At 41.3% G+C, this 144,179-nt stretch overlaps 5 protein-coding genes across 9 annotated transcripts in view; all 5 read left to right on the top strand.

Annotated features, from left to right (window-relative positions):
* Positions 1-3,655, top strand: part of smad3a (SMAD family member 3a) — a 24,841-nt gene extending 21,186 nt beyond the window's left edge. Inside the window, exon 8 of the mRNA XM_062404569.1 lies at positions 823-3,655. Coding sequence (XP_062260553.1) covers positions 823-946 — 124 coding nt within the window. The 3' untranslated portion in view covers positions 947-3,655. The remainder of the gene's footprint in view (positions 1-822) is intronic.
* A 22,200-nt stretch (positions 3,656-25,855) lies between these two features.
* On the top strand, positions 25,856-74,496 carry map2k5 (mitogen-activated protein kinase kinase 5). Of its 2 annotated transcripts, XR_009924106.1 has the most exons (23): positions 25,856-26,312; positions 26,573-26,621; positions 27,646-27,713; positions 31,046-31,115; positions 31,864-31,904; positions 33,440-33,507; positions 33,621-33,669; positions 35,550-35,614; positions 42,940-42,979; positions 43,085-43,153; positions 44,148-44,229; positions 45,233-45,294; positions 47,317-47,365; positions 47,485-47,558; positions 48,640-48,690; positions 48,822-48,893; positions 50,094-50,123; positions 54,834-54,860; positions 55,205-55,237; positions 60,148-60,209; positions 61,315-61,360; positions 70,672-70,890; positions 71,004-74,496. XR_009924106.1 is itself a non-coding variant. In XM_062404398.1 (22 exons), the coding sequence occupies exons 1-22, from the start codon at positions 26,214-26,216 to the stop codon at positions 70,780-70,782; spliced, it is 1,317 nt and encodes a 438-aa protein (XP_062260382.1). In that variant the 5' UTR covers positions 25,856-26,213; the 3' UTR covers positions 70,783-74,496. The 2 variants fall into 2 exon arrangements, 1 of the variants encoding a protein (XP_062260382.1); XM_062404398.1 differs by having other exon boundaries at positions 70,672-74,496.
* An 8,636-nt stretch (positions 74,497-83,132) lies between these two features.
* skor1a (SKI family transcriptional corepressor 1a) lies at positions 83,133-89,479 on the top strand. Of its 4 annotated transcripts, XM_062393053.1 has the most exons (8): positions 83,133-84,914; positions 85,511-85,586; positions 85,679-85,750; positions 85,919-85,981; positions 86,859-86,933; positions 87,096-87,170; positions 87,786-87,851; positions 89,364-89,475. In XM_062393053.1, exons 1-8 carry the CDS (start codon positions 83,136-83,138, stop codon positions 89,456-89,458), a joined length of 2,301 nt encoding a protein of 766 aa, XP_062249037.1. In that variant the 5' UTR covers positions 83,133-83,135; the 3' UTR covers positions 89,459-89,475. The 4 variants fall into 4 exon arrangements, with proteins under 4 accessions (XP_062249037.1, XP_062249045.1, XP_062249051.1 ...); XM_062393061.1 differs by lacking the exon at positions 87,786-87,851 and having other exon boundaries at positions 89,361-89,479; XM_062393067.1 differs by lacking the exon at positions 87,786-87,851 and having other exon boundaries at positions 89,364-89,464.
* Positions 89,480-95,054: 5,575 nt separating this feature from the next.
* Positions 95,055-138,801, top strand: LOC133967890 (E3 SUMO-protein ligase PIAS1-like). The gene is given in 14 exon segments (XM_062403621.1): positions 95,055-95,107; positions 115,458-115,953; positions 128,327-128,411; positions 128,503-128,641; positions 128,755-128,781; positions 128,783-128,890; positions 129,363-129,468; positions 130,149-130,222; positions 130,520-130,680; positions 132,054-132,187; positions 132,590-132,812; positions 133,433-133,572; positions 134,409-134,449; positions 137,058-138,801. Coding segments are annotated over 14 exon segments (2,127 nt in total). The 5' UTR covers positions 95,055-95,083; the 3' UTR covers positions 137,427-138,801.
* Positions 138,802-142,119: 3,318 nt separating this feature from the next.
* rxfp3.3a1 (relaxin family peptide receptor 3.3a1) overlaps positions 142,120-144,179 on the top strand; it is a 2,354-nt gene continuing 294 nt past the window's right edge. The window contains exon 1 of the mRNA XM_062404166.1: positions 142,120-144,179. This exon is cut by the window's right edge and continues 294 nt beyond it. Coding sequence (XP_062260150.1) covers positions 142,235-143,221 — 987 coding nt within the window. The 5' untranslated portion in view covers positions 142,120-142,234 and the 3' untranslated portion in view covers positions 143,222-144,179.

The following is a 144,179-nucleotide window of genomic DNA, read 5'->3' as shown; positions in this document are numbered from 1 at the left end:
CATCAGTAGGAACAGGCCCCAGCTGGCACGCCAGACTATTTTTAAACAAACACACATGGGCTGTGTCAAAAAGGAGATGTCAGACTTTCCCTCTTCCATCCCCACCCTATTTTCCACACAGTCTGACTCACTGATAGTAAGAAAGGAGGAGACGGAATAAAGGAGGGCAGATGATTGGCTGAAAGTTGGCTGCGCGCACAAGGTTTCCACGGGGAGAAACCTTTGTGCTGCAAGCGCCTGCACAGCAGCTCTGTCCAGACCCAACGCTGACATGTGGATACACTTAAAAACAGGATTCAGGTTACTGGACCAGCCAAGTCCTCCTTCTTCTCTCCCTCCACCCCCACCACCTCTTTCTCTCTGACTTTTCTCTCTGCTGCCTGACAGTTGTTTTTCCCTTTTACCTCTTTGATTCATAAAAACTGATTCATCAAATTTATTCAGACCAACACTTCATGATGAATCACTCACTAAACCAGAGGGAAATCCTCCAGCTCTGATTTCTACATGGGTCCATATGAAACTAAATGATTGTAGACATGAAACATGGATTAGATCCCCAGTCAAGAGAAATGATGACACAAGTACAGATTTTTTCAGTTCACTTCACTCGAGGCTCATTTTGAAGTGTAACATTCATCCTGTTTATCGTGCACTTTCTTTTTTCTTTTGTTGCCTGAAGCCGTCATCTTGTGTCTTTGTGTCGGTTTCACTTTGCTGAAACGTCTTTTTTGAAGTTAACTCACCCGTCCTCTGTCCTCCAAACAACTTTCTCTGTCTCTCTTAACATCTGCCTCTGCTCTCCCCCGGTGTCTCTCCCAGGCGACAGACGGTGACCAGCACCCCCTGCTGGATCGAGCTCCACCTGAACGGCCCCCTGCAGTGGTTAGACAAGGTGCTCACACAAATGGGCTCCCCGAGCATCCGCTGCTCCAGCGTCTCCTAGGGAAGCCCTTCATCCGCCCACTTCCTGAACACCATGTGACTAAAAACACAGACTCCATGCAGAAAAGAACGGCTACACAAGTATGGAAAGACAGCGAGCCCCTCCTCGACCTGTAACGCAGTCCTTCCTTCCCCACCAGCTGTCGGTAGCACTTTTTATAAACATGATGTTTGTGGCGATAGGGGACAAGTGCATTAAAGCAGAACCATGTTAGTATGATCTCTACATTTTGTCAAGAATTAATATTTGTCTTTGGCATCTTTGTGCCAGAAAGGCTGTAGCAATGTGAGGAGGGTTTGTTATGTTTCAATTAAGAGATTCTTATTTTCTTTTCTCTTTTCATTCTCTTGATTTGTATGTTCTACATGTGTACAGATGTTCAAAGTGAACCGTGGATTTAAAAAAAAAAATTTTTTGTTAAGCATTCACAACTCTGCAAAGCATGTCTAAGATCATGTTAAATACATCTCACTTGACTGTGTTCCTGTATTTGGGCATTGGATCCTGTATGAAGATGATGGAATAATGGAGCCATCATTTTGAACCACTGTGTGAAGGACTGTATTGTAAAGCCTCGTTCACATGTTTGTCTGTGGTTGTCTGCCTCCTCCGGCACTCTGAGGCCACATGTAACAGTTTCAGACAGAAACAAATGAGAAAGCAAAAAAACATCTGTCAAAGTTTGAATCAAACTTTTACCCTCTGATCGCTGCAAAAAGAAAAATCATCTCAATGGAGCAGTAGGGTCACGATAAGGGGAAAAACAATATCTGAGATTTGAAGAATAAAGAGGTAAATTTAGAGAGGGAACGAGGAGCATCTTGTTAAATTATACTGGTGTTCCACAAACACAGTAATACTTCATCTTAAGGCACATTACTAGCAAGACTTTGAGAATTTTGAGAATTTTGAACTAGGAACTGTATTCTGAAGAAAGAACTATACGAACATAGAGGAAGTTGCCTCTTTTGTGGCAAAGGAAATGTTTGTTTGACTCTGAGGTTGTTGTTGTTACATCTGCTTGATATTCAAAGGGTCGTGGTTATATAACGAATTCAAGCGTGGAACTTCTCATCGATTCTGTCTTTATTCTCCAAATCTCAGGTTTATTTTTCCGTTAGTTTGTCCTGAACACTCTGTCGTCATTCACTAATTTGAACCGTGGGCCAAATTCTTCTGACGGAGCAGTGTGAGGCTTCAAGAAACAGCAGAGCACGAGTTAACCCTTTAAATATGAGTATTTAAAGACAATGCTATAAATAAAATGTCACCAGGAGGATGATGCACTTTTGTAATACGTGAATATTACGTTCACTCATATTCAGTTGTATTTTGTTGTGACATGAAATATTGCCTGCATTTATTTCAGGAAGTTTTGCCAATTTACAAAATTAATTTGCAGCATTGTGTTATGTAGTAGTTTCGTACATAATAGGCTTTTACGCAACCCTTGAAAACATCTCAGAAACTGTACAACTTGGCAAACTTGTAGTTAAATGACAAATTGAACACACAAAATGTAGTTAGATTACTTGTGTTTGGCAGGAGTTCTCTGCAACATGTGTGTAAAGATGGCAGGAAGATCACTTCCCGTTTTGAGTTCTCAGCAGTCCATGACATGGGTTTTTATTTTTGTATTATCAGTTATATTGACTCTTTGTTCACTCAGGATCGTAATAGCAAGAGTTCCGTACAGAAAACAGATGCATGTCGCTCCCAGCTCTTCTTCATGAGGTGAAAACTTGCTGGAGATTTACTCTGTTCAAATGTTTTTTGCAAGACGTGACAGAACAAGTGTGACATGTAACAGAAAACCTGTGAAGACAAAAAGCAGATTCAGCACAAAGCACAAAGGGAAACGTTTAGATAGACAGCGGCGTGTTAATAACATGACCCTGTTTTTTTTAGGTCTTTTTACATGTAGGCCTTACATGTGTTTTTATATGACCTTCATAATGTGGATGGTTTTGGAAGCCGGGGAACAAAAAAACTAAATAAGCAAAAAAAGCATGTTGGTGGCTTTTGTCCCGTTTCCTCTCAGCCACCCACTGTGGTGGAAGTGGATCAATTTCCTTCTGGTTCCATAACACGAGACAAAGACTCAGTGGGTGAACACGAACAATATATTGAATCTTTTTATAGTACTTATTTACATGAACCCAGCGTTTGATGTTAATACCAGCCCAGTGGTGCTAATCTTTAACATTGTAGGGACTCCAGAGAACAGCAAAGGCCATGAGATTTGCCTGAGAGCTGTATTGGACGCTGATGAGGACTCGTGAACCTTGGAACTGTAACGTCAGGTTGTTTCAGAAACAGTAGCATCTACCGATCTGAGACAAGTCGGCTCTGTGTAGAGCTTTTAGTGTCCTTGAACACAGCGGCCCTGATCCTAATGGGCTCTTAAACCCCATAGTCGATGTAATTACCCAGTAGGGAATATTTTTGCAAGCAAATTTGTCATTTTTATACACTCTTCAACTTATAGTGCTTGTGTTTTATTCCCTTGTCAAATTTGTTTCACTGTAATCGTTAATATTAGTCGTGATTTATGCTATTTTTTTTCTTTTCTTTTTTTTTGCTTGTTAGATGTCTTGTATAAAATTATACCCTCTATTTTTCTCTGCCTATGAAAAGTTGATGTGATGCTTTATATTTTTGTTTATTATTTTTTGGTCTATGAATAAAATATATATCTTGTGGTGACAACAGAGTCGACTTACTAAATGAGAAGAATTGTACAAATCCTAAAAAAAATTCACAAAGACAGTTTTGTTTTCATTCTGCTTCACGGTTTAGCATCGCTGGTCTAATAACAAATAATTAAACATCAGACTTCAACTTGATTCTCACAGCCTAACAAGTTAAGTTAGCGTGAATCGGTTGTTACAGGCGTCTCTGGAGATATTCCAGGTTATAAAATCCTCTCTCTGTAGTTAGGGGATTTCCTAGTCTGCGGTAAATAATTTGGCGCTGTCCTCAGAAGAAGACACAAACCATAATTACAGGCCCAGAGCAGACACTCTCTTGTTTCTTCAATTAACGTCTATGTTACAAGCTAATGCAAACCAATGCCGTCCGTGCTGTGAGGCAGGCACAGCATGTCTCTGAATTTGAATGCACACTTTGTTCTGGCGTTGTGAATGTAGAGAGGAGTGAACAGCCTCTCGGGCACTTCACAAACCACTTCACCATGGTGACAAATAGTTTGGGTGCATGAGAAAATCTATTGTGGGAGGTGAGAGGGTGGCAGGACTGAAGCTGAAGGTTGTTTCGCTCTGACGGATCACTCTCTGAAATAATCTGCAGGAAGACGTGAAGGAGAGAGGGCCTCCATTGTGTGAAGGCATCAAAAGATACATCAGCTTACATTACCAGTGTGTGTGGTCCAGATATGACTCATGTGGGCATAGTCTGTGTAACCAGTCACATTGTGGGGACTTGTCTTCCTTATGGGGACAAAAAGCAAATCCTCATAATGTTAATCATTAGATATTAAAGTCAAAAGTAGGATTAGGGTTAGATAAGTAGAAACTGGCTTAAAGTTGAAGGAAGTTAGTTAATTGAAATCAACTTAATGGAGACATGACTTTTTTTTAATGTCTCCCCCATAGTCTCCTGTGAGTCAAGAATATATATATGTATGTATATATTAAATCATATATATCAAAATATTAGAAGTGTCCCCAAAATTTTGCTTGACCAACGATCAATTATTAGAACTTAAGTAGATTATTTGTGTCGATCAGCTCAGTGATTAATTGCTTAATAACTTGCAACAAAACAACAATCTTATCAGTTAATTGACTATTTAGGATCATGGAATTACTTATCAAAAATCTCGTCCTAAAACAGATATATATCATTTAATGTACTTTCCAAGCGGAAGAAATTAGTTCGTTTAAACATTGGCTAAAGACACAATACTAAAAACTCCATGACGGCACAGATCCGTTCTGTTGTTTAGTTGTTGTGTTGTGTTAACAGAACAAGTCACAGCAGGCCTACTGATTAACGGCTTCAGCTCAACACTGCCATCTGCTGATTACAAGGATCACACAAGGTATTTACTGTCAAACTGGTTATATGAGTACACTCATGTGAAAGATATTTGCTGGGAAGATCCATTCAATAAATACACTGAGCAATGGTTGAGTAATAAAATATTACACAGTCACAGTGTGTGTGTGTGTGGAATAAGAGTTATCATTTTGTATGGCTCCAAACTCTTAACCAAGATGGGTTATGTTTACACCTGTTTGTTTGTTTGTTTGTCTGTCTGTTTGTAAGCAAGATTACACAAAAACAAATGAACACATTCCCATGAAACTTGCTGCAAAGATGAGACAGAGAGGAACCCATTGAATTCTGTTGTGGATCTGGATCAGGGGTCAGATCCGGGAATCTTTTTGTCGCTTTCGTAAACATTGCGAGATGAGGCACTTTTTTAATGTTTCATTGTTTTCTCAGGGAATCATTTATGGATGTTGATGTGAAAAACCTGACAAATTGTGTGACATCAGCAAGTGTATGCATTTCTGTGCAGCTTGATTGATTTGAAGGGAACTATCGGGCCTTGGCAGAGGTATGTGTTCCACTAAGTGCCATTCTAGTTGTTTGAAGGGCTTTTCTTTGTGTTTATATGACAGGGAGGTGTCAGGGTGTCTGAGGCCTGACTGGGCCACATGGTTAGTGTCTTAGACTCTAAAGGGCAACTTGTAGACACACTTATCAGGTCTAGTCTGTGAGATTCAGTGAGACTGAGCAGTTCAGGAAGGAGGCATGTTCCTATTCGTACGTACAGTCTATGAAGCTCATGTCTCGAGTTGATCAAAGTTGGTCAAATGACACTGAGACGACAAAACCTGTTTCCTGTTAAATACTGAAATGGTTTGTGATGCAGGTCAAAGCAAAGGAAGTTTGTTTCAAACCCAGAACAACACATGTTTTGTATAAGAAACAACAGACACCACATTATTAGGACAACATTCATGATAATATATGTAAGACGACACAATACATTATACGATTAGAAGAAAGACTCAGTGGCTGCACAAATATTGACTTTTGTTGCTGCACAGAGATTATTAAACAGATTAGGTTCACACATCCTGCATCATTAAAGAGCATCTCCTGCTCGCATCACATATGATTGGAATCATCACAGGCGGCTCGGTGTGAGGCCACGTGATCACAGCTAATAGTGATTGAATGGAGAGAGGGGGCTCCGCAGCAGGAAGACGCCTCGTGTCGCCTGTCGGGTGGAAGCTGACAAGTGGCTGCAAAGATGAACAGATGAGCGCCGTCAGCTCTGTCGCCATGTGAAGGTCACCCTGCGGCAAGTGTTGACAGCCAGGACATTTGTTGGTAAACAAATCCATCTCTGCAAAGGTCACCGTTCATATCCTCTCTCGCTCGGCCTCTCCTCATCCTCCCTTCATCTCCTCATCCCTGTCACGTCTTCTCCCTCCTCCAGCTCTACCTGCTCCCTGTTTACTTCTCTGTCTCCGAGTCTGAGTTGTTTTCATGAGGACTTCCTGTCGCTGGGCGGTCGAAGAGAGGGAGTGCACACAGCAGCGTTATCAGCTCTCAGTGGCCACGAGTGGCCACGTTACAGCTGCCACTGGACAGCAGCAGGTACCTGAGATGGGCACCCACTTCTCCAACTGGCTGCTGTTGGCCTTGTGCCTGCATCACACACAAACAGACACACACACACACACTCACACACTCTCACAGACACATTCCAGCAGCCACTGTGCAAGCCAACACTCATCCTCCCCTGTCAGCTGCACCACCCGCCCAAGAGAGGAAGCTGTCAGACTGAGAGACATTTTGTTCAGACAACATTCTTTAGCACCTGGCAAACACTTATGTTCAATGCAATAAAAACAGAAGTGAAAAACAAGCATGTAACATCCCTGAAAGAAAACATGTTGTTAGAGAATATTTGGTGAAGCAGGCAAAAGGGAAATTTGAATTCTAGATCTGGAGTTTCACACACTCATAAAACTCAATCACCCGATTATGCCTGATTTCTTTTCCATCAAGATCTTTGAATTATTCTCTGAGAAATCAAGGAAAATGTTGTACATGTTGAAGGAAGTGACGAAAAATAAATCCCTGATCTGCATCCTGATCCAGAACAGAATTCTGGGGGTTCTTCCCTGAACCACATCACATCTTCCAACAAGTTTTATCTGTTGTGTAGTTTTTGTATAATCCTGCCACCTAACACACAAACAGACAAACACCGAGGGAACTCTTTAACTTCTACATGTAACAGCAGAGCTCCCAATGTATGAAATCAAAGCAACATCAAACCCCAAAGAACCAAAAAAAAAGAAAAATCGTAGAAGCAGCGGAGGGAGAGAGGAAAGTGGTGAAGAAAAGAGTCAGTGAGGGAAACATATTTACTGACATCCATGGGCTGTCACCGTTCTGATTAATGGTGGTTGGAATCCCTGCCTGGTGAAAAGGTGTTGTTGGGGTGTAGAGAAAAACCAGACGCTGACCCAGAACTAATAGCATTCGACTTGAACAAGCTGTCCAACCTGAGAGAGGGAGAGAGAGAGGGAGAGAGAGAGAGAGAGAGAGAGGTACAGCATCCAGCTGGAAGAAAGTAGGTAATAAGAAAAGTTGGGATGAGGAGACGAGGAAGGTTCACATCAAAACCTTTCAGCACCTGGTTAGACTACTTTTCATTTAATAACTACATAATACTCTCTGTAATGTTTATAGTTTGTTATACATAATATAATATAAATGCTAATTATCGTTGCCGAAAGTGGTGGGTCTCTGTGCAGATTCAGTGAGGAGATAAACAACTTGTTCACGTTATTATTTCTTACAATTTGAGTTGATGTTCAGCATCAACCCGTAAAGTTTGTGTTTGATAGAGACAAAAAGATTTATAGACTTTTCTCCGCTGCCTGAGGATCAGTAAGAAAAGGATTTGGTTGCTCTGGTGGATTTTGGCAAAAAGCAGTCAGTAGTGTTTTCAACCAGCCGTGACTGTGTGAGTGGTTTTGTTTTCTCCTGGTGAATTGACAGCAAAGAGCTCCGACTCCCACTGTTCCCACATTTTAATGATTGAGTCGACATGTCAGTCATCCACATTCAGATCAGTCTGCTGGGTTAAGTCCCTCCATATCATAGGGAAACAACCAGTGTGTGTGTGTGTGTGTGTGTTTCTTTTAACATTTTCATTCTTTAGATTTGAAATAGTGCTCCTATATCTTATACCGTGTTATTTGCCGTCTACATCACTGCATTTCATAGTTTGGGATTGTTCGATCCATACACACACACACACACACGCACACACACACACACACACACACACACACACACACACACACACACACTCAAAACATGTCCAATACATGTCAAAACATGTATTGGTACCAATCTGATCCAGTATCAGTATCAAACTGATGCCACTGTACAACAAACATATCAAGATTTTTTTTTTATGAATTATAAATATGTAGTAATTTAAAATTGAAATATTTACATACATACATTTTTCCCCCCAAAGGAAATCAACATATATATTCACAATAGCGTTTGGACAGACGGGCAGACTACGAGATATATACAAGTATTACGGTAAAGGTTTGCGCTTCCTCTGTCCTTCATGCACCTGTATCGTAACACTTATAATAGACAGGCATCTCATTTTAAGCCGCGACACAAACAGCTCAGACCTCAGTTACTAACTCTGCTCATTTCATTCTCAACATTGTTTCACTCACTAACGTTTTGGTTCTGTTGTGTAGTTTTTGCTGTTTAGTTTTTTCTTTCGCAGTCATGTTTCCTGTTACTGCGCATGTTTGAGTCGTCTCGGCCACCGTACGTATCACTTTAATTGAACGGAACCATCACTGGTTCTAACATGTGACGAATTTCATGATAAAATAATTGGACCAAAGTAAGTAGCTCTGATCAATTCATTATAAATCACTATTGTAGCTTAACTCTGTTGTAATTAGATTTATTTTTGAGTGGCTGTTGTTGTGTTGCAGCTTGTGTAGTTTTCTTGTATTTTTTGCTGTTGTGTTGTGGCTTATTTAGCTATGTTGTTACACTTCCACTCATGTTGTCTGTCAATGGGCCTGTTTGAGACGTCTATATATAACATTTATTTATATAACAATATATCATTATTACATTACATTTCATTTAGCTGACACTTTTATCCAAAGCGTCTTACAAGTAGTGCACTCAACCATGAGGGTGCAAACCCAGAACAACAAGAATCAAGAAAATATCATAAAGCTTCTGAACATGTTTCAGTAAGAAAGTTGACATCGCGGCCTTTTCATCCACACTGAATCAACTCACACTAGGGTAAAAAAAAATAACACAACACAATCATCCCTTGTGAGCGCTCATGTGCACGTTTCCCTTCAAAACACCAGAAAAACGCTCTGGTTTGAAATAATCTGCTGTTGATTTGCCAGGACTTGGTTGTGCCGAGGTTGTTCTTCGCTGAGGGCAACAGCGAGCCCAACAGCTGGGACATAATGAAGCTTTGAGGGACTTGTTCTCCCATCGTGTCGTGCCAGCCCCTGTCTCCTCCACCAGATGTTCCATGTTTCCCTCCAAAAGCCTCTGCTGCCAAAACAGGGACAATCTGCAGCCGAGCGGGAACCAGCTAGCTCCGCGGTCGATCCGTGATTATCAGGTGATCGTTCGGTTAATTGCCCGTTTGGTGTTTATTGGGCGAGGGAGCCCCGCCACTTGTCACTTGTCGTCTTTTGTGAGGCTGAGGGAATCAGTTTGTCGACAGAGACAGCTGAGAGGAAGAGGAAGAGGAGCATGAGGATATTATTGTTTTTGTTTTGCAAAGATCAATGTCATTGTGTTGTTGATAAAGGTTTACATGGAAGTGTCAGCACCGGTTAAACTCCACCAAACCAAATTAACACAGGATGAGAGGAGGTTGTGTGTGTGTGTGTGTGTGTGTGTGTGTGTGTGTGTGTGTGGTCCAGGTATTACTCATGTTATGATGTTATGGGGACATATGTTTAAACAATAATGGAACAATGGGGACTTGTCTTCCTTATGGGGACAATCAGCAAGTCCTCATTATTTAATTTTAAGGTGGAGACATGTTTTAAGGTTTAGGCTAAGGTTGGGAGTTTATTATCTCGATTACTCTCTCATATGTAGACTGGTTAGTTGAACAGGGGAGACAATGACAGTCCATTACACAGAGATTTCTGACTTGAATCATAATATTGTCGTGGTTGAGATCAGTATTAACCTCATGAGGTTTCTAGGTTCCAGACCAAAATGGTTTGGTTTGGGCATCTAGGATCAGCTGGTCAAGGCATCATAACCTTGAGAATCTATTTTATAGAATAGTCCATGGCGAACTGTATCTTTGTTAATACAAGATCAGCAGTTTTTAACTCAAACAATAATCTGTTTGAGTGTAGTTAATTAGGGTTTTAGTTTGTGTGTGTCTGTGTTTTGCTGTGAAGCATTTTCTATTGATTAAACCGTCTAACGACCTCTTGCCCGTGGAATCATGTTGCATGTTCCTGAATTACTCAAGACTAGTTGTTTTAGTTTTCTTAATGTAACCCTGTTAATTTACATCATATAACATGCGTTGCTCCGATCGGGTTCAACTGAATTGAAGCGTAGTTAAACCTTGTGGGGTTTTTTCTTTGTTGGCAATATAAAGAAATCTCTATGGGCTATCACGTCACTGATCAATGCACACTTAGATTTTCAACATCTGGCAAGCCACTGGAAATTGGCTTCTGTGGCAACATTGCGTTGCCATCATCCTCCCATCATTAGCTTTCACCATTGCCCCGGGGTTCATAATGTCGTTAGCTTACATAGAGACGCAGTAAAGTGATGTTACATGACGTTTCTCAACTCCTTTTATTGGCGTAGCCTGCGATGCAGCCTGCTCGTCCTATTCCATGGTCACCACAGGGAAATAAGACATGATGAGAGCAGAGGCTTGATGACATGAGCTTTGAAATCTCTTGCGTCAAACATCATTTAATTTGGGGGAATTAGGCAAATAAAAAGCACCACACAGGCTCGGATAAAAATCCTTCTAGCTGTAGTGCAGTTTTACGCGCTTGTGGAAAATGGGCCATGAAGGATTTGGTGTTCATCCAGTTGGCCTAGGATGTTTACACATGTTTAGATCTTAATCTGTGCACAACTGAAGAGGTTTAACACTGAAGCTGAAAGTTGCACCGCTGCTGCACAAGTTTTAATCGAATGTGCAGTCAAAATGATTAGCCACAATGACGGAAATTATGTAGTGGTAATTACAAACAGATGGGAGGCTTTATTTGCACTTAAGGCGACTGTGTGCATGGGAAATGCAGTGTGAACAAGAATAATTAAGAAGTTAGAGTCTTGTTTTTTCCAATTTGTGTTTAAATAATCAACACTATGGTATAAATTTGTTTTAAATTAACTATATAGTTGTATGAATGTGTTGCCGGGAGCGTTCATCACCTCGGAGCCTTGAGGTTGAGAAGATACAGGTTTGGGTTTTCTTGGTGAAACCTCAGTGTTTATTCTGTGTTTTCCTCAGGGAAGCGTCACGTGAAGGCTCCACAGCCTCATGCTGAGAGGTTCCACCACACCTGAGGGCTCGGGGGGGGGGGACTGTAACTCATCAAGTGAGTCGAACGTAACTTCTGGTTTTATCACTTCTCTTGATGATGTGTAATGAAAAAACAAAGCTGTTTGGGTTTTAACAAGTTGCCCAAGTGCAGTTCGTTCTCCAGTCAATATGAGGGCTTCACAAGAAAGAGATAAACACGCACACACACACACACACACACACACACACACACACAAACACACACACACACACACACACACACACACACACACACATGCACAGATAAGTAGAAAGTGGTTAATTTCAGTCAGAAACTTTAACATAAATGTTTCTTTTCATAAATTATTTCAGGGTTAGTTTAACTTTCATTGAGCAATTCACATGAACGGCTCCCAAATTCCATCAGTGGTGCGGTAGTGACAGTAAGTTCTGACTCATGCATGCGTTTCAACATCTGGACGTAAGGCCCAGTGTAATAACCTCTCTGACTCATCTGCACTTCGACCAGGACAGAACGTGTACGTGCACACTGGTCCAGGAAGTATGACCACGTGCAGATCACAAGGGAAATGAATGAGTCTCCTCAGAGGATGAGAATGTCCTCAGGTCCTTCAGCCTGAACTTGTGTTCACCAGAGGAGATGATGACTCATGATTCTGATGATGTCTTAAAACTCACAAGGTTACGAATGTTCATTCCTGCCTAGTACAGCCCTCTGGCTTCTGAGCAACTACACTGAAGCTGTGTCACATGTGGTGCCTTGCTCTTAGGCACCTTGGCACTGAAAATGTAAATGGGGCAAACACTGCTCCATAGCTTCCCTCAACTCACTTTCCTGACAAACTCTGACCACAGCTTCAAAATGTATTCAAAACATATCTCACTATCATTCGATTATACCTTTTTTTATAAAATCAAATATACTGGAAAGGTCTCATAATCAATATTAATTCTGTACAATATTTTGATATGTGATGAATATTGTAACCAAGGGGCACTTTAGATTTTATATTACAGCCTGTTAATGAGAACAATGATCAAACCATTTTCACTTTTCACTTCAAAAGGCCTTCCAGGGTCAGTTTTATTAAAGGTTTAATTTGGATGAGATTTTAAGTTGAACAATCAACATCAATTGCTGGTCCAATGATTTTCTTTTCTCAGTGTATACGTCCCCTCTGTGATTGGCTCCCCGCCTCTCGCTCAGTGTCAGCTGGCATTTCCTCCAGCGACCTTCAAAGGCAATGTAGATAATGGGGTTGATAACCCTAACCCTAATAATAACAATAATTATATATTATAAGTAAAAAATGAATAATAAGGAGTAAAAGCAAAATGACACACTAAACAGTGAATCCTATGTGAACACATGATTGACTCAGTGTAAAAGGTTAGAATCTGGTAAGTGAGGGATAGATAAGATGTTTGTATTTACATAACCTAGATGAACACTCTCGCCCATTCACACACACATTCATACAGTGCATCGATCACACATCACTCACACACTATCGGCACAGCTGTCTGGGTTAATGTGATGGGGTCCAGTGAGGATACTGGGATCTAACCACCTTCTGGTTAGTGGACGACTTGTTTTAACTCTTGAGCCATATCCTGTATCTATGGTAGACCGATGCAGAGAGAACAGATGATTGATTGAGTATCTGAGGTGGTGATGGTGAACAAGAGCTGATATAGATGTTGGTTTATGTTCATATTTAACATGCAGCACAGTTGTTTCCGCTGCTTCACTGCACACGGGCCCCATCAGTCCATGGGTTATTTGCACTTCACTCTGTGTCCAACAGAGGTCGCTAGAACCTGCTCTGGGATGAAGCTCCTTCCTCCTCATCATCACTGCTGTGCCACCCTGAGCCTGAGCTCCTCAAAATATGCTACAGTTGTGAAACTCTTTCTTAGAACCACCATTAACAAACAGCTTGTATCTTATTTCCAGCCTGATTCAGCAAACCTGCAAGCTCAGGCGTGCTTTATTTATGCTGGTGGATTTTATGCATGACAGTTCTGCTGAGGGGAAAAACGTTCCTCCTCCCCATGTTTCCTCTATTGATTTTGGCGCCGCTCTGACGTGAAAGCGTGCCAGAAGTGTCACTTAGATAAATCACTGTTAGCCCAAGCTGGCACGGCTCGGCGCTGGTGACAGAAGGGAGAATTCCACGTGGATCAAATAAATACAGATGTGGTATAATTAGTTGTATTCCCAAGGAGCCCTTTTGTGGGCACGTTAAAGATGCTCGGGATCAGCTGCTCGTCGCTTTTATCAATTTAAGCGGGGACAGAGGCGAGGTGGGTCACGGCCCATGTGGCTCCTGACGAGTCACATGTCCCACATGTAGGTTTGTAAATCAGACAAGGTGAAATGTCTGCAGTGAATTGAAGCTCGCCTTTTGTGATGTGCTTTCTTCCTCCTCTAATTAATTTGGGAAATCAATCAAATGAAACTGGGTGTTGTTTGCTTGTAGCCATGACCTGGCTTCTTTTTCTTTTTTTTTGCATGTTGTTTGTGGGTTGACAGCCAACACATAATTAATTTCCTTTTTGTGTAACCTTGATTCAACCAACCTGAGAGCAAAGTCTTATTTACAATGCCCCCCCGCTCAGCAAAGGAACCTTTTAATCGGACAGAAAAGAGGACAAATATAATAAAGAGACAAGTAAGCGAAGAAAAAACAGACATTAACCAAAATAGAAATCCTGTCGATCTCTTAAATATCATATCAAACATTTTGTAAGTGTATTTTCCAGCAGCCTGTCTCACTTTACAATAATCAAGCACAGTACAGCTCAGCTCATTGAGGCGATGGTCCTACACTAACCATTTATGCTGTTGCGTTGGTGCATTGCAACGTTCAGAGAGCCACGGCCCGACTTTGAGTGCATCATCTCCTAACAAAAGGAGAGTACATTCGCCACATAATACTGCCATTACAATTAATGCCTCATCCTTGTGAAATTGAAACCCACCTTCTTCTTTTCTTTTTTTCGCCTCACGCTCTCGCAATTATAGCCCCTTCAGGAGGGGACGTATTTATGCCCAGCAGTTAGCAATGCATTGATTTAATACGTTTCTAATCAGGACATACAGCTTCAGGCCCTGAAATGTTAATTTTTCCTGCTGCTTACAAAGTAGCCTTTGATTTTCTGTCACGGCAGTAATTACTGTTTTTTGCCACTAGATAGGGAGAGAGCTTTGTCTTGTCTAATTATTAGGTAATTATTGCTGTAGTGCCAGCATGTTGTTCTCACCTTTTTGTTAATACTATTTTAATTTTATTTCTACAGCTTCTGGCTATTACCTTCCCTTCCAATTCACACTGTGACACTGTTTACACTCTCTCTCCGAGTGTGTGTGTGTCTGAGTGTATATTTGGAGTGCAGTAGCCTAGTGACGGTAATTGTTGTGGTATTGGTGCTGTTAATTACTGGAGTAAACGGTTGAATCATGGCCAGGGCCCTTTGTGGCTGCAGAGTGGCGGTCGGCAGCAGAGAGAGACAGAGGGCTGGAAAATTGTTTTTACCATCTGGGGACCAAGGGAGAGAGAAGGGGAACCGGGAAGGAGAAACGGGGGAACAGCGGCAGACAGAAAGGCCCAATTGGTGGCCACAGCCTCAGGGTTCAGGGTCCATATGGAAGGCAACACTTTATTGCACACCTTGCTGTTTTAATCAATGGCAAGCCTGTTCACAGAGCCTAGAGCAGCAGTGGTTGTTTCTCATTGTCTCGCCGCTACTTCCACTTTTTCCTGCTCCGCTACACCCCGACACTTCCCACCAAATCTCAGAAGAGCCGCGCGGCACTTTCAGGCCTCTGCGGAAGCCGGAGAAGTGAATGTGCCGCAGTGAAAACCTTTGCACTGTGTGCGAGGTAAAAAAGCTCCTGTTTTGTAATGATGATTTGATACGCTTATGGCTCCTGCCTGAGCTGCTCCAATTTCCCGACAAAGCAGGAATAAGAATGTGGACACCTGCTGTGTTCGCAGTCATTTCTTAAAATGGAGATTCCATCTGAATTCCATTTGAGTGTTGAAAGTAATGAGATTAGGCTACAAAAGGCGCATTAACACCCAGACACTGGGACGTGTGCTAATAACACCATAAAAGTGCCAGCCAGCAGAGGTCTGAATCCCTTGTAACCCCACCCTGAGTGGAGGCAGTTCTGGTAATCACCCCCCACAGACCCAGCACCACGTTGAGGAGTGAGAAATAAAGCTGTGGCTCTGTATGGGAGGCTGGGCGTTTGATTTGATCAAAGAACATGAATATTTTGTTAAATTAGACCCATTTTGTAAGAAACACACGAAACAAGGAAAGTTTTGAAATGAAGGACCTGCTGTTTTAATTTCAGACGAGATGAGCATTAACAGAACAGGAATAAGATCGTGGAGCATGACGTGTCCTCAGACTGGGTTTTGTCTTTCACAAACATTTCCTCATTGCTTCAGACGAGACTTCACAAGCTTTATTTGATCTGCGATGACTTTATGGACTCATCTGCATTTAAATGTTAAGATACTAAGATGTCATTACCATGTTTAATAACAAATAGGTCTATGTTGTAAATGTTTTGTTCACTTGTGTACTTACATTACCTAAATTTTGTACTTATTCTTATTGAACTTCCGAGCTGAGCAAATATTTTTAATATTATTATTATCATCCATACTTATCATCCTTTGTTGGTATTATTATTATTATTAATACATTGTTTGATGCCTAAATACATTTTCACTGCAGTTGAAGAAGATAACACAAAATATTTTACACACAATTGTGGACTGAAAGTTTTCTACTGATTTGTCATCAATTAGTTCTTAAAACATCCATCAACAGTTGACTAATTGCCATATTTTAAATATGATTAATTATTTAAATGATGATCAATTAGAGAAACACATGTATGTGGGACTCTGTATTCAATCTGCAGTAATGAAAACCTTCAGGACTCACTGATGTTTAAAACATCCACAGTAACCCTAAAAGGAATTCTTAGATTCTAAAAAGTAAGTTTAGTGTTTGTGAGCATCCTGTGGAGACACTCCACTCTGATTGGCTGGCAGCTGTGCCAGGTGTGCATGATGTCATCCAGATGTCTAAATGGTGCAATGAATAGGCTGCTCAACAGAAACCGAGTAGTGTATAATGTCTCCCCTCCAGAAGTCTGACTGCAACAGTCTGCACTGCTCTCCCCCCCGTGCACAGCCTCTGTCACTGTTGTTGGGCTTCGCTGTATTACAGCTTTTACCATTAGTTGGATTTGTGATTAAATTTAGCAAAGTGCTGCCGATAGCCGAATTGTCCAGCCACTCTCAATTACCGTCGAGGGAGGGTACCTGTGAAAGCTTAACACAGCAATTAACAACTTAATTAAGTGCCACAGCCATTGTGGCATTTCTGGAGCCATGCAACAAGGGCCGTATTGATTGCAGGGGATTGCCAGTTGGTCCCCAATTGATCTCCCAATTGATTGGCTTGGATAGGCATTCCTCAATGACTCTGGGAAGGAGCTGGTGTGTATTTTGCGAATGTGTGTGTCTGTGTGTCTGTGTGTGTGTGTGCGGTGTGTTTTGTCTCTGAGGAAGTAGCCGTCACGCTGCAATGTGACACACTGATAATGACCTGCCAGACTGTGTATGGCCTCTCCCAGTCCCCCTGGGTGTGACACGCATGTCTGTTGTCAATCAAAATCACTCACTCACTGTCTGTCGCTCTCTTTGGCTCGCACAAACCCACACCCACACACACACACACACACACACACACACACACACACACACACACACACACACACACAAATACACTCAACAAAAGCCGGAGGACCGCGCTTGAATCCTAAGTAACATCTGCAGTCTATTCCTTCTAAATACAGCTGACAGGGACGCATTAATAAATACACACTTGCACAACACAGAATACACTGCAACCTCTGGATACACTTTAACAGTAGATACATAAATACAGTTCAATTTCAGAATCAGAATCAGAATCAGAATTCTTTTTATTGCCTTGTATATTTTCACATACAGGAAATTGCCTTGGTGTGGTTGGTGCACTTTACAAACAACAATATAAAAACAACAATATAGAGCAATATAAACATCAATATAAAAAACAACAATATCGAAAAAATAATATATACAGTAAATGTGTTGTGTTCGGTTTTAAGGTGCAAAGATTGGTGGTAGTGCCAATAATGTAGTGTTATAAATTATGTGCGAGGGTGGGGGGGGGGGGGGGGTCAGCAGAGTCAGTGTGATGGGGGGGGCTTGTTTGTGAGCCCCACTGCCATGGGGAAAAAACTGTTCAGGTGACGCGAGGTTTTAGTCCTGACGGCCCGGAACCTTTTCCCAGATGGAAGTCTCTGGAACAGGTGGTGACCGGGATGGGAAGGATCAGCGATGATCTTGCCTGCTCTCTTTCTGGTCCTGGAGTGGAACAGGTCTAGGAGAGCCGGCAGGTCACAGCCGATGACCTTCTCAGCTGACCGAATGATCCGCTGCAGTCTGCCCTTGTCCTTGGCAGTGGAGGCAGCGAACCAAACGGTGATGGATGAGGTGAGGATGGACTCAATGATGGCTGTGTAGAACTCAACCATCACTTTCCGCGGCATGCTGAATTTCCTCAGTTGCCGCAGGAAGAACATCCTCTGCTGGGCCTTCTTGGTGATGGAGGTGATGTTCTCCGTCCACCTCAGGTCCTGTGCTATGATCGTCCCCAGGAATCTGAATGACTCCACTGTTTTAACTGGGGAGTCGCACATGGTGAGGGGGGCGGTTTGGGCTGGGCTCCTCCTGAAGTCTGCCACCATCTCTACAGTTTTTGAAGCGTTCAGCTCCAGGTGGTTCTGGCTGCACCAGGAAGCCAGGCTGTTAACTTCCTCTCTGTAGGCGGCCTCGTCCCCATTGGAAATTAATCCAATAAGGGTGGTGGTTTCATTTCAATGCATTATTTAACGGCGACACAAAAGTTCTGATATCTCTTTATCATTACAATTTGGTTGCAGTTTCGCACAAGAACACAAAGATAGGGAAAATTACACACACACACACACATGCACACAAACAGAAGAAAGCACAGGGATGCACCCATCAACTAACACACATGCACAAACGCACACACATATCCAGTGCACCCCAGGGAGCAGTTAGGGTGCAGGGCAGGGCTCCATGTTGGAGGGGAGTGAAGTGGTGGTAAGACGTCAAATAAACTGTCATCTCTTATTGTGTCAGTGAAGAAATTCCTTTTTAAAGGCTTGACCCCTGACCCCGGAGGAGCTAGGCCTATTGCACGGAGCATTTAGTGGAGCCATGATAACAAATGACTCAGATGGGGGGGGGGGGGGGGGGGTACAAGCAGGACACTTCCAACATCAAACGTTTACTCTAATTTTGATAAATTGATAAATAATAATATTTTAACTTAATTGAGAGAGCACATCTCAACACAAATACAGAGAGAAAACAAATGAAGCAAATACAGAGATAAAAAAAACAATATAAATAAATAAACTTAACTACGCTTTAAGAGATAATTAAAAGCAGTTTAAAATGAACTGAATATCAAAGCACTTCATTTGAATGCTAAGTCTTTAAATTCAGGATCCTTCATGACGTTTACTTTAATTGAACTGTATTCCACTCCCTGCCTCAGTAGTCCCCTGTGCTACCACTGGGGGGTAGTGTTATATGGACAGACTTCAGGATGGCTCTCAATGAGATAGACTCTGACTGTTCAGCTGGTGTGTGATCAAATATGTGTTGGGCAAATCCATTCACTGTAGTGTTGAGCTGGAAGACGCTGGAATGACACTTGATTCTGGGGATTTATGGCAAAAATAACATTTGTGTGTGTGTGTGTGTGTGTGTCAGGGGGCTTGTCAGGCTCAGCTCTCCCCTCGCCTGCTGTAGTCCGGAGGTGGTCAACTTATGACCTGTAATTACATCGCCACTTTGCTCTCACATCTCACCGGAGCAGCTCGGCCCCGGATACTTCAATTACCTCAGTTCAATGCCTCTGTTGCTCTCACACGCCCAACAAAAATCATAATGATAGTCCAGGGAAAGGACTGATTCAGATTTCACAACATGTGCATGACAGGAAATAAAACATTTCAAAATCAAAAAATGTTGGAAGAAATCAAACAAAATAGATGAAACTGATTATTCTTTTTATGGAATATGTTGTTGTGACCTTTCACAAAGGATAATAAGCAGGACTTTTTCATAGCAGGGGAAAATCTTAATCCTGCATCCTCATGCCTCATCCCCATAAACGGGCTTGTAAATTGTTTTTACATCCCATTCACTATGCAGACGTTTCCAAATTAAACAAGAAAAGCCTTAGAAAATGCCTCAGCTCCGCCAGCAACAGTGCCCCGACACTATTCATTGGAAACCGTCTGCATTAATTTGCATTCAAACTTGTTCTAAAATGGAGAAGGGAAAAAAAATATATCTATTTGGGCCTATTTGAAGGTTGGGCTTGGGTCGCATATGTTTGCCCTTGTATAGTTCTGTCACATTGTGGTGTAACAGAGCCTCAGCTGCACGATTGCAGTTTTTAATGAAAAAGTGGGGGCTGCCACATCCAGGTAAGACCCCTGGAGGTTGTATTTCCAGGGCTTTGTTATGTCCCACAATGAGGCAGCGTGGACACACACACACACACACACGCACACAACATGCACAGATTTAACCCGACAATGGTAGCCATAGTGGAGGCTGGTAATAAACACTTGTTTCCCTGTAAAACGCAAAGGTTGGACATATCCTTGATAATCTGAAAGAATCTCCAGCAGCCATTAGATCTCAAATGTCTCAAAAGTCTGTGAGCAAAACATCTGAGGTTATTAAACGCCCCCAAACAACCATGGAAATCTTAGTATTTTTTTGTGATTTTATAAACCAGGCAGCTTAGTTGAATAATACTCTTATTTGACTCTTTTTATAACTGGTGTCATATCAGAGGAGACACTGACTGTAAAACTTAAATAAAGTGTGTTCTGCAGAAGCTACAGAGGAAACTGTGGCAATAAAAAAAATGCTGCTCGGCCTCTATTGGCTTTTGGGAGCAGAAGGTCAGAGAACAGGGATAAAGATCGGAGGAGAGTCTGGTCCGACAGGAAGAACCAACACCCCCCCCCCCCACCACCACCACCACCCCCCAGCAAAAACCATGATTTTCCACCATCGTTTTTTTAATCATTTCTTTTCATTATTACTTTCACTGCTCAGTTAATTGTGCTGGGCTTTATATGACATGTGAGCACTGACCATGATGTGCTCTTTCACACACCAAAGGTCAGAGGCATTGCTTACTGAAAGAGAAGGACCCCCCCCCCTCCCCTCCCCTCAAACACTCAGTCGGTCATTACCTAATTCCTTATCAATAATTGACATGCAGTTGTCAGTTGAAAAGGCAGCCAGACTTTCCGTTGATCTGTTTGATGAATATTTCAGCTGACAAACAGGCCACCTGACACCCGGCACCACAGCCATGTGTGGTTAGAGAGAGGTCGCTCCTCTCGGCCACACTCGTTCACGTATGCACGCACATGTACAGTGCAGTGTTGATGTTGTCGTTGCCATTCTGTCCTAATCGTTTTAGTTACTGGCAATTTACATGAATCACTCACTGGGCACCGGGCGTTTGTCAGCATTTGTTTTGTCAGTGTAACGACAGCTAATCGATATCAATGCATAATTTAAAGCAGGTAAAATGTGGACAGTCGAGGATGTTCATCTGCTCAAGTACCGCACTTAGGTGCAGTTTTAAGGTTCAGAGTTTGTCAGGCTACTATGTACTTCTACTCCTACAGTACTGCATTTACTGTGTCATGGCAACTAGCGGTACAACAACACTAAAGATTATATAAATGCACATAATACCCAACATAATTAATTAAACTAACTCAAGCTACAACATTCAAATCCTTAGAAATAGTTTTTTATAGAGTGACGTGTTTTCACTGTGGTGTTTACAAAAATACTCATCACTATCATCATGGATGCAGTATTGTGAGGGCGGGCTTTACAACATATTGACTAATATGCCTGAACTTACTCAAGAACTTTTTTGTGCTCATTAGAATTAAAACAGGAGAAAATAAATATGTTGCTCAATAAATGTGAAATACTACAACCAAATTTAAAGGTTTGATGGCATTTTATTTCTGCCGTAACGTGTGACAAACGGCATTTTGTCGTCACATTTTATCATCAATAAAGTCACTTGACCACAGTGTAAAAGAAAAGCCGATAGAGCTGCGGTGAACTGGTGATGTGTTATTTATGTCGGGCTCAGTTGAAAAGCAGCCTCTACGGAGGAGACACACATCATAAATTTCTCTTTGGCCTCTATAAGCAGGTCAGAAAGGCACCAATATTTCCTCTTTATTAGAAACAACAGGAACAACATGCAGCTATAAAGGGGCCCTCAGAGGTGAATCTGAAACAGTGGCAAGTGCACGGAGAGAGTGCTGCGCCGAGAGCTGAGAGGTAGTCACACAATCCATTTCTTCCCACCGGCGTGTCTGTATATTGGTGCGTTTCGACATAACTCTCTCACCAGTGACTCGCAAACTCCCCATGCTTCATCACAGGTCAACTCGGAGATGAACTTTGAGGGAAGATGTAACAAATGATCGCAGCCTCCCCGGCAATTCATATCTGCTGAAGTGCCATAACCCTCTAAATATCCTGACCTCAATCTGGAGTCTGCATGTTGAAGGCCCATCCGAGGGAGGTGGTATCGATCTGAGCAGGAACTCTGGCAGCATCAATAAACAACCGGCTTCAGGCTTCAAGGCTGAGGAGACACATCTCTATTTCAGCTGCAGGGTTCACATCTGGATACCTGAGCGGGATGTGGCACTGGACAGATGGTGGGAATCTTTTTTTCTTTTTCTTTATTCCGCGGAAAACACGGAAGGTTCGGCTCATTTGTGAGACCAGAGCCGGCGATATCTTTCCCCGGTGTTGGTTCTATCAAGGTAAATAAGGCCTTAAGCCACAAGCGTGCACAATTTATTTTTTCTTTAAATAATCACAATAATCTTAAGGGGCATAGTAAATAGAAAGCTACCAAGTAGCGGTCAATATCTGCAGGACGATCAATGCTTAACCAGCACACGAATAGTATTTGAAGATCTTCTATATCAGCATTACGGTGACAGAGGAGGGCACTGACTTTGGGTCATTAATCAATAAACACAAGCCAAGCAATACATCTGACAAAGACTAATGAAATAATAATCATCATCATCGGTGTCGGAGGAGGAAAACAAAGCAAACACACGCTGAACTAAAAACAGCCATAAATAACAATAAAACCACAGTAAATATTGGTCAATCTTGCCGGACAATTAAGCTGCTGTCTTGTTTACTCGCCTTCCCCTCTCTGCTTAGAAAGTTAAATAAGTGTGCCTCATATATTTAGAGTCCAACTGAGCTCACTTTGTGCTAAGCAGCTTGTCAATAGCTAGAAAAGAGGCACAGGGCAAAAGAGGAGGTCTGATAAAATGGCTTTTAATTACCAGACAGTGAATGCCGGCCTTCCTTCCCTACTTTCTCCTCCCAGCTAAGTCAGGAGTTTGATTTCTGATAATGTGGATTGCTGACTGGGCTTCATCCTCGTTGGCCCTAAAGCAGAAGGACCTAGCGTCAAGTCCTGGGAGAGAATGTTTGACAAAGTGCAATATAGATCTGGTGCTTTTCATCAGAGGGCAGTGCTAGTGGAAGCATTAATCAGAGCACTTGATAGCCGGGCTTTGTTTTCCCTCTTTACTATCCTGTTACAATTAGGCAAAGTAATAATTTCAGGCATTACATTGAAATCGATGGGTCTTTAACCCGGCTGATGGTACAGGTGTAAATGATGAGACAATTCAGCCGCAGCTCGATGCTGTGAACTCCTAACCTCTGTCAATATGTGTGTGGATGGATGGATGGCTAGCTGGATGGACAAACATACGGATGGATGAATAGATGGATGGGCGGACAGTCAGACGGACAGATGGAGGAAGGGATGGATGGATGGATAGATAGATGGAAGCGCAAAAAGACGACTGGATGGATGGATGGACAACAAGACAGGATGGATGGACGGAAAGACAAATAGATGGATAGATAGATGGCTGGATAGACACAGATTTATGGATGGATGAATGGACAAACAGACGGATGGATGGATGGATGAATAGATGGATGAATAGATGGACAGACAGATGGACCAATTAAGGGATGGATGGACAGACGGATGGATGGATGCACAAATAGATGGATAGATGGACGGACAACTGCATGGATGCAGGAACGAATGGATGGATGGACAACGGATGGATGGATGAAAAGATGGATGGACAAACAGACAGATGGATGGATGGTTGGACAAACAGACAGATGGATGGATGAATTGATGGATGCACAAATGGATGGGTAGATGGACAGACTGATGGATGGATGTAGGAACGGAGGGATGGACACAGATGGATGGACGGACGGACAACATATGGATGGACAACGGATGGATGGACGGATGAACAAACAGTCGGTGTGTGTGCATGACAGGTAGGTAGGTAGATGGATGGATCTGTGAGCAGAGTCCTGTAAATTAACAGAGAAAGAGACTTCACTCGGCTCAGGGATCAATTTCTTGTTGTTGGAAGAGCAATCAGAGCTCGTTGGGGAGCAGCAGGCGCAGAGACTGATGTCGCTCCTTAATCATAAGGCCGTAAACGGTTTTAAGTGTTTCACAATCAATTATATCCAAATGACTCATGCCGTGTGAAAACCTTTAAGTACTAATGCTGTGTTAATGTGGAGAGAAAGAGCGAGAAAAGTCTTTTGAATATTTGAAAAGCCGCAGTCATGAGGGCACATGGCTAAAAAGGGTTACGCTGAGGTGAATCGTCCGCACAGAAGAGAAACCTTGTCCATTAGTCATCTCTTCAGCTGTATGTTTCTGTGTAAGTGAGGAGCTTTCACATGACGTCCAGGTATTGATTGAACATTTAGAAAAATACTCTAAGGTCATCTGTTCTAATCTAAGGCGATGTATTGAAATAAAATGTGCCCTCCCATTATACCCTCAGAAAGCTTTGTCAATAATATACTCTCTTATCAGGCTGGGTCTCACATCAGTCATGTACAGCCAAAGCAATCCAAGGTGATAACAATCTCTTTTTATGTAGCGTTCAATAATTCAATTTCAGCATAAAAAGGTGTGTTAAAGTTGTACGGAGTGTGTCACCAAGTGTTGCCTTCAAGCCCTTTTCTTTGCAAGGTTTTTCATCCCAACACAAAAGCATATTCATAACTGCGATATCTTGGTTGGGTGAGAAGTGACAAAGACAAGTTTCAGGTTATTTTAAATATTTCAAATCACTTTACTCACAATACATTCAAATTCCAAGTTGAATTAAAATAAAAAGTGGTTTAAACCAAATTTGGTTATTTAATTTGATAGCGTATGTGTAGTTGAATAAAATCAAGCATACCATTTTCAGGAAACCTGAGACATTTCTCCTTCTGTCGGGGAAGCAGATGGCCAGACTGTCATTATTGATTTCATATAGACATTTATCACATGTAAAAATATGAGAAAAAGTTCACTCAAGAGCAGATTTGAATATGTCATAATCTCTCCAATGTCACAAAGACAACTTTCCATGTCCGGCTGGGTGAAGGCTGTGGTTTAATTTTTTTGCTGAGTCTATATAAAGTGGGTGTCTGTGTATATCAATGGGTTTTGTAGGGAAAACAAATACTCACAGAAGAGTAGCAGCATCAACTGGTTGAAACCAACTATTGAACAGAGGCTGAAAGATCAATTCCTTCAAAAGTGGCAGTGTGAGCTCAGAAGCATGTCCTCATGTGATGTCTAGCTTTAATTCAGACAAGAGATCGAACTGGGAAAAACATATTTGTACAGGCAGGCTATGTGTAACTTCAGAGTGAATACCACCAGAATCCAGAAGGTCATAGGAGGATATGAATGTAATGAATTGATCATGGTCTAAGTCGCATTAAATAAATAAATAAATGCAGTAAAAAAACACTTGATAAACAGGAAGACATTTTACAAATCTGAGGTAGATTGATTATGTGTTATACTTCCTCACTGAGCTTGTACAGTGCTTATATTTGTTTGAATATGACGTGTGTGATGTTGCCATTAATAATAATTAAATAGCGATGACTATTGATATTGTTTTGTTGACCAGAGCTAATTGAAAGTAAGAGTTACGGAGACGTCAGTGTTTTGTTTTGAAAGGCTGTGAGCGGATGTTGATTGGGGAAGCGCTGCGGCTTCCTCAATTAGCTTCATGGCTAAACTCCCCACAAGATAACACAGTGTCAAACTTTAGCCTCGGACAGCTAACAAATTAACGGTTCAGGTTGAATGTCCCCCGCGGGCCTGTGGTGACCGTGGCCCGGGTGGAGACCGAGCTTAGCGGGGACCGGTCGTTTTTCAACCCCCACAGCATCCCTTCATCACAAGTGTCGGGGAAGGGAACGGGAGCAGGATGCTAGCAGCTGTTAGCGAGCCGCTGCAGGAAACGAGCCGGGTAAGCTAGCTGCGGCTAACTGTTATCATGAGGCTGGATTCCTCCTCGTGCTGGATTTGAACAACCTCTCCGCGATGGACACCGAGGCGATAGTGATCCGGATAAAGACCCCGGGCGGGGACATGGACTCCTCCGTGGACTGTCCGTCCCTGCTGAACTTCAACGACCTGCTGGTGAGTCCTCAGGGGGATGCTAGCTGTCCCTGTCCGTGTCAGAAGTTTCACACTTTCACAAACAGCTGTGCGTTGACATCACAGACACACAGTTTGGATTTGACAGTTTTCTGACTAAACACGCCTGAGCCCCACTTTATAAAAGAAGTAACAACCCTAACCCATTTACAACATACATAACCAGTAATGGAACCCAGTATGAGTGTGTTCCTGAGGCCCCACAGTGTTTAACTCTGTTCCTCTTCTGTCGTAAATCACAGGTCGCCATCAGAGACGTCATGCCTGAAGCTACTGTCACAGCCTTTGAGTGTAAGTGTCTGTGAAACAATGTGTCATGTCTCCACAGCTGAAACTTCCACCTTGAAGAATGTCCAGGCCCCTTCACAATACTTTGTTCAACTCATGAAGCTATTAATCAATCAGTTAGTTGAGCAATGATCAAGATAAATGTCGCATTATTATCATTTCTGTTACGTCTTGTGATTTACTTTGACTTCATTGTGAAGGTTGTGGTCTTAAACTTTTCTCTGTGAGAAATAGTCAACTTTTTTTTGGTGAAATGATGCCAAATATCTTCTGTTCTCTTCCTCTTAATGTGACAACTTTCTGTTTTCGGTTATTGAAAACTCGATACTTTGGTTTTTGGACCAAATGTTGATGAAACATTACATTTGGAGATATTTGAAGTGGTGACAAACATATTTTATATCTTTTAATTTATTTATTTTTGTCAGTTTTAGCCCTGCTCCTGACATTTAGTTACCACTGAGTTTTGAATTATTTTATACCACAACAACGTCATCCTATATTTTATTAATTAGGTTATAACTACTCTGTCTCATCCCTTGAATTATAATTTAAAAAAAAGATGCTTTAAAAATTATGCGTTTCATTCTAAGTAAAGCACATTACAGAATTATGGACTATTAAATATAATTGTTATAACTGTGCATTTTGATTGATAAAAGTAAGGAGCATTCATTTTAACTAACTTGTAGTGATGATAATCAGGGTTAGTGATTGTTATGTATACAAGTTGAGGATAAAATCTGTGGGTTATTAGTAAATGGTACTTATTTTTTGAATAATTCACAAGAGTAACAAACTTATTTTGGGTTTGAATTTCAATCTAGAAATAAAAAGTAAGTAAACATTGCTTTATAGTGCATTTTTTTTTCTTTCTGTGTTAATCATCTTAGTCTGTTGAATAATTGGTTTAGGAGAGCTTTTTGAACTCTCACATGAGAAATATGTTTTGATGGCTGTTTATGATTCATTATTTTATTATTTTTGTAAGGTTTACAAACTATATTAATAATCTCTTTGTTTTTAGATGAAGACGAGGTGGGAGACAGAATCACTGTGAGAAGTGATGAAGAACTCAAGGCCATGTTGTCATATGTAAGTATATAAATACATTTTTTCAAATCATAATTATTACTACACTTACAAACAGCTCATGTTTTGCCTATTAAATCATTTCAACATATTTGTTTGACCAGAGATGAAAGAATTATTCTGTTGTGACTTGCAAACTTTTTTTTCCAACTTTTTCTCTTTCATTTTGAGAAAATGAAGCCACACCATTAACTTGTTTACATTTAGGAACACGGCAACATTCAGTAAATGACGATTTAGTTAGTAGCAGTATCTAGTCTCTAGTGTTCAAAGTTTAACTGTGACAGACGGACGATAGTCTGTCCCTCCCATCACACAACGACTCTTCAGTTCACTAGTTGACCTGTTCATTTTTAACCTTAGGTAAAAATGAGCTTAGTGGTAGATTTCAGTGACTCCCATTCAAACACACATACTTCCACCATCAGCTCAGCTCCCCAACCTCTTGCACTTTCATATCCCACCAATACTTACTGTTCATGCAACGGACAGTAAGAGTAATGGCTTTTAATGGGTTTCTCTATGAGGTACACTGAAAGCTAAATGAGCTGTCAATTTTTATTATTTATTATTCAGTACTTAAAGTTTTGCCTCATTAAAGCGCGGCCCCCCTGGGCTGCAGAATTGTTCAAAATCTACTTTCATCTGTGGATGTCTTTTACCCCCCATCAGCTCACAATGATGCCGTTAGAGCCATAGGCACAATTTACACTCCTTGTTTTTTTGTCCATTTTTGTCATGCATTCACTTGTGGTTGCTTTTTAATCATTAAGTAGCATAGGGTAGCAGGGTGATTAAGCTAGAAGAGACAGCTGTTTTGCCACTGAGCGTTGTGAAACAGGGATGGAGAAACCATTGACCTCAGCCGCAGTTTTATCATTCACAAATCTTGCCGAAAGGTTTTGAGCTTCTGGCGTGATCTGCCTCGTTGTGCTTTGCCTCCTGTCTGAGTGGGAGTCGTTTTAGTGAAAATCACAACACTGAAGTTTCAGGAGTCTCCTGTCCAGAGTGTTTTGGTTGTAGCACCACTATCTTGTTGGTGCCATACTTTTGCGTCTTTCTTTCAGCAAATGTATGAATGCATAATTTAAGTTGGAGTAATAAACAAAGATACAATTATACTTTTACCATGATATCAGCTCAGTACATGATTGACCAAAAAGTTGCCCTAATAGCTATGACATGTTGAACAGAGAAATTATAAAATAGTCATATCTCTTAGTAATCAGTATCTATATATGTGCATGTATTTGGCACAACAGACCATAGAAACTGTTGTTTTTTTTAAATACATAATGGCAGCTTTTTGTTCAAATGCTTCCTCATTCTTTAAACAGACGATGTCACATATTTTAACAATATAATAATATAACACCTTGACCGAACTCCACCCAGCACAGGTATTTAGCATCCACAACACTGCACTGCTCTGGCCACAGATTTCAAATCCATCTTTTCAATGAATTTGACAAAAAAAAAGTAATGGTTTTCTACTTCTCACGGGACAACCTTGTGCACAAAAAGATGCTGATCACCTTGAAAATATTGGGCTCACTAAAATATAATTTACACGGCACTTATTATAAATGTTTTATGTTAGCATTATGCATTTCAGCAGTCATTTACTGAGGATTTTTTACCTATTATTGGTTGTGTGCTGCGTTTGCCATTTGGCCTCCGTAGAGACCCCGGTGGATTTTTGCCTTGGTGTTGTTAATTCCAGGTGAGCAGACAGCCATTATGTGAAATTAATAGGAATTAGGGTAAACCCGCATGTTAGGTGAAAGGTGGGATATTTTATTAGAGTCGGCCATGATGGTTGTTATGTTCCAACGTGCCAACATGTTTGTAAATGTTGTTTTACATTGGTTAAAAGACTAGTTATAAGCAGACTCTTAAATATGCTGTCTCTACACCCTTGCTTTAACATTGCCTTTAGTGAAAATTCACACTCCTCATTTCAGAGCAAAATTAATGCTCAAACTCAGCACTTAATTACCACCAGTCTGCAGAGGACATTTATTGTGGAAAGTATGCCCCCTCACTGAGAACATTGATTGCTACATGCTCCTGCGAGGCCCACTGGTCTTCGAGGCATCTCTAATCATTGTTCGACACCTTGAAAGACAGACGCCACTGTTCAAAGTTAAAGACTGGCCTGTGTCAGCTGCTAAAAAAAAACACGTGACCTCATCGGCTCCTCGCTCAGCTCCTCCTGGAGGTGGTGGCTCTCACTCCCATTTCCCCCTTAGTCTGCTAATGATGATGAGGCCCACTCTCGCTCTCCCACTTGTCCCTTAAGGCTGAGCGATGGTATTTGGGATCAGACGCTGTTTAGTTATTGGCCAACTATGGAGAATATCTTTTAATAACACAACTACTACAGATTAGGTGGTAATTGCAGCCATAATCAATAAGCTAGCTGAGCGGAAAATTAAAGGTACGTGAAGCCCCCCCCCCCTCCTCAAACACAAACAACACGTTTCTTGGTATCGGGCCCATTGTTCAGATGTGGCCTAGTGAGAACGCTGGAGGGCGAAAGCAGAGGGCTAGGAGCGAGGAGGGATCTGACAGTGATAAATAGGCCTTTTAATAACAGCTGTGCCACTTGGGTAGCCATTCTGATCCGTTCCCATCCAAGCTGGGCCCATCGTCCCCCCTCCCTCTCCCCTCCCTCCCTCCCCCACCATGAGAGAGCAAATTTACATTTCGTCGTGATGACTTAGTAGTTCATGCTGGATAATAATCGAAACACAATGAAAACATGTAAGTGTGGACTACATAAAGACTCCTTAAGTGTCCGACTGTGTCTTAGTAAGGTCTTGATGCTTCAAGAAAAAGCAACGCTAGCAAAACACACACACACACACGTGCGCTCTCAGTTTAACAGATGGTTTGGTTAACTGAAACATCAATTATTGCATTGCCTTGGCAAGCGTGTGAGAGGCTCCAGAGTGTGTGTGCTCGTGTTAGTCCTGTAGGATGTGAGTGTTTGGTGAGCTGTTGACCTGCAGGAGAAAAGGGTTAATGCTACACTCCTTCTGAACAAGCCCACAGGGCATTGGTCCTCATCGGCAACAGATTTCAGCACAGCATGCCCACGATTTTTTGGAACACTGTGGATATATTCTGACGTCATTTAAATAAGCGTGTTTTGTGTGGGGGTGCAGAACACACAACAACATTACAAAAGCTTTGTTTCACCTGCTTTATGTTGTTTATTTTATTTTTGTATTGTTTTATTCAGATTTTAAGTCAATCTTTATTTTGAATTCCAGTATAATCTCTTCAAGCTCTCGTGTATTCACACGATACCACTTTCTTTCCCCCTTTAGTACTTCAACACAATGAATGAACAACGCATGAACGGACTGCTGCCGGACCCTCTCCAGATTTTTCCAAGAGGTACACGGTGACATGTGACAGTTTATCATGGGCTGGAAAATGCTGAAAGGCTCAATGCATGTGTGCAATTAATTTGTTTACTATTAATCAAAAGTAGAATTTAAATATATAAAAAATATTCAGATTTCCCCTGTCAGAAACCGTAACACTGAAATTAGGCTAAATCACTCATGCTGTTTTTCAAACAATAATAAATTGGGAGCATTTGGTGGCTAGAAATAACAATGCAGCCTCTGGACAACATTAAAATTCAGTGGCTCATTCTGTTATTGTGTTGACTGTCATTTCTTTTGCTCCAAGGACATTGAAACTGCGAGCTCTTGTTCAGAACAAGCCCACATTTCTGACATTTGTGGTTTCTTCCTGAGCTGGTTTTCACTATGAGGGATATTGCAATACATACATATGTATATTCATATAGTTTTTTGTCACCAGTCGTACATAATCACTAACAGGCCCCAGGGTCAAAGCGATAAAACATGTTATCGCCTCTCTATCTGTTCCACTCTCTCCGTCTCTCGATCTCCTTCTCGACTCCCTAACTCTGAGAATCTGTTTTTACCTCCCCACCAACCAGCAGCTGTCTCAAGAGCCCAACATTTCAATCACTCTCGTCTACACCTAATTTCGGAGTAACCCTCATTTCATTTCATCTTTTTTCTTTCTTTTATAAAGAACTGATTCCTTTTCAGCACATTTGTAAATGGTCCAGTGATGTGTTCTACAATCTAGTCAATTACTGTTTCAGCCGGCAAGACTCCAGGGATCCGGAACATACATGGCCTGAAGGTACGTATCTCAATAATTGTTTCAGCTGCGTTACAAGGAGAACAAGGGAAGGGGAGGAAGGGAAGTTGAGGCATATGGATTGGTAATGCTGTGTTCCACTTATTGAAATGTCAATTGAAGTCAAGGCTCTCCTTTTCTCTCACTCATTCTCCTGCTGCCCTCGTCTGTGTTCATGTGTGGTCTCTCTCTTCGTCCGTCTCCATGTATTTGTGTTTATTTATTTTTTTAACACTGGGACAGTCATTTAAAAGCAAGGTGATATTTTAAAATCACAATTCCTCTCCTGAGTATTATGATCCTCTGATTCCATATAAAAAGGAGGAACATCAGCTTTGGTTAGAGCAGAGCCTAAGTCGGGCTGTAAGAAGATGTCATCGTTCAACCATGAAATTGTCATTACAAGCCCCCTCTCCCATTTACAAATGGCCCTCCAAAGACCTCCCTTTTTATGTTGGGCATATGTTGCTATTGAAACGCATTGCTAATTACCATGGGTTAAATGACTTGACACCTCCTCTGTCTCTCCAGATGATCCATATTATATCCATCTCCATTTCAGTAATAAAATTACCCCACCCGAGCCCCAATACTGAAAGTGCTTTATTTAATGGATCCTCTGAGGAGCTTTGGTAACAACTACTCATCTGTGTCAGTGTTTTTTCTTCTTTTTTTATAAGGTCAAAGGTCTGTTTTGAGGAGATGATATTTCCCTAAAACCTTTACTCTGTTGGAAATCTTTCCCCTCTTCTCTCCCGTTTTAATATAAAAGTAATTGGCTAAGGAGAGTCTTGTGCACTGTTTAAATTAGGTCTTCCTGGGCACTAATTAAAGAGAGAATCCCTGTGCTTTAGCAGACCCAGCACAGCAACCTTTTGACCTCAATTAAATGAGTTATTTTTAGCATAGGGGCCTATCTCTCCTTATGTGTTCGATATCTGGGTTGAGCAGAAGTCTTTGGAGTCAACATAGATGCAGATGAATCGATGTAAAGACGCGTCCCCAGTGATGTGTTACATTTTAAATGCACCAACTTTATTTTTCGGCTGTGTGTGCAAAATTGTTCTGCCTGTATCAATCCTCTGTAATGTCTTCTCTCTCCTCCTCCTCTCCTCCCTGCTGTCTGTCATCCTTTCCCGTCCTCTAGGCGGTTTCCCCTTTCTTTCTCCTTTGCATGCCTCCATTCTCTCTACACGAAAGCCAATTAAGCTCCCGGCTGAACCGAGAGCCTGTGTTTTGTTCTTGTTCATCAGGAGGTCTGGCCATATGTCTGTCTGTCTGCTTGTCTGTCTTTTGGCCTTGACCACCAAGGTGTGTGTGTGTGTGTGTGTGTGTGTGTGTGTGTGTGTGTGTGTGTGTGTGTGTGTGTGTGTGTGTGTGTGTGTGTGTGTGTGTGTGTGTGTGTGTGTGTGTGTGTGTGTGTGTGTGTGTGTGTGTGTGTGTGTGTGTGTGTGTGTGTGTGTGTGTGTGTGTGTGTGTGTGTGTGTGTGTGTGTGTGTGTCCTTTTAACGTTTGTGTCTGTGTTTGATCGTCCTCAGGTTAACACAAGACCCAACCCAGCAAATGACTGCTCTCATGCAGTCCCAGACTCCATGACTAACAACAGGTGAGTGTTACTGGGGTATGAAGAGAATGTTACTCTCTGTAATAAACTAAAATAAGCATATAGATATCTGTGAGACATGTGTCAGGGAAACTGTGCTCTCTTCCTTCCTGCAGCTTAAAAAAATCATCTGCTGAGCTGAAGAGGATTTTGACAAATGGGCAGGTGAGGCCGTGTTTAGTTTTAAGAAGAATTTGACAATCACTATCTCTCAACACAAGCTCTTGCACCTAATTTCCACTCACCAGAATACGCTCTCATTGCATGTCATACAGTGTGTAGAGTGTAGCTCTGATTATTGTGCCACACTGGGAGCACGGGGTCTGGGGGTTGTAAGGATCACATCTACTACAGTCATCTGTCTCTCTCTCTTACAGAAACACGCTCTCTCTCTCACTCTCTCCTACACACACACACACGCATATACACACACACACACACACACACACACACACACAGTGGATAGCATGTCAAGGAGACAATTAAGCTCATGGCCTCTCAGGTTTCAGCTGTAACACAGTGAACTAATAGAGCTGTTCTCTCTCTTCTCCTCCATCCCCTCATTCATCTCTTCTCATTCTCTTCACCTCTGTCCTCTCACCATGTTATCAAAATAGTTGAGTTGAACTTGGAAGGAAATGAGTGTGTGTTGTGTGCATGCATTCTGACATGTATGTTGTGACGTCTCCCTCCTTCTCTCTGTTAAACATATTTAGCAGTCCCACAGTGGTATCATATGAGTAGAAATAGGTCTGTTCACACAAACTGGTTCATTGACAGGGCACCTGCAAATACACAAATGGTCCTCCCCCATTTTATATATAGGGCTCCAATGCATCATGAACTGGGCCAGTAATCAACTGGAGAACTACTGACTGGACATTTTAAACTCTGGTAATTTTAGATGCAATAAACCTTAAAATATTTTCTTTATTCCATATAGAAAATATAAAGACGTTTATATGCCAAATGAAAGGATATGCAAAATGCAATTGCTTTTCAGATTTATATACATTAAAACAAAATGTGGTAAATATTTATTAAGATATACTTGTCAATGTTTTTTTTTATTTAATATTATTTTTACTCCTTTCTCTGGAAGCTCAATTGGTTTGGTGTGAGCAGTAAATTGATTTTTTACAACTCAATAGTAGAGTCGCTCCTGAACCTTTGACTCTATCATCTGGTTTTGTGATCTCATATCGGGGACGAGAATAAGTAGCAGCACATCATTCAGGTTGCCTGTAAAGTCATTGGCTTAAGTTACCTGACCTGTCTCTCACCTTTTGGTACAACTGCCCTGAGGCAGAAGATACACATGATCAAGGTCTAAGTCCAAATGGTTTGAAAATACTTTTATAACTCAGGCCACCAAACCGTTATATTGTAAGGATGACCTTGTTGATTAGAAATTTCCCTTTTCACTGTTTAATATATTCATGTTTTTTGTTGTTTTTAAGTTTTTATTCTTGTGCCCGTGTTTCCAATGAGTTTTTTTTTTTTTGTTTAGCCTGGCTACAAAACAAATTTTCCCTCTCGGACAATAAAGTTGAAGTTGAAATCATAACTACAAGATAATTTCCATGCTCAGGAATATTTTGACTGGTAATTTCCAATGGGAAGAGAGGAGGAAACTTTAGCTCCAATCAGTCACGTTAGCTCAGGCGGCATTATATCTCCTTCCTCTGACACTTTTTATCAAATAATGACGTGGAATGGTGACAGCAAACAAATCGTCATTAAACTCCACATCAGTCATCCCCCCCAGCAAGATGTCCTTTTATAAAGTGGACAGCAAATGTTGTATTGATCCCTTCTTCTGCTCCCGCTGTCCCTGTGTTTTCTCTCCATATGTTGCTGAACTTGGAGTGACCTGAATGCTCGTCTTGTTTATTGCCTCCAGTGACAGTGTAGTCCCCCCCTCTCTGTCTCTGTTTCACTCTCTCTCTTTGTGTAGTTACACATCCACGGGTTACATGTTCTCATGTTATAACATCTAAGAAACATTGTTCTATATATGTGTGTGTGTGTTTGTTGCTCTGCAGATAAGTGCCCAAGATATCAACTATCAAGAGCAGCTCGGCCATGGGAACGGAGGCACAGTTTACAAGTAAGTGGATCTGGAACAAAAGTCTCTGTCACTCACCAGGTTAAAAAGATGAGAGTGACTTTTCATATTTATTCTGCTCAGCTCTTATGAGAAAATATAACATTAGAGATGCCGGATCAGCTCTGACAACATCCGAGTCTGCATGTATGCTTGACTCATCATCCCCTCGTTGGAAATCTTCTCTCCGATTTATAGACTCACACCCACATGAACATTACTCTCTACTGGTGATAATGTGGTAAGATATAAAGAAGGCTGGTTTTAATGAAATTCACATTTATTTAACTTGTGGCGACATCTTATAAAGAGCTTGACTGTGCACGTTTGATTCATCCTTCAAAAGGACAAGAGTAATAAAACGATGTCTGGTAATCCTGCCCCTAACACACCCAGTACATCTCAATCTCTTCCGGTTTTCAGATGCCCCAGGTGCATCCTGTCTCCAGAAAAGCAAAACCCCACAGACACGTGCACTGGACATTTAACTGCAATATGCTGGGTTCACCTTTGTGCAGAAAAAATAGGACCCTATGTTTTTATTGACCAGTAATTGCAATCTGCACAAAAAGTTAGACTCTGTCCGGCCTGCGCTGAATGACCTCTCTTGATTCTCTTTCTTCGTCATTAACATTTTAGAGAAAGTAATTTTTCAGATTAATGATGAACAATTCCTTTTTAACCCACTAGAACCCATCTGCTCTTAATCAGAAATATGAATCTTTACCACCCTACCTACCACGGACATGCAGGTGTAACTGCAATCCGTGCATCACTCTAAAACCTCACTCTGCAATAGACTTCAGTGAATTATTCTCTCCTCTTCCCATCTCTCCCTCTGCTTCATCATCTGTCCATTTATCTCTCAGTGTTTGGTGGGACATCTATTAGGGCTGCTTTGTGTCTCTACCTTCATTTATTTATTCTGGTTTGAAGGTTGCAAACGTATATGATATTGATTTTGGGCTGTAAGTTATGACAGCAGTTGACTTAATCGGTCTGTAGCGCAGCACTTTGCCTCTCTGGCCAGACAAATGTATGGCTGCCCTGCTAACCTGATGACAAGGTTGGCATTTTGTGCTGCTTCTTTTATCTTTCTTCTCCACACCTTGTGTTTTCTAGCTTCCCATCAATCCTCAGCTATTGAGCCCCTTTATTGAGATTGAAGTATTGATCACTGCTCAGACTAACCTTGACTTGACAGGGGTCTGCCTCACACAGTCCTAAACAGACACAGTAAATTTCCTCCTGAGCAAATCCACAAGACTTTTTTATTTTCATCCCTCTCATTTCAACCACCTTTTTATTGTTGTCTGACTTTGATATAGTTTCATTAAAAGCCAATCTCTGATAGTTGTAGCAGGACGCTGATCAGTTTGGCACTAGAAATGGTTACACTGCACTGAGGGAGGCAGAAATTGCAAGCCCAACATTTTCTTAGTCAATTAAGCCCAGCAAAAAAATCCATATGGTTTGGTAGGGACATTTTCATGGTCGAAAGGAGAAAAGCAAAAAAATACATTTGCAATTAATAAATCTGTGTTGAAGATTGTTTTATTTCATTCTTGTTTAAATTCACAAATCTCTTATTTTCACTTAAATTAAAATATGAAAATGTTCATCAATTCGTACCTGCTTTTACAGGTTGGAACAATCAGGATAAGCATAAGAGCTCAAACGTAACTTCCACAACTTGAATATGAAGCCAGTGGAGCTTTTCCTCAACACTAATTCTAAGCAGGGTTTGAATATGTGGGGTTTCAAAATAAATTAAAAAACTGGGCTTTTGATAGACCATAATACTTTATGTATAATAACAAATTAAACAAAATGTTTTTCACTTTGCTAATGAGGAAAAGTTGCTCATGCCATATGGATATGGCCTCTCTTACCTCTTCCCATCTACACAGTTAATACTTTAATGTTGTATTCAATACAGACTAAAGCGGAACAGTAATGTTTAGTTAAATTGGATTGTTTATTTTTCCAATCTAATTGGAATGCTAATAGAAATGAGAGTTGTTGTTATCAACAGAGAGTTCAGCGATGAGGGACTCATTTAGCAGAAGCTACGTTGTAGATAGTTTTGGAGTCTAAAACTCATTTTGTTGCTTGTTTTCTTTTCTCATAGCCTAAAATCAATGGTTTGAAATCTTATTTAAAAGCAATTTGCTGAAGTTAACTGTAATTTTTTCTGTTTTAGAAAAATATAAGGTTTGATCAGAACTGACGAAAAACATGAAAAGGCTGAGTTTAAGTAAAGAAGGACATTTATTCTGAGATTAAGATGAACTTTTGATCTCAGTTCCACAACTGACAACGGGGCTTTTGCCTCCTAAACCACCTAATTAAACAGAAAAGACACGGTAGAAGCTTGTATTTTAGGCCTTTTTAAAACTAAACTGGTTGTGAGAGATAGAAGAACTTCAAAATTGTGAATTTATAACAAAATAGGTCTTAATTGTGTGGGTGCCCTTGACATCAGCTCCAAGAAATTTTCATCAGTAACTGTTAATTGCTTCCCTGTTTCTTTTATTTAAATTATTTTGTCACAGTCAGGAGAGGCTCCAAATATTGAATATGTCTCTTCCCTTGACATTGCCTTTGATACGTTAGTGACAGGTTCTAAGTTAGCTAGTTAAAGAATGATGACCCGCTGACCTCTGCGTTGAGTTGTATTCAGTTTGAATGAATTTTTCAATTTTAACAATTCTAGTTAACAATTCACATCAGGCTCTATCCAAACTCTTTTGCATTTCATGCCAAAAGTAAATTAATATATTTTAGGACAAAAACTGTGCCACAGCAATTAAGAGCATCAAAAGAATGAACCAGTCTTGCTTCACAAAAGCTTTATTATTATGGGATTTATTTAAGTGTCTGCACAGAAAACAATATCCAGTCAGGTGCATAAAGGGATGACCTGGAGGTTGTTTTTTTTTTTTTATCTATACAGAGATAAAAAGAAAAGGGCATTATATCCATCAGCTATAACTATATGACATAGACTCCATATAAAGATCCAGTCGCCCCAATACAGACTGGATACTCGGTCAATAGTATATCAGTCGCAGCTGTCAGTCATGATGTTTCATCCGTTTTCAGACAAAATAAATACTTGACCTAACTAAAATGACAGAAACCAGTTTATTTTACTTTTATTTTGACTTTATTTATTTTTGTTCATGTCTCTCTGGTAACTTGTCGGAGGTGGGGTTTATGCTGCAAACATTGAGGTAAGACGTGAGCTGTTCCTGACTAATAACTCTCTCCATGTGACCAAGACGGATTTTATTTCAGTTGGTTAATATTTATCATATATCCACGATAAATGATCCAAACTGTACTAATGCAACATTTAAAATTTCTACTTAGGTGTATCTATTATGTAGACCAGCAATTCCTTACAAATATTTCTGTATTGAGCAGGAAAGTGGCCATTGCTCCCAACAAAATACCGTATGCCTCTGCACTACGCACCCAGAGGTTTCCTGCTTGCTTAGAAATCAATTCTACCTCCTCTTCAGCCTCCACCCTTTTGGTCCAGCTTATATTAGGCTTATCACGTTTGAAAAGCACTACCAAAGGCTCCCCACCTTTTAACCTCTTAGCCCATTTATGACCCAGAGCCATTTAGACTCAATTGGATGTTACCAACACCTCAGCTCTCCATAGCCACACGCTGACCTGGCCATCCATCACTGTCGGCCTTTGTTTTTTTATTACACACTCTCTGAGAGGTCCATCTTGTCCACCAATCTAACGGACTCTATGGCTTATAAATACAATAACAAGGACACAAAGGCTATTTTTGTGACTCATGGATCCGGCAGCGCAATTAAAACCAGCACATTGGCCTGACTGTGGCTGTGGTGATATCTACTTAGTAACCCAGAGCTGTTCCTTTGGTCTCTCAGCCCATTTTCTCCATTGATTTTGTTTGTTTTACCTCATTGATTAGAATGTATATCGAAGGGCTAATCCCTCTGGTTAATTGGTGGTAACTGAGTATCAAATATCTTTTTTGAGGTTTTATTTAGTTCACAGACTGGCAGTCAATGTTACCTTAAAATTAGCAATAATAAATAATGAGGTGTCCTGATACAGGAAAGTCATGCTGAAGACAATGCTAAATATAAGTACTTTTACGGTAACAATTCTTCCTATATTTCTTCCCTGAATTCTTCCCTGAACACATAAAAAATATATGAAGTGGCATCTTTAGGATTTATTTTCTCAAAATAAACTTGAGTGATTGAATTAACTTGTTTTGTTGCAAGTGGGCTAGATATCAAATGGTTATGAGCCTAAGGAAAGCAATTCTGAACCCTGGGTGAATGAAGGGCAAAAAATACTTTCACAAAATCTTTAGAGTCCGACATTTATTAAATAACAGCCTCAAGGTAAATTATTATAAAATTAATATCGAATCAAATGGTAGAATATTTACTATCCACTGGAGACATGATGTTTTAATCTGTTTTATTTAAATGGAACACAATGTGATGTAAAACACACAGCACACACATGTGCCATGTGACAAACCAATGCTTGTGTTGTCAACTCTGTCTTGTAGAATATTAATATAACAAAACTTTAACCTTGTTATTTGAGACTTTGAACCTTGCTGCTTGTAATGTTCTCCATATTTAGCTGTATTTTTCGTGCACATTCATATCTGTCTGTGAATGTCTGGTTTTAAATTTTCCTTTGGCCAATCATAACTGTTGGGAGAGAGAGAGAAGCAGCAGCATTGTCTATGTGCCATTGACAACGTAGCACGTTAGCCCTGATCCTGGAGGCCAGTCTCTAACCCACAGCTCCAACTTCAGAGACATCGAGAGAGGCCCTATGAATACTGCATGATGGAGCTTTTATTACAGAGCGAGCTGGAGTGTAAATAAGATCCAGGCAATGGGGCACATTTACTGGGGTCAGATCAGGGGGAAGTGGTGGGGGGGGGGAGGCTATGTAACCTTGTCCCCATGTCTCCTGCTGTCACAAGCCTGTCACTGTAACTCATACAGGGATGCTCTGCCCTGACTTGGTCAAGGCCAGTCTGGGAGTAGAGCTTTAACCAAGCAGGCTTCACATTATATCTCCAGATCTGAAACATGCCTGGCCTTAAAACACGTTTGTTTAAACCTAACTCATATCTGGCTCAAAATTACATTAATCCAGATGTACGCCACAGTTTGCCATTCCCCCATTCACACACTCATTCATACAGTGCATCTATGGGCAGCACATTTTTTCTATGATGGGCCATTCAGGGTTCAGCATCTTGCTCAAGGACACTAAGGCATGCAGATGGGAAGACTGGGTTCAAACTGCCAACGTTCTTTTTGGCTTCCTAACATACACCCACACAACCTGCCCTTTCAGTAGTTAACATGTCTACTACCGTGATCGTGCCTCAATTAACATCTTCATCTTAATTAAGTGGCGGCAGTCATGCTTAACTGATATCGATTGTAGCTTAAAGGAAGACTGAGACGTCAGAATGGAAACAAGGCCATCAGCCTTAAAGTGCAAAGAGCCCTCAAAAAGATCAGAAACATTCTCTGGGCAAAAAGAAAAAGACATTGTTCGGAAGAAGCTCAATGGATTTTTCTAATATGTTAAAAAATTTCCCTTTTTGTGTTTTATGTGTTTACTTTTTAGCAAAGTTTGTAATGCGGCGTGAAACCGACTGAACTTTGACACCTTATAAAAAAGTCGAGGTCTCTTAAATTTCAACTATTGTTGAGTTAAAACATGTGAAATAGAAAATATATATTTTTAGACTTTTTTCGGTTCTACTGGCAACATGAAATGTTAATGTCCATGAGTTGTATTTTAAAAAAGAAAAGTCTGTAGTTAGTGTGTGTGAACCACATCTCACGTCCAGTGGCGGCCAGCAACCAGTGTTAGTTCTAACTGTGGGTAATGCCTGACATGGCACTAATAGGTGTCATTAATTAAAGGCCTTGGCCAGTTTAGAGGTGTCTGGCCGAAGAGCAATGCGATACTCCTAATCTAAGATACATTAATCACATCTTGCACCATACACATTTTCTCTGCGAGACCCACTGACAGGTGAGTCGCCAGGTATCACGTTTACTGAGCCTGCCTGCAAACTAACCCTCCTGTGTGACGTACACTGCTCCCAGCTCATCCCATCACCTGACAGCTGTTGGGCAGTATTTGTCCTTGAGGATTGTATGTTGAAAGGTCTCAAGGTATTGTCACTGGCGCCGTAAACTAACCTTCAGCGGCTGTAACTAAAGCCGACGTTTGGCATTAAGGAGTTTGATAATTAAATCATTACGGGGATGGTCTGCGGCTCCTGCTTGACTTGCAATTCAAAACTCTGTCTGGAACAAGTGACAGGGCTGGCTGGATCTGCTTTGAACACTGACCTTTAGTCTTTTTCACAGACCTGTGGAGTTCCTATTGCTTTTATGTCCTTTCATTATTACCTTATCACTTTATCTTTTCAACTTATACTGAACTTGTCCTAGTTCCATTTTAGTTTTATTCTGAAAGTACGGTTGCTATTCAACCCATCCTAGGCCATTCACTCAAAGTCAAAAAATGTGAAAAATACTCTGATGCACTGTGTTTAAAAATGTACATTTTAGTGTTGCTATGAATTCAATTCAATAACAACATCAGCTGAATGGTATAACATCATTGAGGGTAACATCCAGAGCATTTTAATTAGGAGGGTTGTGTTCTGATCTGGAAAAAGTGCAGAGGTTTTAGATACTTAAACTTAAATTGAAATGTTTTCATTAATAATCCAATAAATTGTTTCTTTAATCGGTTACCAATAATTGTTTTGACAATCTTGCACAGTTACATGATCGGGACGTTGTTCTAAACAATTTGGAGAACACCTTTTCTTTGGATTTAATCTCAGTGTCTTCTGTGTCATCATCTGATCTCACACTGACTCCATGATGTTGACACCAGGGCTCTGTGGTGGCCACTCAATCTGCTGCATGACTCCTCGTTCTTCCTGTTGCTGCAGATGGTGTTTCATGACTGTGGGTGTAATGTTATTTGTGGGGTCGTTGTCTTGCTGCAGAATGAATGTGGGGTTGATCAGTTGCCTCCCTGATGCTAGTTTGTGTGATATATGAGAATCTACTCATCTGTAATGTAATGAAATGTAATGTAATCTGAAATTCTGAAAGTCTACAAAATATTTAGTTATAATCAGAGACTTTCCTTTTACAAACTTAACCAGACAAGGTTTGAAGATTAAAACACTAAACACAAGTTATCACTTCTGTAAACCTCTAACAAATGGCTTGTCTCATATTATCTCCTTGTCCTTTCAGAGCGTACCATGTTCACGGCAAACGGGTGTTAGCTGTCAAGGTGAGAACTCCTTCCACGTTGAAATTACAATTGAAACAGCAGCAGAATGTGTTAGTGTTGTGTTTATGGAAAGTTACACATTTTCTTCCCAATTTTGCACTACAGGTCATTCCACTGGATATTACGGTGGAATTGCAGAAGCAGATCATGTCGGAATTAGAAATTCTCTACAAGGTTGGTTTTGAGTCACTTCTTCCTTATTAAGAAAACAATTTCTCCTCCGTCCACTGAACGTTGCTGTGAGACCACATCTAGATTGTTAATTAACCATGAGTCCAGCTAATGAAGTGCTTACAGTGTAAGCCAGGGATCAGCGATACATGGACACACAGGCAGCACATGCATGGACCGGGCACGTGAGGTTACTGATAAACCCTCTGTCAATTTCTTTTTAGTACAAGGTTATTTTTTTCACCAAATTGCACCTATATAGATTGTGAGATTTTAATTATTGATAGATTTCCGTGCCAGCCACAGTGGTATGACAGGGGTTTAATAAACTTGGGTTTGACATCAAGTTTGATGTTTACAGATTGTTGAATCGATGAAGTCGTCGTAAGCTATATTCGGTAAATAGGAATATAATAAGCATTAATCATCCATCTGCGTCACAGTTCAGTTGTTGGTGCCCCTTGTTTAATTGTGCATCATTTCATAATGTGTTCCTGTCAGTTGGTTATTAGACATAGGTTGTTATAAAGGCTTATTGTGAGATTGTCAAATTTCGTGATGCTGTCTGAAATTTGCGGAAAGAAAGTGTTATCTTTGAACCATTTTGACACTGCAGTGTAAGAGCCATGATTAAAGACAGCACCATATGTCTTTTACACGTGCTATCTCTTATCAGGGACAGGCTAAAATAACATTGTGTATATATACATTAAGACATACAGACCAAAATGCTGTGAGTACAGAGACTCACTTAAACTGCTTGGTGGCCATCTTGGCGACAGCATCCGGCAGTTATTTAAGTTCAACATATAAATTAATGTAGAGTACTTAAATTGTGAGACACTTAAAATGAAAATTAAAACAAAAATTTGTACAATGCATTGCTTCTGTTGCAAATTCACAAAGAGGATCATTTATGAACCAGTTATTTTGTGTCATGGATTTGTATTTTCTGAATAGGCTTTAAATATCTCATTGTCTCTTCTCTTGACCGCAGTGTGATTCACCTTACATCATCACCTTCTTCGGTGCCTTTTTTGTTGAGAACAGGATATCCATATGCACCGAGTTTATGGACGGTAAGTTTCTCTGCAGCTTATTCCAGTTCATCATATATGCTCTTTTTTCTCTTTGCTAACCACAGCTGTGCAGAAGAGACTTTTGGGGACAGCCCTCTGTCTCTCTGCTGCGTATCCATTTACACTTCTGCAGATCAGGAGAACATCTTATCTCTCTAGGCTGCTTAGCATGGCTGTGTGCTAAAAGCTACAAGGGCGTGATAAATCTGGACTTGAGTGCATTGGTAGGTGCGTTTGTATGTGTGTGCACAGACTGGTGAGAGATGGGGGACTGTTCGTGTTTTTAGGTGTGTGTGTTTGTCCGAGTGTGTGTTAATGGAGCGAGTCCCTTGTTTCACACATTTGCACCAGCTTGTCAGCAAAGTCTGTCTAACCTCTGAGCAGACTCGGACTTTATGGAACTTTTTCAGTTGATGTTGGTCATTACAAATGAGAAATTACAATCAAACAGCAAAAAGAGACATCAATAAATACATGTATATCTATTATTTCTTCTTTTACTGACATGACAAACAAATGCAAGGAAATTGTCAGCAAATATAATTATAACTCGAAGAGCACTTAGAAGAGGACACAAGGCCCAAAAATCACTTCATGAACAACATCACTCGATCCAGAAATTAGTTTGGATCAGCACCAAATTTTACACACTTTTTGCCCTTTTTTCATCAAGATCCATGAATTATTCACTGGGTGATGTGAAAATGTCAAAAAAAAACACAAAATAAAAAAATTATAAAGCCTCTTGGTCCTGATCTGCCGCAAAATTGAATAAGTTCTTTCTCCCCCAATGGGTGGTTGTCTTAACCTCTAGCAATGAGATATATTTAAAAATGAATGTTGTGTAAATTCCCAAGTGCCTATACAGTTGTAGGACATTTCTGTTGACTTACTATACAGCTGGATCCAGTTTTGTGTGTGTGTAGTCTTACAACCTGCATGGCTAACATATATTCAGCTTTGTGTCATGTATGCGTTTTAATGAGTAGTGTGTCTGTCACAGGTGGTTCTCTGGATGTGTTCAAAAGAATTCCAGAGCACGTGCTGGGGAGGATCGCAGTGGCAGTAAGTTCTCAATAAATACTAGTACTCTAGATTAGTGGTTTGACGACTAAGTTAAAAGGTTTTTAATAAAGAGTTGTCTTCTGATATTTATGAAAAAACATTATTCATTATTTAAATGTTCCTAGTTTGATGGTCCAGTTTTCACTATGACCTGTTCACATGTCGGATGCAAAACTATTCTGAAGGAGAAAAATACACATTTTATTAATGACATAAAAGAAGAGAGAAGTGTGACATTTTCAATTAGCCTCTACTGGATGAAATAATGGACTAAGTCAATGTGTTCCCCTCATCCTCCCCACTCTTCCTCTCTCCCTCCTTTTCTACTCAGATGAAACTAGCATTTTGATTTGAACAGCCTTGAAGTTGATAAATGCACGTCTCCTTTCCACACTCATTACCCTTCTCCTGTCTTCATCTCCTCCTCTCATTCTCCCCCCTTTAACTTTGTCCGTAATCAAGCAATGACAGCTATTTAGTCAGTGTTATTTTTAATTCACAGCTTTCCCTCCTTTCCACTATCACAGTTGTTAATTATCACAGAAGGATAGGCACCCAAGAGGGTGAGTGAGTGAAGCTGCACACATCAGTTGTTGCACTCGCACCTTTTGAGGCAGCAAGACTTCACAGAGCTTTTGTGTTTTCTTAATTTTATCTCAGAGGTTGTTTTGCAGCAGGGATGGATGACAGGAGACGAGAGGCTAGAATCAGCTTTCAAATCCCTTGGAAAAAACATTACCAACACAAAGCAGCATCAAAATATTTAGAAATGACTAATGTTCAAGAAAGATACAATGATTTATCCAGGCGGGTGGAGTCATATGAGTGGAGCCGGCAGTCGGACACTTGTAAGGGCTGCACAAAGATAAAAGTCTCCTTCCTCTCCGACCCAAAATAAAAAAATCCACCTGGTGTCCCCCCCCCCCCTGTTAATTGCACACTTTACTTTTCCAGGCCAAGAAGACTTCTTCACTGGTAGAAATAATTTCAATGCAAAGGAGAATCTCTCAATACCAAGATCCAAACTCTTAGTTGCTGTTTGATCCTGTAGAAGGACAAAACTATACAACATTTTGTGTAGTCTTAGTATATTTTGATTCCTTCCCACCACAATTCCATTTGTAGTGCAGTTTACGATCCTTTGTTAGCTTTCTTAAATGGCTACAACATTACTAAATACAGTAGATGGCTTATTTCCATTACTTGGGTCAGGTTCTCCTTGTCAACTCTGTTGACTCCATGGTCTCAGTCTTAGGACACAAACATCTGCTTGAATAGCAGAGATGTAAACCTCTGTTCACCAGAACAGCCACTCTCTATAGACCTTGACTTCCCCCTGATATCCCGGCCATGAAACAATGAGCAGAAACATAAGTCGGTTCCTCTGCTGATGAAAGCCATCGGTCACAAACACGTGATTGAGGGTCAAGTTCACCAACGCTGAACTCCAACGCGAAGACGAGCTGCGATTTGCACAGGAAACAAATGTTTTCTTCCTCCCGTTGCTCGCACAGATTATAAGTGAACATGAGACAAAGGAGTGCTGCTGGTACATTTGCATATTTGAGCAGCCACAATACCTCAACTCTCTGCAAGTCTATTAAAAAAAATAAATCAACCCCATTTCCTTCTAAATGTGAAGTTTCAAACCTGATGAACATTTCCATTCAAGTTTACAGAATTTCCTAGGAAGACAAATCCGTTTGGAATCACGCAGTGGCTCTCGTGTATGAAAAGGTTAGCATTAGTCCTGACTGCTAATCTTAGGGAAACAATACAACATTTAACACACAGGTAAACAGTGCAAATGACAGTAGACTAAAATCTGATTTATGTTTATTCTAGATAAAGGTCAAGGCCATTTATGTTCCCAAGTAAAATTGAGCTGTCTTATAAAGTAGAAACATGTGGACTGGAGATAATCAGCCACATTAACCACGTTTGTAAATTATTCATCCTAGTGTGCTGGTTGAATGTTATTGAAATTACTGTAATATATTGTTTTGTCACCTGTGTCTCTAGGTAGTCAAAGGCCTGACGTATCTGTGGAGCCTGAAGATACTTCACAGGGGTGAGTAAGGTGTTGCACGTCTGCTTGTTATTTACAAAAAAGAAAGAAAGAGCACAGTTGATGAAGACAGGCTGCAGAGTGCTGAGGTCGCAGTTCTATCAAGCAGTTTGTCTCTGCAGATGTCAAGCCGTCCAATATGCTGGTGAACACCCGAGGACAAGTCAAGCTCTGTGACTTTGGTGTCAGCACACAGGTAAACTGATTTGTTTGTGTGACTTTGGTTGAGAGAAAGACGAGAAAGGATGGAGTATGAAAGAGAGAGGAAAAACCATTGTCAGTAGAGGCTTCTCCACAGACGTGTGCGGTGCTTGTGGCGCTCTGTGTGCATATGGTCAATCTGTCAATCACCCCTTTCATTTTCAACTCTAAGCATGAGCACTATCCCAGGGGTCTTCCTATCACATTAACTCCCCACCTACATCCATTGTTCTGCAGCCTCCCAAAAAAAACCTTGTTATAATTATGACCCGCACACACAACGGCAAAGCCTCATTGATATGTATTCAGTAGATGTGGGGACCGCGTTGGTGGCAGACAATAGCTTAGTCATTGTGTATGTGTGTGTGTGTGTGTTTGAGCGTGCGTGTCGGGGGGGCAATGTGTGTTTGTAATGTAATCATCAGGGACAGACCTTCAGCGTACCCCAAAACATCAACCCTGAGGACACTCTTCCTTTTCAAAATACACACACACACACCACCCACCCACCATCCCCCCTCACGCAAATTGTTATTCATTTTTTACCTTCACTTGCATGGAAGCTTCAAGGTGAATTTTACACCCTCTGTGTGTGTGTGTGTGCATGTGCGTACGTGCTATTTTATCTCAGTATTGTTTATTTTGGACCTAAACACTCTCCCTCCCTCTCCCACACTTTGTAGGGCATTTAAAAACAGCCATAAGGGAACAGACTCTCATTATCACAGTCCTGTCATTGATGGCATGTGCCATTGTGTACACACACACACACACACACACACACACACACTCACACACACACTCACACACACACACTAATGTCTCCTTGTCTTACTCCTATTCCCTTGTGCGGGGGTCGCAGCCCAAAATATCAACCTGACATGTCAATAAATTTAGGTAATGTAAGTTAGGTTTAGCCCCCTACCTTTTTGTTGTATTCCCAAACACAGAGCAGTGACATAATGAGTCTTAAACGTTATTTATCAGGGTTGTGTTTGCTTAAGGTTGCCTGAATATTTCTGAATGTCTATTAATATGCAGCCTAATTATTCACTGTTTTTCAATTCCACTTGCAGTTGGTGAATTCTATCGCCAAGACGTATGTGGGAACTAACGCATACATGGCAGTGAGTTACCCCTTAATCTCAGTCTTATACTAAACCGTTATAAAGTTGTACCAGAGAGGAAATAAGTTATTAAAGGAGTCTGAGTCTCTGACTGTCCTGATCTGATGTTTCTTTTTCCTTTTGCTCCACAGCCGGAGAGGATATCAGGAGAACAGTATGGTATTCACGCAGATGTGTGGAGTTTGGGGATCTCGTTCATGGAAGTAAGATTTTTGGAGAGGAGAATAAATTCTAGTTCTAGTTTATTTAATTTGATATTTTGCACAGTTTGGTCTCAGGCACTTAAAATACATCCAGTAGATCACATTGTATGTCTGGTGACTGTTCATCTCTCCCCATAGTGTTGACCGAATGCTTGACTGACACCCTGCGTTTTTCGAATCACATTTTAATTTCAGTGTAACACCTCCCTGGTCTCTTGTCCTCCCACTGACACTATTGATTCTCCATCTGTCCCTGTCCACAGCTCGCCCTCCACAGTATAACCGATGATGTGGGCTTCTGCCTCGCCTTTGTTTGTCAATAATGTTATATCATTACAATTATAACAATAATGGATGAGTTCACACAAAAGGAGCCACGTCAAAATTATTGACACAATCTCTGCGTGATAAAGATAAAGAGTTTTATAGGAGTGGACCCCCTTGCCCCCTTCTCTTTAGTTCTAGCTGTGAATGTGTGCATTAAGCTAAATGAAATGTCTTGGAAGTCCCACTCAATGTGGATTGATCTTTAGCCGACCAGTTGATCTATTTATGTTCGAGGAAGGACGGTGAGCGTTTTGACATTTTAATAACTTAATGTTGCCAATAAGCTGCCCTTGACCAAGATGAAAAATGTCCACCCCAAGTGAATTACCAAATGTCAGGGAGAGCTTGTCGCCCAGCCCCCCTCAGCAAGAGTAGCAGACACACTCATTACATACAACTATTCTACAATCCTGCCCTCCTTCTCTTCATCCCTTTATTTTGTTCCCTGCAGGTGGTGATCGTGGGGGGGTTATTAACTAATAGCTGATGTTGTTTGATGAGGTAGTGTTATCAGCAGGTGGGCACTAAGCTCACCTCAAAGACTGAAAGTCTCAAATTCTGCACGCATCAGTGGCTTTAGCAGCATTTTCGTGCTTCATCTACAGTGAGACACCAGCGATGGAAGACACGTCTACAGTAATGCATGTGTACTTATATTGTGTACATGGGTTGGTTTCTGTATCAGGAGATCCTGTGTAGTCAAATGGAGTCAACTCCATAGTCACACATGAATTCCTCTCAACTCTGAGGCCATTGTTTTTATCTGGTTATCATGTGGTGCATTATATTATCAGGGGTTAATAGTACTTCATGTTTAAAAAAATTGTTTTATAGTATTTTATTTTGTAACACTTGCTCTTTCCTTTCTCACAGTTGGCACTAGGCATGTTCCCCTATCCACAGGTGAGTTATTTCCATTTATATATCTCTTCCTAAATATCCTGACTCAAAAAGGAGCCTGTGTTGATTCCTCCTGCAGAAAATTACTTTTAAGTTTTAGTAAAAATGTCCTCAGTGATTTATCTACAGTATTTGTGATTATTTTATTTTTGAATGTGGTATTATTAATAGGGAAAATAAGATTTAATCAAAAAACAATTTCCTGAGTAAATTAGTTCTGTCATGAAGTTTTCTGATGATTCCAAAGTTTGGATGTTGTCAAAAATATTTGCTCTCCCCATTACATGAGCTACTAATTCACGGCCGTCAGTGTTACTAAAATGTGTTGACCTAACACATGAATTCAGTCAGTAAATAACTGATTTTAACCATTACACAAAGTTAAAATCCTGCTCAAATGTAATTGCCGACCACAGAAGTGACTTCCCAATCCCATCAACTCTTAATTAGGCCTTTAAGATGGGTTTATCTCTCCAATCCCTAGCTGAGCTCTCTGAATCTGGTTACCTCAGGTTACCTCCTGGTCACGAAACTTTAAGAGGAAGATTTGATCTCATAAAGAGTCTTTTCTCAAACCTACGTCCTGATTGTGTTAAAATCTTTGAAAACATTAATTATGTTACACAAAGTTTGGGATTTTTATTATATACTGATATAATGGTACTTTTATAGATTATTGTGACATCCCTACAAGCTGCAATTTCTGACCTTTCTTTGTTTGATTAGCAACAAAATTGTTTAGTTCCTGATGTTTTGTGTGTTGACACGTAACATCATTTTACTACAGGCTTAATGAGTGCAACACTTGAACTACGCTGTCTGTCAAATAAAAGATGATTGCGGTTGATTACAGAAGAAGAGTCTGATGTAACCACTGTACTCTTTGCTCAGGGATTGCCTCAGTGGGCTGCTTATTTTCAGTGAGCCAATTATTCCTCCTGGTAAAGAGGAAACCAATCTACTCAATGTTGGAGTTTGATGGCATGTGAAGCTTTTAATATCCCAACAGTGTTTTTTTTTTCTTTGAGGTCATAGGAGTTTTTATGTTTATTTCAGTTTCATGTTATCTGTTAGTCTATCAGTTGCTGAGAGAATCCCAGTCTACGTACTTCCTTGGTGAACAACCATCTGTGAGGCTGAGTACAGTCGTGATCGAGCTCCTCACTTAGTTTCTGTGTTGATTAATTGATTAGTAATTCTTAAACCGCGATGAAAAGCAAACATTTGTGCGAGGGAGCAAAGGTGAGCTTGCAGCCCGGGGCCTTCGTTCACCCATTTATTTTAATTTCTTTTGTATGGCGATCTACCCCTCATTGACTTAAATTGGGGGTGGCCGAAATATTAGAAACACTTTTAGTTTCGGCTCTCCACTGTCTCATACAAATTTTACTCATCTCAGTGTTAATTTTCCCCTTACTCCATATGGTACTGAAGACAGTTCACCTGCAGGCTGTGGCAGAGCGGTGTGCCGACAGTGCTCGGATCCAGCTCGTCGGGCGCAGCCAGCCAAAGTCCTCGGGCCTTAGCTGTCATTTTTGCAGACGCTGGCACAGCTGTCTGTGCAAAACCCCCTGCTACACTTCACAGAGAACATTTCCGTACGGACTGAGGGAGAAGTTGTTGAAAGGGAGAGTGTGGCACAGAATCAGTGGCATCTCCAATGTAGACTAGACCCTTTAAATTCTGGGGAAGTGTGAATGCTTGCCAATGGCTTTAATTTGTTGATGCATCATCTCTCATTCATTCTTCCGGATGTGTGTGTGTGTACACAGTGGAGTCATCACCTCATGTTTGTCATGATTAGAGATGGTCTCTTTAATTCCACTTCACCACATGTCGGGATTCATTTGTATTCTTTGTCAGGAGTTAATGGAGTTTTTTCACGGCTCGCTCTGAAAGTCTTTGAAGACACCAGACCTGATGTGATGTGTATACAGCCTCCAGCGCTATTGCTCCTGATTGATTTTTTGTCCTTTTGTTTGCTCTATGGTTGTTTTTCTTTCTCTCCGTTTTGTCACATTTTCCTCAAATTTGAATGAATTCCGTGATGAAATACCAAGTCAGGTTTTTTTTTGGCACGTTTGAGGAGCTTCCATTACACAGTGTTATACACAGTGATGTGTGGTGGCTGCAGAAATTTTTGATTTGTTCCTCTCAAATGAAATGTAAGGGAACTTGAACCATAGTATGTGTTGTATATGTGTTGTGAACACACAGAAGAGGATTGTCCAGGTCAGATGTGTTCACTACAACAGGAACATATCTGGTGAGGGGTTGCATCCGGGTAGAGCAGGAGACAGATTGTTTTGATCCGGGTAGAGCAGGAGGCCGATTGTTTTGTTTTAACCACATCTACAAGCGCTCAAATCTTTGTCTTTCCAAGTTGACATCTTCACCTGTGTCTTCTACTTGAATGGCTTCTTCCCGTTCATCCTGAGATATTTGTATTATTTTTTCTCTCAGTTTTGCATCTGTCCCACTCAAGCGGTCAATTCTTCTGACTTTTTACTGCTGTATTCTCTCGTGGGCTCATTCAGATATTCTCCAAACACTTACGAGTTCAGTGCTTGTCTGAAAGCAGCTTTGTTGTCATCAAATGATATTCTACCCCACGCACACCTTGCATCAGCTTTCCTCTACTGCAACCTGTGAGTTTAAGGATTAAATATATTTTAATGAACACTTGATAGAGCAGGTGATGTCGGTCTAAATGTTCCACTTGGTGAATTCTGAGTGTTGTTGAAGCTTGGATCAAGGATGAAAGGTTTTCAGTTTGGAGGAGATCAGAAAAGAGCTTCCGTCATCGGATGATTTTTAAAGGCCTGTGATTCCAGAGCAGTAAATCTCAGGTTAACAGAGTGATGCAGTAGTTGTTGTTGAGCTCATAATGAATAAAATAACAGGGAAAAGAACCTCAGCACTTTCCGTCTTCATGGAGTTCTCACTGTTGATAACCAAAACGTGCTTTTTGAAACTGATGGATTTGATATGGAAAAGGAAAGAGTTTTCACATTTATCACCCTTGAAGTCTTTTTAATCCTTGAGCATCTTTTAAAAGTGTTTATTGAGTTTCTCCAGAAAGGGAAATAATTCATTTGACACCTAAAAACTAATTTTGTTGCTCTTATTTTCATGCTGAGCTCGCTGTGATATTTTCATATAGCCAAAAAAAGATTAATGTTTCTCATTGACACAAAGCCGCTGGAGTGGCTGTTAACAGGTTAAGAGGAAGAAGAAGTTGATCTTACACACAACTAAGGTAATTTGGTGATGTACAAACACTCATACACCGTCCTGTAAAGATACAAACAAACCCTATAACAGTGAATCAATGTGTTTGTTCCTCTTAAATCAGAAGAACATTTGAAAAGAAACGCCTTATTAGAAATTCTTGTTTAAGTCTAAATGTTGTATTAAACAATGTTTACCCTCTGGACTAACCGATAATGAGATGTCTACTGGATAATCAGCCCACAGTGATGAGAGACTCTGTTAAAAGATGCAGAGGATAAGAAGAAGAAGTGCTCAATTATGCTTGAATAAGTTAGTCTCCCACTATCCAATTTCAACCCCTGGAGCAGCACGCAATTTTGTCCTAGTAATTATTTCTGAACAAATTAGTTTTCCATAGTTGCTTTTAATGTGTCTGAATCAGGCAAAACTGGATATAGAGGCAGTTTAGGAGTCTCTTGGTATTTACAGAGAGTGAAAACCTGTATTTAATTGAGTGAATCAATAAGTGCTCTAATGCACTGTCAGAACACCCGGAGAAATGAGCTATTCATCTACCACACATTATTTTTGTCATTTAGCTGAGCCTAGTTTTTCAGGGCCTTATTTCATTTAGTCCGCATGATGAAGTTTTACATTTGGGTCTAAAATTAAATTTGTTTTGTCCTGGTGGATTCCGACCTGGAGGTTTTAAAAAACAAAGCTAAATGTTTTCTGTAGTTTCCCTGTGGCGCCGTCTGAAGATATTATCTCTGAGGCAGTGTCTTAAGTAGGCCTTCCTCATCTAATGTGTGTTCCTCAGTCTTTCCATGTTTTAGTTGTGACTGTAGAAAATACCGGGACTTTTTAATTGAATGTTCTTCTTTGTTTCCCCTGATTTCCAACTCAAGATATGAGTTGATTTGTTTTTTTTCTATGAACATCTTCTCTTAAACCACTTTCCCGTTTCACATCCTTCATCACCAGCACAGAGCTAGTTTTAAACCTGTCTGTTTTTCTGTTCTCATTGTTATTGACTAAATTGTGTGTCCAAATTACAACTCGTTTCTTAAGATGTACACATAGATAGATAGAAAAGGATTCCTAGAATATACACTACATGTGTGTAGGTACCTTGTCCTACAGTGTTGAGTGAGAGTGTTTTACCTGTGAAATAGACACAGTAAACATTCTCTTTGTGAACCTTGCTCACATTGTTCTGTACCAGTTACCCTGTGCATCTTGATAACCTGGAGGGCAGGAAAGTACCACTCAGAAAATTAGCATTAGTGGATCTTTTAGCCCATTCTCCACAAATGAGAGCAGGGCCATTAAAATGTGTGTATTTTCATTATGTAAATGATCTTAATGCACACTCACAAATTGCCAACAGAAAAACAATAATTTTCTCCGAGTGATCATAATGTGTCCAAGTGTATCATCTTGATTATGACGCACTAATTACACGTAGGCTCTTCTCCTCTTCTCTTTGTTGCCCTACAGATTCAGAAAAACCAAGGATCTTTAATGGTAAGTTTTACTGCATTAAAACCGAGTGAAAGGAAACAGGTCTCCCACACTGTATCGTCAGTTACTCTTGGTTGGCTCCTTCATTTGAAAAAAAAATAAATACTGAAATTGCATTTCTGCAATGAAATATTAGCTCCTGCTTAAACTGCTGGTATTACATTAGGTGCCATTATGGAATAATAAAAACATTCAGGAGGTGAGGGATGGCTTTGCCTGAGCTCACTGCATTCCATTAATCTAAGTAGATACTTTTTTATCCCACTCAATTTTCCCTATCGCAAAGAAATTTCATGTTGGCTCGCTCGCTTGTTGTTTTTAATCTCCCTGTGTCTCTCCTCTTCCAGCCTCTCCAGTTACTGCAATGCATCGTTGATGAGGTGAGTCGTCGTCTTATGTGCTTTTGCATCTAAAGTCAGTCCTAATGGCCCGGAAAGCTTATATTTTGTTTCCTAATGAAGCAAACCAGTCAGGCGGCTTTGCTCCCCATTCACTCAACCCTTCACCCTATGCAACTGCCTCAGGCAACACACATATGCACACACACATTACTGCAGAGGCTGGACCTGTCATGAATGAAACACACACATGCACACAAACAAAGCTCAGAAGTATGTATATTTCAAAGAGACGACCAAATCCCGGACTATTCTCATGACTGCACCAGGTGTACATGTCTCATACAGGGAGCAGTGGCACGTTACTGTCTTATTTGACTTTTCAGATTCTGTGGTTTTTATCACCCCAAATATTGATTTTAAAAAGGTAACGTCTGGTTTTTAAATGCTCTTGTTTTCCCGACACACATGCAGTCTCACTTGCTTCTCCCACTTGCCACGGGCTAATGTGTGATACACAACCCGGGGCTAACCTTAACAGTTTTCTGTTTCTTTAAATATGGATGCACAACCTCGTCTTTATTTTCTACCTAATCTCTTTGTAATCTCTTTGCAAAAATGCTACAACTCCTCCTCTCCAGTGTAAACTGGCTCCTCTGATAAACCCTTTCACCAGCCATATCACACATTTAACATATAATGTCACTTGTCCTTAACTGCCTATGGATCGGCCCTAATTAATAATTAAATGCTTTTGGTTATAATGGATTGACCTGGGCTGAACTGTTCATTAGTCAGCGAGACAGAGGCATCACTCAAAACTATTTTTCCTCTGCCCTTTGCCGTCTCCCCTCGAGGCGAGAGAACACTCTTTTGTCCCTTGCAAGCCAGCACCAGTTCACCGTCCCAGCTAATGCTGCGATTTGGAGGAAGAGACAGGAGGATGAGCACTGCTCTGAAAGATGGAGTCACTCAGAGATTGTAAAGGTTGAGGACTGCACCGGAGCAAGGATAGACACTCATCAGGCACTTTATTAGGAACACGTGTACACCTCTGTGTTCTTGTGACAGGGGTGCAAGGCATACAGTTATGGAGGTTCAAGTCAGGATCTGCAGTTAATGTTCAGATCAAATATCAGAACAGGGACAAATATGTGGTCTCGTGACTTTGTGGCAGGATTTTTGATGCCAGATATGACAGTTAAAGCTTTTCAGAAATGTCTCCTTGAATTTGGCTGGAGCCTCTACCACTCCTGCCATACTGAGCATGAGCGATGCCACCCAACCACAATGCAGTTCAGCAACGTATTACGTCGCCCCATTAAAAGTGAATGAGCATTAAAAAAACTGAATTATTGAGCTGAACAATGATCTTATTTAGTGAAAAATTAAATTCTTCTGTATTTTTCATCAGAACTGTCTCACTTACTGAAGTGAGCATTGCTCGTTGCAGATCTGATAAAAATGTTTTCTATGATCGTGATGTGTGTACATGTGACTTGTCCACTGGGGATTTGGAAGTTGCTGTAATGGCTGAATGAGTAATAGGCTCCTGTGAATGGATCATTAATATTACTGGAGCTTGAGGTATACGTGTGGTTTCTGTTCCACATAAACGTGGCTGAGAAAGACTTGAATAAGTGTTTGAGGCTAGTGAGACTCTATGAACATCAAGTTGAAAAATTAAAAGGTCAACAGATTAAACCTGAATGAATCTTAGACATGATGTGAAGACATAAAGGAACAGTAGCCTGACAAAGACTTGAATGTGAGTGGCCTTGAAATCATGGCATCGATAGCAAGATAACATTTTGCAAAAGAGCTAATAAAGACAATATTATATATATATAAGACAATAAGAGTCACGTCTTCACCCACGTTATACATTTTTTTTTTTTTTTAATTCCAAAGGAAGATCTAACTCTAGAATTGGTGTCCTGGTTTTTTCATCAATCCACAGAACAAACTCAGCAATTGTCCTTGGTGGGCTTTGGTTTGAGTTAATACTGGGATGAAGTCATACAAATTTATATTGTTGATTGAACAAAAGGATATAATATCTCGAATGACGAGAATCACTTTTGTAAGTTTTTCTTTATTTGGCTAAATATCCATATGTAATACCAGATAATAATATGTGACAAGGTCTTCACAAAACAATTCATTTAATCTTATGTAGCTTAACTAAAATGCAAATGATCCAGTGCATAATTTTAATAGAAGCTGGAATTCGACTAAGACAGAGAAACATACTTGTTCAGCTCAGGTCTTGAAAGAGAAGTTCCCCTCAGTTGTTCCTCCCATCTCTCTGCTGTCCACTCTCATTAATGTCTCTCTCCTCTTATTTGTTGAATAGCAAGTGGCTGCACTATAAAAGAACTCCCACTTTATTTTCAAGCCTGTAATTACTGATCTAATTTTGCCTAATAATTGCTTCATGGCAATGACATGTATATTTACCCGTACCCTTGTACCCTTGTAGTGTGCGCTACGTCTCATAGTGGAGCATATTGACAACCAGAGGAATAATTCACACAGACCAGCCACTTTCATCAGCCTGCTAGTCTTTTGTGATGTTGCCTGCTGCCACATCAAAGCTGCAGCGGTGTTACTCTCAGCTGGAAACAGGAATACATGCATAAAATGTGTGTTTGTGTTTGTGTCTGCAAAAAGGTGCATGTGCATGCAAATATGTGTGAAAAGTGCACAGAGAGATTTTGTATCAGATTTCGCCGACACAACACGTAAATTGGTTGTGTAGTCAACATTCTGCACAAACTGTGTGTGTGTGTGTGTGTGTGTGTGTGTGTGTGTGTGTGTGTGTGTGTGTGTGTGTGTGTGTGTGTGTGTGTGTGTGTGTGTGTGTGTGTGTGTGTGTGTGTGTGTGTGTGTGTGTGTGTGTGTGTGTGTGTGTGTGTGTGTGTGTGTGTGTGTGTGTGTGTGTGTGTGTGTGTGTGTGTGTGTGTGTGTGTGTGTACTATAGTACAGTGGTTGCAAATTATTTGGTACCCCCTTTCTCAACGAAGTGTATGCTCAGGCTTGGCGTGTGCAGAGCTCAAGGGCATTTGTTTGTGCGAGTGTGTGTGTGTATATGTACATGTGCTATGATATATTGCTCATCCAAGCGGCCACAGCACTATGATGTGTAGTGAGATTAGAAGGAACCCATTCCTTTGTTAATTTAAATGGGTTCATGCGTCATGCTTTGCGGGAACCTGCCGATCAGAGCATTAAGGAATGGCAAACACTGCCCAGAGGTGTTTTTAATGGCACAGCAGGGGCTTCACGTGTAAAGAGGTTTAATTCCCTGAATTTGAATAAAACGCTTGGTTGTGGGGCCCAGTCTTTAAGGTTTTTGTTCATGTCTGATATGATTGGATGTCCCTGCTGTGCAGATTTTAAGTCATGTAGCTCTCACACCTTCTATCGTCCTACCCACTTCTGATCTTGTCAGGTAGCACCTTTTGTATCTGAGGTAAACATCAGTGTGTTGTGCACGTGCTGGTGTGTAGGAATGCCATACGTTACATTTCATCAGTCAGTGTTCTATGTCGGTAGATGTGACCTGACGCGCCAGATGGTTTGTTACACTGGACCATCTGTGAAGATTTCATCGAGTGTTTGGAAAGAGGCAGGTGCTTTCAAAAACAACTTGGCAGGTGATTGGATGAGCCATATGTCCGTCACCATCTATAATGGCTGCTAATGCCAGTCGATAAAACTGCAAAAATCTCTCATTTATCAAGAAAAACCAAGAGCTGTTCTTTACTCTTCTTTTTATACAATTCACTACTGATGCTACGGTAGCATCTGTGCTAACCTCCTTAGTAGCCATCATTGATGTCTTTTACAGTGAGTCATCACACCTCAGACACGCCCACATGGCTGCTGGTAATTTTTCCCTCATTGGACGATGATTGGTCCGAACCTCTGTGTTTCAGTAGTTCAGCCAATAACTCGCAGGAAATGTTGCTGCCTTGCAAAGTTGTGGAAGAAATATCTGTTTATAATCCAGAGTCGTTTTATTCTGCTTAATGCTAGTTTTCTCATTCGTAAGGAATGAGCCAGTTTATTTTCATATATGAATATATATATATATATAAATGTATATATATAAACAACAGGAAAATCTTATAGAATGATGACTAAAATACTTTATAAATAAATACTTTCTTAGTACCACAATTATTTAATTTATATGTAAAATGAAAAAAAAAAATGTATGAAACTGAATAATTGGGATATAGAACCATTAATAAAAAATGTCATACTTCAGGTTTTGGCTATTATTTATTGTAATAGAAACAAAGGGAGAGAATCCATATTTTTATTTAATGTTGCCAACACTACACATTGGTCAGCATTTTGTCTGCAGGGATAAACTGGGGATAAATTAAAAAAGCTAGAACTTTCGACACCGGCAGAGGTAAGGAGGGAAACGAGCGGAGTGAGAGGAGGGAAATGCACGGACTAATGAGGTGAGGGTCAGTCTGGAACAGCTGTTTACATGACACGGTTCATAGACCCTCTATTGACGAGATGTTTCAAGCATGACAACACACACGTAAACACAAACAGCGAATTAGTTTATTTTGGCATCACCTTCCTCCTGAAATGATACGATCATGTGAGTTTAAGTCAGACTGTGTATATTTATGCTTTTGCTGTTCAAAAAGGAAATTTGTGCATATGTGCATATTAGGACAATGTTTCATTTCCAGCTTATCACAGCCAAAACCAAACAGAAACCATTGTGAACATGGAAAAATTACCACTCTTGTTGTTTGAGCAGAAAGACCAGAAACATCAAAACTGAACACAGTTTCCCGTTTATGCTCAGAATATTTGAAGTTTGTAAAACACTGAAACCTCTAACTAATGATATAAATGGCACTGTACCTTGTGAGCATCATTCCATTTGAAAATTAAACTTGTTCTTTTCCTCTTCACAGGATCCTCCGATTCTTCCCGTTGACCAGTTCAGTGAAAAGTTTGTTCACTTCATCACTCAGTGGTGAGTCTTTCTTTGTCACTGTTTAATACATTTTAACAAGACAGACGGAAATGCTTTTAATTAATGCCTTCCACTTTTAAATGTAATCTTATCTGTGTTCAGTGATTATTGACTGGGTGGTGCATTTGTTTGCGATCCCACTTTGCACCAGCTTCATATGTTTGCCACGGTCACAATCTGAGCCCCACAGAGAAAGACTGAACAATTACAAAAACCACAAGCTGCATTTAACATGAGCTAAAGTATTATTGTAGATGAATCAAAGGTATAAGGGTATACAATGAGATTAAAGTGCATTTGCTTATGTGCGTAGATGCATTGTGGATTTAATGGTTTTAGCTGGGCCATTCAGTGCAGCTGATATTGAGTAAAAAGATGAAAAGAGGAGTGGTTGATTTATCTAATGCAACAGGACAAAAAACAATGTTTACACTGGATTCATTAGCCTCTGTATTGTAACCTTTACAGTTACACAGACATCTGCAGACACACACTGCAAGCTGTGTGTATGTGTGAGTCTCTGTGTGTGTGTGTGTGTGTGTGCCCTCAGTACTCTCTAGCTGGTTATACCAGCTGTTGTTTAACCCCCATGGCACCTGTATTTACTTAAACAGCCCACGTCTCTTTCAGGACAGACTGAGGTACAGGTAACCTGCTCTGCATTGGTGCAGGACCAGCACCAGGTTCTCCCGACTATTCTTCCAGGGTCATGGCCCATTCATTGTCGTACATAAACCAGTTACTTGACTGCAGACAAGTCCCCAGTGTGGGTTGTTTTGACATATTGTGTATACACACCGTGGAGGACACCCACAGAAACAATCACATGATAAATCAACTGCCCCAGTTGTTGCATTCTGAGTAATAGGAAATATTAATTGAACTTAGATTGAGTAATTAATTGATTTCATCTGAAGCAAAGGTACTGTGTTTTTAGGCTGATTTGTCTATGAAACTGCTTTCAGTTACTGAGGAATGAATAGTTTTGTTTCTTTCCTCCTCTTGAACATTCATGCTGTTAAAGTGAAAGAACAAAAACATGTCTTGGTCTCTTACACAGTTTGAATGGTGGCTGGATATAAAATCCTTGTATCTCTTCTTTCAGTATGAGGCGACAACCCAAAGAGAGGCCTGCCCCCAACAACCTCATGGTAAGTTAAACCAAGCCTCCATTAAATAGTTCCAAGGACCACAAAACATAAGTTTGGAATAAGTGTGTACAGAAGGTGATCATATCCCTGCATCCCAATAAAAACTCAATTCAACATAATTTTATTATCTCTGTAGTTTTAGAAGATACTGTTGTGTTTTGCGCACTCATTGGTTTGTTATAAGTCGTAATTTCTGTGTGGAAACAACAGAGATGACCTTCTTGCTACCAATGAAAGATGTCAGAGGGAGGGCAGCTGGAAACCTTGAGACAGATCTGAGCGCAAAAATAATTGTTCTGGCCATATAATCAGGGATAAGGTTGAAAGTGTCTGAAGGTTCAGAGTTTTAATTTTTTTTCCTCCAAATAATTGGAACAGTAGGCCTTTGAAATAATATTTAAACTTGCATGGACCAAACTGTGTTGGTCCTGCGTAATTGCCAAAACGAAACAAAAGGGAAACTTGATCACGTTAATGTGAAGGCCATCGGTTCTCTGACTCTGATTGAGGTGACCACTCCTCTAAGTTCCAGCTCTCCCTGTCAGGAGAAGCCAAACCTTCCAATGTGGACTCTTCCAGTTTTTACCGTTGAAGCATTAACACACATTCGACCACAGCAGTTTGCACCACCGGCCTTTTAAGAGTTGCGACATGCTCGGTTTTCTGTGTCAGCACCAAGGACAGCGACTGTCGGTGTCCACAGAGAGCGGACGGGTGGAGGGTTGTGTCTCAGGGCTGGAGGGTGTAAATGCAGAGCTGCTAACAGATTGTATGTTCTCAGTTTCACACCAGAAAGGAGGAGTGAAGGAAAACGTTGTCGAGACACTCTTTGGGAATTCTTTCCTTCGGACGAAAGTGGTTCTCTTGAGGTCGAGACCATGCAGGACTGTTTTTGAGGAAGTTGCAGCTCAATTTTGGACACGTTTATTTGACACAACTTCCATTGTTACTGGTTTGTTTGTCTGTCGGTTATATATCAGTATAACGACTTCAACGAAACCAGGTGGAAGAAAGTGGTATGGGCTATGAAAGAACCTTCTTTTCCAGATCAGGGGCAGTTCCAGGAACTTTCCCCAACTTTCTCTAACATTGTGATATTTGCAACATTTCTGTTTATTTCTCAGAGAATAACTCATGGATCTTGATTTAAAAGAAAAAGTAGAGGCATGTTTAAAGGACTGATATTAAAAAATGTAGGCATTTTGGCGCAGATCCAAATAAAAAATGGATCAAATGAATTTAAATGTGGTTTTCTAAGGTGAATGCTCTGAGTACCTTTCTAGTTTGGGACACTTTTTACTTAAATACTTATAAATACTGAATCTGGCACTTTATTGTCGTGGAGAGGATTTTGATAGTTTGACTCTCTCATTCTTTTAACATACTGGGGCTTTTTTTTTGATCAACCAGTCACTGTACACTAGTGTAGTTTTGGCTATAAAAAAAACTTAGCTGAGACGCTGCTGTGGATCAACCGGTTCCTGGTTAGTTCCTGTCCCTCCTCAGATGTGGCCCTGTCATCTCCAGCAGGACCTCAAACTCACATCATCAAATTCAAATAAGCCGGCATTATTAAGTTTGAGACTATGTCTTTACTGCTCTTATCCTCATACCTTGAACAAGAAAACAATATTTGATGAGCCTGAACTAGAAGCTCTTTTTCACAGTGTGTTCCTGTGATTTCTTCCGTTCTTCAATACTTGGTTCCACAAGCAGTTCTTAATTCAAACCCAAAATAATGCAAGGACAAGGGTTACGTCAAACTTCCATTACCAATACTTATTGGACAATATCAGACCTCCTCCGATGAATAGCCAATTTATCATCTGTTGTATGAACACATTTTATCATCAGTGACCACCCTGTAAACCCAGTTATCCAGTTCTACTTCACTGCAGCATTGTTACTCTGTAAATACATATTCTATTAAAAAAGAACGAAAAGTTTTTCTGAATTCACAAATTCTAAAATCAATGTGGGATAAAAGACCCAAAATGGGGAAGGTTCAATTTTGATATGTCTTGGGTAACAGCTCTTTGTTGTGCATCAAGCTGGACCACGGTATCTGGAAAAAGACTTGGAAGTGATCTTGTCATTGTTTCTTTTTCTTTTCTCAAGAAGAGAGACGGCCTCAATGTCTCCATTTTATCTCCCACTGCAAATCTTCGGAGTAGATAGAATAATAAAATGCATAGGACTCTGCTTGCAAGGTTTCTGTGCATGACAATTTTTTTATTGGATTTACATCCATCGTCTAGCCACTTGACAAAACATACAGTACCAGTTGAAAGATCTGGTAAATTGAATGATTCTGTCTTCACGGACGTACGAGTACACAACATCTACACAACACCGCAAAGAATATTTGTTGCTTAGATGAACAAGGACTTTTTTCTTCTCACAAAGTATTGACTCTGGGTATTTTGGACGTTTCTTCTTCAATTTCGTTGGAAATCATCAGTGCTCTTACAACTTATCTCTTTTCATCCCTATATACAAAGTCTTTTTCAACCATACACACTGTATTTCAATCTTTCTAGTTTTTAAATGCTTCAGGTGATCGTAAAACACACAGTGACATATTCTGCTCTGTCGTCCACGTTCCTCCTCTGCCCCAATTTATTCATTTCATTGCGATCTCTGTGCTCTTTTTCAAATTCTCACTGTTCTCTCTTGTCTTTTTTTGACTCCCTTTTTTCGCTGACCCCTCTCCTCTACCTATATTTTTGTCCTCCTGTAGGACTCTCATTTCTTCCCTTGCCAGTGATGAACTGAAATATAAGGTCATGGATGCCTGCCTCATTGGCACCAGCCTGCTGATTGTCTTTCTCTCTTCTCCTCCTCCTTATTCCCTCTTTCCTCCCCATTCCCCCAGCCTCCCAAGTACATTAAAACTCTTTACCTATTCTATCTGTATGTTAATGCACCTTGCCACAGCTCCCCTTTCCCCCTCTTCTTCTGCTGTACAGAGAGTGCGACCATTTGCTCTCAGTTTTTATCCGTGCAACTCATTTCTCTCAGTAGGTAATGCGGGAAATCACACACAAGTGTACACACTGAGCAAATAATGTGATTTTATGACCATACAAATTCGACCGGTAGCTCTAGTTTGCTCATCAGGTTTCAGCATGTGGTTTCTCTAATCACTGGTATAGCTTTTATTGATGTTGTTATTGTCACTGGGATTTGAGCCTATTAGACGTTCTTTAAAGGGCTGCTGTTTGATTGCGTGCCTGCTCTTGATGGGTTCTGTCCCTGAAGCTTGACGCAGTCTGTTTCAACTAGTTTGGAATTTTTTTAACAAATACAGCGACTAGAAATGTTCGACAACGACCTTCTTTTTTTTTCTCGACTGAGACGAGACAATGACTAGACAGCACTGACGTCATTGAATAACAACTGTTACTGTATCAGCAGATGGAATCATTCAGGATCCTAGACGAGCACTCAGAGAGCGAATCCCCCCACCAACGCACACAACACTCACCTTGTGAAGCCACGTTTATATTTACGAGATCTTCATTTGAATCTGCACCACATTGCACTAAATAACAGTCCTGGAAACATGTTTGATATCTTTCATCAAGATCTATGGATTATTTGAGGCCAAATCAAAAAATCTTTGAAAAATACTCTGCATCCCAAGTGAAGGAAAAATAATCCTGCTTCCTTTTGCAACATGTTTAGTTAAAAATAATATCAAATAATGTCACAATATTTGGTCATTTAATTTTCTTGCCCATCACTGTGCTTTGCATGTGAGTTCATTGTGATTCCATCAAGCAAATAAGTGGCTTGTTATTCGATACCTCAGCAGAAGGTAAGGTATCGAAGGTGAGTTGATCTGAGGCCGGTTGGTTTACACCATGACTCATAATCCGTTTGTCAGTTTGTTGGACTCTAATTAATCAAGAAGAAATCTCCAAGCGAGCCCCTACCGGAGCGTATCAACCTCGGTGCTTCACCTCTATCAGCAAAGGATCTTTTCTCCCATTTCTTCTAAGTAAAGAATCGCATGATGAGCCGTCAGAGAGGAAAGTAAGTGTTTGTTTTTCTCTCCTTTGACTAATGCATCTTTCATGGTGGGACACCCTATCCTGTCATCATAAGCTCATGACGTGGGTGAGCCGGGAGACTTTCCATTGGCCCGCTCCCAGGACGTTAGCTGCAGGTATTTGGTGATGACCCATCCTGTCTGAGGTTTCTTGCTTTTGGTTCTAAACAGGCTGTCTCTCTCCTCCCCCTTTTCCATCAATACACAGCCGACCGTGTGCGGCTTCATTGGCTTATTTATTAACCTTTCAAACAAGAAGGAGAGACTTTTTTTTTTTTTGTTACATTTAGCCTCATATTTGTTAATTTGTCGAAGGAAACATTTTATACCTGTTTTCATGTTCTTTTGATTTATGTACGAGAGAAGAAGAAGAACAACAGCGATTGCCCCCCCGCCCTCATATTCTTTGATTGGGATTTGATGGACATTTCATTTCTCCCTCCCTCCCTCCCTCCCTCGTCATCCCTCGCTCCCCAGCCAGCAGCCTTCAAACAGCCTTTTAGCACCCTTGTCAATGCAGAGCTTCTATTCTGCTTTTTCTATTCATAAGCACGCACGCAGACACGCACACAAATTCCCTCGCCCCCTTTTCAACCCTGGAGACACCAGATGAGTCCCTCGGTTTGTCACAAAGGAAGCCCGCCTGTCTCTGACACACACACACACACACACACACACACACACACACACAATCTGATAGAGCCAGTAGCATAAACTGTGGATGTTTGTTACTAACCAATAATCACTAGTTAACCAGTATCCATGTTAACATCTGTCATTAATCAAATCAACATAGTAACCACTCTTTTTATTAGTTATATTAGCTTACTTTTAATAATCTCCTTGTATTTCGTTCAATCATCACGACATGTCAACATAACACTTTATTTGTACACCACCAAAAATCCCAACATTATCTCCAGGTGCTTTATAGAGTAAGGTCGAGACTTTAAAACATAGAGAAACTCAACAGTTCCCACTTAAGATACTTCAGTATTGTGCTTTAAAAACTCCTGGGCAGTAACTTGTGTCATTGACTATTATCTAATCCCTTATGTGTTTATTTTGTGTTGCTGTGTGTGATGCCGTTATCATGTGGCTCAAACTTTGGAAGCAGTGTTGGTGTCTGAGGAGTTGGTTTGTTAATGTTAACATCTCTACATGTGCAAAAAGGATTTTCACAGTCATGCTTGTGTATCCTTGCAGCTATTGGGGGTTTGTGCTGCCTCCTCCCCCCCTCCCAAACTTTTCTGTCAACACTTTTGTTGCCAAATGTTTTCACATTACACCCTTGGGTCTTTATTGACATGAACCCCCATTCACACATCCTGGACCTGCTGCGGCTGGGCACCTGTTCAGTCACGACATTTTGAATGAAAGCAGGAGTCGAAAATACATCCCTCAATGTCTGAATCCTGGACAAATTCAATTTTTGGCATAAAATGTTAATTTTCTATTGATTCAGTGTCCTTGATTTTATCAAAACAAGGTTTCTGTTTTTAGGATGAAAGAGAAATTTAAACAATGATGAATATTGTAACTTAAACTCCTTATCTCTTAAAAGTATAATGGTGAGTTTATTACACAGTTAAAATACCCGTAATACACACACAAACACACCATCCAGTCGCAACCAGTTTCCAGAGGGAGCCAGTGATTAGCATGTTAATCGGTAAAGCCCTAGTTATTCTATCTACCTCCTCTCCCTCTTCTCTGTCATACACACACACACACACACACACACACACGTTCCTTCTGACATTATTCTAATGAGGTGATGACCAGTCTCTTGTTATAATTGCCTCAAACTGCTTTTAATTTCTTCTGAGGGTATTAATCATACGTAGTGTTATTTAAAAATGCATAAATTAATCTTCGATTAAACAGACCCTTCAAAGGCTTCAAACAATTAAAGAGTTAGGTAGAATTTCCCTTGGGTTTTCCGGCCGCTTCTATTTGAGCAGAGCGGTTTCAGGTGATTATCCCATTTTGATGTGGCCAGACGGTGATTAATGGAACTTTTGAATGAGTCTCACCTCTGTCCACACACAGCTTCAGCAGAAAGTCAGAACACCGTCAGTGACCCAACAAGGACTTATTGCTTATTACTATTCACTTACATGTCAAACTTTAAGTAGCAAGACATTTTATTATTGGGTCATAATGCATGATTAGATTTTGTATACATTTGCAGTTTGAGCAGCTTTCAGAGTTCTAAAACTTCTAGATACGATATCTGGACTTTTCATCCCAGAGGATAAGTCAGAATATACCTTTGTAGCTCCTGTTGCTTTTTGTTATTCGATTTTAGTTATAGACTTTATGTGTGATTCACTAAGAGCAATTAAGTTTCATTCAAACAAAATCATGCCAATGCAAAGTCAATTTTTATCACATGAAATTAAACCAAAATCTTAAATTTGGATTTTTCTGAGGACTTCAGAATCACAATCACAATTAGAAGGTATTTATTGGTCCTAACAATGAAGATAGAAACATAAAAACACAATAAATACATAGATAAATAGGAGTTTTTATCACTTATCAGAGTTAGACATGAAAACAAAAAGAAACTGCAAACAAACTTATCTTTAATAGTTCCCACTGTTCTGCATGTAGTTGTAAACTGTGTTTAGCAGATGGGACATCGCTTCCAACAAGAAAATGTTGTCCTGGCATGAATGTGTACATGCACGTGCGCCTGGTGTGATGAGACACGCACCTTCATCCAGGTCAAATTCCAGCAGATTTCCCCGGCCTGTCAGGGTTAATTTCTGGAGCAAAGGTGGAGCCCTGGATTTAAAAAAAGTATATATATATATATATATATATCAGTCCGCTCTACCTTCTTTATTTCTGTATCACTCCTGCTCTACTGAGGCAGAGAAGAATGATGGATGAGATGGATATCCAGCACATTGGGGCACCCAGGAGCGTCCACTCCACACTTGCATACTGACACACACACTGATATGAGAGTAATTAACTGCGTTAACCCCAGCTGCCCATTAGAAGGACAACAGGATTGATGGGGCTCCCCCCCAGTCCTTCACAATCTCTACAGTTTGTGCAGGATTAGAAAACGCTGGAATGTTTTGTCGTTTTTCCTCCGAAACTTAAAAATACACAACAGCACACGTGTGGTGAACCATCAGAAGTAACAGCAGTGAGCTGAGAACTCAAACGGAGGGCCAGCTAATTCAATGGGTTTTATGAAGGGATTGTGATTATTACAAAAACTTGGGTTATCCCTCGTGTGATTTCATTTCATACACTCGATCTTCAGTTTATCATATTTTTCTGTGCAACCGCAAATAGACGCGGAGGATCTCAGGAGGGACTGAGTGAAGCGTCAGTTCTGGGTCTGTCCTACTTTGTTGCTAATCTTACATTGTCTGCACCAGTTTGCGTGGTTCTTGGGGGTATTTAACATTGTCTGACCCCAGAAGAAACAGCTGACAACAACACTGCTCACCTTGGAGTCACTTTCTGTGTCAAGTAGAAACTATGGTAATCCCACTGTTAGTAAGTGAGATACGGTTTTTGTGGTCACAAGGTTTGCTCCTTTGCAATTGACTGAAAGCATTTCAAAAGCTGAATTAATTTGAAGGTTAACTTAAGTGGACTGATGTGATGTGAATTAAACTAACTTCATATATTTGACATTTCTGTATTTGAGGCTTTTGTTGCTGATTGGCTGACACATAAAATATAACAATATCTTTACATCTGGTGCAAGTGGAGATCGGCCTATAAACTGCATCAACCCGGACAATTTATGGCTCTTGTTCCAATTGTGACCCTCCACACCCCAGTGAAAGTCTTCTGTGGGGCCTGATGTGTCACTTAGGGCGGAGCTCCTGTTAACCGGGCACAACAGTGACCGTCTCTTGTTGTTAGGCACCGATATCGTGGAAATCAGTGTTGACATTTTCATTTGAAGCGGCCAGCTGCAGGCTTGTTTATCTAATTGGACATCGAGACACCACAGATAAAATTCATGGTCAGCCTCAGTCGACTTGTTTCATTTGTAGGCTCCGCCCCTCTCACCTCTGGCTGCCCTCTGTGACCTCTTTGACCCCCGGCTCTGCTCTGGAAAGCACCCCCCAGATGAGGCTGGTGATTGGAAGCGCTGTCATTGAGATATCACATGTGACATCTCTGTTTAAGTGGTGCTGCGGTAACAAGTGAACGCTGCGAGCGGGTCACCAACTTGATGAGCTACCAATCAGCCGACAGGCTGTGGGGGTTCAGGAGCTCCTTCGTTTGCACTATCGATCGAAATCAATCAAAACTAAGATTGTATTTGTTTGTGAGTCCTTGGAAAATTATTGGAAAATTGCTATTTGGATTTGGACAAAGTTAGTTAGTGCCACTGCTACGTTTTATCACTAGGCTCAGTTTTACGACCTGTTATGACTCATGTCGATCGTTAAACTCTGCAGATATTTCTTCAAAACGCCCTGATAAGCCATTACTTAAACGTTCTGCATTTAAAACAAAATCTGTTGGTCGTTAATATTTAGATGTTTTAATGATGTTCCTGTTGAGGTTATGTGTATTTTATTATTATTATTTTTTTGAATCAAGATTTAGAATAATTATACAAATAGAAACTAAACAACGCGCATCATGCGGCAGTGTAATAATGTTTGTGGCTCCAATCTGTTTGATAATAAAAAATAATATTGCACGATAGATATAAAGATTTTGTGATGGCCGTTAAAATATACATTTCTCTGTTTTTATGAGTAAGCTCATTACTTGTGTTTTACTGCTACTTCTGTTCTTTTTTGCCACAGATGACATTTATTTTGAAGGTCATTTATGGAGTAAGATAAGATAAGAGAGATTACGTTCATATTACACAAATCAAACTCTTTACTTTGAAATAGTGAAAGGATTTAACCCAAAAAGACAAATCTCATGAAATTGAATCTAAGTACTTAGAAGTTGAGGTTGATAGTCACTAAACTAAACCTCACTTGGTTTTTTTATTTTCAATAAAATTCTGTATTTTTGATCTGAATAAATAAATAAATACCAAAGTGATTCCAGTTAGTCTAATCCCTAAATGAGGTATTTATGATTTTTTAAAGTTTCCTTTATCGAGTCTGTTTTTATGTAAAAACAGAGCTACAGCCTAATGTTACAGACAGAGGCTGAAGAGAGGAGCTGCAGCAATGAGACAGTGTCACTGTCAGTTGTTTCTCAATAAAACTGATTTAACACGCGTCTTTCTCTTTCATCGTTTTAGGAGCATTCCTTCATCGTGCAGTATAACGACGGTAATGCAGAGGTGGTGTCCATGTGGGTCTGTCGCTGCTTGGAGGACAGACGGATCCAGCAGACTCAGGGACGTGTCTGACGTCATCCTGCTGTCTGTCCGAACCAAGATGGACCTGGACGTTTGATCCCTGACCTTGGACACTTATCAAAGTCGTCAGGATCCAGTACGTCTTCATGCACTGTGCAGGTGACTTCACGTAGCTGAACGAATTTCACCAGAAGTTAAATTCTTAATGTGAGTAAGTCTTGATTTAGCAGCACTCACTCGCCCTGACACTGAAGAGCCCTCTTCCTCTGAAGGGAAAATGAATCTCTGCCTCCAATGAGCTCAGAGATCTCTCTCTGACGTGGGTTTCCAGCCGCGGCCTCGTCCCCATGTTGTTTGAGAGTGTACAACGTTCAGTGAGTATCTCGATCTGATGAATGGAGATAACGCTCCTCGTTTGAAGGGGCTGTGACAACAAACAACTTAATAAGTACTAGAATACGCTGGCAGAATTTGTTCTGCGTTGTAAGGATCGTCTTTTTTAAGGCATCTGTAATAACCATCTTGTGCTTTGCTGTTGACAGCCTTCTAGTGAATGTTGTGGTTTTTGCCTGTGAGTAAAGGCCCACGTGTGTGCCTGGTTTTCCACTGGTGAAATTCATTACCTCAGAAAACTGGAAAAAAAGATGTCCCTGCTTTTAGCTCCTGGACGAAGCAAGTTTATTCGTGGACCACCGTTCATACTAAAGGCAATTCAAATGCTTTGTAGAGGAATCAAAATGCATTAAAAATAAGACATTAAAAAGACATTAAAATTGCATTTAAAAGACAATATAAACAAGGCAATTCCAAGTGCTTCACAGAGACAAAGCATCATTTAAAAAGTATTGAAATTAAAAGAGTAAAGAGCACATTACAACAGAATTTTAAAATCTAAAAGAATAAAATAATTAGTTAAAGATTAAAAAAAGGTGTCATAATGCATGGACATGTTTTTTTTATCCAACCTTGTGATTTTGTCTTTAATTGAAAAGACAACAACAAGCCTGCCGTACCGCTGAGTGTCACTGCAGCGTTACAGTGGAATCAAATCCCGTCATATCTTTGATTCTCAAACTAACGAACTGAACTATTTATTATTCCTTAAGAGGAACCTGGGTTTGTGTCTCTTTACACCAATAAATCTTTTATTTCCACCTGCACAATCAAGCCTGACATTGAAAGCGGCGGAATGAACTGTTACAACAATTATCTTCTTTCATTCCGCAGAAGTTTGATTTTTTGATGTAGAGAAGCTGCAGACAGAAGCATAACAGGAACCACAACTCTTCCTCCTCTACTAAACAACATTTAAGTTATATTATCAACACCATCACCAAAAATACTCTTAACTGTCTCTGAGTTTCTGTTATTTCATCGAATCGGCCAATGAGATCACTTGACTCTCGTCGTGGTAAAATATAAATGTGTCCTACATAACACCAAAGGTCACTGACGGGCCAGACGGTGACTTATATGACTGAGGTGGACATAATGGGTTAAGTGACTAAAATGAATTGATCTGAACAGGTGTTTGTGTGCAGCCGGTGAAATGTGTTGTGCTTAAGTGCAATTAAATCCCATTGCTTCCACAAAGGCCCAGTAATCTTCAACAAAGGCCCAGTAAACAAACCTGCTGTGGCACGTTGAGCGTGAGCAAAGCTGAAAGCTTCAAGTCACTGCAGTGCATTAGCAGAAAAGGTCCATGGCACCATTTTACTATAGATGAGATGTTTAGTGTCTTTAGTGTCCTGTTACTTGTGGTTTTATCCTCTGACACATGGACAATAGATTTTATTCTCTGGCCTTTAACTGAAAATCACCTGAAACTGAGATTGTGTGTGTGTCCTCCGCCATGTTGTTCATAGTTGGGGATCTTTAAGCTATTTTTTAAATGACCAGTCCACAGAGGGTCAGGATTTAAATTCTATTTCCTCATTGACAGAAATAGTTAGCATTAGCATTTTGCTCCTCAAATTAACATTTACTTTCCTCTTGAAATGATTGTATTTAAAACAAACTTAGAACTGCAGATTACAGAGTGCATCGTAAGCTGCAAATAAAGATGGCCGACGTGTCTCTGGCTCTTTCCATTGTACAAAAATTAAGCCAAAATATTCAGGATGCAAGACTTTGAGGTTTCACCCTGTTTTACAACATCAAATGAAACTGACTGATGCCATCAGCCAAATGTCATTTGGCTGATGGCATCAGTCAAATGTCATTTGGCTGATGCTTTTGTCCAAAGCGACTTACAATTAGTACACTCAACATCTATGAGGGGCCAATTAGGGGTTCAGTATCTTGCCAAGGACACTTCGGCATGCAGATGAGGAAGAGTGGGGATTGAGCCAGTAACCTTCTTGTTGGAGAAGGACCACTCTACCCCCTAGGCCACTCCGCCAACATCAGTGTGATAAGAACCAAAATTAACTAAGAACCTCAAGTTATCCTTTGGGGGAAATTTATTTAACTTTAACTTTTTATTTTGTTCTGCGTATCATCTTCTAACATTCAGGAGGTGGGGTTTATGACCTATATTACAGCAAGCCACCAGGGGGCGATCCAGATGATTTTGTCTTATACAGTCCATGGTTTGCATCCAAAATGTTGTACATTATAAACTGAAAGTCTGGATATAAGATTTGTCTTTTTGTGGTATTTAACGTTACTTTAAGAAAGTTTGAGAAACCTATTCAATTCAAAATAATAATTTGCCAAAAAGAAAAATCATCGCAGTTTAGCCGTCATCCGTCTACGAACAATTTGTGGTGCGTGGTATCAGCTGTGTGTCCGATGGAATTCGGACACAATTCACCGACTTGGTGGAAATAATCTCCTAATTGGACTTTAACGGTTTACAATGTACGTACGTAATCCCAGACTACGGTAAACATATTTTTTATTTGAATTCTTCTTCACATCCAGCAGTTCATTATTTTATAATATATGTTTATTTTACTCTGAGGATTCAGTTTGTGTTTCCAGTTACACTTTTTTTTTGTTTGTTTGTTTGTTTACAGCACTATCTCCCTCATTAACATGTTTCATTAGAGCCGTCATTTGCCTCAGGAAACTAAAACTGAGGCGCAAAGTTTTTAAGTTTTTGTACATAAATATATTATAGGAAAGACGTTGATAGTGATATTACTCTGATAATTTATGATCTTCAGATTTAAAGATCCTCCCATGACTAAAATATGTCATTGTAGATTTTCCAATAGATCCACAATGAATAGAACATGTACCCTGCATTTTACCACGTATATTGTTATATTCATAAAACTGTCGCTTTGGGAAAGTCATATTCTATCATACTGTTAATGTGTCAGAAAGCCACCTGACCATGGCTGAAATGTACCTGAAGCTAAGTACATTACAATCACGATAAACTAATAAATGAGTGAAAAATGTAAAGTGTGTCGTCTTGCAGCCAAAACCAAAAAACAGATTTTACGATAAGCTCCAAATCTCCTCTTTGTTTTCGTTCTGCATTGTACTCACTGACTGTGATATTGAAATATATATCTGCCTGAGTGAGAATATTTATAATTTTTGTACTTTCAGTTTGCTGTCAGCAGAGATCTCCTGTGACTCTCCCTGTCATTTCCTGTTTTTGCCTGAACCACAAAGTATAAGTCAGTGACTCAGCAAAAATGTACCTGCTGTGATGCTACCGGCTGATTTTGGCCTTTTCTGTACATATGTGTTGGCACATATTCCAACCTGCACAAATAAAATATGTTTAAAAAACATAATGTTGCCAAGTTTGTTGTGTGAATTTGTGTCTTTATTGGTCGTACTTGAAACCAAACATTTTAATCAACACATCTATTTTTTTTTCATTTCATCACATCCCTGGAGTGAGAGGGGGGGGGGACAGGACAGAGGACAGAGGACGTTCAACACCAGCGTCTGGATCTTCTCCTTGTGTCGCGATGCTTCTTCACCCTGAGACTTACAGTGGCCAACAGTTTGACATTTGTGGGCGTCGCTGTAAAATGACCCAAACCTGCAACACCTTGCTGTCATGAGTTCAGCGACTTATTTGCATTTCATAATTAATCTCAGTCAACCTTTAATTAAAGGCAGCCTCGTTCTTGATTATTAATTTGTGCGTCAGTCCAATAAGAAGACGTGTTGTTTTATTCTCTTAACGCATCACGCACACACCATGTTTACACATGTTAACACACTCAAGAGATATTATAACTTCACATATAATGTGACCAACCTTCAGCTCCTGATGTTGAGTTCCACTTCCTCCAAATCAAGAAGTGCTTATATTACCAGTTGGTTCGATTTTATTAGAGGTGCTGCAGTAAAACAATGACATCCTGAAACATGATTTGACCCTCAAACCAGCGGCGGCCTGCAGTGGTTTCACAAACACGATTCACCTTCTGGACTTCATAAACTAATCCTGGTGATTTCCAGACGAGCCTTGCGTCAAAAAGGCAAAGATGCTGTGGCACTGAATTATTCAAGTTTATAATTCAATAGATTTTCATAAACTCCACAACTCTCAACATGAGCTGTGCAATATTTAGAGAGTCAATGGATTCATTAAAGTATTTTAACGTTAGTAAGGTCCAGAAAAAACTACTGATGAAAGTGTACACGTACAAAGATCTAACAGTTCATGGAAGGTGTCTCCTAAATGAAGGTCAGATCCCCAAAGACACGAGCAACATATTTGTAACTTCAGGATCCTCTTCTGCAACCTGCAGAGGCAGATCAGCAAGGTTAGAAAGTGTGAAGAGGCGAGAAAGAGCCTGAATAAAAACTTGTAACATCCAGAACATCCATCAACTGGTGGCCTTCATCCGAATTTTCACTATAAAACATAATGAATAACATTTAATTAAGACAAGAATGAAGCCGAAGCAAGTTAAAGGTCTTTCCATAGACCATGTATGATATTGTTTGTAATGTGAGCTATTGACAGGCTGCTTGGGTATTTCATAATTATGTGGCTGTGTGCAACATGAAGGCAGCCGAGGACCCTGACACGCACCTAATTAGCCCGTGGTACTTATCCATTGTGTCGTATGTATTATCAACTTTCTCAAAGGCATCTCAGAGGCCAGGAGCAGGAGAACCGGTTTGATTTCAAAGCTCGTCCAAATTTATATTTTGTATAGTTATGCAGAGAATTCATTCCCCACTTTATTTGATCATTAAATGAAAAGTGTGGTCGAGTGAGATGATCTCGTGATCGAGGCTTCCATCACTGATCCTCCTGCTGTGACAAATATTTCTCGTGCTCTGTGACAACAAATACTCTCCTGAGTCAAAATGCTGCTTGTCCTTGTATTTCGGTTTCTATGATAAGAATCTGCAGAGGAAAGAGAAGCGAGTGTAAACTGTGTGAACTTGGTGCCACAGAAAAGTGTTTAATGTTGGAAGAAGTTCATTAGAAGTTGATCATGAGCAGGGTTGTGCAGCATCTGTCCAAAAAACCTTCACTGGCTTCAACCAGGACGTTCATCATTTCGCTAATGTCACATTTGCTGTAGTTTATTTAATCAGTTAATAAATACATTTTAAAAAACCTAGGTCACCTGCATGGTGGACCAGTACCAGAGTTGTCACATGGACATTTGCTTTCGGACCTGACCTGCAGACTGAACTTCAGCGAATCGGATTGTCCACAGTTCACACATGAACAACACAACAGGTTCTCTGCTCAGACACGTTCACAAAAGCAACAAATTCTCGGCACCGGCTTCCGCTCTTGATGTCACACCCTGATATATTTGTTTTTCAGCAGTGGATCTCCTGCTGTCTTCTCCACCGGAGTTTCTGCAGACTTTCTACCAGAGGGCCAGGTGGAGGGGGACCACAAAGACTCCAAAGGCTCTTATGTAAACACATGCACATCCTCCAGAGAACCTGCATGTCTTAGTGACTTAGTGCATGTCTGAAACCAGCTTTAGAAATCTGCCGCTGTGTTCTCATATGGCCTCACTCTGGACATTAACCAAGTTTTTACTGTCAGGAGATTATGCGGAGTTTGACGCACGTCTGACATCAGCTGCAACACCTATTTCTCTTATTTCACTTTGATCATTTTCAAACCTTGTACAACTTTTGGCTTCGGGGGTCAAGCGGCAGCTCAGATGTTTCCTGCTGCATGTAAACTGGAGCAGCATCAGATGATCCACGATGTGACCTTTAGAGATAATGTGTGCGGAATGAGAAGCGGTGAAGCTCCATGATCTCGTGTGTCGGGTCTCTCTCCGGGATATTGACCCGCTGCGTTGTCCGGAGATGCGTCTTAATTTCGGGGACGTGCTTGTTGCCGAAAGGTTCCCACCTAAATGCAGTGTGTGGTTCCCATCAAGCTGCGTCTGATGATGACCGCCCCTGTAACACAACCATCTCCCACAGCCCTTCATCACTGTCCTGTAATTAATATGTCACTGTTTAATTTTCAAGTCGTCCGCGGAATCCCCCCCCCCCCCCCCCCCCCCAATAAAATAAATGGTGCGATCGAAATGCTCTTTTCACTGGAAAGAAAAACAAAGTAGGCTGGAAAGCGTTAAAGTGAGCCGAGCAGCGAGGGATCAATAGACCCTTTAGTCCGAGAGGAGGATTGATTGGTCTCTAAAATGGGATTTATAGGGGTCATGGTTTTATATGGTGCTGATACAAGTGTTAATTATAAAACATTTGGCCTCAATTGCTGCTGCTGTTAAGTCTGTGCTGATTGATGCAGGTTTGATTCATCTTTATACATCTGTATGATAAAGTGCATCTGCTTGAGGAATCAGCTTCTTAACATGAAACAGATGAAACGCACACAGACACACACACAAACACACACATATACACATACACACGTATACACACACTGGACAAAATATGTAATCACGATTCAGCTTCAATCCCAACTCACACACACGTAACACATGTGCAATTATGACTTTTCTTTATCACACATACCTTTTGTTCTTTCCTGCAGTTTATGCAGGACAACATTTATGTGTTGACAAAAGCTAACACACATTTTTTAAATATGTATCGGTTTTGATTAGTCGATAATACAATGACTGAGGATGTACTGATTAAATAAGAGACTTGGAATTTTGGGCACTAAAATAACAAATAAAACTATATAAAAAAACAGGCTTTAATTCTTCCTGAAAACATCACATTTCTCATGTCAACAACATTGCCGTCATGTTTTATGAAGTCAGGTGAGAGCTCAGATATTTGTAGAATAAGGTTTTTTGTATTACACCTTTCAAACAAAGTGCATAACCTGGCATACAGAAATACTTTAGAGTAAAAGTGGAAAACGTTTTTTCTTTATCAAGACATGAGAATAAAATCAATTAAAATAGAAACAAATGCACTGACATTGAAAAACTCTTCACTGTGGAAAATATTATTTCACATGTGAAAGAGTCTTTCAGTCAAATATTTACTTAAACAAGTGAAATGTGCTCAAGCTTCCACAGGAGGGAAACAATCTTTTTACTGTATCTCCTCTGATGTCCATGCTTTCAAATGAGTTTAAAGCTTAAGGCATGGAGAAGCAGAATAGAATTAAGGAGAACTTGTATTTTGATGGGTTTAGTCACACTTTAATGTTGGGAAAAACATTATAAACAACACATCAGTTGATTCTTATAAAGATAAATGTCACATTATTGTCTATTTTTTAGTTTAAAGACTTTTTGATCTTGAGTGAAAGTCGTGGTTCAATCTCTTTTTAATGAACAGATAATGACAGGTTATAATAGAACATAACACATTTGGGGTTAGACATACCTCAACGTGCATAAAGAATGTATCAATACATATAAGAATTATGGACTTTTATCTCATTTTAATTGATGATAATTATAGATGTGGTTTTAGCTCCAGTATCCACTGTGTCTCCAGTCTTCTGTGGCTCAAACGTGCGTAAAATTAAACAAATGGCGCGTAGATCTGACGCGTATGGAACGCTATGTCCTCCCGTTGATGTTGAATTATCCATCAGGTCTGAGGTGACTCGTGAAGTTTCAAACCTGAGGCGCATGAATATTTCAGGTGCGAGGTTTGTTTAAACAATCGAGCGCATATGAACGAGGCCGGAGTCGTTTGTCTCCAGCGGTAATAACAGAGAGGCGCCTAAAATTACCGCTGAAATGTCTAATTAAAAACTCCGCGCTGCTGATCCAGCCGCGTCGGGCTCACGTTTCCCGGAATAAGCAGCGACAATGGCCACATTCAAGTCGGCGGCGTAAATAATTAAAAAGAGAGGAATAATTACAGTATAAAATTGTAATTATTGGCGGGGGCTGCAGGGGGAAGCCTCTCCGCGGTGAAAGAGGAGAGGATGCGCTCAGGATCAGGTTCTGCATCAATATTGCAGGGAGGTAAAGCTGGCGCAGCTCGGACTCGGACACAGGCTGATGGTGCCTCACTCACTCTCATCACACACACACTCACACATACACTCTCCTCACACTGTTTATAAAAACCATTGGATGGTTTCTCTCTTTTGGCGGATTCATAGAATACCTCACTAATGCAGGGGCGGTGTTAGATTATCTGGGGTCCACTGGCTCCTCTCTCTGCCTCGTCTGTGAGTATTTACTGCCTCTTATGTGACACTAAACTGAAAGGCTTTTTGAAGCTGCTTTAAAGTAGCACATTAGAGGTCTGGACATTTGACTGAAGTTGTGCAGAGGATGCAAATGTCAGGACATTTCTGGAACTTTTCCTACCAGCCCCCTTGGAAAATGTCTGGGAAATGACAAAATGAGTGAGAAAACAACAGGAGAAGCAAAGCAAACTTCACAATGAGCGAGTGGAAGAATTTAAGACGTTTCTCACACGACGGATGAGAATCAGAAAGAATACAAATACTGTATCTCAGGATTAAAAAGTTGGAAAGACGTCTATTAAAAGGTCAACTTGGGAAGATAAAGAGATTTGAGGGGTTTGGATGTTCAGGGCCGATTTGGGTTTGGATATAAATTTCACCAGCTTCAACTTCTGTTTGTTTAGTTTCTTATTTATCTGCAGAAGAATAAGGTCACACAGAAGAAGGTTGGAAACTTTGGTAATTTGGTCTTCAGCAGGAACATAACTCGAGGTTGGTGATTTTTCGTTGCAGCGTGAGATTGACGCCTGACAAAGGTCTACGGCTGAAAGGTTGCTCTTAGTAAATCTATCCTTTTTTTATTTCTTTAACTTTCACAGTTAATACACTTAACTCGTTTTTGTCACAAGCCATTGAGGATAAAAATAAGTATTTTGTTAAGGTTCATTTTCACCTTTCGTCCTTCGATCCCCGTCATAATTACTACTACCACTAGGGGGCATAGTATTTAAGTCATATGTCTCTTTAAAATAATGATAACGCTTGATTCTAACTCGCCACTTATCTTCTCGACTGGTTTATATAATTAAATACAATAAATGTTAAGGCTAACTTTAGTTTTGTAGCGATTTGGATTTAATCCATTAATTTATTAAACGTTAGAAGAAAAACTAAAATTGCTAATCGGTCTCTAAGTATCAGGTGTACCGATTGAAATTATTTATTTGTTTTATCTTCAGGCAAACATTCACAGATATAGAAAAATTTAATTATTCAAGATGGAAACTTTGAGCTAATTTACTCAGAATTGTTTTTATATTACTCTATCAGGCAACTAATCAATGAATCCATCTAGCTTCAAAGGAGCAGTTGAGTCGGTGTCACTGTTTAACATAATGAAGCTGTCATGAAATGTGAGGCTCAATTGGTGCCCAATGACCATTTTGTAGCCCCTGAGCCCTGCAGGACGTGAATCCGGCCATGACATCTTTATTAAAAGGAGAATGATAAATGACTAACTTTTATATTTTCAGCTTGGATGCAGCCTCCACAATAAAAACCAGGTAGGATGAAAAAAGAGCAGATGGATCCCTCACTAAATTTTGGTCTATATTTTTTTTCATTGTTCTTTTATTCCTAAAGGTGTCAATGCTTTCATTTGTTCTGTAGGTTGAAGACTGGTTACACCACTGATCTGGTTATTAATACTGAATTAAGATTTTAAAGGCAACAAATGGGCTGATTATGTTTTCCCTGTTTGCATTTACAGATTATTTGGATGTGTGTGTGCGTGTGTGTGCATGTTTGTGTTGTGTGTGTGTTTGTGTGTGTTTGTGCGTGTGTGTGTGTAAGAGAGAGAGCGACGTGTGGCCTGAGGCATCAGCTCATCGCAGATTCACTTCATTTTCAAATCATTGAAAACAAACGCTCACAAATTATTTTGTAATTGGAGAATAAAACTCCAAATACAAACCATCTTATATTTGGTTTGTTTGTTTATTTGAATTCCTACATCTCATCTTCCTCCTTTTCCTCCTCTTCCTCTTCTCTTCTCCCTCCTTCCATCACAGAGGCCTCGGATTGATTTGCCTGGCCGGTGTGGAAGCCTAACAGATGGTGGTGTAACTTGATAAATGAGCCCGGGCCTTTTGTCATTCCTCTTCCCCTCCATCGTGCCACTCGCGCTGCCTCTGTTTGTCAGCTCGCTCCTGCTGCGGTGGAAATAATCCTCAATACATACTGTGCGTGATATGGGCCAGTTATAGCCTAGTGGTTCCCAATGTGGGGTCCGGGGGCCCCCTAGAGGGTCCATCCTTGACGGGCTCCAGGAGGAGGAGGAGAGGGGGTGAGGGTGATTTTCATTATTAGAATTGTACTATTTGAATTGGTTTGATTCTTTGATAATGCTGTTTCTCTTAATTGTAACCTATCTGTGATAACAAATCTTTTTTAATTGGAGGTCAGCAGGGCCCTAATTTAGTGTGACATTTTGTTTTTTCTGGTCACGTTTGTGCGTAAAAGATGCACTTGTAAATTAAAACTGGTGTGTAGTAGCTCTGCACGCGAGGTGTGTGTGTGTGTGTGTCTCAAGTGTGTGTGTGTTTGTGTGATAGTGTGATAGTGTGTGTGTGTGTGTGTGTGTGAGAGAGAGAGAGAAAGAGAGAGAGAGGGAGGGGGAGAGAGAGAGAGCGAGAGATGCCATGTGCTCCATTCCTACTCGCCATTTACCTCCCCGGGCTCCTGCAGGATGGAGGTTCCGTCTGCTGCTGCTGAAACAAACTGAAATTAACTGACTCCAGCTCCGAGTCTCTGCTGTCGCCGCCTCGTCTTCACCTCCTGGACTCACTGGGCTCGGTTTTACATTTTCTCTGTTTTCACACTATTTATCACCATTTTCCCCTCCTGAACCCCACTGGAGCGTGTCGTCTTTTACGCAGAGAAAGGTATGCTATTATTTGTATTTGGTTCATAATTAATAACCAGGAGCTGTGTTTGTTGTGTTTGTGTTTCTTTAGCCTCACATCATGAGGCATGTCAAACACTGGCTATCAATTGATCTGAAATAGTTCCTATACGCGTCAGTCATTAGAGGAGAATCGATACATCGGCCGCGGGCTGTTTACTCGCATTTCCGCGGCCTGCGTAAAGTGTCTGAAGGCAAAAAGTAAGTATGCGCAGGAGAACGTGAGATAGGCCCGATTCACCCTAATTCCGAGCAACTGACTCCGGCTAATCTGCGCAGAAGCTTTAATTATATATACGGCTGGTCTTTTATTAACAATGCGAAGACGCACGCCTGGATCTGTGTAATTATCAGGAAAGCAGCTTACGCTTGTTCTTTTCCTCTCCGCTAAGCGCATTGCTGCGGCTCAAGATGCATCTTCCTTCTGCCCTGATCCGCGCGTAAGGATCTTATGTGAGTCTTAAGCAGTTTCCCCATAAGTGCTGAGCTGATTTTGAGGATAAGGAGGAGCAGAGGATCCGCCGCAGATCCTGGATCACCTGGATAACCTGAGCGAGGAGGCCGAGGGACGCACGGAGGAATGAGACGAGAAATAATTAACCACACGACTGATTGATTTCACTTCTCACTGTCACCTCATGCAACACAGCCCGATGTTAGTTAGTATTCTTTTATGTAGAATGGATCAGAATACAATCATCCTTATAATTATTATTATTATTATTATTATCTGTATTATTATTATCCTTATTATTATTATTATTTTTATCATTATTATTCCCTTTGAACAGACAAATTAAAAGACGTGTTAAATACTGTAATTGTAATTATATATTGTTACAACTGTAATATTGTATTTGTAAAATATTTTATCATATGGCCTTTCATTAATTGTTACTTTATTATAAGTAATTTATTTTCCTTTTTCCTGATATTATGGAAACATCCTTCCTCACTAATATGACTTACATTTTTTTTTCTTCTCATTCTCTGTAGATTTGAGTGTTTTTGGTTTGTTGCAGATATAATTCACACATACTGATTCATTTCAACATGTTGGGAGATCAGGTTATTTCTCCTCCGATTCACTGTAGTCTCCCTCTGACTCGCAGGCTTCCAGGGATGGAGTCGATGCCCGGACAGCTTCGAGACGCGGGACGAGACGCCAGCTCTTCCCCGAGGTCCAAGCAGGACGCGCCGAGCTTCACCAGCAGCCTGAAGCCAAACCAAGTGAGCGAGACCTCCTTGTACGGGGTCCCCATCGTGTGTCTAGTCATTGACGGGAAGGAGAGGCTCTGCCTGGCGCAGATTTCCAACACGCTGCTGAAGAACTACAGCTACAACGAGATCCACAACCGCCGGGTGGCTTTGGGCATCACCTGCGTGCAGTGCACCCCGGTCCAGCTGGAGCTGCTGCGGCGGGCCGGGGCCATGCCCATCTCCTCCAGGCGCTGCGGCATGATCACCAAGCGGGAGGCCGAGCGGCTCTGCAAGTCCTTCCTGGGGGCGCACAGCCCCCCGAAGCTGCCGGAGAACTTCGCATTCGACGTGTGTCACGACTGCGCCTGGGGCTGCAGAGGCAGCTTCATCCCCGCCAGGTACAACAGCTCCAGAGCCAAGTGCATCAAGTGCAGCCTCTGCAACATGTACTTCTCCCCGAACAAGTTCATCTTCCACTCGCACCGCACCCCTGAGTCCAAGTACCTGCAGCCGGACGCAGCCAACTTCAACTCGTGGAGACGCCACTTGAAACTGACGGATAAAAAACATTCTGACGACATTAACCACGCATGGGAGGATGTAAAGGCCATGTTCAACGGGGGGAGCAGAAAGAGGACTCTGCCCATGAGCGGCTCGTCCATGTCGTCGATGAAATCACAGGCCTCGTCCAGCTTGGCCCGAACCAGCTCCCCGGAGGTCCCCCACAAAACGTTACGGTGCGACGAGGACCAGGGGAGCACTAACCTGAGCCTGGCGAGCGGCGCACGGAGCTACCCGATCATCCCAGTGCCCAGCAAGAGCTTCGGCATGCTCCAGAAAATCCCCCCGCCTCTGTTCCCCCATCACCCCTATGGCTTCCCCAGCTACGGACTGTGTCAGAAAAAGAGTGATGGAGTCCCTGACCCGAGCAAACCCAGTGTGCCCGGGATGTTCTGGCCTGGCGCAAAGGACACCCTGTACCCAGCTTTCCCCATGTTCTGGCCCACACCCGGCGGCCTCCCCCTGCCGCCGTACCCGGGCTCCCCACCCAAACCTCTGCCTGAGCTGCCCGGCGTCAGGCAGGGTGAGCTCGACCTATCTGACCAAAGTGACCGGGGAGCGAACACACCCAAAGACACCAGCTCCCACCACCCCCACCACCAGCAGGACGGCGGGGAGCGCTGCCCCAGCTCCCAGTCCTCATCCACCAGGAACGACGAGGACAAATCCGGGGACGAGACCCCCCCGAGGAAGATCAGCTACATGTCGGCCTTCAGGCCCGTGGGCAAAGACGCGGAGACCATCGCCAAACTATACAGCAACCGGGACAGCTACAGCGTGCGTCCTGGCTACTTGTCCCCGGATTTTATCAGCGAGAGCTCCAGCTACAGATCGTTGTCCCCGGACCGGGACAGCGTGGTGGACGAAGACGACGACGACCTGGACGTGGATGTGGAGACCAACCGGGGACAGGACGAGGATGAACCCATCCATATCTCACCGGGAAGGGACCACCGTGACTCCCCTGCGCCGGAGCGCGTCTCCTCGGGTGCTGAGGAGAGCCAGGAGCAGCCCGAAGCCTCCAGCCCCGGAGCATCAGCAGCATCAGCATCAGCATCAGCAGCATCACCGGAGGAGAGCGCACACACTGGGTCATCAGACGAGGACCGGCAGATGCGTAATGGCTCTCCTCTTCATGAAGTAAGATTAGATTAAATGAAACTTTAATGATCCCCGTGGGGGAAGTTGAATTGTCGCAGTGGTGGAGAATATGATGGAGAGTTTATAGAAGAGTGGGGGGGTCGATCAAAATGTAATCAAGATCAAGTGAAGTGGAATTTAAAAAAGATAAAGGTGTTTGATGGGACGTGTGTCCTGGTTAATAGGGAGACCTGGTGATGGGAGAAAGTGCCCCTGTCCTGCCGAGGTGCCATTGAGCAAGGCAACAAGGCCGCTGTTTACCTCTGATCCATCAATCAGCCTCCATCTTAATTTACCCTAATGTTACCGTAGCTTTGAATCTGGATAATTAAACTATAAAACCCTAATTTACCCTGATTTATTTTTGATGCATTCATATTAAAATGCTCCTCTCCCCCCTCCTCTTCAGACACACGAGCTATTCGACCACTTCAGGCTGTTTCGGTGGTTTCATGTAGGAATCACTCACATGCAGGCTCCTTGTGTTTGTTCCCGAACAACCGAGGTCTCCAATTAAGTGAAGAACCGCAGTAAATGACGTGTAATTGCTGCGCGTTGTTAAAAGGGCCCGCATGTTGTGCGCTTGGTTTTTGCAGGTGTACGCTCATGAAAAGGAAAAGGAGCCTTCGTCCTTTGGGTCCAAACATTCGAGCAGCCCGCGCAGATCCAACGGTAATTATTTACCTAATTTATCTCATTGCTAACCGACGCAAATTGAGGCGTTTTTTTTGTCTGAGAGATATTTGCACTTGTTTTGGATGCAGGAGCTCATCACGTGTCCGAGATACAGATCCAACGCACTGCAGCAGCCTATCAGGAGCACAGGGACAGACAAGGTTTTTAATGATTACACTCAGAACTATCATCAATTAAAATATACAAGAAATACCAGATCTCTTTTAGTTTTCCTCGTGTGTTGTCCATGGACCTCTTTCACATTACGGTATTCACGGAGATGACTTAATTGCAGGTTTAATTGCGTGTTTTTGTTGTTTTCCGCGCAGCCGACGGGGCTTTACGCATCGACATCAGCGTGCATGAAAGAGATCTGGAGAACATGGCGAAAGGTAAGAGGTTGTTTTCCAAAGCAAATAAAGCGGAATTAGCCAAAAAAAAAAGAAGCAGGCAGGTGATTAATTATCATGGGGTATTATTCCTGTTTGCCAACAGGCCAGTGCTCCACATTTAAATACGACGTGTTTGTTATTTTTAAACGTACGAAATTACGTTTAATCATTTCCTAATTAAATAGGAATTTTAGATTTATGTAAACCCAACATTTAACCCTGTAAAATCGCTAATTGTTGAAGATAAAATAAAATATAATCATACCTCACGTACATGTTCATTTTCATCCGCTAAAAGCCCAGAGCTGACGTTCCAAAACCTGAAACAGTGAATTTACATTTTCAAGGCCTAAAGTGTTTTCCATAGTTGTTAACCACTTAATCACGAGATGTGGGGGTTTTGACTTATTATTGTAAGAGGAAATCGTTTAGAGGCTATTAATATTTTAAGGAACAGAGCCATAACCCCGAGGCTCGGCAGCTAATTATTTTACAACGCTTGGAAAAACCCTGGGACTCCATTATTATCGTCTCAGGCTCCAGGCAATGCATGGCAATTACTGTGGCAGCCAGCGAGAGCAAAGCAGGGAAACGGTTGTTATCCGGGATGTGAACGCACCTGAAGTCGCTTTGCTCTGCTGACATGGATCCGCAAGAAAATTCAAAAATATATATATCATAGGTCAAATCAAACCGATAAGGACAGAGAAGGTGCTTTTCATATATTTGGTGTTTAATTCTCATCCCGGGTGGTTATTCATAAGCTCGGTGTGTGTGTGTGTGTGTGTGTGTGTGACAGATGGGGAGAGTTTTCAGTGGGTTTTGGGGGAATTATGATTCTTTAACTGACATGTTTTTTAAAACGTTCCCTTTGCAGAGGAGTTGCAGAAGCAGCTCGTGGAGCAAGTGGAGCTGAGGAAAAAGTTGGAGAGAGAATTCCAGCATTTAAAAGGTAGGAGCAAAGTGAGTCTGAGTCAAAGTCACAGGAAAGCTGTATTTTCTGGATCCTAGCAGAAGAGTGGGGTCATTTTGTTTTGTCCTTGTGAATCCACGAGTGTCTTTACATTCATCAATGTCACAGAGTTTGCATCTGACGTGGCCTTCGCTTCTTCAGATAATTTCCAGGACCAAATGAAGCGAGAGCTGTCCTACAGAGAGGAAATGGTCCAGCAGCTGCAGATTGTTCGAGGTTGGTCTCTCTCTAAACTTTGCTCCTTGGTAGATCCTGACTGTAAAGAGGATGCAGATCAATGCTCTTTATGGGAGAAAACAATTCAAAAGGAGCGTTTGAATAACATAGGCCTCATCAATCAATCGGAAACCAACATGCAGAAGGAAAAGTGACACTTGCATATTGAAATATTGGCCATTTGTGTGCAGCCCATTTCCTGTAAACTCCGTCTTTTCTTTCTCCTCCTGCTGTTGAATTGTGTGTTGTTTTTTTATATAGTGAGATATCAAAAGGTGAACCTGACACTGCGTTGTTTTGCATGCAAAGGTTATTTTCTCCTAAATCATGCTCTGGAAAATTGAAAAGACAGCCCTTTATGTGGCTGTGTATCAGTTACATGCACGAGACAGCAACTAATGCCAGTCGGTAAAGGATTGGTTTAATGTTACAGTCGTTTAAATACAGGGTTCAAGTACACAGAGGGGTCACTCTAAATACCATGAGGGCAAACAGCATATATTACACTATCCTTCACCTCACATGCTACACAGCAGCTCACGTTTTCTTTCTTTTCTCCTTTTTTGTCCAAGTTTTTTGAAATTTTTATCCGTTTTATTTTTATTCTTTTAATAGACACATTGTGCAGCGAGTTGGACCAAGAGAGAAAGGCTCGTTATGCAATACAGCAGAAGCTAAAAGGTAAATTTATCTGCTCCCAAAAAGAAACATTAACATATGACACTTATTTAAAAAACCTACAAATATAAATAATATGCAAGTGCTACTTTTCTTTTGATTGAAAATCTCTTGTGATGGATCTTTACAGTGAGACACCATTAAAGGATTGGTTCACATTTATTCAACTTAGACCTAAAGCAATATTTATACGTCCAGATGTATATTAAGAGTTCTGTTACTCATTTTAGTTGCTCCTCTTCTTCCTACTAGTGAAATCCACAGTTCTTTTTCTATGAAGAAAACATATAAATTTGTTAAATAATTAAGATAGAATATAATATAATAGAAGACAAGATAATTTGAGGTTTTACCAGTTGAAATCCGCTCTTTTAATAAATATTCCCTTAGTAAGAATAAAATACTTTTTGTATTTTAAATTTGCACAAAATGGCAAATAAACTTAAAATATCCCCCAAAAAAATCATAAAACATGACAAATATGAATCACATGCAACAGACAGACATAATTAGAGATAAAACTCTGACTGCTGCTCTTTTTAACCATATCCTCTTCTGCAGCGGTTTAATGAACCAAAAGGTTTAAGAAAACAAAACAAGAAAAAGTAAAATCGGTGACTGAGGCTCTTGAAGGATTTTCTCTCTCATCACTGAGATCATCAGAAGAACAATCAGGACTCGACTGCCAACTTGGCAAATGCACACAACCGCCCAGGGGCCCCAGATCCCCGGGGGCCTCCAGGTTTACTCCATTTAATTTGAGTCTGCATCATTTGATTAACTGCAAATTTGTCAGAAATGTGTGCGCCGCTGAAGTGTGACTGCAACTGGGTCTGGTTCTCCATCCTCCATCTCCTGGGCCTGGACTTATCAGGGGTTTTCATGAATCTGCTTTAATTCTTTAATTGTGTCGAGACATTCAATTCCTGAGGCTGTGTAATGTTCCCTTCATAAAGGAAATGTAAGGCTGCATCCAAAAAATTTGAATTGTCAATAACTAAAAATCATCAATCAATCTACAAAATCAATTATAAATGTCTTCTTTTTTCACCCAAACATGTTGAATTTATTGTCATAGAAAAAAGGGAAACTAAAGCAAATATTCAAATTTCGCTTTAATGCTCTTAAATGCACATAACTATTAATAAACCATCAATTATTTGAGTATTAAATTCATTAACTGCTTCCTGGTTTCTGGGCGATATGGATATAATGATATGTCCATACTGGGCTCCATAGGGGCCCCAACAACAAATCTGTGCCCCACTGCCTCATAACAGGTGAATCCAGTCAAGGCATCAATCACAAAAACCAAACAGTACATGTGGACGTGTGAGTTTTTACTTTAAGACGCTTTAGAAAATGTGAATCAACCCTTTGACAACGTCTCAGGAGAATAAACTCCAGCTCACATCTCACAGCTGATTAGCTGGACGACAGATTGTGGTAGTGTTCTGTGTGTGTGTATGTGTGTGTGTGCATGTCCTCACTGGTGGACCCGTTCCTCCCCAGAAGCTCACGACGCCCTTCACCATTTCTCCTGCAAGATGCTCACCCCTCGTCAGTGCACGGGAGCCTGCACCTTCAAACCCCCGCTGCTGCCTCCATAGTGCCCTGGCACGACCCCTGCACCCGAACCCCCCCCCCCCCCCAGCACAGCCAAAAAAAAGAAAAAGAAAACACACCCACCCACACACACACAGATCCTCCTCGAGAGCTCTCATGTGTTCACCTCTCACCTGTGACCCCAGGATTTACCCACCTGCTGTACAGACACACCTCTCATCTCAGCACTTGAGCGAAGACGTCGAGGCCTCGGGGAAGATTCCGGCGCCGACGTCTCCTCAGAGATACCAAACTCTTGAGTAAACGAGAGATCAGGATTTACTTTTAAAAACACGGAGTTCATTTTACGTTGCGAATCAAAGGGATTGTGGATCCGAGGCTGCGACGCAGACACCAAGGAGCCCCTCCGTCCGTCGGCTCTTTAGCGATTCTGAAAAGAAGAAGAAAAAAAAACAATATACATATACATAAATATATATCACGTGACAATGTGCAATGACTTGTATATTTGTGATATTGAGTTGAAGATGTATCTCATTTATTTAGCTTTTGCTGCTTGTTTGAACACGTTAAGTTTTTACATCTCTGTGTCATTTATCTGTCTTTGCTTTCGTGTATTGTTTAAATGAGTTGTATGTCGTTAAGCACTTTAAATGGGCAACATTTCTGAATTTGACCATGCCGTCCGATACCAAATTCTCAAAGTAGAAGGGATTGCTTTTGTTTGAATGGAGCACATTATTGTGAGCACTTACTTCAGCAGCCGTTCAGGTTCGATATCAAACGTTAAAAACACTTTCTGTCACCGAGCTGCGTCTCAAACGAACTTTGATGAAGTGATGATTAAAAGTCTTGAGCCATTTCTCGGTACCATGTACAGTTTACAGTATTTTATCACATAGGTTCCTCTGTTTCAGGGTTTTTTCTATCATCACACGCCTCTGTGAGTCCAAACAGACAAAAACCAAAACTTTTTCCTATCATCTGATGGTGTTTTTTAAGACTCTGTATTAAATACACGTTAACTGCCATTCACACAGCTGCTTTTCTTTTCCTCTCATTTGTTTGAATTTGGTTTGTTATTTAAAAAAAAAAAAAAAATAAATAAATACAAAGAGTCCTTCCAAAAGAATAAATCCTGGTTTCACAGTCTCGACCTAATTTTACCATTCATGTATGTACCCATGTCAATATGAATAAAAACGTGAAAGCTACTTTCTGCCTTATATCTTTAATGTCTCTCTCTCTGGTGTGAGCCTGACACCTGCTGGCTCCCATACAGAACGACTCCTCCGGAGACGGATCATATTTCCTCTCATTGTATCTGAAATCAACATGATCTCTTTCATTAGGCGGCTACATCGGGGCATGACATGTCCAGTCAACTTATAATGTTTGACGTGGAGTCAGGGGAGCAGGCTGATCTAATAGTGAAATCTAATTCTTCTGATGGAGGGACTAATAGATATTGATTACACGGCCCTCGGTCCCTGGATGCTTCATACTGAGATAGATACTCACATAATGTCACTGACGCACAGTGAATGTTAATGCTTTGTGAAGGTAATTGCCCTCTGTGGCAAAACCAGTTCCCTTTGAATACTAACAAGGTCGAGGCTGAGCCGAGCTGAAGTCCTGAGGCAGCGATCGGCTTCTCTACTCCCTTTTTATTTAGATGTTTAACATCCAAACACAAAACCTGATTCAAGTGGATGTGTGGTGACACTCAGGGATGGATTATGTGACCCTGAGGATAAGTAACACCCTCCTCCTCCTCAGACATAAAGAGGAAGACCCACAACTGCATGAGTGTGATTGTTTATCTTCGGGTTCTTTTGTGACTTGTGTTTCTTTCTAGGTGTTATGAATCTGTTTGTGTTGTATGTTTCTTGAATAGCTGCTTTATCAGATGGTGTCAGGATAGGGACAGGAGAGACAGGGGATGGAGACGGGTTAACTTCCAGCACACAGTCTGCTTACTGGTTCACAGTTGGCTCTTTACCATGTGATGTACTGGGGCTTGTCTCTCTTGACGCTCTGCATCTCTATGTGGTCGTCTCGTGTGTATTTGTGTTTGCTTTGTGTTTATCTCTGACAATTTTGCACATTTTTTAAAAGTCATTTTGCATCTGTTGCCTTTTCGTGGTGGTTTTATTCATGTATATCCTCATGTCTGCTGATTATCTTTATCTTTTGTATGTATTTTGTATCTTTTAGTTATTTTGTGTCTCTAGCGATGACTTTGCATCTTTCTCTGACAGCTTTGTGTGCATTTTGTAGTTTTGCATCCAGTTGTGATAATTTTTTGGGTTCCTTTGTAGTTGTTCTACGTCACTTTGTCTTGTGTTTTTTTTTTCTGTTGTGACACCTCTTCGATCCCCAGGCGTTTGCCAAGCAGGCCTGTTCAGTCATATCTCTATATGATGAAAGGTGGAATGAACTATTTCCTAACCAATGTGATCTTAGGCTTTTCCAAATCTATCAAGAAAAGTAGAGTCAGTGGTGAGTTTAACGACATTGGGCCTGAAAGCTGCTGACTACCAGCATAATAAACTATTTCATTATCGCTTCATAATGGCGCAAATTTAAAATTCAAAGTAGGATTCAAAGAGTTAATCCAAAAAGTGTTCCCACATTGCTCCAGAGTGCAGGTGCTGTATGTGACACCCTGATAATAAACTACATGCAAACATGAGAAAATATGCATGTGTCTCATTTCCACACTTCACACTGTACACTGCTATATTATATTCAATAAGTAATAGAACATTAACAAATGTTATGAATTAGAGAGATGGTGCTGATGGGACTTACATTTGAAACAATAATCAAAACAATTAACTAAATAAATCAAATATACTTTGTTACCTTGGGTTATTTGACTGAAAATTTTGTGACACATACTTTTCCTGTTTAATAATTTACATTGTGGCAAGTAACTTTTTTGTGTTGAAGTATCTTTATCATTATGGATACTCAGTGTAGAACGATGCGTAAAATGTAAGACACTTGAAGGGGTCGGAATACTATTCATATATTAAATTTCACGACAATGTGCTGTAACAGAAGAATACATCCATCCTGCTGACTCCTGGTATTGGTTCAGTCTCAGCCTCTGAGTTGTTGAGTGAATGAGGACAAACTGACAGACACTGGATCTACACACTGAACAGTAACAGATCATTGTGCGCAAAGCCAAATGTGTTTTGGTGTAGAAGTGATTTGTTTGTTCTGTGTAAAGTTTTAAATCTTTACATTTAAGAATCATTGCTCAGAAACAAACAGGCTGAAGTTTAGTTTAGAACAAAACACTGAGGAGAAACTGGAGCTGACGATTCATTCCATGTTATTCAGCTTTATTTGAAGTGATAGGGCGCCACCTACTGGCTTAACCAGTACTCTTTCCTGAGTGTTTTTCTAATATTTACAGATGATTGAAAGCAGTGGTGTCAAATTAGTTTGAAGATTTATATTCTTTAAGGAGAAACCTCTTCATTTTATTCAGGGTTTATAAATAGAGTTTCAGGAAAACTGTGATCATCACATCTCAATTTTTTTGTTGAGATTTATGATTGAATTATTTAATTCAAGTTTTTTCCTTTCTTTGTCGTCATTTTGACGTCAAAGAAAAAAGTTTTGCATTGGTTCTCATTCTGTATTTATTTATTTGTAGTTGTTTGACATCTATGTTTGTTTTGTGTCTCTTCATGGTGGTTTTCCTTCACTTTGTTTTGCCTTTTTCATGTTTTGGTTTTTGTCTGGTTTGTTGTCTTTGTGGTTGTTTTGCTTCGTTGTAATACTTTGCAGATAAATCTATTTCTCTCTAGTTTTTCTGTGCCAATGAAAAGACGGTGTGTCTGTGTCTTTAAATGTTGGAATTTTCAAATAGCAGTCACCATGTTATTTAAACTGTAAAACAGAAACAAAGGACATGACGTCAATATCCTCAGTCCTGCTTTTATTTTGTGTTCTGCAGCTTTAAAGTCGCATCAAATAAAAGACTACAGTTCCAATTCTTACCAAGCTAAACCCCATATAACCAAAGTAAACAGGAAGGGTTGATTATATCATAGGAAAGTTGGCTACAGTGTGGGTTCTATGAAGCAAACCTGTCAATTTTAGTTTATTCAGTTTAAACTTGGGACAGAAATATTCACAGCGATGAGTTCAATTCAGGGAGCAGAGTCTGACAGGTCGGTCACAGAATCCTTTTGTTTGGCCCTAAACTTGAAGCTTCTAGTTTCTGACATTTCCGACAGGTCATTTGCGTTTCTGTGGCTTCCTCCACAGCCACAAACCATCATACAGTTCTCACAGGCTGAGTTTAACTCCCCATCAAAAGTAAACTGACCTTGATGTATGAAACATAGGTTTCCAGAGAAGAGGGAAATGAAAACCCCTGTGGAACCAATCAAAATGTTTCGTTGCCCCACAGAGCTGCTGATATGATGCTGTAGTCTCATTCTTTGATGCGAAGCTCTACTCATGCCTGAACTACTTTACTTCACTTTACTCTTCAGTGTGGACGTGCAACTCTGAGGAAACTAATTTACATTATTCAAAGTTATAAATGATTGATGAGGGACGTCAGAGAAATCACATAATAGGAGGAATTTAGTGCCACACTGACGAGGTCAGGCAGTGTAGACGATGAGACGATGACTGGTAGTAAAATCAATGATGGATTTATACTTGTTGTTTATTTGGATCCACAATCAAAGCAAACAAGTGGTGAGAAAACAAATGTGGGATGGGTTCTGTTTCCCTCTGTTTATTATAGAACAAAAACAATATGAAGCACAGCATGTGGAGAACATGTGAACTCCATTAGTCCATCGTGACTTGCAGCCTCATGCGAGATTTAAAATGAGCTGCACTTCAACCAACTATACAGCAGTAAAATGCTGCAGAAGCCTTAGTGCAAGTGATTTATAATCTAATTATATAAAATATGATAACGTTACAGTCACAGGAAGCATTTTTCTACATAGAGTATTTTTACTTTACTGTATATTTTCCTCATTGTACTTGTAATTTTACTTTACTTACTACTGGTTTGCAGGCAGTCCTGTGTCACTCTCTGAGATTTCTGTATCCACCAAACACAATGAAGATCACAGCCCTGAAACAAAAATACATTATAATATAAACCTCTTTTTTCCATTAATAATATCTCTGTTTTATTTACCTGTTAGATATAATGTAACTCCAGATTATTATTATTATTTTAATTATATTTATTATTGTTGTTGTTGTTATTATCATTGTTACTTGTTTGGTTTCTATAATCAATTTGGTAAAAGGGGGAAAACATGTATAATCTTAGCAAACTGGAGATTGAGGCATTTTAAATATAAAGCAGTTTGAAAAATACAAAATATTTTGTTAGGGGTAAAAGTGAGGATTTTTTTTGTTACTCTTATCTTTCGCTTCAGTCCCATCATTACTTATGACTATTTAAAGAAAATGGACCTTGGTCCCAAAGAGTGGACGTCATTTAAAAACTAAAGTAGGATAATCACATTATTTCTGCAGTCGCTTCTGTTTTTTCCTCTCCTCTCGCGTGTTATTGAACGCACCCCGGCCGCTCTGTGCGCGTTCACGCGGCACTCTGCGCGTCCCAGTCATGTGACAGCAGCTCACACCGCGCCTGCGCAGAGAAATACAAGATGGCGGAGAGTGCGGAACTGAAGGTAAGGCGCAGCCCGAAATCATCTTAAATTTCCTGGCTCTGCGGGCGGCGGACGCTCCGGTGTCACTCCGCTCCGGCGGTTTCACGCTCCGGCCGCTCAGCCGGGCTCCGTCCCGGGATTCACCCTTCAAAACGCGGCAGAAACTTTGTTGAATCCGCCTCCGGAGCGTGTTTGTGTTGATGCTGGTCCGGGCGAATGGAGCGTTTTCTCCTGCACACCCGCTGCTGGCGGCGGGAGTCACTTCAAAAAATCTCCCTCTGCTGGCGCCTCGTCCCCGGAGGAGACAGCGGGCTGCTGCTCAGCGAGCGGCCGCCCTGGGTCGCTCTGCTGGCGGGTGTTTTCAGGAGGGATCACCGCTGAGTTTCAGGGGGTCTGGGGCTCCAGCCTGTCAGTGGGTTTGGATGTGACAGCAGCGCCATGTGTGCGGGTTCATGTCAGATAAACGCGCCTCCCGAACGGAGCCACGTTGTTGTTCATGTTGTCAATCATCTGTTTTGACTGTTGGTCATTAATCCATATCAAGTTGGAGTCGGTGCTTGACGTCGGGTCCGAGCTGAGGCTCAGTCCGGCTGCAGCTGGAGGGACGTTACCTGTTGATACCTCACGAAAGCCCGCAGCTTCATGTGGAGGTTCGATCAGACGCATGTGGAGATCATGTGAATGAAGATGTTCTAATAAATAATCAATGCTTTTGCACATTGAGCAGAAATGTGCTTCACTTTAAGTCAAAGCTCCATTAGTCCCAGATTAGTGAAATTAATTAAGAGACTTTGAAGAAGAAGAAGAGATGAAGAACGAGCAGCTCTGATTCGTCAATATTTAACAGTTATGTCAGTGAAGTTCTGCAATAAATGGAATCAACCTTACGCTTTTGAATCTTGATCCGACACAGTCAGAGTGCTGCTGTTTTGCATCTGATCACAGACTGTTCAACAACATTATCGAGTCAGTAAAGTGTCAGAATGTTGAAGTTCTAGACCTTCCTGTGTAAAGTGAGATGAGATCATGTATATTATAATTTGGTGCTATACAAATATAATAGAATTGAATTGTAAAACCAAAGCCCAAACTTTCTGGAGTTCTTGATCACATTATAAACTCGTTTTGACCAAGTTTAAAACTTCTTTCCACACATTTCACCTGTGATAATACTACCTTATAATGCAGTTGTTCATTCATACTGCGGATGACATGATGTTTAATGTTTACATTCTTCTTCTCTGTGAACTATATGAAACGAGATATGACCGGTCAAAGTCCACTGAAAGTTCAAACCTGTACTTACGGTCCGAGACGTGAAATGTCAGAGCTGTGGTTTTCACATGTGACCAAATCAGCCGGACAAATTTCATTAAGCTCTGTGACAGTTTGATCTTTTCACACGCAATGACCACTGCATGTTAACACCAGTCTGTGAGATGGTGCACTGGGAGAAGGTTCTGGGTTCGGATCCCACGTCGGCCGGGGTCTCTCTCTCTGTGTGGAGTTTTGCATGTTCCCCGCATGTTTGCCAGGGTTTGCTCCAGGTGCTTCCTGCTGCCTCCCACAGTCCAAACACATAAAGATTTTGGGGGTGGGGGTGGGGGGGGTCAGGTTAATTGGAGATTGTAGATTGATGTTGTGAACGTGAGTGTGATTGGTTGTTTGTCCCGTGCACAGTGTCCCCATCCTCTCGCCCAATGTCCACTGGGATTGGCTCCAGCTCCCCGCTACAGCCCTCAGAGGATGAGTGGTGGAGTGAATGGATGGATATCATTGTGCAGCACATTCCCCTCATAACACCGATTACACGCAGGTCTGGTTGCACAGGACAGGGTTTTTAATCAGAGGCTGTTGGTCGTGGGTCAACGACCACACATGCACCTTCATGCCCTCGACCTTTACATCACCAGTGTCGGCATGGAGGCGACACAGAAACCACGTTGTTATTTAACTTGGTAAAGCAGAGTTGGAACCGATCTAGCTGATATCGATCCCAGTCGTGAGCTATTTTTAGACTTTTCCCCCAGTGTGTTGCTGTGGATCCATACGTGCTCCTTTGTGCCAGCTGCTGTTCGGCTCCACACCGTAATGAACAGACCCGCTGCCTCCCTCGGAAAAAAGCCAGATGTGCTCTATAATCTACCAGCGCCTGTATATGATAGTGTTTCTGTGATTAATCATGGTTCAATCAAAGGCAGCTCTTAATGGAGAGAGACTTCCACTTGCTTCTTTTGCTTTTGCTCTTTCTCTTCATAATAAATTCGTTCAGTGTGGGGCTGCAACTGATGTTTATCATCACTGTAAATAAACCTGCAAATAATTAGCTCCATCTACACAAAGTCAAATGCAACGTGAGAAATGCTGATTATAATCAACTGGATGAAACCCAAGTTGACATCTACAGATTCCCTGTTTAGTCTTGTTTAGAGCAGGATTCACAAATTAAAGCTGTTTGGCGCCTGGAAGATTTCAGTAGTTTGTCTTAAACATGGGAAAAACGCGGCAGGAGATTCTCCGGGTCAGACACGTTCACAACAACAGGAAAATGTCCAGAGCACAAATGGGGAAGAATGGCTAAATGTGCCCCAATGGTTAGATGTTGTGTTTCTTAAGTAAGGCTCCGTTGCGTGTTAGAAATGTGCCAGCACGCCCACTTGGTCGCTGTGGATTTTCTGGACATTTTGCTGCTTTATTCTCACTTGGACATTTTCCTGGAGGCTGGCAGACCAGTTGTCACATTCAGCCCTTCCAGAAAATTTCAGGAAAATCTCGGGACCTCAGTTCTGGAGATCCTCGTGGTTGAGGCTGGAACATTTGGTATTTTATCGGTTGTCCAAAATAATCGTGTTCATTCATCAATGAGTTGATGTGAGTAAATCAGGTGATCTGGATGCGTCATGTTGAGCTCTGGTAATTCATAGCAGGCGCCTTTCATTTTTTTATGAACCTCTGTAGACAAACTCATGAATCAGGAAGATTAGATCAATCAATGATGAAAAATAATCATTAATCTCAGCCCTAATTCGCACTACGTGACTTTTTCAACTGTCCATCAAACCCCCAATCGCCTGTCCTCCACTGATTTTTTTTAAATAGTTTTCTAGATCAATTGAATAATAAAGCCCTGATGATCTATGAGGACAACTATCGTTGAGGATGGAGGTGATTTATGTGAGATGCTGAATGAAAAATGATGGAGAAGCGTTAACCTCGACATTTTATAGAAGCATAAATAGTATCTTGGTTTAAAACATCCCTGCATCGCACACTCTGTGTAAAACGATCTGACTAACAGGCCTCAGGGGTTTGTTTACAATCCAAACAGGTGAGGTTTGGTTTAGCAGAGATTGGTGATATTTTATATTGTTAAGTTACGGTAACCACACAGATTATTCCACCTCCGTCCTCCAGCATTATGAGAATAAACCCATGGGATAGAAAAGTATTAGATAATTAAGCAAGCACCTTTTAACTGCGGCACAGTATTTTATTTTTAAACTTCTGTTTCACACCTACGATCATTTTGTTTTTGTTTTAAATAATGAATTTGTTCATATGCGTCACATGGATCTTTTGTCAGTCACCATCGGGCTGCAGAGCCCGGAGCTGACTGTGATACTGAGCACTGGGCTGAAGACAAACATTCAACAGTGTCAGTGTGTGGCAGGAGTCATCAGTCCATCACAAACACAGAGAGAGAGCAGGAGCTGTGGACGGAGAGAATATCAATGAAAGGATAAAAAAAACATGCCCGGGCTGCTGTTGTATAAAAAAATATTTGCTCTGTAACCTTTGAAACTTCAAAAAAAATGATGTATTTTTATTAAGGATTCTTTTTCTTACATAATATGTTTAGAGTTCTTTTCCATACATTTTCAGGAGTAGTGAAACATGCCAGACAAGATTTAGCCAGACAAGATTTAGAATTGCGTTTTTTTGTCAAACCAACTACTAATTGTCAGTCAACCAATCCATTATTTGATTTATTCCAGCTCCGACATGCTGTATACTACATGTTGTGTTCACGGTGGCCTCAGGCTGTATATTATTACATCTGAACTGCTGCATAAATCCGTAATGCAGTGGCCCCAGACAAAAAACCAGAGCCTGTGAAATCCTCTGATGTTGCCAGGCCCCCGAATGCGTCCTGCTGCCTCGCATTTTGTTTCACAGGAGTCCCGATCTGCCTCAGCTTCTTTGAACTGTCTTCTCTCTTCTCTGGAGCTGCTGCAGCAGCAACCTGGCAATACAAATGACTGTCTGTGCGCTGGCGGCTCATAGGTGGAGACAGTCTATTTGTAGAGCCTGTGGCTAGGTTAATCCCTAATGATACAGGCTCTCATCTCCGCTCCCCTACATCCTTTCAGCACCTGCCTATTTCTCTTTCTGTCATCGTCATTATCGCCAAAGTTAATATTTGGTTTCAGAGAGAATTAGATGTTTTTTTGCATGGAAATTACCGATGTGGCTGATACCTGCTCGCACCTGCTGCTCTATTTAAAGCGTGCGTGCATGTGCAGATGTTTGTGCACGTTTTAAAGCTCGTACTACACGAGCGAGAGAGGCTTCTCCTTGCACCAGCTCACAGAGAAAAGTACGGAGAATGTAGAATCTGGTCGGGGAGAGGCACATTAAAGATGTATGGCAGTGCGCAGCATAATGTATAAAGCTTTGCAGTGTGAGAAATGATCTCGTCGGGCACAGAGAAAATCAGAGGTGTTTAGCATCAAAGCAGCAGGAAACAAACTGTCAAGAGGGTTTAAACCCCCGTTCGCTGCATTTAGTGAAGTTTATCGTTTGTGCCGCCGTCAGATAAAGATAAGAAATATGTCATTGCAGGCTGCGTGAAGCCCTGAATCTTCTGTACAGTTGGGGCCAATCCAACTGGCGTAAGAGCTCTGCTATTGTCTGATATTTTGTCCTCTGAGAGCTCACGCTGGCTGCAGCCATTGACTTTCAAGCTAAAGCTTTTCTCGGCTCCTGTGGTGATTTTGTTACGCGCGGTCCTGTTGCCGTGGAAACGTGTCACATGTGAGATGGACACGGGCAGGTCGCGGTTTCCAACTGTCCCCCCCCCACCCCCCCCCCCCCCTCCTGGGAGATTTGGAAGTTATCCTTTTTAAAATTTTGGAATATTAAGAGATAGTTTCTGTGTGAATTAAGAGCTGGATGGATAAAAATGTCCTGTGAAAAGGCTGCCGTCATAAAATATTTCTTTATCCTCCTGCAGGATTTAGGAGTCTGCTGTGTTTTATCAGAGCCTCCCCTTGAAGCTCATAAATCTCTCCACCCGAGGCATGTGCTACTTCCGTGCAGAGTTTAGATAAACTTTCACTTTTGTACTTTGCGACTCATAATTCCCTCTCCAGCTGCGGCTATTTTGGTTTGAGGTTTTGTGTATGACGTGCTTCCATATCGCTGTTTATCACTAAATTCTGAGTTTGTACGTGCCACCGTCTTCGGTGCAGTGTGTTGGACGTCACACTGCCAGTAACACCTGATGGCACCGACACAACAGGTTACACAAAACACAGGGGAGGCAATCATTTGCGAAGAAATTGATGGTGTCTTGCTGCACGAATTTACAACTTAGTGAGATAATAAAATGTTCACGTTTGCCGATAATGATAATCATCATGATAAATGTCACATTATTTATTTTAAAATTAAAGACAGATTTTTGCTCCTGAGTAAAGGTTGTGGAGACAAACGCTTGATAAACAGAAATTAATTTTATGAAATCTGAGGTAGTTCGGTTCTGTTTTCCTCCTCCTCACCACCTATATTACATTTCATTTTTTTTCCTACACAATGCAAAAGTGATATATCAATATTTCCAATACTCCTTTCAGATTCTATGTGTAAAGTGTATGGGGTGTAAGTCAAGGTGCAACCTAAGCAACAGGGATTAAAAAGCAAAGCTGTTCTATGTCAGGAAACGTACACAAAACACATGAATGAATCCCCTTTATGTGCCCCAGGCAAATTACCTTTAATATCAGGCTATACCATCAAATGAAGGAGACGTCTGTACGCCCAGGTGTTTGTTTTTCTTGGCAGACAGTCTCCTCTATTGTGTCGCTTCAAAGTCATATCATGACACCTGCAGCCTTTCGTCCCAGGTGAGGGGATTTGTGGGTCTGTGGGGAGAAGAAGCCAGCCGGTTAAGATGTATCTCCTCAGCCCCTGAGCTGTGAGCTTGAAGGGTTAATGGCTAATGATAGAAGCGTGATCGTGACGTAGCGTCTCCGGTGACCTGTGACCTGAGGGACGCAGCTTAAGACACTGATCACCAAACACTCTTCATTCTTTTAGGAAGCATCCTGCGTCGAGCAGAAAATCCCTCCGGCAGGATTAAGAAAACAGCCGTGTCTGTGTGTGCTTTGCCTAAAGGACGAGATTAAACGACCCTGTGGGAGAATTGGCAGAGAGGAAAGATATGGATATTGTACTTTATAAATTTTGGATAAAATCAATGCATCTTGTAGTTTATTCAGAGATGGTACAAACGAGTGCAAATCAAACAACTGAAGTAATAACCAGAACGCAAACCTCCGGAAAGGCCAAACAATCCAACATGACTCTTGCTCTTCAAAGTAAGAGTCTAATCTGCAACATGTTACAAACATATAGATCTCAACACTGACCTTAAGTCGGTGATGTTTGAAATTTATAAAATGAAATATATGTTTGTTATTCAGGTCATAGTTTAAGGTGGTATTACACTGGATTGTGTTATATCATGATTTATGAGCAGAATATTTGGAACACCTCTGAACATAATGCAGTCCAGTTCAGCCCCATCTCTAACTGTCTCCTATGTGCTAAAACATATGATTTAATTAACACCTCTATGACGGGGGCCAACAAAAATGGAACTTTACAGACGTCATAAGAATATAATTTGTGGTGAAACTGTTCTGTATGGGATTGTATATAATGGACACTGATTGCAGTTAATAATAAACAATAACAATGTGCACGTATAAGAAGCAGATGAGGCGTGAAAATGAAAAAGGGAACGACTTAAATGGGAACTGTACATGGATGTGCAAAGGTCAAATACAAGTGGGTGTAGCTTAATGCTTCCTCATGTCAGATGTGCATTTCTTTGCAGTTAGTAAATGCAGATTTGTTTTTAATCAACCATACCCAAGATTCAAATATCTATGAAAATGTAAAGAAAACACCTTATATCACAATATCTTTCTGTGATTTGCAGCCTAATCTGGATCCGCCGAAAAGGTCATAGTTGAAAAGTGTGTATATTTTTCTCCTCAAGGGATGAAGAGGATTTAAATCGGGGAAAAATCCTCGGCTGTGCCAATAATTTAAAATGTTTTTTGATGATTTTATTTTTTCCAGTGTGAAATAAACCGTGAAGCCGTCAATTCAGTCCAGAACCAGACCTGACCAAGCATTAGTGGTGATGTGTTTGAGCTTTTTCATTAAACTGACAATAGACCTCATTAGAAAACATGGCAGGGTCTTTGCCAAAGGCTTTCATTTAATCTTTAACTCTAAACAAAGTTTTGAAGTGTGGTGTATCATGAGCATCTTCTGAACTTTGTCTTTAGTTCAACTTTTGAAATTAATAATTTACACTGAAAGCTCATTCTCTTCAGTGTATGTCTTGGTTTCAGCAGAAAAAAACAAATTGCACTACGTTCTCTCCCCCCCCCCCCCCCCGATCATTCAGCTGTAGTGAGATATGGAGCGAAGGTCCAAATTGATTTGGGAGACTTCATTCAGCACAGACCAGCCTGGTGTGCTTATCTATGAAGCTCAGGAGGAGGGCGCAGTAATGCAACTGCAGTTCCCCGGTGGTCCTGAGCCCAACTTCAGAGGAGTCAGTCAAATGGTCAAAACTCATCTGGGCCTTCTACCCAACCAGCAACGTGCTTGCTGCGCAGTCTGAGGTCACAGGCTTCTGTCTCTGTTATTCCACTTCATCTCAGCGTCTGCCGACCTCAAGCAAGTCTTCAGGAAGTGAAGGTTGCAGAGTGCGAGTGCAGCTCACTGGTGTCTTCCTACTTTTCATTTCTGTTTGACTTGTGTCTTCTTTTCTCAGCCTTTCAGCCTCTGTTGCTTCCTTTCTTCTTTTCACTGCAACACATGGGTGAGGTTAGGGATAAAACACCGCTCCGTTGTTTGAACCATTTAGCCATCGTTCATTGAGATTTTACTGTTTTTGATTGTCCTAAAAAACAGCAGCAAAACCCCCAGGAGTGTGTTCCTGCACTGTTTTGACACCCGATTACAAACCCCCTCGTCATCACAACGTTTTGCCGTTCAGTCTTGAAAGAGATGGGTTTTAGATACGCTGTATGCCTGTTGGGAGCTGGGACTGGAGCTCCGTATCCCCTTGTGTGGCGGCACAGCATTTAACATACTAATGATTAAAAGAGAAATCCTTCTGAGCTCATTCAAGCTTGGGGGAGGGACAGCCTCATCCATATTTTGTCCCAAACTCCGTTTTTTGACTTGATCCACAATGGGCACTGGTTCTGATCCCACAGAAGCAGGAGGGAGTGAAAACAACAGAGATATTTCAGAGTTAAGCCTGAGTCAGAAAAGCTGGAAGCCTAAAAGGAGGGGGGATGGGAGGACAGAGAGGGTGGAGGATGGGGAGGGAGCTGGCACTCAGTACAGAGCCCTCTAGCTGAGAGTGGGAGCTTTATATAATGGCCAGGTAGTGTGCCTGCTCCCCCCCCCCCCCCCCCCCCTCATCCGCCTACACAACCCCTGCACACCCACACACAAATGCACACATCCTGCAGAACCTTTAGAGAAACTGCTTGGCACAACATTATTAGCCTCACCATCTCCCGGACTCCTGGGACTCCAAAGAACTGCATTACTGTTCACCTCAAAACAAAGTAAAATGAAATGGATTTTTTTTAGCTCTTCTAGCAAACGTGTGGGGCTCAAAGGGAAAAGATGTCGGTTTCTTTAAGCCACAACTTAGGTCTTGCTAGGTGCAATGGACAGTATAACCGCTAGATAACCTTAACTTCTGTATGACACTGTCACATAGGTAAGACATTAGTGGTTTCTGTTGTGGATGGAAATTCTTTTTAATCCTATTGACGTTTTTAAATGTAAGTTTATTGAGGGGAAAGCCAGAGAGAGCCTGAATAGGCACACTCGATCGCTTCAGTGATTTCCCCATAGGTGTTAATTGCCAAATTACTTGTTTCTAACTTATGAAACAGAGGCCTGATGAAAACCTTTTATTCTGACCCAACTACAGAAAATTTTAAAGTGTTATACATCAGCTGGCATCCAATCAGATGATTCTTATTAGGGCTATGTGGGCAATGAAGCAATATCAATGGTTATTGCGATATAATTTTCATTAATAGAAAAATAACAATAATCCAATACATATAATAGCAATATCATGCTTTTTATTAACAGTGAGGAGGTATAACACAATTGATCAGAAATGTTTTGCTTTTTATTGTTTGTCAATTCCCATAAAGAAGAATTTAAAACCACAAACTTCACTCAATCAGGACAATAATTTGGTATTATTTATTTTAATAAACATTTGTCTCTAGATATTAATTTCGATATTAATTCTTAATTGAAATTATTAATTGTAAATTAAATGATTATACATTTTGCAGGATTTTCTCTCTCTCTTGTGCAGTTGAAGTTACTTGTTGTCTGACATACATATGAGCTGGTGGCTTTAAATCCCCAGAGACTGTTTCGTGAAGTTTGAGTGTTTGTTACAGATGATAAATTTGCAGTTTGAGCCCTAAAAACCACTGGCATCATCTCAGTAAATACAGGCAACACAGTGATGGAAACATGGAGCTTTCATCGACCTTCACCTAAATGCCTGCCAACAATTTCTGACTAATCTGTAAAGTTTTAAAGTAGAAAAACTATGATATTGCCAAAGGCTGCAATTGAAAGTCAGAATCAAGGTGTGTTTCTTTGAGACTCCGTTTTCACCACTTTACCTTTTAGTGTTTATGTAAGAAAATATTTATGGTGCACAGTGTCACTTCAGGCAATGCGGGAAGAAAGTCTAGCCTAGATTTGTCTTCCTATGCAGGCTAAAATTGTACTCGGCCATTTATAGTTGCCGTCTTGCAAACCGGGGATTTTTTAACTCTAGTAGAGTTCATCATCATTACCCCACAATCTATTCCTCGACTTCTCTCAGCCCTGTGAACAAGGAAGCTGGCTGTGGTTGGTTCTAATGCACAGGCAGCGAGTGTCATAGTGTGCCTGTCATTTGATGGTCATGGGACTGAATGGTACATTGAGGTTTTGCACACATACCAGCCATTTGGCCAGCATATGTAATCTCTGTGAGCGTAATTATCTCTCGTGTTGTGCATGGGTCCTGATGGGGTGATCGTGTGTGTGTGTGTGTGTGTGAGTTCTTCCCCTTGCATGCAAACTCTTTGTGTATCAGATCTGTGGCATGCATGCACTTAGCCTTTGTGACTGCCCTTCGCATGTGTGCTCAATTGAAGTGAAGCACCTCACATGACAACCACAGTGGACTCCGTGTGTGTGTGTGTGTGTGTGTGTGTGTGTGTGTGTGTGTGTGTGTGTGTGTGTGTGTGTGTGTGTGTGTGTGTGTGTGTGTGTGTGTGTGTGTGTGTGTGTGTGTGTGTGTGTGTGTGTGTGTGTGTGTGTGTGTGTGTGTGTGTGTGAACATTATACTCATGTGAATTTCCTGTTTGCACTTGTTAGTGGTCATTTCCCATTTTACAATTTTAAAGCAGAATGTGTATCAAATTCAAGATTTAAAAAAGCAAAGATTAAAAAGACATTGTACTGCTCTAGTTCTGACAGCCTGCCATGGATGATAACGTCTTTATGGATATTTTTTAAGGCCATTGAAGTGATGGGTTTGTTCCCACTGCTGCCGATGGCCGATCTGTCTCTCTGCCATGTTCTCAACTGCATGTATGTGTGTATGGTGCTGATGAGCAGTCAAGGAGGAAAGAAGATCCTCCACGATGTTGATTTGTGCTTTGGGAAATTGTGAAGATTATTTTCTGATACGATTACGTCACATAATTTCTGCAGTTTTTTCAGCTGCACATTCCCGCTGCCAATTCAGGCTGCCAAAGGTTGTACTGGATCCATATCTGGTGACTGTGGAGGCCTCTCAGTTCACTGAACTCATTGTTATGATCATGAACCCAGTTTGAGATGTCTGTGACATGGAGCAGTATCAAGCTTGAAAGTAACTGCTAGAAGATCTTCACAGCTCTGATACTCTTTGCTTGTGAGAAGCTTCTTGTATTTGTACTTATGTCCAGAAATATTTTGTATTATTTACATATTGTTAGATACTTTGATACGCACAGATCAGGTTAAATGTGCATGTGTTTGAGTTTTGAGAGTTTTTAGACTCCAGCGCCACACAAAACCACAAATACATCATGTGTTTAAGAGCTGGTGAAAAACTGGGACATCTGGGCTGTTGGCAGATCAGTCAACTTCTCACAGATGTCCCTGTTTTCAACAAGCACTTAAACAAAACATGCATGGGGTCTATGTGGGGCTGGAGTCTGTAACAAGAGTCTTAAAACCTCATTTAATAATCTGTAAATAAATTCAAGGCAATATTATAAAAAACTAAAATGATTGGTTATTCGAAATTATAGTTAAAATCTATAGGTAAAATACTAGGGGTTTAGATGATTTACGTGTCTTATAATGGCTTTGTGGATTTGTGTGTCAAACATTTATTTGATTCTAAAATAAACACAAATTTGTAAATCAAAATTGTCTTTTTAGAGCTTTTATGACACATTTGTGGCCCTTTAGAGTCTAATTGATCTCCATAGATGAGCTTTCACAGAAACTTGAGCCACTCCCCAGTTTTGGAGGCCAGTGTTTCTCCTGACAGACGAAACCTTTGAGGACGGCTCGGCCACTGGCCAGTTCCAACCTGTCTCCCCTCATCAAACAGGCCTGCGTGCTGCCTGCCTCCTTTCATTATGGCTGCAGCACAGCAGCGCTTACAGGTGTGTGCTTACGGTCGAGGTAAGGGTCAACTGGAGTGTGTCTGTGTGTGTGCGTGTGCGCGTGTGTGTGTTGAAGAGAAAAAACCTTTCTGCAAGTTAGTTGCATGATTCAATAATCTGTGTGCTTTGTGTGTGTGTGTGTGTGTGTATACATGTACCACTAAGCCTCTTACAGATGCACTAGTGTCACTCTGAACATCTATCTTTGTTATACGAGGAGTAAAAGGAGATACTTGACTACAACTCCCAAGGTGCATTGAGGTAAAAGAAAAAATCAACTTCAAAATGAGGTTTCAAAAGAAGCTACAGATGACACAGGATAGATGTTCTCAGTCTAAAGTCCTCTGCGATGACCGTAGGTCCGACTCCAGCTTGTGGCTATTTCCTCCATACATTCAGGTTTGTGAGTGTTTCTTTATCAATAATGTCAGCAGCTATATCCGGCTTTTCTCTGCAACCATCCATTAAAACTGGTGGTCGTAACATATTGATAGAATATTGTTAAATATCCAGGAGAAAGATCCTGATTTATTTAAAGCAAAGTGAAATTGGAATTTAAAGTGTCCCAAAATCTTCGAGCTCAAGCAGTTCCTCCCACTTAACGGCTCCATATACTCTAAGATTGTCACCATCAAAAGTTGTATCAGCCTGGATGTGCTTATTTATGAAATATATTGGTTTTCAATCATCTACCTTGCACCATTTATTTTGCTACAGTCAGAAGTTTATAGGTATTTCCAGCAGTAGTGTTTGCAGCCTGACCAGTGCATGACTGTGGATCTTTTACTCCTCTGATAGTGAACGTCAATCTGAGCTGCCCCCTCCAGCCTCGACACCCTCCCTCCCCCTCCCTCCTGTGTTTTTCGCAGGAGCTGTGGAGAATTTCATTTGGTCTGGAGGCTCAGCTGCTCTCTATCTTCCCCCATCCCCCATCATCTCACTCATCCATCCATCACTCTCACCAGCTCTGGGCATAGCAAATTATTACCCTGCACAACACTCTCCAGTCTGACAAAAATCTACAGGGTCTCTGCTGGTCTCCAAAAGTCTTGAGAAGCTTTGAATTCATTTTTCTTTTAAAGAAAAATCTTCCTCAGAAGGTTTTATAAAATCATAAATATAAACTCGGTGAACCCCGATCAAGCAAATAAATTGGGAGAGATAACATTGTAGTTTTTATTATTTAAGTCAGACTCAAAATGAACTCGCAGTGCACAGGACGGATCTATTCACCCATTCTGCTGCTGCAGCTCTTTCTCAGTTCCAACACAAAGGAGAACTCATCTACTGGCAGAGTGACTGGAGTCAATTGTCTTTTTTTAGCAGGTTCAAAAAGGAAGGGCGAATAAAGCCTGTGATTGTACCGATGGTGGGAAAACCCTTAAATTAGCTGAAATATAAAGACTAGAAATGATTAAGATTCTCAGAATTTGTAATAGTGTGTAAGCTTAATTATGACTTAGTATTTACTATGAAATCATGCAAATGTGTCAGTTCTAAGTTAGGATATCAGAAGATAGAAGATACATAGGAAAACCACATGTCCAGTGTTTTACTGGTTGATATCACCATACCCATTTTCAATATATCGTGCAGCCCTAGTGTCTTACTGGTTGGAGTTTCTTTATTTCTTTTGACACTAACACTAAAATCTGAAGTTCACAGTTGTTGTTTCTCCTTTCCCTTCTTCTTTTGCCGCACTGGTTTACTTGCCTGAAGCAATTTCAAAACTCTCAGGTTTCAGTTTCAGCTCCTTGTGCTGCTCAAGACATCAGAGAGTATCACGCTGGTGAATCTTCAGCCGTCACCTTCACATATTGGTGTTAAATGTACCCGTCTGGTAAATTTGCAAAAATCTCTGTTTTCAAAAAGCCACACTGGCCCGTTTGCTGTGTGAGTTTTTGTGCAACAGCCCCTCTGCTACCACGAGCTTTTCTCTTTTGGTTGCCTCTTCTCTTTCCCCCTCCCCTCCTTTGTTTAAGCTTCCCTTTGCACCTACATGTCAAGTTGTTTCAGTAAAACATTTCAATAAAGCACAGGCTTTGATGAGGTCTGGCCTTTTCAGAGCGCCGCAGCCTGTGTTTGAATTCAGCTCCACTGTGAATACTTAGTTTGAGGAGATCAGTAAGTAAATGAACCACATTGGCTGCTAATATGACACGAAAATGTCAGAACTGCGCTTTGATATCACTTAAATCATTTCTTTGTTGACTAAACAAACCGATTCAGGCAAGTGCCTACAACAACAACCAACAGTGGTTGCTGTTGTAGGCAACCACATAATTTACCCACTTAAGAAAGCAAATGTCTAATGATATAATATGGAACAATTCTTCATTGAATTTCGTAAAATGACAATACCCATGTTATATATTTTGTTGACTTGTGCACTTACATTATCCAACAAGCTGATAAAATCTCCAATTTTATTAATCAATTAATCAATTATCAAAATAGTAGTAAATTCATTTATGGTAATCAACTGATCAATATATTGGCTAATCTTTGCAGCTCTATAGCAAATTATGCAGATTCTTGATTTGTTAGTGTTCAGTTGTATGAGGTGGAGCTTGTGATGAGTTTAAGACGGGGTGGGGGGGGGGTCGTACTGTGCAGAACAGTTGCAGACGTTGTAAAGTAAGCTTGGTTTTAAAGTTTATTTCTGTTTCGTGTTGTTCAGCTCATTAACTTTCTTACTTCTTGAAGACTGAAAACAAACATGTTTTTCTTTCATCTGTTTCGTCTTCATTTTCTTCAACAATGTCCATCAGGTTCGTTCTGTCTCTGTGTTTGAAGGACAGCCCGTCCTTTCTCTTCAGAGACTTGAACTGGTGCAGTAGATTCTCAGAGTCCTGGTGGCCGACATGTCTCGTCGAGTAAATCAACCCGTAAACAAAAGCTGGGAACAATATTTTATGCAGTGGTTGCTGAGCGGGGAAGATGGAGGAGTTCTGGGGTCACCTGTCCTGGTGATGACTGCGGGGGGGGAGGGTGGGAGGAGGAGGAAGAGGAGGAGGAGGAGGTGATGGTGAGAGCAGGGAGCCATGCGTCTGCCTCTCCTCCAACAGCACCCGCTCCACTGTTTTCTCTCCTCTGTTTGTTTTCCCTCGTTTCTTTTTTTTTTTTGTGTGTGAGGCCAGAGGAATGTTACACATCCGCAGTATGGTGAGCGTGTGTGTGTGTTTGTGTGTTTCAGGTTTATGTGAGCCAGTGTTTGTGCTTGTGTGTATTTGTCTCTCTTTTGTGAGTGTTTGCTTTGTAGAGAGTGGGTGGGGGGGCTTGGTGTGTGTTTGTGTTAAGGTGTCTGTGCGAATGCGTGCACTGGTGCGTGTGTGTGTTTGTGTGTGTGTGTGTGTGTGTGTGTGAGGGAAAGAGAAATTGTGGGCAGCCAGTGTCATCATTTTTCACATCCCCCTCTTTCACATACATATTTCATGGAACTGGTCATTTATGTCACCAACAGGAGAGAAACTACACTGTGTGTGTGTGTGTGCGCCTGTGTGTTTGTGCTGTCCAAGTCTATATGCAATAAACAGAAAAAATTGGATTGTCAAATGATTCTCTTAGAAAAGCCTGTAAACGTTGAGGATCCATACACAGACAGCAGCTTCCTGCCTCCTCGTCCTCCTGTAGGAGCCGTCTGCGTTTGACTGATGTGTTTTTATAACCGCAGTGTGGCTCAGACTGAAGGCATCAGAATCACATTCACATATGGGCGACCGCCTCCTGATTCTCTCCCTCCTCCTGAATGTGTCTTCACTGTATGTGTGTCATGACAAAGGACACGAACAGGTCTGTGTCCTGCCTGATAAAAACATCTGGATTTTTTTTTAACTGTGGTATTACCCATGTGCATGTGTGAGTAATTATATCACTATTGGTGGGGAGACACAAATCTCTCAGCACAGTGACACTGAGGGGTGTTTACTTCCTTTTGGGGGTAAGAAGGTTTAAGGTTAGTGTTAGATTTAGAGTGTTGCCATGTATGTTATGATTATGAAAAAACACAGCTGCAGTGGTATCACAAGGAAGTCGACAAAATGTAGCTGCATTATCGAGCAATGAAGCAGACTCTGGTTCAACTTCTTCGCCAACACAACAAAGTCTCATCCATCAAGGCAGAATATTGGCCAATCACACACATGCAACAGCACGTTGCTGGGAACTTCTTAATCTCTGCTGTGTGCATCAACATCGTCGCCTCAGTTGTGAATGTGATAACTCTCCAGGGTTTTTAACCTCTCCAGAGAGGTTTGTACCTGTCGGTACAAACCTCTCTGCTGTGAACAAGATTTTAAATACATCTATTTGTTCCTCCGACTGGACTTACAGGATCATATTGAGTTGTCTAACCCTTGGTAGGCAAATGAAACGACACGTCCACGCCCAACACAGACCCACGTGGTAAATGTCTCTGTTAATACGGCCGGAGTCTTCATACCTGCTTTCAGACATGAGCTGAACTCCACAGTTCCTCCATATTTTCTCCAGAGGTTATGTGAACGCAAACCGCAGAGTAAATAAAGCGGAGGATTAGAAAACCTCCCTTGGATTTGTGCATGTGTGAAAAGCAAACTGCGGTTGACCTCTGCAGCCAGTTCTCAGGATTTTACCTGCAGGTCATGTCTGAAAATGACTCGTGAAATGTAAGCTAAGGTAACGTCCCCTGAAGGGATGGAAACACGACTGTGTGTGCACGCTGCCTCACGCATGTGGCAGCTGTACACAAGATGCAGTGTTTGGTCTGTAAACAGCTGCTGTGTCACGTTGACCAGTGTGAAGCTTGGTCCGAGCCCAGTTTGTCTCAAATGGTCTGTTCCTCGCAGGAGGACGTCTTCATGAAGTGTGAGGACTTTTATTATTTTCTGTGGTTGTTAAAATGGTTCAAACATTTGAGAATGTCACTGCGATATCTGGCATCGTTATACTAGAATGATTATTTTTTACTTATGTGAGATAAGATCAATGTGAAAGAATAAATCTATACTTCTTTTCTTTAGAGATGTCGCAAAAAATCCTGGATTCATTTTCATTCCTTTTAAATCGAACACAACATCCATGGTGTGTTTTGCCTTATCGTTTAGCAGCAGATGTTTTTGTTGGCTTCAGATGTCGCAAATGTTGTGCAGTTACATGCTCTGAAAGTAAGGTTTGCAAAAACATGTTTTACAGTTAGCTGCAACACTTCGAGGTTTCACTTCCTCTCTGTTAATACGTCATTTATATTGATATAACACCGTCCTGCGGCTGCACCAGAGCGAGCTGTTTCTTTCACACCTGGGCCACTCGCCACTCACAGAAAATGAAAGCCGTTGAAGTACAATTCTCTCTTTTTTACATTTAGATGATTCTCATAGCAAAGTAGCGCAGCTGTAGAATAAGGCTCAAAGTCTTTTGGCGGTATTCCTGCATCATGACAACTTGCCCAGAGGAAATCAAACAAAAGCTAATGAGTGAGGTGAGGCCTCTGTCATTTCTAAATGATGTGTACTAATTCTGATATGTGGATAATTGCGCATGGTTTGTGTTGTGCATGTCTTTCCCGTCTAAAAAGCTGCTGGTTAGGTTATTAAAAAGAAACTGCACACAGCAGTCCTTCTAAATGTCAATTGGATGCAGAACTCGAGAGGAACCGAAGAAGAATGTGCATCATGATAAGAAAAGGAATCAGGGCGTAAAGGTTTGATCCTTTTATATGGACACCTCACACGTTCTGTGAATAGTAACAGTAATAACCACTCTGTGTGTGTAGCCTAATGGAAACTGACACCTTGGGCACTAATAGCCCTGTGTACTTTGTCTTTTAAGGGGCGTGTGTTTGTGTGTATCTGCGATGTTTTATTTTTGCTCTCTTTCTCTGTCATTAAAGGAGATGAAGGCAGGAGGCTTTTACAAGACATGTCGACCCTGTGTGTGTGTGAGAGTGTGTGTGTGTTTGTATACTGCCGTCTTTGTTAGGACCAGTTTCACTATTAGACCTTGTGGAGTGAGTCCTCGCTTTCTGACACTTTTTAATGTGTGGGATTTTCAGGCTGTCGGTTTATATAAACACGTACGTCCCATTTTTGTCAACACATTATCTCAGCAACGCCTTCAGGGAATTTCTTCAAATCTGGTACAAACGTTCAGTTGGTCTTTAGAATGAAATGACTAGATTTGGTGATTGAAGGACAAAGGTCACCTTACAAAAAACACATTTGTTCCCTTGTGTATGCAATATCTCAGGTACAAATCAAGGGGACCTTTTCAAAAAATTTGCACAGATGTTCACTTGGACTCAAGGATGAACTGATTAGATTTATTTGGCTAAAGGTGAAGGTCACTGTGACCTTACAAAACACATTTTTGGTCTTGTAAATACAGTATCTTAGGTTAACCTTGAGGGAATTTCTTCATATTTTGTACATGATGGCCTCACACAACTTGTGTTTGGCCTCTTGAAGTCTGCCCTTTGAGGAAGATCTTCAGATATTGACCAGTTGCCACTTGGACTCAAAGATGAACTGATTAGATTTCAGTTGTCAAAGATCAAAGAGCACAGTGACCTCATGAGTCTGGAAAAAAATCTATGTAGTTAGAAACTACAACCAAAGGGCGATAATTCTAGTGAAGGGATAAGACCTGGTTTTAGGGTTTATGTTTGATTTAGGTTTAGTGAGTGGGGGCTGGCATGTTGTTTATGGTGAGGTTAAGACTTTAGGGAATGTGTTATATCATTAGTTGTCCTAATAAAGACAGAAGTAGAAGTGTATGCTTGGGTTTGTGTGTGGAAATAGATCTGGTTCCAATGTGCATTTACAGTTTCCCTGTTTACACATTTACACCCTTCATCTGACCACATGAAAGAAGTGGTGCAAATGCGCCAAAGACACATTGATGACGGATGTGAGCGTCCAGAGGTTCTCAGAAACGTTTTGTGACCATGGTCAACAAAAGGGAAATCATTTGAAATGCTTTGTCAAGGCCACAACAACTACTTGGGGTGAAATAATAATCCTAAGTGATCGCAACTGTTTGAGCGACGTAGCAGCAGCTAGCATTCGTTCACCAAACAAACAGATGAAGCAGTCTCTTCCTCAGTCTTCATGTGATTCACCTGTGGATGGAGGGAAGTCGGCAGTAATGGAAATGCAAACATAATAAGGCAGAGTCACCATGGATGCATTGTAAGACATCCATGAGTGTGACGGCTGCAAACTCCTTCTACTCTTCATTTGTTGTTGTTTTGTTGGACCTGCAAGGACGAGAGGAGGTTGTAACACGAGCTGGATCATGAGAGATCACGCGGTCACATATGTGGACATCTGAACAAATAGTCTGGTGAGGTGAAGCGCTACCAGCACTTTCTGTAGTTATGTTCAACCCTATGCTGAACCCTCAGTGCTTTTTCCCCCCTAGAATCCTGTTGCAGCTTCTCAATCCCACTGCCTCCTGGGACGAACCGCCCCGACCTCACGTTGAGCCTTGTTTTGAGCCGGAGAAAATCCTTCGTTGGTTTTTCTCATTTCAACTCAGAAGAACATGTTCTGCATTAAGTGCTCCACTTCCCAGAATCAATGGTGTCTGTGGTATTAGGACAGGTGCCGATCCAGCTGACAGAAAATGAAGCTGTAGCTGTACTTAGTCTTTTATTGTATATACTGCAGTCAAATGCTTTACTGCCAGGTGGTGAACTACTCTGTGTGTGTGTGTGTGTGTGTGTGCGTGTGCGTGTGTTTTAAACATCTGTTTGGCAAACAGCCAGCTGTGCTGACCTAAGGTATCTTTATGTATGGGAAACCACAGCTCTGCCGTTGGCTTCGTTACGAAGCAGCACACCTGCATCAAACCTAATAAATATTGATGCAAATATATCCATTTAAAATTCAATCCATACAATTATTTTCATACCCGACCTGGTTGAGGTTGGCAGAAGGACGAGTGGAGCAGCCGCCTTCCTCTTAAATAAGCCCGACCTGCTCCTCCCTGGAGAGACCCCAAGCCAAGCGGAGAGTATCGCTGCTTTCACACAGAGTCGTAGATAGTTTGTGGCTTCTCGTACATCTGTGGCCTTTTCAGTGTTGTGTTCAGCAAATAAGTTACACGCTCTGTGGCCACTGTTCTTTGCACAGGGAAGTATTTAATTTCCTGTTGTGCAGTTTGTTCCCAGAGAACAGGATGGCTTTGTCTTTTTAAACAGGTGTGTTAAATTGAAACAGTTTTAAGACAATAATAATGATTTCCAAAGTGAAAAAGACAGATTGTCATTACTGTTCTGGAACAGATTTGTGGGACTAACATGCATCAGTCAGGAGACATTGGTTGTGTCATTGCATCTTAAGAGATGATTTCTGATCTTACTTCTCATTTTCCTCCCATTTCAGCAAATGGTGATGAGCCTGCGGGTGTCGGAGCTACAGGTGCTACTGGGCTATGCTGGGCGCAACAAGCACGGACGCAAACACGAGCTGCTGACCAAGGCGCTGTATCTTCTGAAGGCCGGCTGCAGCCCCGCCGTGCACATGAAGATCAAAGAGCTCTACAGACGGCGCTTTCCTGCCAAAATGGTGTCCCACTCAGAAATGGCCCTGCCTGGACCGCACCACCCTGCCACAGCTGGAATGGTTGGTGGAGGGGGTGCCGCGCTGCCCGCCGGCCTGACACAGCTGGCTTATGAGGGTCATGCCGGTCACGGTGGAGCCCCGTCACCCGCTGCCCTGCTGCCCCTCTCACTGCTCGGCCCAGGGAAACATGAGCTGACTGGACTGACGCATCATCTACCGGCCTCAGCCACACTGCACCCGGTCCATCCAGATGTCAAGCTCCAGAGGCTCCCCTTCTACGACATGCTGGACGAGCTCATCAAGCCCACGAGTCTAGGTGAGGAAAGATGTGAGTCTGGTTTTCCTGTGAGATGTGTAAAGGATGTAATGGATACTTTTAAACCTTCTTTATACATTCTATTTGGAGCATTTCAACACACTGCAAATATTAAAATACATTTAAATTAGCTTTAATCAAGAGTTTTGATATATCAATATATGAAATGACAATGGCTACAAAAGAAAAATGTATTTATGACAAAACTAAGATAAGAGTTAAACTGTTCCACATCACAACTAGTGGAAACTGGTTCATTCTCACTTTTCTCATTGGGCCACTTTCAGCCACAGAAGGCAGCTGTGAATATTGGATTTACTTTACCAGGCGGCCAGAAACACGACAAACGCGGCTGCTGAATTTATAAATAATTAACTATTTGCTAACAAGTTCAGCACATCATCCCAAAACTCTCTCTCCTCTTCTCTCGTTTTCACTCCCACTCTACCAGCCTCCATTTGTGTCATTTCTACCTCTTTATTGTCAGGGGTTGTGGTTATTTATATCCGTATATTATTCCCATACTAATTATGGCAGCAGTTGCAGAAAACATTGACATTTGTGTTTCGTCTGTTGTGTAAAATGACTTCCTTCCCGTCCTGGGGCTGTGCTGACGGACAATGCACTGATGAGACGCAGAGAAGTTACTGCAATGAAAAAAAAAGTATTTAAATTTAAGAAATGCTCATTTCCCTTGAGGCGAAATGAAAATAATAATTAGGACTTTTCCGTCATTAAACGTAAAAAAGCTGCAGAACTCTTCTTCTCAGATTCTCCTGCATGACCTCACAGACTTCATAAACTTTAGTTGTTTCTCACATGTTTATCTCCATTGATGATCCAGCAGTTAGTCACAAGCTTAAAACCAATAGATAAATAATGGATTATACATATTTTATGGATCTGAATCTTGAGAATTGGCATTCAGTCGCTGGATAGGTTTTCAGGATATATTATATGTGAATAAAGGCAGTTATTTAGATGTTAATTGTTATACATGTGCTACCATGCTATCATTTGTTTTAAATGAGTTGTCATTATAGTTTCATATTATGTGTATATTTGTAGCCACAAGACCAATTATTCATCTCTGTGGAGCCTTTGAATATCAATGAATCACTTCATGTAGACCATCAACAACACATGAATTATATACATATTAAATGAATCTAAAAGTTTAGTAAATTCTAAAGAAGAGGAGAGCCTAAATATTTGAAAAAAATTTTAATTTAATCTTTTTACCACATTTCAACCCTTTCGTGTAACACAGCACCTGATTTCAGAACAAAACATTTTTACTTGTAACAATTGTTATAGCACCAGAAGATTAGTTTTTTTAAGTTGGGAAATAAAGCCATTTTTATTTAAGAACCCATCACTGAGGATAAAGCCCCTTTTCTGCACATTGAAAAAACCGCTAAAAACCATAAACATCAGGATATTGTCTGCAATAAGAATGGATACAATGGGCATTACCTCCCAAGTCTAATAACTCTGCTGATGACACGGGTTTCCATCAGCTGTGATGGAAACCAGTGTCAGACGGGTGAACGTGGTGAGACAGTGCCTCAGTTGCTTCATGAGGTTGAAATAGAACAGAAAGGGAAACTTCTCTACTGACAATGGGAGAGAGAACAATTGCCTTTTTTTGTGGTTTTACCGACAATGGAGGTAAAAAAACTGCATTTCTTATTAATTTTTGGTTTTAAAAAGAGATATAGGAAGCAGGCTGAGAGAATAATTCACACATCTGGTATGTGGTCCTGTCTAATTTCATGAAAACCCTGCATTGAAGTGTCACGTCTGTATCCAGTCTACCCCTTTAATTTTCTTCTTAAGAGACTTTTAATCTTGGCTTTATCCTGGTATATTTGTCATGATATTAGCTGTTCATTCAGCACCCAGCATTCATTTAGCATAATAACACTCTTAGGGCTCTGGGATATATTGCAAATATATGGAAATGTCTAGTTTTTCCTACATTAGCATTTTAATGGAGTACAAGACCATCTCGTGATTAATTTGCCTGCAGATGCATGTACAAACACAGCGCTTGCAGCTCTGTCATCACACCATCTTTCTTCTCTTCTCCTTCCCTCTCTCATTCTATCCATTTCCTGTACATTCCACCTCCCTCTCTGCCTCCACATTCTCTCTCTCTCTTTCCCCCCCTCCGTCTTCCATCCTCGCTCCGTCTCTGTGGCCGTCCTCGCTTAAAATTTGCATGCAAAGTGATGAAATCACACAGGCGTACACCTGTGCCCGCAAAACACACCCTCTCCTCATTCGAAACACTCCCTCGCGCACGGATACACAACCGTCTGCACATACTGTACTTTCAAAAAACACAAACGTACTTTCCAATAAATAATGCATGTTGATCATATCGGTCTCGGAGAAGCGGGGAGAGTGGAGGGAGGAGTGGGGGGGAGAAGACAAAGCCCAGAGGAAGATGGTGCACATCATTAGATGAAACGAATTGGCTTAAAACAAAAATGGAATTCAGCAGCAGCTTAGAGGTGATGACCCTCTTTAACCTAATGATAATGGAGGGCAGTAATGAAACCACTTGATTAATTGTGATAATTGTGACCTCACTCGTGACCACATACTTTCTCAGACTTTCTCTTCTCCGCTTGTTGACTTCCCTGTGATTTTTCGGATTACTGTTCAATGCTACTACCCCCCCTCGATCCCCTGCTCTACCCCATTGTTGTTGATTCTCCTGTTGCCTTGCCTCCCATTTCATTTCTCCAACTCCCTTCCCCCACCAGCTTACTCCCCCGGTTTACTAGATTTTGATTTTGTGCTGGAGAAGGCTGATTTGTTGGCCCTGTTTCTGCTTAGCTGTGGTTCTAACAGGGTTTTTACAAGCGCACATGTGCACGGCAGACTGAAGAATGAAAGATTACCACTTGTTTGCTGTGTCCTTGCATCTAGAATTGGAATAAATAAATCTTATTTTCACAGCTGAACTGGTTATTGGAAAATGCAGAGGCACGTGAAAGGGAAAGTTGAAATTTGCTTTGGTCTTCTTGTAATTACACACAAGCAATTTGGTGTCAAAGAAAATAGACAAATAAGAAATGGAAATGAGTGTCAACAGAGCAGTGCAGTCGAAAGCCAAAAAGAACAAGGGTTGGTCTGTGCCAGTTGTCGTAAAGAGATGGAAGATACAATCAAACTGTTTAAATGCGGGGCTGAAATAACATGTTTTTCACTGTGTTGTACTCGTTCGTTCACATCCAAGAAAAGAATAAACAAAAAGAATCCTCTAAAAGCAGCGTCAGATCAAATCTTATATCATCTCTACCAGACTCGTGCTGCACAATTACAGCTCCTCACTACCACTCTTCTATAAATTCACCTCTTAAACTGAAATACAGGTTTTTATAACATCCCTTCTGACCATTTCTTTCTTCTCCTTGTGTTTTTCCTCTCATGCCATTTTCCCTCTCCCTTTAAACGTTTTGTTGCTTTCATCTGTTAACGCCGTCTGGTCGCAGACGCAGGACTTTGGCAGAAGTTTTGTCCCTTCTGCCATCGCAGCCCTAAACAAACTGCATTGTTGACGCTGTTGTACAGATCCAGACTTGTGTGTGTGTGTGTGTTCTGTATACAAGTATAGATTGTGACAAGAATTATGGCAGTTGTGTTGCTGTCTGTATGTATCTGACAACTAATCTGTTTCAGGCAGTAATTTTTTCTTTTACACAGCGCTGTATTACACACAGCACAGCAGGAGGAGACCTGTTCTCTCTCTCCTCTCACTGTGACATCTGCCCAGATGCTAAAAACTGCTGCCGCTTGTATCACAAATAACCTTCAAATGTTTCAGCTTTGGTTGAACCTGTCAGAGGAGTTGTGAATAAACGAGATTACTGATCAGCTGCATGCACTTTTAGTTTCAAAATAACAGAGAAATGATCTGTGTAAACGTGTCCCTTGTTTTCTTGCCCTAACCTGATTTCTCAGTATTCAGTATCCTGGTTCCTTGTGTGCTTGTAAATGTAGTTATTTTCACTCACACCCTCCTCCCTCCCTCCCTCCCTCCCCCTCTCTCTCTCACTCCCTCACTCTCGCTCACTCTCTTCCTCCCAATCATTATCCCTCACTTCTCCTCCCCCCTGTGCAGTCTCTCGCCCTCTCTGCTGGGTCTTATCAGTCTGTGGGAGAAAGCGATCTTAGGCCCACAATTTCAGCCTTGCCAGTACAAACTGGTCAACAGTCTGGCTTCTCTTTTATTACCACAGCAACCTCACTGGTTGAATTCCAGTCTCATCTCCATCATTATCCCTCCTCCATAGAGAGCTGCACTGTGCCTCAATGCCCATTATGTATATCATTGTGGTGCACATGCATTATACATGATTCAATCACCATATCTCCAGGAAAAAGATGCAAGCCCATTTTGCTTTTTATGAGCGTTTGGTGCATAATGGATTGTTACATGGGAAGATTTGTGTGATATTCATACAATGGAGGGAAATAACGGGACAGAAATATGTCAGTTTAAGCGTTTCAAACATCACTTTCATAGATGAGCCTCTCCATGATTTGTTTCTGTGCTGGAGGTTGAAAACTTCTGGGGAGAGTAATTGTCAGGATTACGTTAAGATTTTTTTTTATTACTCAATTAGACAATAGATGATGTTTTTCCTTCAAATGTGCAGAAAACTAAAATATTCATCTTTAGTGATGCATACTGTGAACGTTGGTGTAATTACACTGTGAACACAATTCCTTTTTAACAAATGATACCTGATACAAATATTATACCTAGAAAACATGTTTATTCACCAACAACTAGTCTAAAGGCCGTTTACTACTGAATATCAATAAAGTTTATTAAATTTGATTTGTTGGTCACAAAGCAACAAACAACACTAAACATGATGTCAGCACATTCCCCATAAGCTCTGGGGTTTAAGTCCCAAAGGTGGCAGTTAACCACCCTGCTGAAGTGTCCTTGAGCAACCGGCGCAAATCACCTGTCTGTACGTCTTATCGAGCGAAAAAACATTCTGGCGAGAAGTGGCTCCTGGGTGGAGCATGCAGGACGCAGGACATCGACACAATGTTGGGATCTTCTATGTGTTCATTCTGAGATCTTTGTATTCCGTTAGTTGGTTTTGTAATGGTCACATGTTTAAAATGTCCTCAACACTCCCACTCACTCGGTTTGAATTTCCCAGAAAATGTTCTACATTTTGTTCTCACATTGGCTCACTCAGACACTTTCTCGACTTTTTACCAAGGGGGCTGGCAGGAAACGATCTGGAAAATGTCCAGAGCAACTGACTGTGACATTTGCGTTGTCAGATACAGCCTCGCTGGAAAATTTCATGAAAATTGTCTTGGACTTCTGAGAGTCTTGAACAGATTGCGATGGCCATGTTCCCTAAACATCCACCGACTAGAAAACAACAAAGCTCCTCTTCAGGAGATCAGAACACAAGCTGACATTTACCAGCACATACCCTAACCCCTGCGTGATCCACAGCAGAATCTTTTTCTCGCTGTAAACAATTCGTCCCTTCTCACAACAGATGAACATCAACAAAGGAGCCCTGGCTGCTCTCAACTATAAACACGCCGCGCAAAATGGCCTTCATCGCTCAGAGCCTATTAAACCAGCATCAGTTTCTTTGAAGCCTCTGTTGAGGCATCATCATCATCATCACTACCCCCCCAACAGCTGCCTGATTGCACAGACCTGAGCTCTGATTGTAACTGTCAACATTTGTTGCTCTTTAAGACTTCAGACATAAACAACACTGTTCTATCCACCGTATATTTCTCCCTCAGCCTCAACATTAAAACCAGTTGCAGTGTTGCAACTGATGGTTGTGTAGCGCATGAAGCTCAAAAGATTGTGATTTTGGACAATACCCAGTGCAGATATACATGAAGCAGACAGCAGGGCAAGCAGAGAGACTTTTAATGCCAGCCTTAACAGTCCTCTAAGCTCACTGGAATGCCTTAATGAGCGCTGTCAGTATAGAACTGTACAGCACCCTTATTCAGACAATAAAGGGTAATCAGCGCAGTGACGGGGAGAGGAGGTAGCACTCCTGGAAAGTTCTCAATTGTCGTGTGGGTGGAACATCCCGACCTGACCTTTTGTTGTGGATCCTTCGGAAGGTGGTTTTGAATTAGAGTGGAGCTCAAAGGATTTCTGTCTTTGTTTGCACTATGTGTTGTGTGTGTGCATGCATGTGTATGTTTGTGTGTGTGTTTGTCCATCATTACCTACAATTATGTAGGTATTGCAAAGTATTTCAGACTAAAGAGCAGTTAATTTGAGACTGTTTGTCCGACTGGTGACAAAAGCTACATCGCTAACTGAGAGAAGATGTTTTATGGGTCAGTGGTTGAGGGTGGTTTCAGGTTCAGCATTAGGCAAGTAGTGATTAGGGTGAGGTCAAGTCTGCAGGAAATGATTGCAAGTCTATGTAATATCCCAAAAGTGACTCATGACAACATTTTGTGTGTGTGCGCACTCATTTGTTAGACTTCTTCAGGACCTTTTCCAGCAGAAACACTGACCTTGTCTTGACTAGTGGACCTCACGGGGACAAAAGCCTGGTCCTAATGAGACACAACTGTGGCTGTCCACAATGAATGTCAATGCAAAGTCCTTAGGAGGATAACTAAGGACCTGTGTGTGTGTGTGTGTGTGTGTGTGTGTGTGTGTGTGTGTGTGTGTGTGTGTGTGTGTGTGTGTGTGTGTGTGTGTGTGTGTGTGTGTGTGTGTGTGTGTGTGTGTGTGTGTGTGTGTGTGTGTGTGTGTGTGTGTGTGTGTGTGTGTGTGTGTGTGTGTGTGTGTGTGTGTGTGTGTGTGTGTGGTGCTAAACACAGAAAAAGTAGCAACACCACTAACAAGTTAATAAACTCCAGCTGGGCTTTGTTGTGAGGCTGTGGAGCTGAGCACATTCTCTGAAGCTTAGCTCACATGTCTTCTCTTCATACCTAAACTCACAACCAAGGCTTTTCTTGTTTTTTATTTACTGTAAGGTCAAAATCAACATGGTAAGAATATGCAAACGTCCCATTATAGCTCTTATTGATAGCCACAATATAAATACAGACCATAACTGAGCCTCCTCCATATTTCCTCTACGACATACTGTGAAAGTGCTGGGTTATAGTGTAGCTGTAGGAGAACGTGTATAAGAATCTCAATCTTAATTTAATAAGGGTCTTGAGACCAGATGTGACAGAACAGGCTCTTAAATATAGTTATCGGAGCAGGCTGCAAATACTTGTTTTAACTTTTAACCTGTATCTGAAGAATCTTTGATATACCTCCATCCCATGAGAATCATGATTATAGTCTAATGCTCTGTAATAATTTCAAAATGATCTGGTTTGTAAAAAACTGGTAAAATGGATCACTGGTTCCTGTCAATGCTCCATTTGAGACCCTTCAATCAGTGAATTTGTGTTTTTAAAACGTATTTGTGGGTTAGAAACACAATGAGGGAGCATGTCTGTTTCCTGTAAGAAGCTCTGAGAGCAGCGCACACTCAGGCCTGCACAGCTCCTAGCAGCTTTTTAGAAGGCCGAGCATCGTTAGCATAACTGTGCTGTTTGTAGCACAGTGGTTCTCAAATGGGGCTCCGCGAAATGATGCCAGAGGGTCCACGGAAAGTTTCCAGATACATCCATTCAAATTATCACAATATCTGGCTATAAACACATGGAAATAATGTCTTTCAAAGACATTTTATTGTACTGTTTTCCCCATAAATAGCTAAATGTTCAATTATTTAAAGGGACATACATGAGGAGGGGTTCCTGGTAAATGTTCTGTCTCGGGTCCTCGGCTGAAAATAATAAAATGCAGTGTTTCTGATTCACAGCACCATAATAAATAAATAACCACAAAATGAGACATTAGACCCGTGAACGAATGCTGAATGTACCTTTTCACACTGAAGAGCCAGATGTTTGTGTTTTTTTTGTCTAGTGTGAAAGTGACTTCATACAAGTGTTAATTTAACTTCAGTTACCATAGTTTATGTTAAAGTAAAGTAAATATTAATTAGATAATAACCTGTAAATGGGAGGGACCAAATATTATAAATAGATTCTGGCTCTTCCTTGTGTTTCTTTCTCTGTAGAGGTCATTTTCCCATCTGCCCTTCCCACCATCTGTCTCTCCAACACATACATTTTACATGACAAAGCAGAGTAAATGCAGCCGTATAGTGGCTGGTAAACAGTTCTCATGATACACAGTCACTGCACCGTGGCCTTTTCTCAATGTGCACTTATAAGTTCGCGATAATGACACATTTAACATAATTCAAAAAACTTGGATTATTTTAATGCTGGACATGGAGCACACAATTCATGACAAAGCAGGTCGTTGGAAATTATAGCATTGCTATAAGCTCTTTTTTGTTTATTGTAATTAGGCCTGTTTCTCAAAAGTTTTACAGATCTTCTCATCAAACTCCGAAGGTGCATTTCCTAAAAGGTCAAACTGTCCCTTTAAATTTTATCTGAAACAAGCAGCCATGATTAGATAAAAGGATGGAACAATTCTGAGATGATACCATAGTTTGCATCTAAAGAATGACATGACGGCTCCCTAAACGTAAAGTCTCATTCGCCCTCTGGTGGCTTGCTGCAGTAGAGGTCATTAACCCCATTTTCTCAATGTTAGCAGATGGGACACGGACCAAACTGGACTCAGGCTCCAAATGGCGTCATCGTCGTAAGATGGCAGCGTTCCAATCTTGGATATTTTTGGCGTCGTTTCTTGATAGTAACAGGAAGAGGAGACTCGTCCTTTATATACATCTTTCCTCAGTTTTGTATAATCAGGTTTCAGACAAATGAAAATAGTATAAAGTTAGTCAAACACTGCGTATAGGGGAGTTTACATGCAGTAGTTGTGTTTGAGTGTGTGTGTGTGTGTGTGTGTGTGTGTGCGTGTGTGTCTGTGAGAGGGAGAGAGTGTTAGAGAGAGGAAGACATCTATCAAAGCCCATTTCAACCCTTTTCATATCTCCTAATCACACACATTGAAACGCCAGAAACAATTCCACTGCGAGAGAGAGAGAGAGAGAGAGAGAGAGAGAGAGAGAGAGAGAGAGAGAGAGAGAGAGAGAGAGAGAGAGAGAGAGAGAGAGAGAGAGAGAGAGAGAGAGAGAGAGAGAGAGAGAGAGAGAGAGAGAGAGAGAGAGAGAGAGAGAGAGAGAGAGAGAGAGAGAGCACTTTCTATTTATAGCCCGTGTGCCCAGAGTGGAGGAGGAAGGCTCACTGTTGTTCGAAAGCTCGCTCGGTGCATATGATTTTTGTTCTGCGTTACACAGGCTGCCACTCAGAAGATGCAGGAGCAGAAACATAGGATAAACGAACGCCATGCAAATTATATAGCATGTGGGTGGTGAGATGGGTCATTACTGGGAAAAAAATACGGCTGTTTGAAAGGCTGATGAGAGGAGGAACATGACTGGTCCAGTAATCATGTGCAGAACTGAAGGCTCGACCCCCCTTCATCAGCCTACATGGAAATAAATTACCCCTCTGTGTGTGTGTTTGTTCCTGTACTTATCTTATACCTTTCTTATATCTTTGTGAGGACCCTTTTAGGCATTGACCCCCCACAGAGGGAAGTCCTCACTTTTTCAATGGGCTGTCTAAAGGGTTAAGATTTGGTTTTAGGGTTAGAATCGGGTTTAGATTCAGGATAGGGATTTAGTTTGGATGGTTAACGTAAGGGTAAGGGGCTAATGAATGTATTATGTCTATGAGGGTCCTCACTAAGATAGGTTACATTACATTACATTACATGTCATTTAGCTAACGTTTTTGTCCAAAGCGACTTACATTTAAAGTACACTCAACATTTATGAGGGGCCATTTAGGGGTTCAGTATCTTGCCAAGGACACTTAGGCATGCAGATTGGAAAGAGTGGGATTCAAACCGGCAACCTTCTTGTTGCAGAGCACCCGCTCTATCCCCTAGGCCACACTCTCCCCAGGTTGAAATCTGTGTGTGTGTGTTTGGATCACACACAGCTGTCACTCACTGATAATTCAACGTTGCTTCAAGATAATTAAAGCCACCATCATGATTCATTATATGTAATTCTTTATCTCATCGTCGCCACTCATCCACATAGCCTGGAGACCAAAAGAGATTCAGCAATTATGTTCACAAAATAAGAAGTACACACACACACGCACACGCACGCACATACACATACAGGGAATAAAACATCCCAGTGTTTTAACAGTTGCTGTGGTCTGTAATTCTTAATCACGGCTGTGGGAAGCATCTAGTGGTGAAGGCGGAAAGCTTCTGCTCGGTGGAGAGTTCGGAAAGCTTCACCTAAAAATCTCAAAGTTTCATTATCTGTCCTGCCTGAGTCAGAATTTAAAATGTTCGATGAAGCTGCTTTCACACGTGGACTGTAGAGTAATCTCCTGACATCGAGGAGCTGTATATGAGAATGCTAATGTCCAAGTAAGAGGCTCTGCACAGCCCCTTAGTAAAAACCTACATCGACTTTAAAAGGTCCAACCACACACACAAGTTTTGAACTATAAAATGAAAGATTAATACAGTGTGGGCGAATCCCACTAGTGTACACTATAGATGCATCATTAAAGGCCACAGACATCCAGCCTGTAGACTGCTTTGTCTTTACCCTCTGGCAGACGGTGCAGGATTAGGGCTGCACGTACGACCAGACTTTAGAACAGCTTTTATCACCAGGCCATCAGGTTTCCAAACTCAAAATTCAACCCAGGTGCCAAAATCCTCTGCATATCTGTTACCTGCCTGTTTGTTTACTCACCTCTGAATATTTTTACAATGTTTTACTATACAGTATGTGCCTTTTACTTAGGTTTGACACTTGCATATTGTATTGTATCAGACTTTTTATATATTGAGCTCTTTAACCTTTCCTTGAATTAAATTTCCTCTCTCTCTTTTTCCTACATTATATCCTTTATGATGTCCTTTACCTGTCCTTGTCCAGCACTTTTCATTCTATCGTTTCCACTGTTTAACTCACATGTGACTAATTAACTTGAAACTTGAACTGCAAAAGTTGAAACCACAGTAATGTTTGATTTAAGAAGTTCATCATTAACCTTACTGATACTTTTTTGTTGATGCAAAGACTCTTTTTGTTGAATGCAAAATTATTCAGCACGTAACTAAAATTAAAATTGAATATGAATGTATTTAAACAAACAAAATGTAACACAGTTTTAGCTTTACTGCTGTTGAGTGTATTTTTTTTTTAGCTTTTGACAGGTTTGCTTTTCCACTTGATTCCTCTTAATGCTAAGCTAAGTTAATCACCTCTCAACTTTATGCTGAACACAGACCTATTCCTCCGATATTCCTTTTACAGAATCTAACCCTCTCGTCTCCTTGTTTCCTGCTAAAAACAGACTGTCTTGCCTTTGCAAAACTGCTGTCTCTTTAATGGAGGTTGGGTTAGAAGCAGCAGTTATTTCTATCACCTGTGGGTGGGCCTATAAATAGAACATGCACACACACATTTTCTTCTTCGTCTTCACCTATGTGTGAGCTGGTGCGGTTTTCATGTCCAGGTGTTCTTTAACTTTTGAAATTTTTATTACAAGGTGCAAGAGACACTGTGAGACACGGCTGTGCACACACCTCTTGCTCTTTTCTCTCAATGTGCATTCAGTCAGTGTTGTATTGGACTTCTCTGTACATGCTAATGCTCTGTCTTACTTGGTTTGCTCTTCCTGATCCCAGTGTGTGTCTGTGTGTTGTTTTCTATACAATTTTAATCTTTATAGTAATGTATTGTATCAGTAGTAATAACAATAATGATTTTAATTACAGTTTAGCAGATAGCCTGAGAGAGGTTCAAGAAAATACAACATAATAACAACTTATACTTATAATGAAAATAAATATTAGAATCTTATGATTATTTAAAAAATCCTAATAAGAATCATTATAATCTTGCTAATTTCAGAAATAAATACATAAATATATAAGAGAACAGAAACAAAAACAAGCAATTTTAATTCTTGCTGTATCTGGTCTTGTCTCTACCAATTTTATTTATAACACCGGTAAATAACAACCATAGCTATTATGATAGTTTCCTCACAGTAACCATAAAAATAAATATCAATAATAATATTTATTGTCATTGAAATGTTACTGTCATGGAGGGTCCTGGAGTGGCAACAACATTCGGGCAGGACCCACTAAGTAATTGCTTCACAATAACACAATTCAAACTTGTAATTGTAAAAAACGTTTGAGAGCCTAACATAATTCCTTGTTGTTTTTCCGATGTCATTTTCACAGTTATTATAACTGAATCTCCTTTCTTTCTTTCTCTTTCTCTCTTTGTAGCCTCAGACAACAGCCAGCGGTTTCAGGAGACGTGTTTCGCCTTCGCATTAACGCCACAGCAAGTCCAGCAGATCAGCAGCTCAATGTAAGGCCTCTCTGTCAATGGTTTGTGAATCATTCATGAGGTGCACATGTCCTGCAGATGTGTGGTGGTAAACTTGTGTCTGTGCTCACAGGGACATCTCGGGGACCAAATGTGATTTCTCAGTTCAAGTTCAGTTGCGGTTTTGCCTGTCGGAGACGAGCTGTCCTCAGGAAGACCACTTTCCACCCAACCTCTGTGTGAAAGTCAACGGGAAGCCATGTAACCTGCCGGTGAGCAGCTGGGAATTAAACACAGAAACAACACACAAACAATTCGTGCCACTGGATGAGAAACTTATATAATACATAGTGTAATGTTCCTATTATTGATTTCTGTTATCCAGGGTTATCTTCCTCCAACCAAAAACGGTTGTCGAGCCCAAGCGGCCCAGCCGGGCCATCAACATTACCTCACTAGTCAGATTGTCCACCACTGTCCCAAATACCATCGTGGTTTCATGGACCGCGGAAATCGGAAGGGTAAGAACCAGAATCTTCACAACTTCTAAATAAGTAACGATAGTGAAACAAGAACAGTAAAAGTATAAACAGGTGCTTGTTAAAGTTAGGGCTAATCTGAAAATTGAGCATTTAATTATGGATCAAAGTGAGAAAATGCATTGAAATATAATATGTATTTCCTCTAATTTTGACTTATAAAGAGGTGGGTGGAGCCTGACCAGCCATCTGCAGATAGACAGTAGAGGGCAGTAAAGGAAACATCTCATGATAGAGGGTCCTACTGGCCTCACGTGTCAATTAACAGTGTAGAAGTTTTTATTTTCCTCTGTCCTTCCTTCCTCTGGTACAGTTACCTTGATTAAATCCGTTTGAAGGACTGTCTCTGTTACTTGCCCAGAACGCAGATGCTGGAAAACACAAACTGTCTCTCTGTGGGATTTAAACTTTGTCCCTTTGCCCATGATCATTGTATTGTCATGTCTGTCCGCAGAGTTACTCCATGGCAGTGTACCTGGTGAAGCAGCAGTCGTCCACAGCGTTGTTGCAGAGACTACGGGCGAAAGGCATCAGAAACCCAGACCACTCCAGAGCGCTCAGTAAGCACTGGCCTGCTTGTTTCTTTAAATAGTCAATTAAATCTGTAATTACATTAAATACTATATTAATATCAATATTACATTACATACTATATCTTTATCTACCAATAGTGACATTATTAAGACACTTCTGATCTGCATTTTGAAATTCACTTCCACTAAAACTGTTTTGTAATTCAAGTTTGTTGTTAACTACAGAAGAAACAGTAAAGTGAAGTCTCATTATAACCTCAAAGATGAACTGATTAGATTTCCGTGATCAAAGGCAAAGGTCGTTGTCACCTTATATAATTCTGGAGGCGTACAAGCCCCAGAACAGAATTCTAGTTAATGATTTTCTTTCATTACGTTTTATTGAACGCTTGTTAAGTCTTGTCTGTTTGATGACCAGCGGAAAGAAGCTGGTGGTGAAATGAGCTTTTTGCATAAAACGTTTTATCATTTGTAGAAATAATGCTTTCAAGATATTCATACATCTATATATATATATACTGTCTACTGTATAATTAATTCAGGTACAGAGGTGATTCATTCAGCCCCACACAGATTGAGGAGCTTCATTCGCAACCTCGGTTTGAAACGAGTAGTAGAATGGAGTTACAGTCTGAAACTGAGCGTGTTTGTAAGAATCCTGCAGCTGCTTCTGTGCCTCACGTGTGTGTTCTGCTTCTTTTCTTCAGTCAAAGAGAAGCTAACAGCCGACCCAGACAGTGAAATAGCCACGACCAGCCTTCGAGTGTCGCTGCTCTGCCCGGTAAACATGCTCCCCCCCGCTCCTCGTGAACTGAGGCCAGTGTTTAGAGATCCAGTCAGGCCCAAACATGTCCGTCCATTCTTTTCCTTTTTCCTTGTCCCTGAATATGACTCAACAGGCCTTTGTGTGCTTTACTCCTGGTAAAATGCATGATCCTGTCAAATTGTCATCTCACCCCTATCAAATATTTTTTTATCCATGTGGGTTTGGCATGTTTGTGCATTTTTTGTGTAACCTCCATCCCTGCTGCGTGTTTCATCCTCATGCCCTGACTACATGTTTGTGCACACTGTGCAGCTGGGGAAGATGCGGCTGATGATTCCATGCCGGGCGCTGACATGCTCCCACCTGCAGTGCTTTGACGCCACGCTCTACATCCAGATGAACGAGAAGAAGCCCACCTGGGTTTGTCCTGTGTGCGACAAGAAGGGTCCATATGAACATCTCATCATCGACGGGTAAGTGACCAAACACTCACCTGCAGAGGACCTGTTCAGAAAACTGCTTATTAAATGTGAAGCTGTTACTTCTTCCCTTCTACAGAGGCCAGGACACTCAGTAAACTCATAAGACTCTTTAAAGGAGTTTTAGGGAAATATGTTTATCAACCCTCTTGCTGGAAGTCAGGTCAGATTTATTTATAAAGCCAGATAAAAACAAATGGAGTGGAGCCAAAGTACAAACATGCTAAAGAAAAGGCTATACAAATATGAATACAACATTTAAAAAATCTAACTGTGCAAAAGAAAGATGCAGTGAAAGACACCAAGATAGAAGTAAATAAGATCAAATAAAGACAAACAGAAGCAGAAAATGAGACAGAGTTAAAAGCAAGATTAAAAGGGGAAAACACTCTCCCAGGAAGTCAGTGTTGGCTGTAGTTTCATAGTCACAGAAGGAGGTGGTTCAGATTAATTTGTTCAAGTAACGACAAACGGTTCCCAAACTATATCATCCAATAAGAAATGAAGAAACAAATAGTTTGACAAAACTAAACTCAGAATCGTCTTTCTGACTCTTTTTTTGGGAGCTTTCACTTCCATCTTGTGGGCTACTTAGGCAAGTCTAAGAATAGTTAGTGGACATGGAAATGTTCTACTCCCTGATCTTAATGACTTCTCACTTTCACACTTAATACAAATCTTTTAAAATCCATTATTTGTCATTATACTGTAATTTGCAATTTCTGGCTTGTTTACTCATCACTGTCCAACAGAGTTCATGTTTTTAATTCACACAGTAACAGATCAGTGATGGTCCTGTGAGGTCACAAACACAATCCATTTTTCCCAATACTGCAAAAATGTATCAAACCGTAGATTCAAACAGAAAGTCATTCTCTCCCACCGAGTTCATGATTATTTTATGTTTTGAAAGAAACAACTCGACTCATCTCTTACTATTTTATATATGATCATCTCAACACAGGGAGTTCCACAAAACACAGAAACAGATTCTTTACATCTCATCATGCTCATCTTTTGAAGTATAAAATTTGTTATGAGCATCTTACAGAGTTCAAGACGATACGTTTGTTGTCTGCTTTGGTGAAATCAGCAGCTGAAGTAAATTTGGACTCTCAAAAAGAAAATGAATTGAGGATAAAAACTTCTCAAACTTCTCTTCCAGCAGATTCTCTGCATCTTTCAAATGTTCACATCACTCTCTCAGCCACATCTAAAGCCTGCGGGTGGTATGTAATATATATCAGTAGGAAAACATCAGAAGAATAAAGCTGGAGCATTGCCTTTGTTTAAATAACACCAATCTGTGTCTTTGTGTACATTTTAAATGTGTGTGTGTGTGAATGGCATCTTATCTTTGTTCTCAGGCTTTTCGTGGAGATCCTCAACAGCTGCTTGGACTGTGATGAGATCCAGTTTAAAGAGGATGGCAGCTGGGCCCCCATGAGGTCAAAGAAGGAAGTGCAGGAGGTGTCGTCTGGTTCTTACAACGGGGTGGATGGTGAGACGGGGCGTGAGGGATGGATGGATGGATGGAGACAGGGTGGGGGGATAAACAGAAAGGTTGTTTCTACATTGCAGCTGTGTGAAGAGGGTGGAGGTGGTTAAATGAGGATTAAAGAGCTGGGTGAGAAGAGAAGAAGGTGCTCTTACATCCTTTGTTCATGCTTTGTCAGCTTTCATTTAGTGAAGCATCAATCATGAGGCCACACAGTAAACTGCTTTTCTCCATAGTAACAAACATATTGTATCTCCTACGGGGAGGGGGGGGGGGGGGGGGGGGGGGGGGGGGGAATCACACATCTCGGCTGCACTTTGTTTTCATAAAACCATAAACATAAATTCGTAAACATTTGCACAAATGCAAACCCATGTCCCTCTTCCCGTCTCTGTTGCACTCCAGGTTCGTGCCGGACGTCCTCGGGTTCAGATCAGCGGAGCTCCTCGTCGTCCAGCCACGGCGACGGCGGCAGCAACTGCAAGAGAGTGGAAGTGATCGATTTGACACTGGACAGCTCCTCAGATGAGGAAGAGCAGGATTCATCGTCGCCGCCACCTCCGCCCCCTCCGGCCAAAAGGCCGTGTCCCTCCATGTCTCCGACCTCGCCGCCCATCAGCACCAAAGGGTGAGACACACGTTGAGACTGTGATTTCACCTCCACGCTCATTATGGATGTCATTAAATGTGGAAATGAGGCTCATTCTAACTGCTCGCATGGGTGGATGTGCTTCTAGATGTTAAATGATTCATGAGTTGAAACACACAAGTATCTTTAAACAGTTCCACATCAACAGCACTCGCAGTAAGCAGCCAGGAGGGCGGACTGAGAAATAATGTGTGTCTTAACTTTATTCTGAGGGATTGTATAGATCTGAAAAGAGCAAAGTTTCCGAAACAACAAGGCTAAATGTATTTTCCTTCATCCTGAGCAGGGAGATAAACACTTGACAAACCTGGATCATGAAGGATGGTTAACTCTCACCTAACAAACAAAACCTTGCTGTGGATTTGAATCCATGCTCATTGAGACTTTAACAACAGCATCTTCTTTCAAATTAAAATTCATTATGTGCATCGTTTGACTTAAATGAGTCGTGACTGTTATTGTTCCGAGGTTGGTTTGGAGCTCAGTGGAGGAGACGGCACGCCCCGTGACTTCCCATCAAACACGACGTGAAATAAAAGTCTAATTATAATTTAATTGGCTCTTAATCTCTGAAACTGTCCCCGTGTGTCTGCCTTCAGAGTGTTAAACCTGCACCACCAGGCCTCTCCTGTGAGCTGCACCCCCACTATGCCAGCGATGGACACGAGCTACATCCCCCCTGTTCCCCCACTTATCCAGGATTACAGACCCTACTACCACCAACCCAACGACCTCTCAGGTAAACACACACACAGTCACACACAAGATGATGAACTAACATTTATTCATAATTATTAATTTGAGTCAGAGTAATAGGACATTAAAGCAAAATCTTATTGCCTTTAAAAGTTATAAATGCATCTTTTACCAAGCAGGTCCATATTTACATTACTTAATAATTGCAGTCAACAGATTTTCAGACCAGATCCCATTTCTCCTCGGATTAAAAATTGATCACTGAGATTTTTTATTTAGGCTGTTTTCAGACATCTCTCTGCAGAAAGTCTAGTTTTTGTTTACAGCACTTTAATACCAGCGTTGGTCTTTGTCGCCACAATCACTAGGATCTTGTTTTCCAGGTTGGCATCTTCTTCAGCGTCTTCTTCTTGTAATCCTCATATTTATCCTGTGATGTTTGTATTCTTCCAGTTGTTAATGTCCGTCATAAGTTAGAAACGTCATCAAGACGCCTTCTCGCTCCCAGTCAATTTTCTGGAAAATGTCCTTCTGTATTCTCACCTGGACTCACTTTTTAAGAGGGGTCTGAAGGGAAAAAGTTCCAGTATTCAATCTAATGCATCAGCACGACAATAAATTCTTCTCCTTGAAAGAACTTTTTTTCAGTTTCTATTGAAATAAATTCAGCAAGGTGTTGAATTGTTTATATGATCATTTTGGCTGTTTTTGAGTCAATATCACTAATATCAGACAGGAAGAGCTGATCATGAGGAATCTTGGGGTGTGGTTAACCTTTGAACCCAAAAGATAGGCAGATACAGATTATACATTTATATACAATTTAAATAATTGTTTATTGATGTTCATAACTGACTCTTGCTTGTTCTTGATTTGCAGAGTTGAACTTCTTCTCTTTTCTTCAAGGGGACAATCATCAGGTACGTACGAACGCTGTGTCACACTCTGAGGAGATGCTGAATCAATTTTTTTTAGAAAAACACGGAGACCCTGACTGTAAACATGCACCTGCTGCAAAAACAAAGTAAACTTAGCTTAACCATCGATGGAAGATCTCTCAGTCAGTGTTAATCACCCGAGATTGAAAAACAAATTTGAATCCTGGTATTTAGGGAATTCGCTGAAACACAACCTCCTGGAACGCTGTGTATCCGGTACGGGAGAATGTGATATGTGATGGTCACTCTACAGTTACTGTTGGGCTGAACTCACTGAAGCAGTGATACAACAGACATCTCCTGATCCCTGAAGTCCTCCCCTTTTATTCTGCTGTTATTTGAAATCAATAATTCAAAGAGTTGGTTCTCACAAACAACAAATAAAACACTATGTGCTCTTACCTTCAGAGATGAAGAGTTTTCTGCTGCCACCTCAACACAAGGACCGTGAATAGACTTTCACATGTGGCTCAGACTGCATCAAAAATTACATTTAAATCAATTTAGCAGCAGCTGCATGTCTAGAATCAATACCCATGTTACTGTGGTCAGTCCAAAGACTGCATTAGAACTACTTTCTCCCAATAGATAAAAATATCCCCACATTCAATGTGTAAATTAATTTTTCTGTGGTTTCACAGTAACACTGTCCCTGGAAACGATGCTGCTGTTTAAATTCCAATGTCATTAGCAGAGGACCACGAAAGAGGTGTCAGAACACAGAGTACACCCAGACCATAGACTGTGTGTAAAGATGGACGACATGTCTCTGATTCCTCCCACTATTCAGAATTGATGCCAAAAACACCCCAGATACAAAAGCTGCCATCTTGCACATTTGGAGCCACAGTCAGCAGCTGTCAATAATTTTTTTATAGAATCAAATAACTGAACAAACACTTGGACATACCTCTTTTTGATACTACATCAAATGATATTTAGAAGAAATTCATTTGTACTTTTTAGTTTGGTCCATGTCCCATCCATTAACACGGAGGATGTAGAGTTTATGACCTCTACTGCAGCCAGCCACCAGGTGGCGATCAAGATGCTTTGGCTTCACTTGAAGGGAGCTGTCATACTGTCCATCTTTACAAACTGTCTATGGCTCAGACAAATGAAAACATAAATACTGGAACAGCTTGAAACAGCAGGACAGTATATATTATTTTGAAATGTCATCTGCTTCTTTATATTCCATTCGGTCCAATCAGTTTCTTCTAGTTACCTCATGTCTACTTTTCAGTCCAAATTCTCAAAGTATCTTTGAAATGAAAAGAATACTGTAAACGGAGTCAGTGCAGAACACGTGAGCTGCTCTGTCTCCTCTTCTGATGTGTTCACAAAGCTGCTGAGAGGAAGTGAGAGAACACAGATAAGAAAAGGGCGGGGCCGTCTCCCGTTGCTGCCGATGACATCACTTTTGTCTCCGCTGTGACGGGCTGACAGACGACCTGTCAGTGTGAATTAATCTATTCATCAGTACACAGGAAGCAGCACAGGGAGCAAATCCAATTTGACAGATTCACATTAACCATCTTCGTGATCAGCGTTAACAAATGTTTTAATGGAACAAAGTAAAATATGAATGTTTGATGGAGTCATTTCACATTTATCATCAGTAATTCAATGATAATAATTCAATGAGAGCCGAGAGATTATTTGATTGATGAATAATTCTTAGAGAGTTAAGGGCAGAGCAGTGAAAACCTTCTTGTCGGGTGTCATTAAATTCATTGGAGCATTGAGTGCGTTGTTATTAACTTGGCAATTATCATAATAGGCTTTTAAAAGTTAGTTCATTTTCTATTTTTACTAAACGCCGGTGCACTCAGGCTCTTCACCTGCTGCAGCTCACGGGAGTATCTCTCGGTTGTCTCAGACGTTTACAGCTGAAATGCTTTGTGATTTTTAAAATGGACGACAGCAGCGATCGAGCGGTTTACAGCACGACCCAGTGTGGGATGGTTGATCTGCGTCTGACAGTGCGATACCAGTTTGAGACGAGAAATGAGGGGATGGTGAAATAGACAAAAGGCACATGCCAGCAGAGGTATGTCACCAGCTCCTGTCTGCTCTGCTGGAAGACGAGAACATGCATATAAATAATGATTATAGGGCGAGACCCAGTGGTGCTCTGTAATCAGCAGTGTCGCCTCGCAGCAAGGAGGTTCACAGTTTGAATCCTGATTTGGCCTCAATTTAGAATATACATGTTCTCTCTGAGTAGATTGGGGTTAATTAGGTTTATTGGAGACTCTAAAATGTTTGTGAGGGGGAATGTTTTTCTCTGTTTGTTGAATATGAATTCTTCACAGGAAGAAAGAATGGAGATTAAGAGAGGAGCAATAAAAACAAGGGAAAGATTTGAACATGTTCTTCTCTTGACTCTCAAAACTACTTTCTAGTGAAAACATTGGTCGGAGGCCTTGTTACTCCTCCTCGTGCTTCGGTACTTCACTGGTTACTTTCTGTTGTTGGTTTTAGGTTTTTCTTATGATTTCATGTTTCTTAAAATAAAGGAAACACCTGCACACACACTTCAGGAGTTTTGTCTCTGACACGTCCTCCTCTCTCTTGTTTCTCTCAGCATTACAACATGGTGATGGCAGCAGCGGCCGCCGCTTCGGCCTCAGACGACCACGACTTGCTTCTCAACCGCTTCCTGCCCTACAGCACCACCACCTCCTCCTCCGCCTCCCAGCTGTTCCTCGACCAATCGGGAGCCTCGTCGGCCGCCTCGCTGACCGCGCCGACCAACGGGGCGAGCAGCTCGGGCAGCAGCAGCAGCCTGGTGTCGTCCAGCAGCCTCCGCGACACTCACTCCACGCACTCGTCTTCACACTCGGGCTCGCACTCCTCACACACACACCCCGGAGCGGTGGCCGGCCGGAGCAGCGCGGAAGCGGCAGTTGCAGCTATTTACGGCGGAATCCCCGACGTTATATCGTTGGACTGACCGGAAAAGAGTCAAGGGCACACGTGGGGTCCGGATAGGATCCAGTAACAAACCACATCACAGACAGTTTGACTGCAGGGTGACGTGTTGATCCAGAAACTAGACTGGAGTCCTGATGACGAGGCTGCCTGACGAACAGCACTAATGTAATGAGTGGGTGATCTGGGGGTCCCCTTCACGACACTGACCTGAGGACAGGACCGAGTTCATCAGTGACAATGTGTCGGTGAACTGACCTCAGAGCAGAAACCGTCACACTGGTGCCGTGGTACCAACCTGGCACAAAGCAGCGAAGACGCTACCTGAGCAGAAACACAACGGAGGAGGCGACGGCTCTTTTTTTACGGAAGCGAGGAGCGGCCCCGTGTACAGAGAACAAAATATATTTTCCTCTTTTACTTTTGTATGTTAAATCTGAACATTCACAGTCGAGTGGGCTGCTTCTGTCGCCATTTCAAAGAAGAGGACTTTTTCACAAAGCTTATACATATGCCTGTTGCCATGTGGTTTTATTTTCCTCCTCTTTTATCTCTATCCTGTTTGCGTTTCTCCATTTTTAACTTCAAGTCTCTTCTTCTCATTCTTAAACAGATTAGTAGTTGCTCTTAACTGTGTTTTCAAGAGCTCGGCAGGCGGCTCAAATCTTCAGAAAGAAGTTTCTAGATGCTGAATTTACAGTTTATTCATATACTAATAATTTTATTACGCTTTTAAGTTATGTATGATATTTAAACAGTTTATGCACACATATATATATGTGTGTGTGTTTGTGCATTCCCTTTGACCTTCAGGTTAATGCTGTGGGGAGTGTGTAGGTGGAAATTTGCCATTTCTGGTTTTTCACTTCTTAGTTTCCAGAAACAGCAAACAGAGACTTTCAGACTATTTATATTTACCAGTTACAATTTTGAGCTGGAGCTTTCTTTTGCAATTTATTTTAATTTTTTGCCAAAATGCCAAAAAATAATACACGGTACCTATGAACAGTGATCACAATAATCAGAGTGCAGTTGCATCTGTCTGTTGCCACAGTGTTTTCAGTCGAGTGTCCAGACACTTTGACCTTCGTCCTTTTTGTCTCTCGTCTTCTAGTTTTGTGTTTCTCTGCTGAACTGTTAAGAAGTAATTAGGACAGCCGTCAGTATGTTGTAGCAGCGTCGGGCCTTTTGAGGAGACAAGCTTTCCCTGACATGTGCCACAGCTTCACTGGAGCAGGCGACCCAGTTCAAACTAGTGCCGGTTCGGAGTAGTGTTTCCAGAAGAATGTCTCATATGGTCACCCACCACAACCGAGGCCCCGTCTCTGTCTGAGCAAAAACTTGAGCTGCGATTGATTTCTGACTCTGGAATTATCTTTTGGGGGGGGGGGGGGCAAAGAATGAGCGTAAGCAGGATGTTGGTGCCAGAGTGAAAGCGGCTGATCTTAGCATATAAACGTAGACTGTGCACAGAGCCTGTTGGTTTAAAAATACATGACCTGTCTGGAGCCTGAAACACTCCGGGAGATAAGTCAGGGTACAATGTGGACGTGTCAAAGCGAGGTGGATGTTTTCAGGATTCCTCCCCGTTGTGGCCATTCAGCTGAAAAATGTCGGGTCTGCTCACGAATGTATTGTACGATTTTTAAGAGTCGACTCACTTTTGTTCCTGCTTTCATTACAGTTATTATAGACCCACTGTGGTCTGGTCACGTGACTGGTGACTAGCAGTTAGACCTGGAACACCTCCCATGTCCTCCTCCTCCTCCTCCTCCTCCTCCTCCTCCTCCTCCTCCTCCTCCTCCTCCTCCTCCACCTCCACCTTCGCCTCCTGCCTGTGCGTCCTTGAAACTTTCCCAGAGTCCCGTCTTATCAGCCTCTCCTCAATCTCCCACTCGCGGACGTTCGAGACAGGCAGCTCACGTCAAAGCCTAATTATCCTGACCACGATAACTTAATCACCTCTGACAGCAGCCCCGTGACCTGACGTCCCCTGTCCCGTCCTAACTCAGCGCTGCAGACGACCTAGCATTACCTCCAGCTCATCCCTCCCTCCCTCGCCCGCTCGCTCCCCCCCCCCCCCCCCCCTCTCACTCTTGTCATCTTTTGACTTTCCTCCTCGTCCTCTTGTTGGAACCAAACCCTGGCGGCTCTCAAACTGACTGAATCGTTTGCCGGAACAAGTCTCGTGTATTTCCTGTGTTGTCCAGTGTTTTATTTATTTCGTCATCCTATTTCTATATATTATATTTTTTACATAAGGGTTTGATGTCCGTGGGTGAGCGTGTGAGTCGGCTGTTGCAATGTGATTTTATTTAAGAGGTGTTTTGTTATTATTAACCAGCGGAGCAAGTTTGCAACAAGGTCTTGTTCAGTTATTTGTCTTGGAAACATCTCGGAGTATTGACATTTTATAATAAGGGCACCAAACACATGCTTAATTAATACCTGCATGACTCATGATGGTATAATGGGTGAATTAATTAAGGTTGTATTATAAAATTTGTCGCTCACCATTAGGGAGGAGTCAGCATGTGTTTGTGTGATTAGGTAAAACCTAATGGTTCGTTAATTAACTCCCTTCATATATTGATTTTAATGCCACCAAATGAGCTTTTGAGGCTATTTTCTAAATCAAAATGTTTGTCAGATACAAACATGAACGTGTTGCTGAAAGAACTTCGAGTTAACAGCTGGATTATCATGAAGTTGTGAACATGACATGAGTCATTCATCCTACTTACTCTGGGAAATTGGCTCTGGATATTTCTAGACTTTTACATAAAGAAAGCAGCAGGAGATTGTGCGGGTCAGACAAATTCAACACAACAGGAAATGTTGTATAAATACCATGATGTATAAATCCTGTTTAGTTTACCGCACCTCAACATTGGTGTCACCACAAGCTCTAGAATGTCATCGTCTTTCAACCCGAACCATACCCATTCACCAAGTTTCAAGAAAATCAGCTCTGTAGTTTGTGATAGCGGATTTTGAGCTTAAGCTGCTTGTTGGAGATAATTCTACAGATAAAATTAAGACCAATCCTTCGCTAGCTTGTAAATGTGACCCAGAGAAAGACGAGTGTTTCCCTCAGCAACATGTCCATGTTTGTCCCTGACTGAGCTTCATCACTTGATCCCAGTTAAATTAAAAATGAACGAGTTAAGTGATGATCTCTCAAGTGTGAACTAATCACATGAACCTGCGTGATGGTGCCTTTATTATTAATGTCCCCATGACTCGCTTTAGTCAGGAGGATGTCGATCCTTTTCGTTTCCATCGAGTCAGTTGAACATTAATCACCAGTGTTTGGATGCACAGTTAATGATTTAATTTATTTAATCTTTCTTCAGAGTCTACATGCAGTAGATCACTCATATGGAGTGTGAGACCGTTCTGAATGTGTTTCTGTTGATGTGCTCTAAACACTCTGTCCTCTCCCCATGCAACGTGTTTCACTGAGCATTCACAGCTCCCCCCTGTGGCTCCTGCAGGGTAGTTTAAGGGAGAAGCAGTCTTTGTTGTTGTTGTGCGGGTGGGTTTTCTCCTCCTTTCATTCTCTGACTAATGTTTGTGAGAAAACTTGCAGTGATGGAAAAGCAAAAGGCTCAGTCCCTCTGAACCTGCTGTTTATACACAAAGCATATTTCTCAGCAGCTTGTGTCGGCTGTGTTCAACTCTGTTTGAGGAAACAGGGGTAAAGTTTTATCAGTAGTTGCTCTTAACTGTGTTTTCAAGAGCTCGGCAGGCGGCTCAAATCTTCAGTTGTCATCACGTCTCCGTAGATAAAAGGGAAAAGCTCAACAATGTGTATATTATGTCTGTATGGAAACCTGACACCTGAAAGTTCAGATCCAAACGTGGGTATTTGATGTCCGTTTGTACGCTATTTTTTGTGTGTGTCAATTCAGAGCGAGAGAATAAATTAATTTATATATTTTTTTGAAAAATGAAAGCTGCACGATTATGGAGAAAAATAAAAAAAGGACTGTGGCGTATACAGAGTCTCACCAAAAGGGAAATAATCTCAAAGTCGGACTCAAGTCGGCATCTGCACTCACTGCCTTAAAAACATTCACAGGTTCTGTTTCACAGCTCCGATCCAAGGAGAATCACAAACAAGGCATTTGGAGGAGGGGGATAGAAAAGACGGTGTACAGTAGACCCTTGTCAATTTGTACAAATATACCAAGTGGAAAAAAATATTTATTACCTGCATTGGAAGAAATTGTTTACTTATTGAATGTTACCTGTTTATGTAGAAAAGTTTAGATGTAATAAAATGCATTCTGTTATTTCTCCGTGTTGTTGTGGGTTTATGTCAGTTCTGAGACTGAGCACTGGGTGGCAGCAGAAAGTCGTTTTGGTCTCCTCTTCCCTCGGCTTTCTCCGTGCTAATCCAATTACGCACGACTTGTCAACTCCGGTCAGCTTTTTAAAGGAAACGACACTAGCTAAACTTAATAGGAAGCGTCTTAAGTTCTTAATTTGAATTTCACTTTAGGATTCAAAGTGATGGGACGCCTCACGCCCCCGAGGAACCTCCGTTACGCACAGGATGGATTGAGACCTCAGATGTGATGTTCACCAGTTCACACCTCAACCACCTCCCCCGGCCCTTAGAGAATGGAGGGCGGGTTTTGGAGCAGGCTTTTCATGCTGTCAGAGCAGGGATGCTGGGGGATGAGAGGAGTCAGGAGGGTGGGGTGGATGCTGACAGGCGGAGGAGCGAGGATGGCACCATATACCCGCACATCCAGCTGCATTTGGACAGAGATGTTTCAGTCTCACCTTAACACACAGGAGTGAACATCATCTGCTGACATCATGGTGGAGGGAAACGAAAGTGTTTCCTTGAACGGGTCACTGGCGGAGCTGGACCGTTTCAGCAACCTGGAGGACATCGACGTGTCCGCGGACGGGAGCCCGGTGCTGAGATTCCTCATCTGCATGGTGTACTCCGTGGTCTGCGCTGCGGGGCTTGTGGGGAACCTGCTGGTCCTCTTCTTCATCAGGGTGAAACGGGAGAGGAAGATGTCCAGCGTGAACTTCTTCGTGCTCAATTTGGCGGTGACGGACCTGCAGTTTGTCCTCACGCTGCCCTTCTGGGCCGTGGACACTGTGATGGACTTCAGCTGGCCGTTTGGAGACGCCATGTGCAAAATCATCCTCTCCATCACCGTGATGAACATGTACGCGAGCGTGTTCTGTCTCACCGCCATGAGCGTGACCCGCTACTGGTCGGTGGCCTCTGCCCTGAAGAACAGAACCCCGCACAGGTCCTGTTCAGCCAAATGGGTGTGCGCGTTAATTTGGACTCTGGCGACTCTGGCCACTACGCCAACTTCGATCTTCTCCACTGTCAGCAACGTGACCGGAGAGAAGCTGTGTTTGCTGCGGTTCCCGGGTGGACAGTACTGGTTGGCCGTTTATCACATACAGAAAATACTTGTGGGTTTTGTGTTGCCAATGTCCATCGTGTCCATCAGCTACATCATGCTGCTGCGCTTCATCCGCAATCGAAGCATGAAAACCAGCAACCCCAAACGCAGATCCCAGGTCACACGATCCATCACCATCGTCGTGTTGTCCTTCTTCCTGTGCTGGATGCCCAACCACGCCATCACCCTGTGGAGTGTGCTGGTCAAGCTGAACGTTGCAAACTGGGACAGCGCCTATTACATAGTCCACACGTATGTGTTCCCACTGACCGTCTGTCTGGCGCACACCAACAGCTGCCTGAACCCCATCATTTACTGCCTCATGAGGAAGGAGTTCAGGAACAAACTCAGACATCTCATACACAGAGGATAGTGGGTTCTGGGAGCGTGGTGGAGGATTTGACAGAGCGCGTAAAGGTTTGGGAACCTAACCATAGCGCACCGGTTGCGCACGACAGAAAGACATGGAGTGAGATGAGAGACGGGTCAGAAAGCACAGACAGGACAAGCAGCCTCCTGTCGAGAAATTCTGCTCATGGAGAAAGTTCCCTTCGTCAGCTTCTTGTCTTTAATGCTGTGCGTAATGTCGCCAATTTCTATAAAGAAACCTGCTTTCGTCTAAGAGTTACTTTTGCGTATAAATATTACACGCATGACTCCCGTGAAGTTGCTTGTTAAATAACTATTAGGTGTGCTGTATGTCGAGTCCACGGTCTCAGTGACTGCGTGCGTAATTACGCATGACAATTAGCCATACCGCTGGTGTTGTAATTCAGCAAGTGATGAGTGGGTGGGCGCTTTCTCCTTCCACATTCAATAATGTAACCAATGTAAGATACGTGTGTTATAACAGATTAATACAAACATCACCTGTTCACCTGCTGAGGCAAAGAACCAAAAGAACAAAATGTATAAAATAGGTTGTACATGTGCCAAGAATGTGTGTCTGTACTATAATGTGCTGAAATACTCAAGCGGGTCCCACCGGCTCATGAAAGATGAAGATGAAGGTGAAGGTGGAGATGAGATGTGAACAGCAGGTGGTCTCAGTGAACAACAGAACATAGGAGATGGCCTCCTCCACTGTTAATGCTCAGGAACGACCCGCTGACTCGAGCTCAAACACGCAAATGGAAGATGAATCAGACTATAATGGATTTTTTTTCTCGAATCCAAGAAGTCTCCACAATCACTCTTATCGGCTTTGAAGAGTGGCTGTGTACGCACGAGCACCGCATGAGCACAAAAGGCCTGAGAGTGGGTCAGAGGATCTGCAGCTGTACACGTGCACGCACAGCAGGGGCTCGTTCACATACATTCACATCAAAAAC

The sequence above is a fragment of the Platichthys flesus genome, chromosome 1, assembly GCF_949316205.1.
Source record: "Platichthys flesus chromosome 1, fPlaFle2.1, whole genome shotgun sequence".
NCBI classification, from domain to species: domain Eukaryota; kingdom Metazoa; phylum Chordata; class Actinopteri; order Pleuronectiformes; family Pleuronectidae; genus Platichthys; species Platichthys flesus.
Note: the sequence above shows the minus strand (reverse complement) of the source record. Positions and strands in the feature narration are given on the sequence as shown.

Excerpts from the sequence above, each read along its gene's own strand:
- map2k5 (XM_062404398.1), top strand. The coding sequence starts at position 26,214 with ATGGACACCGAGGCGATAGTGATCCGGATAAAGACCCCGGGCGGGGAC. Across the intron at positions 47,559-48,639 it reads ACTTTGGTGTCAGCACACAG|TTGGTGAATTCTATCGCCAA; the intron begins GTAAACTGATTT and ends TTCCACTTGCAG. Across the intron at positions 60,210-61,314 it reads GTTCACTTCATCACTCAGTG|TATGAGGCGACAACCCAAAG; the intron begins GTGAGTCTTTCT and ends CTCTTCTTTCAG.
- skor1a (XM_062393053.1), top strand. The coding sequence starts at position 83,136 with ATGGAGTCGATGCCCGGACAGCTTCGAGACGCGGGACGAGACGCCAGC. Across the intron at positions 85,751-85,918 it reads GGAGCACAGGGACAGACAAG|CCGACGGGGCTTTACGCATC; the intron begins GTTTTTAATGAT and ends TTTTCCGCGCAG. Across the intron at positions 87,171-87,785 it reads GCAGCTGCAGATTGTTCGAG|ACACATTGTGCAGCGAGTTG; the intron begins GTTGGTCTCTCT and ends TTCTTTTAATAG.